Below are 144,179 nucleotides of genomic sequence, written 5' to 3'. Positions count from 1 at the left end.
CCTGAGCGTGAGGCTGACTCGAACTTGGTTCGTCCGAGATCTAGTCATCGATGATCGTTCACCTTCATTCTTCGGAATGAGGGATGGGAAGTGGTGCTGTCTGAGTGGTTGTACTCTTATGTTAATTTAATAATAATGAAGTGTTGCTTGTCCGGTCGCGACGCATGCTTCCGGTTTAGTTATGTAGTGATACAACCACATGGTGATGGTAGAACTTGTGGAAGGTTCAAACTCGAATCTATATACAGTATATAAATAACTAGCAGTTACCCTCGGCTTCGCTCGCGTCGATTAAGTAATTTGATCAAAGCAATCGTTCCTCGGCACTGAACATCCCTAAAGTATAAAAACTCACCGAAATATAGGAAGTTTCATTTACCCCAGAAACTCTCTGTAAATCACGTTTGACGTATTGCCCTTTGGCGCTAAGACTACCATGCGACACAGAAATGTATACATGTGAGAAATAGTCTGGTCTCAAGTCGAGAAAAAAATACACATTTCATTATTTTTAAACGAGATTCCAAATACCAATTTGCATGCCTGTAACATTTTCATTTTTCGAGATATAAGTATCCTCATAAAAAATAATTCAACTCACTTTTCAACTTCCTTTCACCCCCGTTAAGTGCCTTTTCCGAAAACAAAAACGTACCTGTTCCTGTATTTTTAAAGGACTTTCCAAAAACCAAGTTTCTTGTCTCTCACATGTTCAGTTCTTGACATATACTGTAGATATACCGGTACTACTTTTAAAAATTCATCCGCTTTTCCAATTCATTTCAGCCCCTTAAATGGGTTTTCCGAAAGCAAAAATATACGTGTTTCATTATTTTTAAAGCAGATTCCAAATATCAGTTTTCCCGTATGTACGTCTGTAACACCTTCAGTTTTTGAGATATAAGTATTCTCATGAAAAGAATGCAAATTCTCCTTCACTTCTTTCCATCCCTCTCACCCTTAAGTGAACTTTCCGCACCAAAACGTACACGTTTCTTTATTTTTAAAGGAAATTCAAAATACCAACTATCACGTCTGTGAAAGCTTCAGTTTTTAAGATATAAGTACCGTAATGCACGGAATTCAACCCCTTCTTTACTTATTTTCAAACCCCCTTAAGTCGATTACCAAAAACAAAACGTGTTTCTTTATTTTTAAAGGAGATTCCAAATATTAATTTCCACGTCTGTAACATCGTTAGTTTTTGAGATATAAGTATCCTCATACAAAGAAATCAACTAATTTTTCAATTCATTCACTCCCGTAAGTGGTTTTTCCGAAGACAAAATAATGGGTATTTCTTTACTTTGAAGGAAGATTCCAAATACAAATTTTTATGTCTGTAACATCTTCAGTTTTTAAGATGTAAGTATCTTCATAAAAATAATTCAACTCCTTTTTCAGCCGCCCCCACCCTCGCCTATTAATTTGATCACCCCCCACCCAATTCAAAAATGTGTATTTTCTTTATTTTTAAAAGAGATTCTAAATACCACGTTTCACGTCTGTAACCTTCAGGTTTTTGAGACATTAGTTTCTCCATAAAAATAATTCAAGTTTTTCACTTCCTTTCACTCTCCCACTTAAGTGAATTTTCCGAAAACAAAAAATACGTGTTTATTTATAAAGACGTTTCTAAATAACAATTATCACGACTGTAACATCTTCAGTATTTGAGATACATGTATCCTCATAAAAAGAACTTAACTACTTTTTCACCCCCCCCCCCCCAAGTTGATTCCCGCCCCCTCTCAAAATGTGCGTATCTCTATTTTTAAAGGAGATTTCAAATATCAATTTTCACGTCTGTAACATCTTTAGTTTTTGAGATATAAGTATCCTCATAAAAAGAATACAATTAATTTTTCACCCGCCCCCCTCTCCCAATACGTGTTTCTTTATTTTTAAAGGAGATTTCGAATACCAATTTTCACGTCTGTGACCTTCAGTTTTTGAGATATAAATTTCTCCATAAAAGAATTCAACGTTTTTGACATTCCGCCTTACGTGAATTTTCCGAAAACAAAAAATACGTGTTTGTTTATTTATAAAGGATCCTTCAAATACCATTTATCACGACTGTAACTTCTTCAGTTTTAGAGATATATTTATCCTCATAAAAAGAATTCAACTCCTCCCCCCTCCCAAATTGATTTTCCATCAAAAATGCGTGATTATTTTTAAAAGATATTCCACTTACCTGTTTTAACATCAGTAATATCTTTAGATTTTTTAGATATAAGTACCCTCATACAAATAATTCAATTAATTTTCACCCCCTTAAGTGGATTTTTCAAAAACAAAAGAATCCGTATTTGTTTATTTTTAAAGGAGATTCCAAATATCAATTTTCACGTCTGCAACATCTTTAGTTTTTGAGATATAAGCATCCTCATACAAAGAATTCAACTCATGTTTCAATTCCTTTGCCCCCTTTAAGTGAATTTTCCGAGAAAAAGAAATACGTATTTCTTTATTTTTAAAGAAGACTCCAAATACCAATTTTCACATCTGGATCATCTTCAGTTTTGAGATATCATTATCCTAATAAAAAAATTCAACCCCCTTTTCAGTCCTTTTTATTCCCCCCTCCCCCACCCTTATGTGGTTTATTTCGAAAACAAAAAATACATGTTGCTATATTTTTAAAAGATTAAAAATACAAATTTTTACATCTGTTTTTAAGATGTTCTGTAGATATGCCCATTTTAAAAATTCACCCTCTTTCTCAGTTTTCCCTTAGTGGATTTTCTGAAAACAAATTATCTATGTTTCTTTTCTTTTACAGGAGATTCAAAGTACCAGTTTTCAAGTCTGTAACATGTTAAGTGTCTGAGATAAATTGTAGGCCTAAATATACTTTTTTTAATTCTACCCCGTTTGTCACTCCCGTTCACCTCCTATTCATTGGATTTTTTTTTAAAAACCCGCATTTCTTTATTTTTAAAGGAGATTCCAAACACCAATTTTCATGTCTGTAACATCTTCAGTTCTTGAGATATAAGTATCCTCATAAAAACTTTCTTCCTTTTTTCACCACCCATAATGGAATTTTGCAAAAAAAAAAACATGTGTTTCTTTATTTTTAAAGGCGATTTCAAATACCAAGTTTTACGTCTGTAAACTTTTAAGTTTTTGAGATATAGATATCCTCATTTAAAAATTTCACCCCCTCAACGAAGGAATACCCAAAAATCCTTCCTTAGTGGGCACCTACACACTAGTATAAATGTATCCTCAAAATTTCATTTCTTTATGTCCAGTAGTTTTGGCTCGGTGATGATGAATCAGTCAGTCAGTCCGTCAGGACATGTTATTTTATATACCGTATATATAATGTTACTTATTTGCGGTGGCGGAATTTTATCATGCAGTTCCTTAACGCATCAGGAAATCTATCGTCACGAGGCTGTCACATTTGAGCACCTTCAAATACTAGGGACTGAGCCAGTATCGAAACTGCCAAGTTTAGATACCACACCTATATATATAAAATTGAGCCTGCTTTTATAACAGTTTGGTATATTTGCCTCCATAAGATGTGTTCTAGATCTCTTGTTGTTTTTACAGCAATCATGTGAAATATGGAAGTCCTTTATGTCCAAGTCTTCCCTAATATTGTTAGATGTGCGTGTCCTCTGTTTAGACATTGCTGGTCAACATTTCAAAACTTTCTTTTTATTATTATCAATATTATTCAGTGTTGTGAATTTAAAATGTTCATTGATCATATTCATAACATAGTATAGTATCAAAAGCAATGTTTAAGTTTGAATGTATTCTAACTATCCAATCAAAAACAAGCATTAATAAGAATTAATAATAATTTGTAGAAATATTTAAGCACTCTAACCCGTGTGTCCCCGCTTACCATCCAAGTCAGTCAACGGTGATCCCTGTCAACAACACGCTGCACGAATATACATACTCATGGTACACGGTCACAGCATAGTAATGGTGTGGTTACTGGGGATTAGAAACCCCCCACCCCATGGAATTTTATCAAAAGGAAATAAACAGAAACTGGAAATGAAAAAAATGAATGGCATATGGCTTTTAGTGCCGGGAGTGTCCGAGGACAAGTTCGGCTTGCCAGTTGCAGGTCTTTTGACTTGATGCCCGTCATGATGAGGGTGAAATGATGATACCCGGCCCCCGTGCTGGCGAAATTAACCAACTATAGTTAAAATTCCCTACCCTGCCGGAAATCAAAACTGGGACCATTTAGCCATAGAGCTGGACACTGACAATAAATAAGTGTAAGTCAGCTCAATGACTGGCTGTTTTAACAGGAATAGGGATGTACCACAGAGATGTAAAAGAATTGTGTACGACATATTTTGTGCCAATCTGACGTAGGGATCAGAAACGTGGATGATGAAGGAGAGGGATAAAAGTAGAATACACGCAGTAGAAATGAAGTTTCAAAAGTGCCCAGTTGGTTTAACGAGAATGGACAGAGCATGAAATGAGAGAGTTTGGGAAATGGCAAATGAAGTACCCCTACAGGAAAGAAAGAAAAATCAAGACTGCAGTGGTGTGGACCTATTAAGAGAATGGCAGAAGAGAGGATATCAAGAAAGATGTTAAAAATGGAGTTGAAGGGAAGGAGACCTAGAGCAAGATGGAGGGACAGATGGCTGAGAGATGTAAAGAAGAATATCGAAGCAAGAGGAGGCAAAACTGAGTTCGATAGCTGCAGTCGCTTAAGTTAGGCCAGTATCCAGTATTCGGGAGATAGTGGGTTCGAACCCCACTGTCGGCAGTCCTGAAGATGGTTTTCCCATTTTCACATCAGGCAAATGCTGGAGTTGTACCTTAATTAAGGCACGGCCACTTCCTTCCCATTCCTAGCCCTTTCCTGCCCCATCATTGCCATAAGACATATCTGTGTTGGTGTGACGTAAAACAGCTTGTGTGTGTGTGTGTGTGTGTGTGTGTGTGTGTGTGTGTGTGTGTGTGTGTGTATAAAAAGAGGGAGGAAATGGACAAGAGTGACAGAAGAGAAGTGGTGGATGGACATAGAATGATGGAGAGCCAGCCTGTGGTTTGAAACTGCTCCTGATGATGTGAAAGAAGGGTTTAGTCTGCACTTGTGGAGGAATTTATAGCAGCTTCAGTGCGGGCCATACAGTGACTGGACATTATATTGTGAAATCTTCTTTTGAATTGTTGACTGTTTCAGTGTTTCATCATTGCTTCTATATGTATTTTGTTTGAGGTACTTCATCTTTTTCCTCTCCCCTTATCCAGCTCCTGCCAGGTCGGGCCATTTATTGCCCTTCTGCACCTTCCCCTCTCCTTCCACCATTTCATCCCAGTCCAGGCTGCTTCTTCTTCTTCCTGCACTCCTCTTTGTCCACCTTGTTCTAGGTCTTCCTCTTGCCCTCTTTCCATCAAACTCCCTACTTGTCACTGTCCAAGTCTCAATATCCGTGCATAATACATTGTGTACATTACCTCTTTATACTTTCAGACAAGGTTTCTTACACTCCAGTAGAATGCATTGCCCTGTTGCACCCTTCTGCTAATCTCCATTCCGGCCTTGTCGACCTCTCTTCATTAAGCTTAAAATACTGGCAATTATAAATTTGTAGGCCTATATCTATGTCTCTTTGACATATGTCAAAAACAACATAAATGAATTCAGTACTAGGGAAAACATACACCTTCATGATATTCGGGGCAACGTAGACATTGACATCTGAATTCATAGGCTGCCAAAAGCAGCTCACTCACAGAAAATCAGCTGTTTAAGGTTATCTGATAAATTATCACATTCTGCACAGTCCACTCCTTTAAGCAATTTTAAAAGGAAATTGTATGATTGGTTGGTAGAAAATCTGTTTTATAATACCTCTGAATTCTTAGAAATGCATAATGTTAGTATTAAGTTTTATTAAAAGGTGTTTGTATATTTAGCCTGAATGGATCCACTGGATGTGAACATGAATTGGACGCCCCATTAGAACTGTAAGACATGATCAACTGGTTCACTCCAAATATGACCGTAATGGTTTTGTACATCAGTGAAAATTGTTATATATTTAAAAAATTAATTCATGAGAACAGTTGTAGTGTAGCGTCCACTCAGAGCTCTGACTTGGAGTTTAGAATTTATGACTGATGATGATTGCAATGACAGGCAAAACATGTACCATATACTTAAACTTCAATATAATGATTGTATTATAATCTTAAAAGACTTTAATAGTATTGAATAGGTGGTTTTCAATAAATTAATTGTTAAACATTTAATACACCACTTAGTCGAGCATCTCCTCCTTCCCAGCCCAAACTTTGCAACATTTTAGTAACGCTACTCTTTTGTTGGAAATCGCCCAGAACAAATCGTGCTGCTTTCCTCTGAATCTTTCCCATTTCTCATATTAAGTAATCGTGTTATTGGACCCATACACACGAACCATACTCTAACTGCGGCCTTACCAGAGACTTATACACCCTCTCCTTTACATCCTTACTACAACCTGTAAATACTCTCATTAACCATGTGAAGAGATCTGTGACCTTTCCTCACTACCTCATTAATGTGATTAACCCAATGAAGATCATTCCTTATACTAAATCCTAGGGACTTATACATTGTTCCCCATGAGGTGCTATCACCCCATCAACACAGTAATTAAAACTGAGAGGACATTTTCTCTTACTTACAACTTGACTTATCATCCCATTTACAATGACCTCCCTGTACAGTGGCTTAGCCACTGGAGTGTCCGAGGTTTGAATCCCAACAACATTACGAGAGATTTTTGAGAGATTTTTAGTAGGACCAACATGTGGTGTCAGGCAGTGTATCTGGTCAGGGAAGGATAATGAACAGGAAGGAAAAATCAATGTCAGACTGAAATTGTTATTTGGTTTTCACAACAAAATTGTACCTGAAATAGACACAACATTGCACGTACAGCTTTACTGGTAACATGTTCTACAGTTTCAGTTTTCTGTTATTTTGACTTATTTTAAGAAACTTCTTTACGTTACTTTTTGCTTGTGAGCTGTAGTTGCATTTTCTCTCTTCAGTAACCGGTAGTAATCTGCCAGCACGTTCTTCCGTTAGATCATGGTGGATTCTTTCTCCTTGCTCTTCGCTCAGCTTTCCCAGGTTCTCTGAGAAATGGTCCAGATGTGAACGTAATGTGTGCACCTTTCAGCTTGTACTGTAGCCTAAATCTTGGAAAGACAAGCATTCTGTCCATCATTTGTTATAATCTGCATTCTTTGTGTTCCAAGAAAGTCCCAGAATGCTTTCCATGCCGATCGTTCTGCTATGCACATAACGCCTTCAAAATTAGCATCAGGAAGAAGTTTTCTGATATCTGAACCTGATTTTGGCATTACTGATGCCTGGGAATTGTGACTGAAACGATCAGGTACCAAAAATAATAGTATGCAGTAGGGCTATGCTAGCATAGTAAATGCAAATTACTGAAGAATATTTTGAGTTATTAGGTCAACTATAACGACAATGTGACATCATTGACAGGGTAACCGCTAGTAACCTAAATCTGTTTTCCCTGCGTTTTCTGTGGGATATCCTTATTTTCCCTGCATTACATTTGGTGGGACGTGGTACATAAAAGTGACGCCCTGAGCCATCAATCACTCTTTTTCTTTTTCTTTGCAAGTTGCTTTACGTCGCACCGACACAGACAGGTCTTACGGCGACGATGGTACAGGAAGGAGCTAGGAGTGGGAAGGAAGCAGCTGTGGCCTTAATTAGGTACAGCCCCAGCATTTGCCTGGTGTGAAAATTGAAAATCATGGAAAACCATCTTCAGGGCTGCCGACAGTGGGGTTCGAACCCACTACTTCCGAATAGTGGATACTGGCCGCGATTAAGCGACTGCAGCTATCGAGCTCGATTAATCACTCTTCAAACTACTACTATTTGCTTTACATCGCACTGACACAGATAAGTCGTATGGTGACGATGGGAAAAGAAAGGCCTAGGAGTGGAAAGGAGGCAGCCGTGGCCTTAATTAAGGTACAGCCTGGTGTGAAAATGGTAAACCATAGAAAACCATTTTCCGGGCTGCCGACAGTGGGGTTCGAACCCACTATCTCCCGGATGCAAGCTCACAGCTGCACGCCCCTAACTGCATGGTCAACTCACCCGGTACTCTTTAAACTAATGCTTACGTTCATCAGGGACCTTATTCTTGGAAATGGCATGAGTGAGCACATCGGTTTCTAAACACACTCGTATAAGGGTTAGTGTTCAGAAGCTCAGGAATAAGATTCTACCAGTTCCCGCAGCAAATGGAAGTGTACTAGTGTGGATAGAAACAAACACCACTGACATAATTCTTTCTTTGCAGAAATTTTTCTGTAAAATTTCACTTCTCTGTAATAGTTTATCCTTAATAGTGACGCAAAATCCATGACAACTACTGGCAATCCGTAACAGTTAGCACATATTGAAAGCTTTTAAAATACTGAGAATTTTAAAAGGAACATTAAGCAAATAACAGTTATTGTATTTTTAATTTATAATATTATAATGTATTAGGCCTTTGCTGGCAAAATGTAGTGTTTACAGTGCACTATGTCTTCTGGTATGAGCTTTGACAACATGAAAGTGGCCGAGGTATGAGTGACACTAGTAATGCCATTCCTTATGCAGCCAGTCCCTGCTATGAATGGTGTGAAAATGTCGCTCATGGCATCGGTTGGTGCACGCATTTCAGTGGGCTTGGCAGACTGATGTGCAATAGCAACTTCTGGCTTAGTCAGGAAAGTAACAGGAAACTACCTCACTCCTCATTTCCCTAGTACACCTCTTCAGTGACACATAGGCCATCTATGACAGCTAATGGTGAACCTGTTGAGGATCCAACCAGCCTTCAGGCTGAATACCCAACATACACACAGAATGTATTATTATTTAGAGCTTCAGTGGCTCAGGTGGCAGCACACCAGCCTCTCACCGCTGGGTTTCGTGGTTCAAATCCCAGTCACTCCATGTGAGATTTGTGCTGGACAAAGCGGAGGCAGGCAGGTTTTTCTCTGGGTACTCCGGTTTTCCCTGTCATATTTCATTCCAGCAACACACTCCATTTCATTCCATCTGTCATTCATTAATCATCGTCCCAGAGAAGAGCGACAGGCTTCGGCAGCCGGCACAATTCCTACCCTCGCCACTAGATGGGGGCTTCATTCATTCCATTCCTGACCCAGTCAAATGACTGGTAACAGGCTGTGGATTTTCATTTCTATTATTTAAGTTTAGGTTTAATTAGAACAAGGCAATTTACAAATTAATGGAGGAAAGTTATTATTTATCAAAGTAAATCTGTGGAATTACATTATCGATCACACTATCTGTCTTTCTCAAAGTACTACTTGCTGCGTACGACTCGCTCCTGTCTACGTACCTGTCTCACTCTATTATTCCGTTTGGATCCAGCTTAATTTTGATGTGACAAGTCATTTTCCTGTGTTTTCCCTGCATATTTTCTGATTTTTGATTTCCCTGTGTTTTCTCTGTTCACAAATTACAAATTAGACAGTCAAACACCAACATAAAAATCATTCATAATAGTAAGTAGGCCTATTCAGCTACTGAGTTAAGTGATAACCAGGAGTTTAAACATACATTCAAATCCTTGCCAAAACCTCCAAATTTCCATGGGGATGATTTCATTCAGAGACAAACCGAAACCAGGCCTTAAACATCAGCATGCAGGGAGCATTGGATTGGCAATTACCAGTGTGTACCGTGGATCTACACAACACACAATATTGCAAGGAGATAAGGAATGAAAGGGAACATGAACTTTAACTTAAAGTGTAGAAATTTGAACTTCAGCATATTATTTCCAAACATCACCATCCACTTGATATAATCGTAATAACAATTAAACCATAATCCAAGATCAAAATTTAACAAATGGATTCAGTCTAGGATTCACAAAGTGATTTGAAAACAGCTTCAGTATTCAGTTAGTGATGATATGGGAAGAAAATGAACAAAAACTGGAGGAACAACTAAATACCTGGCAGAGGGCAATTGAAGAAACATGCATGGAAATAAGTTTAACAAAAAGTGAGGTAATGAAAATCAGTAGAGAAAACAGAAATATGAAGGATGTTGAGTGTAATGGAAACATTCTTAAACAAGTAGATGCTTTTAAATACTTAACTGGGGAAGGAAACATCAAGGAATAAATTTTGGAGAGGATAGAAAATTGCTCAAAATTTTATTAGTGTGTATCAGACATAATTAGTGTACCGGGAGGTACACCTCAACCCCGCACATTTAACAGAATTGCCTTAAGAAACACTATCTATCAAACAACTCTTGAAACGCTAATGCATAAAGTTGGGACATTAATCAGAAGATGTCACTACTGAGTAATATTTTATTTTAAAGTTTCCTAACCTGACTGGATTTATTTGTTTTGGTGTACATCAGAAGTTTGAACCTTTTTTCATAGATGTCTCTATAAAAACTGAGGTGCAAGGTGGATGATTTGAAGAAGTTTTGTGTTCATAGGTTTTTGCAACTAAATTAACTTGCATTTATTTTGGTACTTCAAGGTTTGCAACACTTCCTTCTCTTCCTGCCATCTTTTGAGTCTGGTCAATCACAAATTATCGAGTTGCCTGTGGTGCGTGTTGGAGAGTGGACGTGTGACTATTGGTGCTAGTATATTACTCCGTGTGGTGCGAGTAGGTTCGTGTGTTCAGGGTTTCGTCTTCCTTAGCTTCCTTGGGAGCGGTACGAGGTTTTGTCTATATGTCTTAAATTCTAACTCACTCCCCACATTATGGCGGAGTCGAGTGGGGGTCAGCGTATGGAGGAGGAGTCTGTAGAAGTTGATACTCGTGAGTACTCTATGGACAATACACTTGTGTTAAATGACCCACCCCCATCGGATCATAACCGTGCTTCCTCTACTAAGGTTGATGTGTATGCTCTTAAACCTGAAACGCAGACATACGATGATACCCATAAAGGCCCCTATCTAGTATTTGTGGAGGCCATTGATGTCAGTAAGAAATTGGGCAGTATACATCCCATGGCTTTGGGAAAAAATTTTTATGACCGTAAATTTTCAGGTGTTACTCAAATTGCTCGCCGAGGTCGACATAGGATTCAAATTGAGTTTCAGACAAGCACAAAAGCCAATAACTTTCTCACCAATCCTATCTTAAAGGAAAAAAATCTTAAAGCTTTTATTCCTTCCGCGTCACTATATAAGATCGGAGTTATTCGAGGGGTTGATAAAGATTTGTCTGTAGAGGAAATTTGTCAGGTTGCTGAATCGACCGCCCCTATCGTTGGAGCTCAGAGAATGAACCGCCGCTCCGTTCAGGATGGCCGGGAGAGTTATATTCCAACTGGCACCATTAAACTCACATTTCGTAGCCAGACTTTACCTGCCTTCGTCTCCATTTATCGGGTTCGAACCCAGGTCGACCCGTTTGTCTTTCAACCGACTATCTGTCGGCGATGCCAGCGATATGGCCATACCAGAAAAAACTGTAGGGCTCAACTTCCTCGATGTGCCAATTGCGCACAAGATCATGAAACTACAGTATGTACGAATCCTACCAGACTTTGTCTAAATTGTTCCGGGGAGCATTCCGTGGGATCTCTACAATGCCCCGAACATAAACGACAACAGGCTATGAAAAAACAACAGGCTTTGGAAGTTTCTCCTTTATCCTCCGAGTCCTTTTTTACCCCAGTGTCCAATAGATTCAGCCCCCTTTTGACCCTACAACAATTTCCTCCACTCCAGAAATCTGCGCCGGTTCTACAGAATCAGCAGCCCAGAAAACGTAAATTTACGGCGGTTGTCTCATCCCCCACTCCGAGTCAGGATAGGTCACCAGGGTATGATGTCCAGGGATACCGTGAACTCCTCAAAATACCTCCCTTGGCTACGCCTGCCGTATCTTCCACTGCCTCTGTATCCGGGACGAGCACTCCCTTTCCTTCCCAGCAGGCTGTGTCGCCTGCGACCGTAAAGCCAGAAACATCCCGGGCTTCGAACCCGGTTTCGAAATTAATTCCAGCTATTTCCGATAAACTTGGGGCGTATGCTAAGGCAGCTGAGCACGATGCCACATGGTCAAAAAGGCTTCTTACTCTACAGGAGGAAGTTGTGGCTCTTTTACGCAACCTCGAATCTTCTGTTGCTTCACAGAATAGGTCTACCAGGAATGCCGGTAGTAATGTAACCAAATAACACGTATTCCCTCTGATAATGGTTGTCTATCTACCTTTTACAATATTCATTCCCAATTTCGCGGTACCACAATATAGACGTGTTCGATTTTCGATATCTAACCGTAGTTACCTTATACATTTCTTTTCTCTCTCCCAACCGGTCTAGTAGTTTCGATACCTTTCTTTCTCCCCTTGGTGTTGACCCGGTCTGTTTGTGATCAGTAGAAAGTCGCCAAGTATCGGTCGCTTTGGCGTGACGATTAGTCCCTTTGTGTCCTTGTGTTTTCCTGTGTAGTCGTGTTGTTTCATTCCTTAATTTCCCACTTTTTTTTTTTTTTTACACTTTTGACTTTATTTGTTAACCTCCTCCATACTTTGGTTTCTCTTGTTCGGTTACGTGGCTGGGTATACCGCTCTCAAGCGAAGCCCATTAAATAAATTAGACAAGACAAGACAAGACAATCACAAATTATCTGTAATTATTTTTCAGCCAATTATAGGCTTCTTGTAGGTTTTGGTTAGCCAATAAAAATGAGAGGGTGTGTCCGGATTTCGTCCAGAGCCTTCTCAAATCCTCCCCTCAGGTATATATGCTGCAGCTTTTCCTAGTTACCTTGTCTTATTGATCGTCAGATTTCTGAGTGTGTGTGTTAAGACAGGAGGTAGGCTGCCCCATTCTTTGGCAGGCAGAACATCAGCCCAGGTAATGGCCACCAGTTTTATATTTCTCTAGTTATCTCCGCAGACTTACCCGAGGGGAAGGTTATAATTTCTAACTATGTAACCATCCGTTTCCTAAGAATGTAAACTACTTCTTCTCATGTAAAATTTCATAAAGAAATAGAGAGTGTGTTACCCTTTCAAGTTCCCTTTCAATTTATCTTGAGGTGACTACGATTTAATAACTGTTTCCCTTTCTGTAAAGCATTAATTAACCTTTCATTCTAGTCACCTCAGTAGCTTGGGATTAGCCTCTGTATCATCGGGCCACGAGCCCAAGCAGGGTTTTATTCTTGGTTTTCTAGGAGCGCATGCGTACGCCTCCATGCAATTTGAGTTTGGGCCAGTAATGTTAACTGTGGCCAATGACCTTCAATGTTAGGCCCCTTAAAACAACAAGCATCATCATCATCATCATCATCATCAGTAATGTTAACCTGTTGTTCTTTTTCATGAAGGCCCAATAGTATGGGTACTAGATACCCCTGTATTAACTAAATTGTAAGTGGTAGGTTGTGCCTAAGAGAGGCCAGAGATTATAAGATTTTTGTAAATTTGCCTTGTGTAGGCTGTAAGAAATTGGGAGCCAGTCTCCTTTGTTGAATTCAGAGAGCATGTAAATTCTTTTCTGATTTGAGTGTAATATTGAGTGGTGCCTTTGGAAGGCCGTAAATTGTATCGGTTGGAGCAATGTGCTCTGGAATTTTGTGTCTAATTAAACGCTACTTTGGCGACATTGTAAACTTGTAAATTTGGGGCTTGAAGCCCAGAACTGTTAAATTCCCTATTCTGGGGTTTTCTATTCTGGTATCAAAATTGTCATTGTACCTGATACATTGGTTTCTCTTCACTAAGTCAAGAATGTTGTTATGTTTGAGATCTGAAAAGAAATATAACCTTTATTTAAAGTTTAAAATTAATTTTTGATATCGTAGTTAGTCCCATTCAAGCCCACACCTTCTTTCACCTCTCTGCATTTTACAGATACCCCGGAACAATTAGAAATTGGAAATTACCTACCAAAGCAAAAATCATGATATAAGAATCATATTACTTGCCAATATTGACCTATGGATCAGAATGTTGGACTTGAAAAAAAAATGATCTGAGTAGAATACAAGCGATAGAGATGCACTTTCTGCACGGATCTTGGGAAAAACGAGGAGGGTCAAGATAAATGAATACAAAACATGCCATAGATCAACCCACTAAAAGAAACTATGGAGAGAAATAGACTGAAGTGGTTCAACCACGTCAAAAGAATGGGACAAGAAAGATTACCAAGAAGAGCTCTGGAATGGACAGAATCTGGAAGAAGACCTATTGGAAGACCATGAACAAGATGGAGGGATCAGGTGGAGGATGACGTAAATTGGAGAGGACTGCAATGGAGACAGTGATGAACAATACATTGCGGGGGAAAAAAAAAAAAAGATTGGAAGAGGCTCTGCATAAGCAAAAACATATCAGGAAGAAGAAGAAATTATATACAAGAGAAATGACTTTTTTGTTTGTTTTGCTTTTTGTTTACAAGCCTTAAGAGCAAGAGAAACAAATCTATAACCAAATCCCCTAGGGAGGATTAGATTGGACTAGATGAATCCTATGATTATTAGGAATATAAATTCTATATTTATAATGTACGTTGTCGTGACCCTAAGGATGCGGCAGGCTGGGGACTTGGGTTCGGTTTCTTTGGGAGCTTAATCTTAGAAATAACAAGATCACCTTTACACCCACACACTTTTCCCTTCACCTGTAGTGAATAGATAGGCACATATTATACATTTACAAATTATATAATTAAGAAACCTGAAAATCTTTGTACAGATACACTTTTAGCTCTTGGTTAGATAGTCTCTCTTAAAGTCCTTGACTATTCAGTTCTTTTTTTAGTCTGTAATACAATAAGATCAAACCCTATGAAAACTTGGTAATTACTTAGCTTTTGATTGAAGATTTCTTCAATCTTCTGCATCGTCTTCTCTCTTGACTTCTCCTCTGCACCCACGATACCATAGTCGCGTTGAGTGATGTGTGTAACTCCGGGACTCGAACATAACACCCTCAAACTCTGTCATCAAACAGAATAGTCTATCACCCAAACAGTTCTGACTACAAGGTTATGTTTACTGATAGGATAGGCTCGCTATGACACTCAACACTCCTGTCAAACAGTTCGACGTTCATGTCGTTGCAGCTCAAGTCTTTGCACTAGCAACCTGCTAACTATGCTGTACACAGTGTTTCCTTCACTGCCTCGCGTAACCCGATACAATTTCTAGACCGTTTGCTAAGCCACATTTAACTGATTCTGTGGCTCATTGCTACATACATAACCTACAAATTCTAAACTATTCTGTCTCACAGCCACACACACTTACTTGTATTGAAGCTTGGTGGCGTACAGCCACACACATGTTGTTAGCACGGCAGTAGGACAGATTCTCTCTGATCTGTCGAAGTATCGTTCCCTATATTTCCTGTTCAAAGCCTCTTGAAGCTTTTCCCCTCTACTTCTGTAGAAGTAAGACGTTTTTAAGTCTGATTGGTTCATGAGTCCCTCCCCCCTAACTGATGGGAAGTGCCATGGAATTCACTCGAACAATTTGTTTCTTACTGCGTCAACAATCTACGTGATATTTGCTTATATTCGCTTCTAGAAACACTCACTAACTTTCTTTTGCGTTTTCTGTTTTACTCTGATGCCATGTAGCTTACTATTGCACAACATTACACCCACTGACTTGTGTTGCACCAGCTTGCTTCAAGTAGAACTTGTATGAACTCTTATGCTTTTGAATACTTATAACTCTCTCCCACTTAACTCCTGGGGCCCAAGCCACGGAACTGTTCCGTGCTTCGTCTTTGTGGACCAAATGCTGGACCACGGAACTGTTCCGTTGTCTCACTTTACTAAGTAATTCAGCTTTTCCTCAAGAGAAGGCAGAGCGAGTTGCATTTGTGATTTGTGTAGGGACTCTTTCTTTGCAATGTTATATGCTCTTTGCTAATATATATCAACAGTGTGCTTGGTAATATTAGTTTTGGGCTATGGGCTATCTCCATACTTTGAGATTTGCTTGTAAAGAAGTTGGCTGCCAGTAAACAATTGAAATTTACCGATATATAACCCCTTTTAGAAAGTAATGTTGATTAGGAATGCCATTTTTTCAGTGAAATTAGTAATAATATTAGTAATAGTGTGAGCAATACTCCTGAAGAACAAATAGACGTGGAAATTGAAGTGGAAGTGCTAGGAGAACACTGTATTATAGCTCAGCAGGCAGACTGAGTACGGACCCATGATGACAATTAAATAAAATGTTTTTAATGTATTCCTTGTTCCGCAGTTCATGGTATGAAATCCATTAATTTTTATGTATATTTAAACCCTTAATAATCTTGTAAGTAAGAAATTTCTCACAATATAAAGCGACATTATATTTCCTCCAAAATAATCCCAGCCCCAATGCAGTTTCAATCCAACAAAAATGCAGGGCTCAATGGGTTAATAAAATTATCACTCAACATTTGAAACACTATAACTTCTTGCCACTGTTACAGGATCATAAAAACTCTAGATCAATACTCAATATCCTTAGTCTCGGAGGTCGCAGATTCGAGGCTCGCTTGAGTCCGTTCATTCGGCACCGAGACAAAAAGGGGGCGCGGTCATTACACCTCCCTCAGCAGGGAAGACATGTTTGCGTCCACTTGATGCAAACATTTGTTATCATCTTATTACACTGTGTGGTAACACTTGCTGCTCACCATGTGGAGTACCTTTTGATTTACAGTCTCATTTACTCATGGGATCTCGTACTACGGGTTGTGTGCACTGTATCACCAGTGACTATCTCCGAGACCTCTCTTTCATGAATACTGGCTCGACTCTCAACTAGTCGAGGTCTCTCAAAATATACTATCAAATCATCATCAGATGACTTCCTTTTAAATGACTTTTGTTTACTATCTTCTGTTTAAAATAAATTTTTGTGCATCATCCAGTAGTATGATCCCAATATTTTTTATGATATTTCCCAGCTAAACATAGGCAACATTTGCAACAGATTAATATGATTAAAATTGCTATTATAGTTACTATTGTCTAAATAATTATCTTATACACACTGAGACCTGAATTGACATCATCAACTTTCAACTCTTCCTCTTTATCCCTTATTAAGGTCTCCACTTCCCTTACTTTTCTACCAGCATGTTTTAAATCATCTACATGTTTTAATAGACTATGTAGCACATTTTCTTTTACATTTAAATCTTGTAATCTGATTTTAGAATTTAAATATTCACAACAGTTATACTCAAGAGGTATCCTTCCCGTAAGTAGTATTGGCATTATTAATAGTTTTGATTCTAGTGTCTGACCCAAAAACTGTACAAGGTTCATACAGTATCAATATACCTGTGCTATTTAATAATACATCACTAGTTTCTTTACAGACAAATGTTACCTCTACTGGTTTAGGTGCTAAATACAAATACTTATTTGTGTCTATAGGTAACCATATTGACTTTATGTGCACTACATTCTTTTTACAACTTTCAGGTATTGAATCAACACCTTTTAACAACATTCTTCCATTTCATGAACCATTTTCATGATGAATTCTGATTTACACACTCTAGACATTTTAGTTACAAGTTTACAATTGTTTATTTGGTTTCTGCTTGGATAAGTATAGAATTGTTGTTCAGAGTCTATGAGCATAGTCTTTGTACACTTACAAATGGATCATTTTGATGTCTGACTGTAGTAGGAAAAGGAAGTTTTCATATAACTTAAAGATTTTATCACTGAGTGGCATTAATACAATGTACACCAGCATATCTTTGTTAATGAAGGCGGTAACTTCCACAATCTTATAAATCAATTGTGCTCGAGTTGTACCCAGCTCAAATGGTAGGGTCATTCCTAATGGAAACTGTTGTGACTCATTATATGCCTTTATTATCTCAACAGGGCTCAAAATTTGCATGTGTATTACTCCTACTTGAGCACACACAATTCCAGTAGCAACCACCTGATACTGTTCATATAGCTGCAATACAAGATTCTCTATCTCGATTACGTGTCTGTTAACAGCTATCTCAATTTCTAACAGTGTAAAGGATTGTGTTAACTGTCTTGTTTCATTTTGAAGAAAATTTTGAATGTACTCTAAATTCTGATTCAATTTTAATTCATTGGCTGTTACATCATAAAAAGTATTATTTATAGATTGCAATGTAGATCTGACCACTGTCATCTGTTCCTTAGCTATCATTAACATGGATATCTGTTCTCTTTCTAACTCAGATATTTTCCCTAGATAAAAATCCATGTCGCCCTGATTATTATTTAGCGTATGATGCTACAGTTGACAATCGACTATGTACAAGTTCATAACAGGCACAAAAAAAATTGACTTTTTAAACATACAATATATATATATACCGGGTGGTACAGCTGCCCCTATTCATGCAGTTTTATGTAACCCGCAGTTTATAGTCGAACCTAAAAATATTGACCTGGACTACTCACTACAATGTCTGCTCTTACAACGCTTTCCATAATTCGTTTATTCGTTTCAAGCAAATCAGCATTAATGATAAAATACCGATTGATGGTAAAGAATCGTGAAAATTATGTGTCGCAGAAATGTCCTGTACAGAGAATATTATTGGTGAATGACTAGAAGTAGCAGCAACAGAACAGCGCTAAACAGCAACCCGTGATAGCCGAGCTTGCTAAAAGTTAGAGGAGAGTACCGGTGTTCGTTAGTAGGCGGTTCGAGTCCTGTGTACGACGAATATTTTTATTGCGTTGTTGATGTTCGTGAGAGTCGTGTTGTTGACGACAAATCTAAATCATGATCAGTTCTCATATTGCACGTACTCAGCTATGTTTGTTTTTTAAGGAGCTCTTAAAAGAGCTATATGCAATAAAGTGAGATTGTACCGACAGCGGTGTGATGGGCTTATGCATGGCCATTCGATTAATGAAGCAAATGTTCAAAATGACCACCTGCTTCGTTAATGCACATCTGAGCACGGTGGAAGAGAGACATTCTTGCTTGCTGCAACATATGTGGTGGAATCTGCCTGATGAGCCGCCGTAAATGATTGGGGCTCTCAGGCTCCTGCTCATAGACTCTTTCCTTTAAATAACCCCAGAGGAAAAAGTCGAGTGGAGTAAGGTCAGGTGATCTAGCCAGCCATGTGACCGGACCCCCTCGTCCAATCCATCGTCCAGGATATGTCCTATGCAAGTGGTTCCATACTGCCAACGACCAGTGTGGGGGAGCTCCATCCTGCTGGAACCACATCCGTAACCGTGTCATAAGGGGCACATCCTCCAATAAGAGTGGGAGGTACTCACGAAGAAACTCTAGATAGCATCGTCCCGTGAGGTTTCCTTCGAAGAAATATGGTCCAATTATCTTGTCACCTAGTATCCCGCACCACACGTTGACGCCCCATTGTACCTGAAATTGAGCTCCCCTGATCCAGTGAGGATTTTCAACGCTCCAGTAATGGAAGTTGTGACGATTGTTGTGAAATCTGGATTCATCACTAAAGAGAATGTCCATTAAGAAATTCGCATCAGCTTCAACTCTTTGTAATATCCATTGTGAAAATTCTATCTGTTTTGGAAAGTCATCTCCGTGAAGTTCCTGGTGCAGCTGTTGATGGAAAGGGTGGAATTTATGGCGGTGCAATATTCGCAGTACAGATACATGACTGATGTTCAGTTCATTTCCTATGGCCCGTGAGCTTGTGTGCGGGTTGTATGCAATTGCATTTTGAACAGCTTCGTCATTTCCAGACGTCACTGGAGCATCCCGAACGGGGGGTAATGTAGGAAATGACCCCGTTGCACGCAACCGTCTTTCAACACGTCGAAATGTATCTGCAGTTGGCAGCCTTCGTCCAGGAAATCGTTCTTGATACAAGCGTCTAGCTTCCCATGCATTTTGCCTTGCTTCTCCATAAAGTAGTACCATATTCACATAATCATCCCGTGAATACATAATGTTTGCTTTCATGCTAACCGTACAGTATGTGCTCACACGTTGCTGCTAGGATTACGATATGCTGTTTCATGTGCCCTACGTATGAAGTGTAGACCGCTGTTAGTTGGTCTTCGAGTCGAACATGCGCAGTTGCTTGGTTGAATGGGTGGGTCAGAATGTTGACAACACGTGCACTGCGCTTCATTCCCTGTAGTCGTTTGCCATATGGAAGTCGCATGTTATTATTCCTTTCGTATGTATGCTTTCTTTGTAAAGGTGGCAAATTACTTTTGAGACTTAAGAACGTTAAATATTTATTACGAATGGCCTTACAAGTATAATATAAACATAAAATTGAAAAGCTTGTAACTGGATTCGAACTCTAAATGCCTGCTAACATATCGTATGCTCGCTGTGATTGGTGCCATGTAGCCACTGCAGGCGACAAAGAATTGGTCTCATAGCTCTGTACTAATGGAATTACCTAGGCTATCGCTTCGATACTGATCGTTGATGTTAAAAGTTCTGAACTCAAATGTGCAAACACCACAGTGAACTAAAGAATCGCGTCTCTCTTATGCCCAGATAGTTGCAACCATTTTCTATGCGTTACTTGGTTGAATGAGTCCAGCGTTATGTTCCAGGTGGTATTCACAATCGGTGCGTATGTGGCGATATTTATGATACCTGTTTATTATAACTTCCGTAGAAGAATATCGGAGACTTCAGAAAGGTCTTCGTAAACGATGCCTAGGCGAATACGAAATGAATTAAAAAATGCATGACTCAAGAATGGTTGGAACCCTTCCTGCTTCAAGTAACCTATCGAGGTACGTATTCCATACGTAATTCCGCGCAGCTATTTGCAACGTACAAGCGCCATCCTTGTAACTCTGTATTCACGAGGAGAGCGGAAGTTCCCGCTTCGACAAGTTACTGATGAGTTACAGCCTTATGGTCTCGTTTTATGCCTTTTTTGATCGCTCTAACAGTAGTAATTACATGGCGTAAGCTAATCACATCTGCTGTACAGCATTTGCGTGCCACAGATTATAAACTACAGTGCAAAACACGTTTCTATCAATTTTGATGTGATGAGACTGTACAAAATGGTGGTGCATTGACATGTCTGTAATTGGTCTTACCCTATCACGTTTTCTATGATACCACGACCGCCCTTTCTATCAAAAGAAAATGGCCTCTTGGACCAATCAGGTGCGCAATTCTCTACCGACAGCTATAGGCGTGTTTATGGTTTGTACAGTATAGTAACATTTCGTAAAAATTAGTAGAGTATTGGACACCACTCTACATAAAATGGTACAGTGTTTTTGAGATGGACCTCACTTACTGCCTCTTGTACCATTTTTCCATTGTGCGGAGAAGTCTACATCGGGTTAACTGCACATAACATTGCTGTAAGGTGTTGCGCAAGATGGGACTAAGAGGCATTTATGTCCTAGCTGGTTGCATATATTCGGGAAAAAATAGGGGCAGCTGTACCACCCGGTGTAAATATATATATATACAAACTCCACACTAAAAAATGTTAATGTGGGGGTCTTTCAGTCTCTTAGAGACGAATGTCTAGCTCTTCCAGCCAAGAGAGTGCCTCGGGGGTCACTTGGTGAATGTCCTCGATGGAAGCAGCAAAAGCTCGCAGAGGGCAGTCCTTCAGAATGTGCAGGGTGCTTTGCACTAGCACCACAGTCACAAGCTGGAGAGTCTTTCCATCCCCAATGATGCAGAGCAGAAGCACTTCTTCCTACTCCGCAGCGTATCTTGTCGAGTGTGATCCAGGTGGAGTGAGGAAGGTTGAACCCAGGCAACTTTGTAGTTGGATCCCTGATGTTGACAATGCTATAAGGGTGTGATTTGAGACCATTCGCGTTTCCTTATTTCATCAGGCTTGAAATGTGAATTAACGAATTCCTTTGCCGTCTTCCAGGTACGTTTCCGTGACTTTAGTCTCATTATGGCATTTTCAACTGTATCCTGATGTACTGGGAGGTAACTGTTCTTCACTATCCTGGTCCACAGTCCAACAAGGGCGCTTTGCCGTCTGATGTCAGGAGGCTGAATGTTGCTCAGTAATGGTAACCATTGAATAGGAGTAGAGCGCAATGTACCAGATATAATTCTCATAGTGTGGTGCAGTTGGACATCAACCAGAGTAGTGTGGGAGCTATTGAGCCATCCATACACAGGAGCAATATTCAGCTGGTGAATTCAGCTGCTAGAGCAGTTGTTCGTAGTGTGCATGCATCTGCGCCCCATGAAGTACCAGCTAGTCTACCCAGCAAGTTGTTACGGCTTTTAAGCTTAGCAGCCAGTTACTCAAGATGGCGTCGATAGGTTAAGGACCTGTCTAAAGTTACACAGAGATATTTTGGGTTGGTATTACACTGCAGTGTGTGGTTTCCGAACCTGATCGTAGGTTGATAGTTTGCCAGCCTGTTATTTAGGTGGAGCGCAGCTACCTCTGTCTTTAGTGGACTAGGTTTCAGGCGCCTTGTTTTTAAATAATCACCCATCTTGTCAAGGTCTTGGGATAGAATGTCTTCTGCCTCATTGAAGTCTGTTGTTTGTACGGTGAGATTGATATAATCTGCATAGATGAACTTGCAAGATACAGTTTCTGGGAGATCATTGATGTGCAAGTTGAAGAGAATGGGAGACAAGACTGAACCCTGCGACAAGCCTTTATTAAGTTTATGGAATCTGCTATGGACATGTTCTGTATGAATTTGGAAAAATCTGTTACTGAGCATAATTTTTATCAGGGTGAAAATTTTAAGACATGGTATGGTCCTGATGAGTTTCAGGAGAAGGCCTTCTTTCCAAATGGTGTCATAAGCTGCCGTGAGATCAAGGAACACAGATAGACTTTTCATTTTCCTCTCGAATCCTGCTTCATGGAAGGAAGTCAAAGCAAGAACCAGCTTGCTCAAGAGGAATAAGGTGTTCAATTGCAGGATCAGTCTTTCTAGAAGCTTGTACCGGGCGAGTTGGCCATGCGCATAGAGGCGCGCGGCTGTGAGCTTGCATCCGGGAGATAGTAGGTTCGAATCCCACTATCGGCAGCCCCTGAAGATGGTTTTCCGTGGTTTCCCATTTTCACACCAGGCAAATGCTGGGACTGTGCCGTAATTAAGGCCACGGCCGCTTCCTTCCAACTCCTAGGCCTTTCCCATCCCATCGTCGCCATAAGACCTATCTGTGTCAGTGCGATGTAAAACCCCTAGCAAAAAAAAAAAAAAAAAAAAAAAAAAAAAAGAAGCTTGTATGTAACACTTAAGATGTGGTGATTTGGGATCCTTGACTGGTTTCAAGATAGTAATAATTTTAGCTATTTTGAATAGAGCAGGCAGGCGGTCTGATTGAAGAACATCACTGAAGAAGCAAGCCAACGTTTGGTAGCTGGACCACAGTTCTTTATAAGTTCAGGGTATATGCCATCAAGTCCTGCAGCTTTACCATTTCTGAGTGTGTCCAAACCTTTTTTGCACCTCTTCTGGAGAAAATGGACTTGCATACTGGTCATTTGGCTGGGTGTCTTGTTTTCTCTGCCTTAGTTCTGATTTAACCTGCTTGGTGAATTTCTTATCGCCTGAAATCCGTGATGTTGAGACGAGGTGATTAGCTATGGTTTCCACATTAATTGAGGAGTGATTTCTTGATGGTGTGGAAGTTGGATTGAGCTTGCGGATGAGAGACCATGCTTTTCTGCTGGAATGTGTGAAGTTAAGATCCCTTACAGTTGTTACCCACTTCTCTCTTCTAGCGTTATCTAAGGATCTGAGGAGTTCGATTGCTTTCCCGACTACATTCTTCCTCATTCCAACCTGGAATGTAATCCTTCTGATAGCCTCGAGGAATGGTTCTTTTTGCGGCAGATTTTATTAGTCCAACATACCTACTGTAATTTTCTGAAGTTGGAACTATCCATCTAATATTGGTATCTGTGTGCAATGCATAAGCATTCCAATCAGCTTTTTGAAAGTTCCAGCGAGGTTTAGGTATAGACCTAATGACAGGTATCTGCAGGCCAATTTTGTAAATTATGGGTCTATGCTGACTTCGAGGGAAATTTTTCAGTACTTGCCTGTGTACAGAGGATGTTGTCATGAGACTGGAAGAAATGAAACAGAGATCGGGTGAATAGTCTTTATTCTAACGGCCAGATTGGAATGTCCCTATGTCCTTAGCATCCTAGACTAGCTTAAGGTCTCTCTTGTCCATCCATTCAAGCAGTCTGTCACCATTCTCATAACACTCATCATATCCTCTTAAACTGTGGCGACTGTTGAAGTCTCCAATGATTATGTTATTTTCTGTAGGTACCAGCACGATGGGATCTGGCCAATTGACTGTAGGTGGCTTATGTATGTACGTATGTTGGGTATTCAGCCCGAAGGCTGGTTAGATCCTCAACAGGTTCACCATTAGCTGTCATAGATGGCCTAGGTGTCACTGAAAAGGCGTACTAGGGAAATGAGAGTGAGGTAGTTTCCTGTTGCTTTCCTCACAGGTGGTTTATATACATTAGTTATCACAACATTCTGCACTTGTATAGATGAGGAGAAGAAAGTTTGATTCACAGCATTTTCAAGTACATCATAGTTCACTGTATCTTTCCTGACAAAGTGGCAATGCCATGTTTAGGACAATTTACTGCTGTTGCTAATTGGTGTCCTGGAATTTTACACCTACAATTCAGTTGAAGGTCATCTTCTGTATAAGTTTCCTGAAGCACTACATCCATGGAGTGATCAAGAAGGATTTTGGATAAGTATTTACTTTTTGCCTTACTGATTCCTTCGATTTTAAGTAGGCATATTGTTAACTGAGAGCCAAAGGTTCGGGTCTGGAAATGAGAGTCCTCAGAAGGACTGTTTTTATTGTTATTTAAGTTGATTTCTCGAATGTCATAACCGTGAGGCCCTGTAGGGCAGTACGGCAGCATCTTATTATTGTTATTGCTATATTAGCACCACCCAGAGGACACGTATAAGGTACTTTAAGGTTAAACCTATGGACGTTGAGCAACGTTGTCCCCCGTCGCATTGATCTAAAATACCGAATATAGTTTTTGACACAGTGCCTATTAAGCTAAATATTCCACGTTTCTTATGTTTCTCTGCACTTCGAGTAAACTGCTTAATTACTTCTTTTAATTCTTGTGTCTTTTGTAAATGATTAACCTCTAACTGTATGTCGTGTTGACATGTATGGTTTAATTCTTGTTGCAATTGATTACACAGTGTTTGTGTTTTCTGTATGTTCTGTTTAACAATTCAAAATGCATCATTTAATTTACTTACATTCACATAAGTAATCTCCAATCTACTGTGGATATAGCCACATCTCCCTGATCTTTAAAACAAATCCCTGGAGTTTTCTCATATGGTAACACTTGAAAATCTAATGCTTCTCCCATTATAATTCCATATATCATTAGGTGAATGACTGTTATGATCGAAACTACTTTCCAAGGGAAAGTCTCCATCTCGCACCTCCAAGGAAATGACTTGCAATTGAAAAAAAAAATCCTGCTATACTCTGGGAGTTTGAGTTCCCATATCAATACTGTACTTTATTACAGGAGTCATAATTGAGTATCAACCAATTATTCAGCAGACTCTTTGATGATAGAGTCATATTACCCTAAATTATGAACGCTACAATAGTGATACAAGTTCTCTACATGTGAGATTAATAAGACTGGACAATCTATCCTGCATTAAATCTATACACCTGCGAGTTTGTCACGTTCACATACAAATGATCTCTCTCTTACAGCAGTTCCCTTTTTAAATCAAAAGTAGTTAAGATGCTTCTGTGGTTTGCTATAAAACTATCTATTTCTCAAAAAGAAGTGAAGTCCTCACCAGAGAAAGGTGTTGAGCACAAGGGTAATGAATGGAGGGTAGTGAGCGCATGCTCGTTTGGACTTAGGGTAAATAAGGTTTGCCAACTTTGCGGCTACTGCAACCAATAGAACTGCACCTCCTTTCAACTAATCAACTGAGCCACACATGCTCTTTCGGAAATGAAAAGAGTAAGAAGAAGAAGATATCTTGTATCTGTCTATACAGACAGCATAAGAACAAGATGGAAAAGAAAGAATTCTTTTCTCGCCTGCTAAAAGAGACAGAATTAGTCGTGGCACTATTCTGCGTGTGTATTTGTCTTTCGCTCTACATCTCCAAGTATCTATGTGTTGTCTGTGCCTGCCCGATGCCACACGGGCAAATAGAATCACATCTTGTCTACTACCAATATAAATAATGGGCTCATTCATCGAAACATCTAACCATAGGGCAATGGGTGCGTTCCATTGTCTGGACTGAACTCGCTAGGGTGAACGGTATTCACTCTCACTTTCTCCAGTCTACTTCTCTGGCAATAAACATCTGTAAGCTTTCACTATTGCATATTCATAATATGTGTTCTTTCATTTACAGGCATAACCTCTTCAAATTATCTGAAGATCTGCAACTGATGTACTGTAGTGACATGTTTCATATTTGAGTTATAGCTTTAACTATGTAAATGACACTTAATCCCTCCACAACTTCTGGTGGCTTTCCTATTTATAACAGGAAAATACTGGGGATCAAACTATGATATCCTAGAATCTGGACTGTGGCCTTGCCTCATACAGTCCCTTCTGATGAGTACATACAGATACACGCAATGTGCACTGCATACTAAAATTCCTAGACTTACTAAATATCTCTACGCACCTGATATAAGAAGGAGCCTAACTCTAAATACAGTATCACAACCTGACTTAGTTATATGGTTTCAAATTTCTATTCTCCCCTAAAGTTGGTTACATGGTTTGGCTGGGTATTTCAACTAACCCTACCAGCAACCATCGATAGTTCCAAATAATCCTAGGAGTGGACGGGGGTGTGAAATCGACTGCATTCGAAATAGGAGCCAACTCGTCTCAACTTCTCGACCCAACTTAAATGTATAATTTCAATCTATTTTTATGTACATTAATTATCTTCCCCTTTTTATTAATTCTCATGAGACAGTTTACGCCTTCAACTTTCTCTACCACGTACGGACCTCTATACGGCTGGGAAAATTTGGAACTACGTCCTCGCTGTAATGTCTCATCTCTAAGCCATACCTGATCGCCTACTTGAAAGGTTACTTCATGCCGTGTTTCGTCATACCGCTGTTTCTCTTTTTCTTTATTTTGGATTAAGGTTTTTCGTGCAATCTCGCAATTTTGTTGTAACCTACGGGTTACGTCTTCTACAACATTTTGGTACTCGTAGGTTACCTTGGGTCTTTTCTGCAATAATCCCGGTTATGTTCGCCTTCCGCCCGAATATTAACTCATACGGAGTGAAACCTGCGTTAATGTGATGTGATGTATAATACACAAAAGTGGCGGTGGGTAAATTTTTGTCACAATAATTTTGATCTTTACATATGTAATGGCTCAAATATTCAGTGAGCGTTCTATGCACTCGTTCTATGCTTCCATTAGATTGTGGCCTGGAAGCCGTCGTATGAATTTTTTCTATCATCAAAATTTTACACAATCTTTTAAAAGTTTGACTCATAAAGTTACTACCCATATCAGTCAAAACAACACTCGGGATTCCAGATATGCTAATCACGTTCGTTACTACAGTCCTTGCTATGGCATCTGCCGCTGGATTAACCATTGGACTTATTACATATTTGGACAACTGATCTTGACAGGCAGGTACAAATCTGTGTTTTATTTCGGTTACATGAAGAGGTCCCATCACGTCTAACGCCACCTTTTCAAATACTGTACTGGGTGTATCGGTAATAACCACTGGCGCTCTAATTTCTAGACCTACAATTTTATTCTTTTGACATGAAGGACATGGTCGTACAAAAGCTTCTACATCCTTCTTCATGCTCGGCCACTGGTAAACATCTTTGATTCATGCTAGAGTTCTGGTAATACCCTGATGACCACCAACAAGAGAATTATGCGCATCCTGTAAGATAGCTAACTTCTCCTCTTTAGTTAGTTCCTTTGTTGCAACATTACGCAAGCTCTTTTCCCTATCAGACTCAACTTCCTCTGCTTCCGCATCCTCGGAATTAGAGTCCTGAGCTAAATCCTCATTTCCTGACATCTCTGCTCTGGCGTCCTTGAGATCATTCTGTCTATCAACCTTTCCTTGCCCACCTATCTCTTGGCTGGATTCCTGCCCTTCGGAACCTACCACCCTTAATGCCTTCTCAGGTGTGGTGGGGAACCTACCTAACGCATATGCGTTCTTGTTCATGTTCCCCGTCTTGTATACTATGGTGAAATCATACTCAGCTAGTTTGATTCTAAATTTCATTAACCTGGAAGAGGGATCCTGTACATTGAATACCCATTTTAAAGGTTTATGGTCTGTGACCACGGTGAAGTGCCGTCCAAACACGTATGGTCTAAAATACTTCACGCTCCAGACAATAGCAAGTAATTTCTTCTCGGTAACTGAATAATTTCTTTCTGCTTTGTTTAAAGTTCTACTAGTGCATGCTAATGGCAAGTCCTTGCCTAACTCGCCCTGTGAGTGAACTGCTCCTAACACTTCGCTACTGGCATCAGTAGTTAAGATAAATGGTCTCTCAAAATCTGGATACTGTAAGATGGGTTTCTCTGTCAACTTCTGTTCCAAAGTACAGAAAGTTGTCTCCTGTTTGTGTGTCCACACATAAGGGACATTATTCTTTAGAAGTTCATACAGAGATTTTGCTATCTTACTATATTCCAGGATGACCCTACGATAATACCCAACCTTTCACTCATCTGGCTGTACCCCGTTAGCAATGATGATGTGACCTAGAAATACTACTTCCATTCTAAGGAATTCATCTTTATCTGGCTGCAGCTTCAGCCGACATTCCCTCAATCTCTGGAACACATCTCTAAGTCTCTGATTGTGTTCCTCAATAGAATTAGCATATAGTAAGATATCATCAAGATAAATCACACATTTTACACCGATTAACCCTGACATTGCTACATTCATTAACCTCATGAACGTACTAGGGGCATTTTTCAAACCCATCGGCAATCTTAAGTGCTCATAATGCTTACCTAAGGCGGAGAATGCCGTCTTCTCACGGTCTTCAGGCCTCAATAATACTTGATGGTACCCTGACGCTAAATCCATTGTTGAAAAGTAACGGGCCTTCCCTAGTGCATCTAACAACTCCGAAATTAACAGCATTGGGTAAATAGAACCTATAGATACAGAGTTCAAAGCTCTTTAGTCTAAACACACACGATACTTCTGTTGCCCTGTGGCATCCATTCGCTTTGGTACGAGCAAGAGTGGAGCGCTCCAAGCTGAGGTACTAGGAGTAATTATCTCGTCTTCCAGCATTTTATCTATTTGCTTTTGAACTTCCTCCTTCTGAGGTTCGGGTACCCTATAAGGTCTCGCGTTAATCGGAGGCTGATTTTCCCTAATTCAAATTTCATGCTGCACTAAATCTGTATACGTTAACTTATCACCCTCTAAATGAAATATGTCATTGTATGCAGCATATATAGCATACAATTGCTCCTTGTCCTTGGGTGCTAAATGATCTACTCTTAATTGTTCCATTACTCTCAGTTTTGGGGTTTTTACCTTCTTTTTGCACCTGAATCACCCGATTTACTTCCTTTGACTGTACCCTTTCAGAGGATTTAACAGGTTTGAATTCTTGAATACTAAACAACGGGCTCTCAAATTTAACTTCAGTCTCTCTCGTATTTAACATACTCACTAAAGCCTTACGATTACAATCCTTTGTTATACAGCTTGATATGTACAATGGAAGATTTTCTTGTTTATCAATCACACCTTCAGCCTCTTCTTTGTCTGTTCTTACTTCAACAATCATCTCTGTCCTGAGTTTGAGACAGATCGTATGCACTCTAGCACTATTTTCCGTCATGTAAAACTGAGTTCCCTTTATAATGGCATATCCTTCTTAAAGTTTATAATGCTAACTTTTAGTATATTCCTGCCAATAATCCCATCACTGTTAAGATTCACATCCTCACCAACTATGTAAAAATCAGCATTCGACTCTCCCACTGGGAGTCTTACTCTCCCTCTGAGTCTGATCTCTTCTGAATCTACACTTGTTAACTGTGAGACAACCTTTGACTCACGTGGCACAAACTGCTGTTTTATGAGATACTTTGCTTCCTGTATCCAACACAAATTGAAGTAAATTCTTCTGTCCCAGTACACCAAATTCTATTGCCCTCTACAGTGTTTGGAATTTTACTATGGGGTACAGTTACCCTACACACTTTTCAAACACTCATGCCCAACAAGAATCTTCTTCCGAAAATCTCCACATAACCATCACGGTAACTTATAACACTTTCCTGGAACAGGCCTCTCCCTATTAGACCATCGACAGACAATCGAAACTTGTCTCCTACAACATAAAGTTCAGGAGAGGAGTCTCCTATTTTCAAAATAACACTCCCTTTAGTACGAGAGTTCGGCCAGTCATGCAATGCAGTTCTATCGTTGGTTTATGGTAGTTTATTTCTTCTTTTTGCACAGCCCTCCCTCGTATGAGGCTCACATCAGCCCCTGTATCCACAAGAAAACGATAAGGTATTTTTCGTTCCCTAATACAGACCTCAATGGAACCATTCTGGCCACATTCCCTTCGGGACTGCTCCAAATTACATGCTAGCTGAGTGTTCTCAGGACAACTCTCACTTTTACATCTATTATGCCTTTCATAGACATTGCCCTTACTCTGGGGTGGGGTACGTGATTCCCTTCACATGAATAGCTGCACCCCTCCACGGGTCTCCTATTTCTTGGGACTCGCTCTTTGACCCAACCTGGCGGTCCCTGTTTCGTTTAACCCTTTGTCACTAGCTTTTCTTCCTTTCTGCTGTTCCGTACGTTTAGAGGTTTGGGAGGACGGCCCTTTCTCTTTCGAATGGTTACCCTGCCTATTTCGAGAAACACACTCTGTCTTATTGAACCAGCAATTATGCTGCAGGTGGCCCATGCGACCACAGGTAAAACATTTTCTTTTAGCTCTCGACCTCTGCCATCCCCAGCATTCAGACTGTTTGTGGCTCATTTTGTTGCAATTATAGCAGCGAATTATAGCACAAACTTTAACTGCGTGTAACCCATCTTTTTTCTCGGTGCTTATTCCTACACACTTCCTGCGTATGGCTTGCCCTATTGCAGTTTCTGTACAAGGGAGACTTCTTTTCTTAGACTTTCAAAACCTTACAGTCTCGTGTTATATGCCCTTCCTTGTCACAATTATAACAAATCACTCACACTTTAGCCCTTCCATGAAATTTCTGGTTACCAGACCTGTGCAGTGGTTGCTGGACCTGAGGTCTCGGCTTTGGTAGAATTCCTGACGATCCGGCCTGTCTTCTAGCTTGGCCTATCATTTGTTTTTAGCCCTACTACAGTATAGCTGTCTTTCATGTGCAATGTCTATAGCCTGCTCAAGGGTTTGTGTATTTCAGCTTTTAATTAAGCTCTGAATTCGTTCATCACGCAAGCCCTGCACAAAACTACTTGCATGAGCTTTTGGATTAAACGTGCCTGATGTTCCTTTGCTACTGGCATTTCCTCGTGTACTGCGGTGTTTCTTAAATCTGTTTCCATCTGATCTATTCTATGCGCCCAGTGGGCTACCAATTCGCCTACCCCTTGCCTAGCGGCAAACAATTAACAAGCATAAAAATCTACAGTCCTTTCCTCACTATAATATTCCTCTAAGGCATCTTTTATCTCTTGCCAAATACGTATGTTATGTCCCACTAATAATTTACTAAGGGCTTCTTTAGTGATTTTAGTTAAAATCAATTTATAGAATAAATCATAGTTATTTGGCCTAACCAGCTGTAAAGCAGTTTCTACATTCTCACAAAACTGTAGTAATCTTTCTGGTTGCGTCCCATCAAACTCTGTGCCTATCAATTTAAGAGCCTCGATTACAAATAAATAAAGACCTTCATGCACTACTTCAGCATGCTCTTCAACATTACTTGGAGCTGGAATATCTGATCTAGTAGACCCATCCATTATGAACTGTTCAACTCAACATACTGTTGACGACTGGACTCTGGAACTGGGTCTGACTCCACTATCTGCTGCTCTGACTGTACAATGCTGCAGAGTGACGCTAAACTCTCCTTCCTTCTCCCACCCCAGCAAGGTGTTTCTCGATTACAATTTGTTGCTCTGAAACATAACCCAAAACAATCAACAATCAGCTTAAAAGAGCGGATCACTGCGTAATACACCTCGGTGATCGCAAATAAGGAACACAAAACATTGGTAAATGCAAATACACTCTCTCACAATCTGACACCAAAGATTTTTCACCGATTTTCGCAGTTAATTATGTAAATTTACCCCACTCTGCACACCAGAAATTTTCCAGTCCACCTGTCGTGACCCTGAGGATACATCAGGATGGGGACTAGGGGTTCGGATTTTTGGGAGCTTAATCTTAGAAATAACGAGATCACCTACACACACACACTCACTCTCTCTCTCTCTTTTTTCCCTTCACCTGTATTGAATAGATAGGCACACATTATACGTTTACAAATTATACAATTAAGAAAGCTGAAAATCTTTGTACAAATACACTTTTAGCTCTTGGTTACAGTCTCTCTCTCTCAAAGTCCTCAACTATCCAGTTCATTTTTTACTCGGTAATAAAATAAGATCAAACTTGGTAATTACTTAGCTTTTGATTGAAGATTTCTTCAATCTTCTGCGTCATCTTCTCTCTTGACTTCTTCTCTGCGCCCATGATACCGTAGTCACGTTGAATGATGTGTGTAACTCTGGGACTCGAACACAACACCCTCAAACTCTGTCGTCGAACAGAATAGTCTATCTCCCAAACAGTTTTGACTACAAGGTTATGTTTACTGATAGGATAAGCTCGCTATGACACTCGGCCCTCCTGTCAAACAGTTCGATGTTTGTGTCGTTGCAGCTCGAGTCTTTGCACTAGCAACCTGCTAACTATGCTGTACACAGTGTTTCCTTCACTGCCTCGCGTAACACGATACAATTTCTAGACCATTTGCTAAGCCACATTTAACTGATTCTGCGGCTCACTGCTACGAACATAACCTACAAATTCTAAACTATTCTGGCTCACAGCCACACACACATTACTTGTATTGAAGCTAGACGGTTTCTCTACCTTGGTGGCGTACAGCCACACACATGTTATTAGCACGGTAGTCGGACAGATTCTCTCTGATTTGTCGAAGTATCATTCTCTATATTTCCTGTTCAAAGCCTCTCGAAGCTTTTCCCCTCTACTTCTGTAGAAGTAAGACGTCTGATTGGTTCATAGGGAGTGCCATGGAATTCACTCAAACAATTTGTTTCTTACTGCGTCAACAATCTACACGATATTTGCTTCTAGAAACACTTACAGAACTTTTTTTGAGTTTTCTGTTTTACTCTGACACCGTGTAGCTGACTATTGCACAACATTACACCCACTGACTTGAGTTGCACCAGCTTGTTTCAAGCATCAACTTAATAAAATCATCACTCAACATTTGAAACACTATAAATTCTTGCCACTGTTACATGATCATCAAAACTCTAGATCAATACTCAATATCATTAGTCTCAGAGATCGTGGATTCTCAAGACTCGTTCGAGTCCGTTCGCTCGGCATTGAGAAATGAAAACGGGCGCATTGCGACACGCAGTTGTGACGTCTTCCCCTTGACTAGTACATGGAGGATCAAAAAACTATATTACTGGAAAACAAAGATAAGAGGAAGGCAGACGCACAATCAGAGATGAAAAGGGAGAGAAGAGAGAAAAAAGGGATAGGGAACACTAGTAAATTTACAATATTACAAAAACATTTCAAGGAGAGATAATTACCGTTATTACAATCAATTAAAGAAGAGGACACGAAGTTCACAAGATACAAAGAAAGGAGGACAACAGCTAGATTAAATAAATTACTCTCAGTATACAGTTCACTAAAATGAAGTCCCCAAGGAATTAAAGCACCAAAGCTTTCTCAAACAGGGAAGTTTACAGAAGTTTCATGATTAACAGTCCCCTGATCATCGCAGAAAATACGTAGACAAGTCAACAAATTTGCTCTAATTGTCTTTAGGTTGGCTCTGTGGTGTTGTGTGCTCACCAGCCGTTATATGGCACTGTTGTCTATGTCTGTGGTAGGTTTCAGCATTATCAGCTCAGTACAGCTCCTGCTGTTGCGACGTAAAGATGGTGCACCACTCTCTGTTTGCTCCAAGGAAGAACAGCATTTCATAATCTGCTTTCTGTGGTCTGAGGGTGTGCCAGGAGCAGAAATTCATAGAAGACTTTCAGCACAATACGGGGACAATGTTTTGCCACAGCAAAATGTTTACCAGTGGATTGAACAGTTCAAAACGGGTCGCATGATCGTGAAGAATGAAGGAAGATCCGGGCATCCGTCTGCAGCCATAACTGATGCCAATATTGAACAAGTGCATAATATGATCATGAATAATAGAAGAGTGACTGCTGATGACGTGGCAAACTATATGCACATACGCCATGGTTCTGCATATGAAATCATGCATAACAAAGTCTGTTTAAGATGGGTTCCAAAACAACTCAATGAAGAGCAGAAGCACGATCACGTGAGAATCTGTCAGCACCTACTGGACCGTCATGCTACAGAAGGTGTTTCTGATAAAGATCGTCACTGGAGATGAAACATGGCTTCACCACTTCAAACCAGAGAGCGAATGTCAGAGCATATAATGGAAGCATCCACTGTGGCAAAACACTGTCCCCGTACTGTGCTGAAAGTCTTCTATGAATTTCCGTGCCCACCCTCAGACCACAAAAAAAATTACGGAACGCTGTTCTTCCTTGGTGCAAACAGATGTAGACAATGATGCCATCTAGTGGCTGGTGAGCACACAACGCCTTAGAGCCAACGTAAAGACAATTAAAGCAAAATTGCAGATACTTACTGACTTACCCTCGTAATAGAAGTTTGAATTCATTTCAAGAATTAGCGTGAGTGAGTGGCCAAGTTATATTGCTTGTTCCTGTCACCAAGAATGCTGCCTCAATGAATGTTTTAGAAGTCCAAAGTTATTTAGCAGCTTATGCCTGTGAAGTGACTCACAGCTAGAGTAAATCTTTCTTTCCCCTTACCTTGTAGTACATGACGATCAATTCACGTGAAGACCAGCTACAAAAATAAAATAGCGCACCACTCCTTTAACTCAACACACACTATTGACAAAGTCGCCAATACGACTTCCACTGCTACTAAAATATTTTCATTGCTCCCTTGAAGGGGGAGGCGGGCCTCTTGGATGGTGACGCCATCTCTCAGGCCGGGAGATGTGTTACGGTGAAGAGGATGCTCAGAGAAGGTGAGGGGGTTGGCGGCTGTGGCCTATACTAGGAAATGTCCCGGCATTCACCTTAGTGCAGGAGAATGGAAAACCATTCTCATGACAGCCGACAGTTAGGGCCAGTTGTGAGGCCCAGTCCTGTCCATTTCCTGAATACAGAGGTGTAGAGCCACGGTAGAGCCGTGGCCACCCCTCCTCTACTCGGTTGGCTGGTCAGAGTGCAGAGCTGTTGGACCAGGAACCAGCCGTGGCCACTTGTGGGCCGAGACCCACTCTGCATCCAGCGATGGCCAATACGAAAACATTGCAGGTTTTATATAGTGGTCAGAGGGAGCAGAAAATAAGGAGAATACACATGGCACAATTTTCTAGAAGGTAGAGTGAAGTTCTTTATGACGTCAGCGCAGGCCAAGGTTGCCGGCGTGTGAGTAGTCTGTGAGTGACAGCGAACACGTTCGGAGATGCGATGCAGGGAGTAGCAGAAATAATGCTGTGGCAGACAAACGATGGTAAGTAGACTGCTACATGGCATGGGTACTGAAAGCATTCACCTTCTTTGTTTACAGCCTTCCAATCACAAAGAAAGCATAGGTGCTTTGTTTAACCTGCTTGTAGACCTAACAGAATACCTATCACTTTAAAGTCACCACATACTTGCCATTTTATTTTTTATGCAACATCTCAAGATTTCTAAATGATTCTTGCATAATAATTAAATGTGCACAGGGACTGATTCCAATTCGTTTTTGTTGTGAAGAAGGACACACTTCAAACTATGCTTGAAAGCATCAATAAAAATTCGGCAGTACATAGGGTTAAATTTAGAGGAAGTATACATTATTGTGAAGATATGCTGATGATACAATCCTGCTAGCAGAACCGGAAGCAGATCTAAACTTTTTAATTTCCAGCCTCACAGATGAAAGTGAAAAAATGGGCCTCTATCTCAATATTAAAAAGACCAAAGTTATGGCTACGGATGAGTGTGGTACAATTTGTATAAAGCTAAATGAGGAGGATTTCATCTTCTTGGGAGCAAAAATCAGTCAAAGTGGAGATTGCGGTCCTGAAATTAAAAGATGGATTTCGCTTGGACGAATCATTATGATGACTCTGTCCTAGATCTGGAAGAGCAGTTTGTCTACCAAGTACAGATTAGTCAATGTGATTCTCACTGTTCATGTATGGATGTGAGAGCTGGAGGTTGAGACAGGCAGACAAGAGGAAGATCGATGCTTTTGAGCTCTGGTGTTGGCGAAGACTCTTACAAATACCATGGACTGCAAATATCACAATAAGGCAGTTTCAGAGTGCATTCAAAACCCGTATGATTATGAAGCCGAGACTACCATACTTTGGCCATATTATGCAATCAGATGCACTGGAAAAGGAATCATGTTAGAAATGATTAGCAGTACAAGAAGACCACATTGCCAAAGGACTCGTTGGTTAGACACCATTAAAACAGACATCACTCACAGCCCAGAACAAATAAAGGAGGCAGTATGGAACAGGACAACTTGGAGAGCGCTAATTCATAGAATCGCCAATGGTCGGATTCGACTGAAAGGATGACATCATCATCAGACAGAGTCATACTGTGGTACTCCTAGTTTCAGCTTAACTTAACCTCCAGAATGCAGCTGCAGAAAATCAAACTTTCCTCTTCAGAAAAGAAGGGTCCAAATTCTTCTTCGCAATGTCTGTACCAATAGTATGTTGTCCCTGACGCCTACATGTTCCTTTCGTGGAGCTTAGACCCAAGTATCTCAGTAGATTCCTTTGAAAGACCAATAGCTTGAACAAAGTCATTTAACACACTTTGCTCGAAAAGTGTGGGTTGATTTTCAACACCTCCTGGCGAGAAATCACAATCAGAGGTAGCGCTGGCCATTTCTGCATCAGATTCAGAAGAAGAAGAAGAAGAATAATCATGTAATTGTTCCAGATTCTGTGGTAGTGGTATATTAGGGCCATGAGGAACGAGTAAGATTGTGGATGAAATATTGCTTGGATACACAGATGTCGCACTGCATACTGTGGTCTGTAGGTTATTGCCACATCATTGGAATTCCAAATGGTAACACAGGTAACACTGTTGCTCACCATTCACCTATGCTATAACTGCTCCATACAGGTCCTACATGCCTTATAGCATGTGGTGACCACTGCTTATCTTGGTCTTCCAATCTGATGTCGAAGTACGCATAGTAGGCCTTTCTCACAAACTTGGTTATTCTGTGCTACTGTTTTATTGGCACAAAACTTCCACATAATGTATCTGAACTGTTCTTACAGCCACAACGTGGCATGTTGTTATAAGTTTAATAAAAAGACTAACACAGTATGTTACTCATGTATAGGACACTAACGAAAACAAAAATCTCTTTTCACTAGCCTGCAAAGTACGGCTCAGACTATGGTGCATAAAGCACTGCAACAGAATGGCCCCACTCAGCAAAACCTGCCACTGTTAAAGCTGCCAGCATGATTATTCAGGGTTTCCCGATGACTGCAGGAGATCGCATGAAACAAAGAATCATGAAATCTTATTTAAATCAACATTTCTACTAACAAAATTAAAAAAACGTAATATCAGATTTTAAAGAAACATGATGTGGGAAAATTAATGTCAGATCCAGATTCAGGATTCAAAAGTTACCCTATAAAACAAGACAGAAGGGCAGCAATCAAACCATTGCATTATCATTCTTCCAAAAATGTATTTTAGTGTCCGGTAGTGATGGGCAGTCTGAGACAGTCTCGAGATTTGTAGAGACTAGCGCAAGCCTGTTTCTCGCTAGACATTTAGAGAAATCTCGAGAGCAGCATGTCGTAGGCCTACAGGTAGACAGAGCTGAATGTTGTTTCTGCCGAGTATGCGAATAGCCAACCACGGACCTTCTCCATTCCATAAATGCGTGTCAACAAGTGACTAGGCCGTTCATTCCTACAGAGGTCTATTTTGACGCAGTATAACATAATTATAGCCCTTTTAGACCTGAAAGAAAACTGGCGGTGTGAATTCTTGTTTATACGTCAAAAACTGACTAAAATGCTCTTAAATACATACATTTTTAGTTGATTCTACAAAATGAAAATTAACATCTCAGAAAAAGCACCCACACGATTGTGCGTGTCAAGACTTAATTCACTACTTACAAAAAAGAAAAATTACCTCAGTGCAGGTGAATATACATATGTACATGATCAGATGTTCTATCTTACAGGGTGGAGTATTTAAAATCTTTATTTAAACACAAGTATACATTATAATTTCTACACTGAGGACGAGTTTTGCTTTTAAAGCCCTTTTGGTGGCAGCACCTTGTTGTCAGACCTGAAAGAAAACTGGAGGTGTGAATTTATGTTTGTACATCAAAAATTTACTAAAATGCTCTCAAATACACGTGTTTACAGTTTATTTTACAAAATACGAACTATCGTCTGACAAACAGCACCCACACAATTGTACGTGTTAGGACTTAATTCACTACTTACGAAAAAGAAAAAATTAAAAAATTCAGCTCTGCACATGTGAATATGCACATGTACATGATCAGATGTTCTATTTTACAGTGTGGAACAATTTAAAACAATTAAAATCTTATACAATACATTTCTCACGTAGAATACGAATTCTGCTTTCACAGTGCTTTTTATGGCAGCACCCAGCACTCCCGCATGCATTGCGTGTAGGAAAACCTAGCCCGCACAATTGTGCATATCAACATTCAAACCCTCATGATACTCCATACAATGTTATAAGTTCTCAATTTATGTTTTCTAAACAATTGACACACTTCATAGATTACATTCTGATATTCAGTGAAGCTTCTAGATTAATACGAATGCAATAAATAAATATTTACTTTCAGCTTTACTGCTTCCCGCCATCTTGCCAATGAAATGCATTTTTAATCTCTTCTTCCTGCCCCCTGGTGGCCAAGCGCTAAATAAAAACAACTGAAGTACATGCTACGTGACCCGCACAATCACTGCAGTCCGGTCCAGCGCCAAGAAAACGTCAAATAAGCTCAGACATAAATAAAATACGAACCCGCACAATTGTGCGTACGCGGTCTGAAAAGGATAAAGGATACGCATTATGGCATTATAAGCAGCGGTAATTTTACGAATGAGCAGGCTAAGTACAGAACCTGATGGCTACTATAGGTGTACACGTTATCAGACCCCACATTCAATACCCATTTGACCCGTGTCTGTATTTACCAACATTCTGGTTATGAATGAAATAACTCCTTACAATGCTATAGAGTATTCGCATCATAATTACGTACTTGGTATATGACAGTGCATTGTGTAATTCTATCTAATTGTACGCGACAACTTTAAGACAAGATCCGAAGCGCAATCTAAGTCCTGGGAGTATGATTATTTTGAAGGGATGTCACATAGCACAGTCCGCTGTTGTGTTGGTTCAAAAGAAGTAAAATACATCGGCAGAAATACTTCTGGGATAATTCATCACTTAAAAACACATAATATCAATGAAGGGGAATCGTCACACAGAACACTTCCAGTCCGGTCTGAATCACAAGAAGCTATCGACAACAATTGCAAGGTATCCAGATAGGTGCACATCCTATCTACAGTTATTAACAAATTATACAGTGTTATTCAGCTAAGAAGTACACTTCAAATAACTCGTGAATAGTTTAAGATACTGACATTCTGTTTTCACTTTTGTTAATGGTATTAAGGGGTTCATAGTTGAACATGCAGTACTTTTCCTGGCTTCTTGACAAAATTTATCGGCAAATATGTTTCCATATGAGAGCTGCTGATTGAGCCTCTACTTGCAGTTAATGAGACTTCACAGAGATCAAAACACAAGAGAATTTGTCTCGAGAGTGAGCATTGCCCATCACTAGCACCCACCGCTTATCTAAATAGCAGTATAGCATTTGATCTGATGAGTATAAGAATTGCACTGCTGAATGACAGATGGCTTGCTGGTTATAAATAACTTGTTGAAATTGACGAGTAGACAGCCAGATGGCGTCAAATTGAAATGTCTGCACATGGTAGCTAAGGCCATACAATTATTATTATTATTATAAGAAGGTCGATCAAATATGAACAGGATTTTTGTTCCTGAACATCAACAATTGGTAGCACTAGTCCCACGTTTCTGCTATGCTTAGGTGGGACTGTTAGGAGTTTCATCAGTAACTCTCATGATGTCGGAGCAACAGGTGCATCTCCTCCACTCTGCAATGCATAATTATAACATTTTTTGCTTTTGAAGGAGTTACAGCAGCAAAAATTTGCCAGAGACTGACTGCACAGCTCGGTGACCAAACATTGTAAAGAATGCGTGTGTTTGCCTGGCATGAAAAGTTCAAGGAAGGATGAGAACGTGTGGTAAATCAGCAATACGATCGCTGTCCTCGGACCAGCATTTCAGACGAAAACATTCATGCGGTTAAAGGCATTTTGCTGATTGATTTTTTTCATGTGCTACTCACAATCAATCCTGCTTACTACTGCGAGCTGTTGAACAAGGTGAGGGTTGTAGATCGCCACAAAAGACGAGACCAACCGATTCGACAATGCGCGGCCCCATACTGCAGGTCTGTCTCCAAGCAACAGGAAATGCACTGGACTACACTTAATCATTCTCCTTACAGCCCGGACTTATCGCCCTGCGATTTCCATTTGTTCGGACTGCTTAAATAAGCTCTAGGAGAGCAACGATTTGAAGATGATGAGTGTGTGGAAGACTTTGTGCGCAACTGGCTGGTGACATGACCCTGTTCTTTTTATGATGAAGGCATCAAAAAGCAGCCCATCCACTGGGACAAATGCATTAAGCAGGAAGCTATGTGGAAAAATAAATTGTAATTGCCTTGTGTTTTTCAATAAATTAATTTAAATAAAAAATAAAATCCCATTTATATTTTATTCTCCCCCCCCTTGTATTTCATTTCACTTTTTGCCTCACCATTTTTTGTCAGGAGAAGTCCTTTGCTTTCTCTGCAATCTTTTTTATTTAATATACAATTTGCTTTACGTTGCACCGACACAGATAGGTCTTATGGCGACGATGGGATAGGAAAGAGCTAGGAGTGGGAAGGAAACGGCCGTGGCCTTAATTAAGGTACAGCCCCAGCATTTGCCTGGCGTGAAAACGGGAAACCCCGGAAAACCATCTTCAGGGCTGCCGACAGTGGGTTTCGAACCCACTATCTCCCGGATGCAAGCTCACAGCTGCGCGCCCCTAACTGCACGGCCAACTTGCCCGGTGCGATCTTTTTAGCCAGCTGCCCACCATCAACATAAATTCTTTGAAGTGATGTTTGATTTGTCCAACAGAATTTTCTTTTTTTGCTCATAGAAGAGGGTATTCCTTTCCAGTTACTATGTAATATGCCAGTAAAATGCATCAGTTTTGAATACAAGAGGAATTGAAGTAAAGAAGTTGTCACTGAGCGAGTTGGCTGTGCAGTTAGGGGCGTGCAGCTGTAAGCTTGCGTTCGGGGGATAGTGGGTTTGAACCCTACTGTTGGCAGCCCCGAAGATGGTTTTCCATGGTTTCCCATTTTCACACCACTTTAATTGAGGCCATGGCTGCTTCCTTCCTGCTTCTAGCCTTTTCCTATCCCATCATCGCCATAAGACCTATCTGTGTCGCTGCAATGTAAAGCCAGTAGTAAAAAATTTTTTTTTTTAAGTAGTCTATGGACACATGGAATCGTTTATTCAAATTATTTCCCATTTCCAACAACTTCATCACTACTGTATAACCAAGCCCGTTATTTTCACTGTCACTATTTTTTATCCTGATCCCTCTTACCTTTGTAGCCAAAAAAGGACAAGCAGTAATGCGTAACACTATCACAGAGTAACCACAACTTGATTCCCCACTTGTCATGGTGCTTGTTGGGCATATATTGTAGCAGCTTCCTATATGGTTTTTCGTCTGAATTAAATTCTTGTTGATTAACAGTTGTTCATTTGGTGTCTAGTACCATCTGAAAACTCTACTGATATGATCAATTATGGGACTAAATCAAGCTCAGGGGTCATAGCCGGGGTGTTCTGGTTTTGGCAATGTTCGAGTGTCTACCATGTGAAAAGCTTTCAGAACTGACCGAAATCTGTTCCTAGCAAATAATTTTGTTAAACTAAGGGAATATGCTGGGAAGATCTTGTACTCCAATACTATTAAAATGTTGGATTTTTTTATTCACATCCATGTTCACTACAACAGTAAGGAAGGTTTTCATCTCAACAAAGCTTACGGGTATCCAAACACTATTCCTGCTGTGGCTTCCAAATTTATGGTGATTTTGTTGAATAAAATTTCTTGCATAAATGTCTGTGTAGGCCACTAACATGTTCATGAAAGACATAAGGAAAAAAGATAAAAAATATGATAGGAGGAAAATACCAAGGTGGACAGTGTTTAGTGCCAGGAATGTCACTGAATACAAAGGAATGATTGTGTGAGGGGTTGTTACCCTCTACAGTATTGTCCCACCCATCACTGTCGTGCTGAGACTAGCTGCTTGAGACATCAGGAGAGAAGCGGGGACGGCGAAGACCAAAGGGTGGCTGACCAGCGGCAGGAGAATCGTCCTCCTCAGATGATCACAAGATCAACCTATTTACAGATCTGTATTTATGTTGTTTTGAAAACTTGTTCTGGTACTAGCAATAGGGTAATATGTGGGGTCCAAATCACCGTCCTCTACATCGTTTTTACTAACTTCTGAAGACAAACTACTTTGTAATTTGTCCAACTCACTATCACAAAGAAAATTATAATTTGCAGCGAGATGTTAAATTGTACTTTCACTCACGATGAAGGATTAATTTCGCACACAGGAAAGGAATAATGCATTAGCAATGACAAACAATGAACTGAGAGAAAGACAGCAGGACTTGGTGGGAAGTGGTAGGAGAAGCGCAAAGCTCGTCATGTGCTAGCACATGGCAGCAACTCGCTCGCACCAACTACTACAACAAAACATCAGCTGCTACAAGATTATCAGTGCTAACTACTTTAAAATGAATAAATAACTTGGAAAATATTTGTTCCAGAACATCCGATCAGTCAGATGTTGGTGGTTAAAGGGTTAAGGCACAGCCCCAGCATCTGCCTGGTGTGAAAATCAGAAACCACAGGAAACCCTCTTCCGGGCTTATTTGTTGTTGTTGTTGTTGTTGTTGTTGTTGTTGTTATAGAAAGTGTCTGAAAAGTAACAGATTGGTAGAAGTTTTGATAACTGAAATCTGACGTAGTAGGCCTTCTTATGGCGGTGCAGTTTTTTCGACAAGAAATGTTGGAAATATCAGACATGTCTGCACACAATGCTGCATATTGTCGAACACTTTCTGGAAGTTGTATTCTTGTTGGAAACAACTCTCTTGAATCTCACACTCAATATGAAAGGGGTTCCAGAATTTCAGTTGAGTTAACATTCTGCATTGATGAGGTCGAGGAAGAAAATTGGCTCAAAAACATGATGCCAACTGCTGTTGAGGCATTTCCTCCCAATCATGAGGGTGTCACTCCTCCAGACACAAGAAACCAGGCAGATAAAACCATCATCTCATTCTGTACTCCTCCACAGTTACTTTTAAGATACTCTATGCAATGCAGTGGGTTAACATATAAATAAATAAGTAAATTAAAAATATGTTCACTTTTTAATAGTTAGAGCAAGTCTACTAAACATAACAGATGAGATCAGAGCTGCAGTCCACTATCAAGGGAACGGTTTTGGTTAGACCAGAGTGATCATAATGAAACTTGTTAGGACATCACAAACTTAATGGTAACAATCATTCCATCATAAATGAATACTTATGTGCTTAAAAAATAGCAATTGGTTGCTGTAGTTTTAAATAACACATGGTGTATCGATCACAATGGAACTTTACATGTAACAAGTTTTAACAGATTCATTTTTTTATAAAAAATCAATCAGGAATGAACCAGATGTGCAAGGTTAGCCCTCTCAGTGGTGAGAAAATGACCTGGAAAGTGAACCCAGAGCATTCGGGTTTGGGACGACTCTGGAAGACTTCCCCTGTGTGCAGAATCTGGAAGGGCCAACCTCCGATACATAAAGCAGACCGGACGAGGTTCAGTAGTTCAGTTCTCTTAGTGGTTCAGTGGAGTTCAGTCAGAGGGTTAGTCCTATGTGTCAGCACACAGTGGAGTATTCTGTGTGTGTGTTCCCGGTGAATTTACAGTCAGTGCAGCTGAATAGCGCAGTGCAACGAGTACACTTCTGTCCATAAAGTGAATATTTGTTCTATTCTGTCTGTCACTGGGGAGTAGTCTCTCACGTCCAGGTGATGTGAGTGAGCGTCCATGTGTCTGGAGCAGAGTGAGGGAATTTGGCTTGGGACAGTGTACGGCATATAGGATTGTCAGACTGTTGTGCGTATGTTGTGAACTAAGTGGTCGTGATAGCATTCAGCGAGAATAACTCTGCAACTCACTCAGCCTATAAGTGACAGTAGTGGAAAAGTGTGTAATGTGATTGTTTTAGTTTATAAGCAATAGAGTGAACAACTAGTGTGATGAGTTAGTAAGAGCAGAGAGAGTACAAACTGTGTATTGTCAGTTGCAACATAGTCCTGGTGTGTCTTGCAGTGCGTAAGCAATCAGTACTTAGCTAATAAATCATAATCTTAGAATTAACGCTACCAGTGTTGTGTGTTTATTTATCACCCCTCTGCAACATTACAATCACTGCAGCCTGGTGTAACAAACACTTCCCTTCTTGGTCTGCATTGATATTTTAATTAATCTTTCTTCTGAGTCCAGCAGTGTAGTCAAATAGTCTAGGGTTGGTGAATTCTCCTCGCATGTCCAGCATGAAGTACATCCAGTGACCTTTGATTCGGAGAGGAAGTTGCACCTTCGCACTGTGTCTGCTCTGTTCACAGCTCACCTAAAATCAAGCAAACAAAACGACCTCACTAGAGGAATTACAGTACATTATACGAGGTAACCTCGGTTAAGGAAGAACTCTGATAATAAAGACAGCCACATGGACATAAAATATTGTGTCAATTCAATAAATATGGTACAGGCATACCTGCCAACTTTCTAAAAGAGAAATCCGGAAGATCCTTAAGCGGATTTTTTTTAACAAAACGCGCATGCGTAAAAGTCTTGAGACATAATGAAAAAAGGACGGCACAGGGAGTGGGGATAATAAACAATACTAACACAAGTCAAATACAGTAGAACCTCGATGTATCGTTTCTGGAACTGTCGTTTTCCCATATTCATCGTTGAATTTATTCGGTCCCAAAAATGTTCCATATAAACCAATGTTAAATTTCCTTGCATCTCTCGTTTCTCGAATTGGGCCGATGACCTTCGATGTTAAGCCCCTTAAAACAACAAGCATCATCGTTTCTCGAACTATCGTTTTATTGCATCGATCATCGAAAAATTATTTGTCCTTGGTCACAATTATCCCGCACTGATCGATCGTACGTAAAGAAAATATACGCAAAAGTTTTTTGAATTTAGAGGGACTGCTCAATACTCTAAGCATATAATAGCGGCAACCTGTTACGTGTGAATGTACGAGAGATTCGGAGTTGCTAGTCTTGAACAAGTATCTTGTAGGCTGGAGTTCTATGCTCAGGTTATTGACGCGCAACCTCACTACGAGTCTCCTGGTGCCAACGCTTCTCCTCGGCCCACGAACTGACCCCTAGAAGTATGCTTATTTACAAGAATTAAAACTTAGACAGCGTCAAACTCAAATTTGCCACTGTTTTCTGTGTTGGTATAGGCTGGCTAGTGCTGCCAACATCGTTGAAAAAAAAGAAGAGAAAATCGCTCAGTGCACCAGATACATTTTAATTAGTCAAAGGGTGATTAATCGCGTTGATCCTTGTGGAATGTGTGGGATGCTAAAGGCCTGTTGACCGCTTTGTTGCCTCCTGCCCAATAGTCTTGTTACAAGCCAGACCTAACCAAGCCAGACCAATAATCTTTTCTCATAGCCTTGTCTTGTAACTAGTTCTTAAGTTGGCAGCTTCGCACAAGCCGCTGTGACATAATTCGAGGCGCACCACGTCAAATTTCTAACCTCTGTGACATCGTCTGAGTTGATCTGCGGGAGCCGCGCTGTGATGGGTATCTAACCTATCGTTCGCAAAGGGTCTACGGAATCTTTTCCTAAATACAGGTTATCGTCATGATATCTACGTATATCTTTAATTTACAATAAGAAAACTTAAAGGTTTTCAATTATTATGAAATGTGTAAAGAAATGTGAAACAAAACGGGGTAAAAGTCACGCTTTTTATTTTCATCTCGTAGGCCTATATCATGGTTGCAATATTTTGATACCGGTATGTATAGTATGAGCTAAATGGTTAGCAGGTTCAGGCCTTTGGTTCAAGGGGTCTCGATTGGGTCGAGGATTTTAACTTTCATTAGTTAATTCCAATAGTTCAGGGGCTGTCTGCTTGCTGAATTAAACATTAGAATTCATCTTAGGTAGGGCCACATTTTCATATGCACATAGATCGCCTATCATGTGACAACTCGAAAGACCTACACCCGGCTCCGGAGGCCACGCACCATTTGTTTTTTTACATAACGAAAAATGTCCAAATACAGTATTTTTTGCTTTCCCCCTTTTTTTATGATGCCTGCATTTATAGTTTACCCGCATTCGTCATCTTTTCCCCCCTGCCCCTTGAAAAACGATGCATCGAGGTTTTACTGTACATGTTATGATCACCCCTGAAATTAAATACTTACACAAAGTTACATATTGATGAGTGCTCATCTGTTTTCACTTAACACCAAGAACACTTTCCGTGATCGTATAAAACAAGGACATTAAGCAGAATATGCCTCCCGAAAGGACTGATAATATCGTTTCTTAGTCCACCACTAACAATATACTAAATCGCTTAAAAATTTGTCACACAATTCCAGGAGTTTCAGAACTACCGCCAATTTTACACATGCACACAAACAAAGCCTTTCAGCGGCCACCAAAGAGAATGGCTGCTACGAAGCAACTACTTCTTTCTTTTTTTTTCGGTGGGGGGGGGGGTCAAGCCCGCTCCCCCCACGTGGCCATCGACTCAATCTACATGGCCTACGACATGCTATTAATTTCTAAGAAGAAAAGAGATAGCAGGGTAGAGTGGGAAGTGATACAAGGAGTATCTGCCTGTTTGCATGTTAGACGCGTTACGAGTTTGTGTTGGCAGGATAGTGTTAAGGTGTGGTACTGAAGGGTCAAGGAAAAACCACATATGCAGAAAAGAGCCTACATGTAAAACCTGACATCTTGTGATAGCACATGAAACTACGAAGCACGACGCAGTTACTAAAATTGTTTTTATATAAATTCACAGCCTGCTACTTTTTACAGATTTCTTTTCTTCAAAATCGCAGCCTGCTACTTGTTAGGGAACATCTCACTGAATGAAGTAGCAGTTGAGGTAGAACAGGTGACAAAAGCACAGTGATAATCGATCATGTGATTATCGATACATTTACCGGTCAAATTTCAAACACTGCATCTTGTATTACCAGCTAATATCGAAAGTCAAACAAATCCGATTTGAATGCAGAAAGCGAAACCAAGCGCGGATATTCAAAATCCGTACAATAACGTTGTACAACCTTAATACACACTCAAAATCCATACATTTTAAGGAAAAAACTGAATACTTGGCAGGTAAGGGTACAGTAGCACTAAACTACTACTCATGTCTTATGGTAAAATTTGGTTAATATCAGTTACAAAATACTTTGTTAGTTATGGTCAACCTAATGAATATTTGTATTATTAGTGATGAGTTACAATGTGTCAGTAGGCATGTTTTGGCTGACTAACAATTACTGGTCAGAATAATCATACTAAAACACATACATTCAAATATTCATTAAAACATTTGCATCTTCATTAGGATCCTTAAAATTAAGGTTTCTTGAAAAAAGTGAAATGTCATGTTAAAAATCAATGCACATTAAAATAATTGACCCTTCTTAAGAACGTTTTTAACAGGGAAAAGGACGTGGAGAAGAAGATTACCCATTTAGAGCTGCAAAGAGAATAACCAGATCTCTGTTTGCAGGTAGCAATTCACAGAAAACTATCAGAATTCTCTCAACAGGCACGATAACGCCAAACCACACCCAGCCAACAGCACGCATAAATTACACCGCTGCCAGTGGGAGATACTGGACCATCCCCCCTACAGCCCCAACACTACTACTCATGTCTTCGGTAAAACTTGGTTAATAAGAGTTACTGTACAAAATACTTTGTTATTTATGGTCAACCTAATGACTTCCATCTCTTCAGACTGGTGAAGAAGCACCTGAGTGGTAAGTGATTCAACAACAATACGGCCATCAAAATGTAGCTTCAGGGACTCAACACAGATTTCTTTCACCCTTGCACAGATGCTTTGATGTACCCTTGGAGCAAGTGCTTAGACAAGAATGGAGACTAGTAACGCATATCAGTACCCTACAACTGTGCATCCTTATATCTGTGAGCTCTTGTTTTGAAGTTACTTTGTACGTTGTGAGTGCTACTGAATACCTTGAGGATATATGTTCTATTAGTGGAAGATATATCTTTCTATTGGAGATCCTCAGTAAAAACAATGTTTTGGGTCTGATCGCCTGGTGGATCCACCAGAGAAGAATATTAGAGAACCTGACTCCAGACCAAGCAAAAATTAATAGTTGATGCAATGCCACTACATTCAGCTATGCACGGAATGACATGTTTGTTTACTTCTCGCGGCCTTCTCACAGAAGACGTGGTTGGGCAGTCAACAATGCTGCCAACCTGTTTACTTAATTAACTGAATTAATTGATCATTCTAGATAGTGACAAAAACCATTAGACCGTGACCAAGTAAAAAGGTCTGGCGGCATACGCCCCCCGGTTAGGGCCGCAAAACGACTTTTAGGTTTCTAGCATTCTGTAGAGCGATAACAGCACATTCTATTTTGCCTAGGGTGATAGCAGAGCACTCTATGTGGGTGAGTACAGTGCATTTGATTTCACACGTTCCCGCGAATATTTGCCCTTCTGTATTCCACACGGCTTCCTTTACATGTTCTATTTACTTGTGCTTTTATTCTGCCAGGGTTGATAACACAATCTACTTATCATCATGATTAGGTTATAAAAGTAAATGTGCTGGTGGGTTCCTAAACATCACAATGAACACATCTCTCTTCTAAAAGGAATTTCAAGTAAGATTTGCATAATTTATCCTTCCTTATAATGTTACAAACCATGGGTGCCCAAGCAAAGTACCGGTTGAAATGTCGGCCTCAAGGATGTTCTTCCTTACTCTTAGCCGAGTCCCATTACACAATTTCACAGCATTTAGTTTCCTTAAGACCGCAATTGGCACTCCTGTTTTTAATAATAATAATGTTATTTGCTTTACATCCCATTATCTACTTTTATGAAATTCTGAGACGCTGAGGTGCCGGAATTTAGTTCCACACAAGTTCTTTTACGTGCCAGTAAATCTATCGACACGAGGCTGACGTATCTGAGCACCTTCAAATACCACCAGACTGAGCCAGGATCGAACCTGCCAAGTTGAGGTCAAAAGGCCAGTGCCTCAGCTGTCTGAGCCACTCAGCCCGGCTCTCTTGTTTTTAATGTAATTTCATGTGCTGGCAGGTCAGAACCAGAAACAAAACTAACAAACTTGAATGGATAATGAACCGCTGGATAATGCCTGAGCTATGTGAGATGGGGTTCCCATTTATTTCCATAATCTGTTCTCTTTTTGGAGACAAAATGGCTTGTTCATAAAGCTACGTATTTCAAGCACAAAGTATATTGTGAAATGTCTTTAAAAAAAACTGTCAGTTAAATGACGCATGAAAGGTACAGTAATATCACAGAACCCTGTGAAATGAAATGGCGTATGGCTTTTATTGCCGGGAGTGTCCGAGGACAAGTTCGGCTCGCCAGATGCAGCTCTTTTGATTTGACTCCCGTAGGCGACTTGCGCGTCACGATGAGGATGACATGATGATGAAGACACCACATACACCCAGCCCCCGTGCCAGCGAAATTAACCAATTATGGTTAAAATTCCCGACCCTGCCGGGAATCAAACCGCGACCCCTTATATGCACGTTGGCTGTGGAACAATCGACAGCAACAGCTTACATTTCGTTCACTTGTCCCACCTCTTACAACTGACACTGACAATACATGATGGCAATCTCCAGTGCCCCAGATCCTTACCAGACAGAAATGTTCCAGTCGATGACATGTTGTGCAAGTATGTGTAAGTATCACGAGCAGTAACCTTCAACTACACTCTCTCTGCTACTAAAGGTTCTTCAATAAGATTAATATTAACATTAGGATGCAGGAAAAAAAAAAAAAAATTAATTAATTTTTAAAAAATCAGAAATATTTCTGTTATTTTTCTATAGATCTCTACAGCACACTACAGTTTAAGAATCTCATGTTCACAGCGGTCCATACTGACAACGTACAATGTGCAAAATTCCTTTGAAAAGGAAGGGGGGGGGGGGGGGGAAAATTACAAATCAGCCTTAGTCAATACAATTCAATATAGGCTATTAGAAAAACTTAAATGGTCGTAATTAAAAACTTTAGTACATATTTCAGCCAAAAATTTAGGCCTTCTTCAGCCACGTATAAACAAACGAATGAAAAAACCTATGCTGTAAAGTTTAAACATACATAAATACATACATACATTATCATTATAGACTGTTATGCCTTTCAGCGTTCAGTCTGCAAGCCTCTGTGAATTTACTAAACGTTGCCACAATCCTCGATTTTCAACTAGTGTTGTGCCCCATTTAGTTCTATACCTCGTATCTTTAAATCGTTAGAAACAGAGTCTAACCATCGTCATCTTGGTCTACCTCTACTTCTCTTACCCTCCATAGCAGAGTCCATTATTCTCCTAGGTAACCTATCCTCCTCCATTCACCTCACATGACCCCACCACCGAAGCCGGTTTATGCGTACACCTTCATCCATCGAGTTCATTCCTAAATTAGCCTTTATCTCCTCATTCCGAGTACCATCCTGCCGTTGTTCCCACCTGTTTGTACCAGCAATCATTCTTGCTACGTTCATGTCTGTTACTTCTAACTTATGAATAAGATATCCTGAGTCTACCCAGCTTTCGCTCCCATACAGCAAAGTTGGTCTGAAAACAGACCGATGTAACGATAGTTTCGTCTGGGAGCTGACTTCCTTCTTACAGAATACACAACCTAAATAGTTGAAATTATCGACCTGTTCTAGCTTTGTATCACCAATCTGACATTCAATTCTATTGAATTTCTTACCTACGGACATCAATTTAGTCTTCGAGAGGCTAATTTTCATACCATACTCATTGCACCTATTTTCAAGTTCCAAGATATTATACTGCAGGCTTTCGGCACAATCTGCCATTAAGACCAAGTCGTCAGCATAGGCCAGACTGCTTATTACATTTCCACTTAACTGAATCCCTCCCTGCCATTTTATACCTTTCAGCAGATGATCCATGTAAACTACGAACAGCAAAAGTGAAAGATTACAGCCTTGTCTAACCCCTGTAAGTACCCTGAACCAAGAACTCATTCTACCATCAATTCTCACTGAAGCCCAATTGTCAACATAAATACCTTTGATTGATTTTAATAATCTACCTTTAATTCCATAGTCCCCAAGTATAGCGAACATCTTCTCCCTCGGTACCCTGTCGTATGCTTTCTCTAGATCTACGAAACATAAACACAACTGCCTATTCCTCTCAGCATTTTTCAATTACCTGGCACATACTGAAAATCTGATCCTGACAGCCTCTCTGTGGTCTGAAACCACACTGGGTTTCATCCAACTTCCTCTCAACGACTGATCGCACCCTTCCTTCCAAGATGCCAGTGAATACTTTGCCTGGTATACTAATCAATGAGATACCTCGATAGTTGTTGCAATCCTTCCTGTTCCCTTGCTTATAGATAGGTGCAACTACTGCTTTTGTCCAATCTGAAGGTACCTTACCAACACTCCATGCTAATTTTACTACTCTATGAAGCCATTTCATCCCTGTCTTCCCACTATACTTCACCATTTCAGGTCTAATTTCATCTATTCCTGCTGCTTTATGACAATGGAGTTTATTGACCATCCTTTCCACTTCCTCTAGCATAGTTTCACCAACATCATTTTCCTCCTCCTCATGAGCTTGGCCGTTCGCAACACCACAAGGATGATTTCCTTTTACATTGAGAAGATGTTCAAAATATTCCTTCCACCTCTCCAGTGATTCCCTGGGATCTATTATGAGTCCACCTGAATTACTCAAAACACTGTTCATTATCTTTTTCCCTCCCTTCCTAAGATTCTTTATTACTGTCCAGAAAGGTTTCCCTGCTGCTTGACCTAGCCTTTCCAGGTTGTTACCAAAATCTTCCCATGACTTCTTTTTGGATTCAACAGCTATTTGTTTTGCTCTGTTTCTTTCATCTACGTACAAATCTCTGTCTGCCTCGGCCCTTGTTTGGAGCCATTTCTGATAAGCCTTCTTTCTACGTTTACAAGCTGCTTTCACTTCATCATTCCACCAAAATGTTCGCCTTTTCCCATCTTTACACACAGTTGTTCCTAAGCATTCCCTTGCTGTTTCTACTACAGCATCCCTGTATGCCACCCATTCACTTTCTATATCCTGAACCTCCTTACTGTCTACTGTTTGAAACTTCTCACTAATCATATCCATGTACTTCTTTCTATTTTCCTCGTCCTGGAGATTTTCTACCGGGCCGATGACCTTCGATGTTAGGCCCCTTAAAACAACAAGCATCATCATCAAGATTTTCTACCCTTATTCGTGTCCAGACAGATTTCACTTTCTCTACCCTAGGCCTAGAGATACTTAGTTCACTACAGATCAGATATCATCGAAAAATCCGCGGAAAACTCGTACATTCCTAACAGATTTCCTGAATTTGAAGTCTGTTAAGATATAGTCTATTATGGATCTGGTATCTCTAGCCTCCCATGTGTAGCGGTGAATAGCCTTATGCTTGAAGAACGTATTCGTAACAGCTAAACCCATACTAGCACAGAAGTCCAGCAAACGCTTCCCATTCCCATCAGCTTCCATATCTTCCCCACATTTACCAATCACCCTTTCGTATCCTTCAGTTCTATTCCCAACTCTCGCATTGAAATCGCTCATTAGCACTATTCTATCCTTGCTGTTGACCCTGACAACAATGTCACTCAATGCTTCATAAAATTTGTCCACTTCATCCTCGTCTGCACCCTCACATGGTGAATACACGGACACAATTCTTGTCCTAATTCCTCCCACTGACAAATCTACCCATATCATTTGCTCATTTACGTGCCTAACAGAAACTATGTTGCGTGCAATGGTATTCCTGATAAAGAGCCCTACCCCAGACTCTGCCCTTCCCTTTGTAACACCTGTCAAGTACACTTTATAATCTCCTATCTCTTCCTCGTTATTTCCCCTTACCCGAATATCGCCTACTCCTAGCACATCCAAATGCATCCTCTTTGCTGACTCAGCCAGTTCTACTTTCTTTCTTCCATAAGCCCCATTAATATTGATAGCTCCCCATCGAATTCCATTTCGTTCGCCAAGTTGTTTCCAAGGAGTCCCTCGCCTGTCAAATGGGAGTGGGACTCCGATACTCCCATAGGTCCGAGGCTTGCTTAAAGTGTTCTGAGCTCGGTAAATTCATGAAGCAGGATGCTACCCTACTTGCACATAGTCCAAGTGAGGATCTCTCCTCTAACGGGTTATGGACCACCGGTGAATTGTATAGTCCTAGCCGCCTGAGCACAAGGAGGGCCACGACTCAGAATATGTCCGAGATGCCCACTCCCATTCCATAGCAACTGGTATCCCGACTCTCAGGACCACTTACTAGGCCACTCAGCCATTGCCCATGGTTCACGAACTAGGACGTGACTACAGTAATCCACAAACGTAAGTCTGAATCAGTTATGGGAGCTGTCAAGCAAACATCACAAATGACCTACAATTCCGTAAATTCTATTCCAAATGGGTCCCTTGCCTTTTGACCGAAAATCTGAAGTTAAGACGTTTGGAGGTCTGTCAGAGGATTATAGCAAGGTTTGCGGAAGAAGGTGATGCATTTTTGAGTCGAATCGTCACCTGCGATGAAACATGGGTCCACATGGTGAGGGTTGCATATCACCGTGAAAGACGAGACCAACCGATTCGACAGGTCATCCTCCTCCACGACAATGCATGGCCCCATACTGCAGCTCTGTCTCCAAGATACAGGAAATGCACTTGAATCCCACTGCACAGAACTTTCCACCAAGCATCTTGGTCATCATCAAAACTCTCCCTGCTGCTCGGATCAATGTCAATCTGGAACTGCATATGTCTTTGAAGCAAAGGTGTGGTCTTCTGATTGGTCTCACACCCTTGCATAACTCACCATACATTAACCTCTCAGTGAGAGGGAACATGTGAGTGGCACTTTACCCTGCGGGCGGAGGTGATTCAAATGTGAGCACTAACAAAATGCAGCTCCTTATCTGACAGAAATGTACCAGTCGATTCACTTTTACTAAAGTATAGCTCAGATGTTTTGAAATATTTACAGTCCTTACAGCTCTGTATCACCCTGCGATTTCCATTTGTTTGGATTGTTTAAAGAAGTTCTAGGAGGGCAACAATTTGAAGATGACGAGTGTGTGGAAGACTTCGTGTGCAACTGGCTGATGACACGACCCTGTTCTTTTTTACAATGAGGGCATCAAGAAGTTTAAACGATATTGGAGAGTTTCGCTGGAATGAAAGATGACAAGGAAAACCGGAGTACCCAGAGAAGAACCTGTTCTGCCTCCACTTTGTAAAGCACAAATCTCATGTGGAGTGACTGGTTTTTGAACAACGGAACCTAGCGGTGAGAGGCCGGTGTGCTTGCTGCCTGAGCCACGGAGGCTCTACAACTACCTTTATGCAATTATGAAAAAAATTCCAGTATTTATATAGTTTTATAAAAATCTTTGTTTTCTGTGTTAAACTTTCACTCTCCGACAATTTTTTTTTTTTTTGGTGTACAAATTTACTTTATGACACACTGACACAGATAGGTCTTATGGCGAAGATGGGACAGGAAAGGGCTAGGAGTGCAAAGGAAGCGACTGTGGCCTTAAGGTATAGCCCCAGCATCTGCCTGATGTGAAAATGGGAAACCGTGGAAAACAATCTTCAGGGCTGCTAACGGGGTGGTTGAACCCACCATCTCCCGAGGTGCAAGCTCAAAGCCGTGCAACCCTAACGGCACAGACCCAACAAAAATAATAGGCCGATATCATACAGATTTTTCATCATCAATGTACACCATTTAATCTTCTTGTGTAGCATCAATGGCTGAATAAAAGGGGGGGGGGGGGTGTAGGAAGAAAGGTATCACAGGAAAGAGAAAAATATGGCTGGAAATCTTTGGATGTTTCCTTCAAGGAATCATATAGTCAACAGTTTAAAATTTACTGCTATAGACAACCTACAGAAGTAGGTCTATATAGATTCAACACTCATATGCGTACGTAGAAATTCTTAGCAGGAAAAATTAGTGAAAGATCTGTGTATACAAGTAACTAACCTTATCCAAACTAACTGTAGTATAGCGGCTTTTCCCAAACAATCCATATGTAACCAAACTGATATCTTGACCTCCTTTTCGAAGCACAAGGAATTTAACAGATTTCGCAGTGAACAGCCAACTTGCACCAAGGATGCCATATGCTGAAGAAAGAAGAAGTACATTAACATCATTCATAATAATAGACAAACATAAGTTACTGGTAATGACAGCTAGAGAATAATTAGGCTTACCTATTAACAGACAGGTAAGTGTAAGCCCTATCCTAAACTTATTGTCACCTAGGTTAATTTTACGCCACCAAGGTAAACTATCATCCTCTGAAGCAGGAATATCTTTCAATGATGTAAAAGCAAAGTGGGCGAGATAAGTCCAAAACGCAAACTGACCAAGTGAAAACACATGAAGAATAAGGAAAAACTTGGGATTGTCATGACGAAATAGCAATACATCTTTAGCCACATTCGTGTTAACTTCAAAGGACGGTTTAGAATACGAGGTCACTCCCCTTGAGTAGATTTTAGGCAACTTTCGTATCACGGATTTCAAAGTCGTGGATCTATAATTTACTGTCTGTCTGCAAAGTAAAAGAGATACAGAAACACACTTGAGGTTATGTACACACTGCATTATTCGAAGGAGATTTCATACACAAGTTTGCCGGTTAAGAACAAGACAAATTTCGTGGTGAGGATTTCACTTTTGTATCTCCACACCAACCACACATTTAAAAGGCATTCAGCGGAAATAATCGAATCATATCTCCACCACAATGAACATAAGCTAAGCAAAACTTGTTTACTTCATATGTTGGCTATACTGTACCAAAATATTTTTACGTTGGTGAACATGTTGGCAAGTCATCTTAATAATATGCGTTCCTGTTCAATGCATATTTGTCTTTCTAAAATGTCTAATTTGTACATCTGTCAGGATTTGAGAACCATATATTTGAATTTAAATATTTATCAAACATTCCTTGCATTTTTAGAAGGATAATTTGGGGGAAATGGAAGTTAGAATCGTGCAGTAATGTTGGCTAACTTAGAAACAAAAGTGACCCGATCTTCCGCATTTTTCAGTGCCCAGTCGTCTTTCGATGGCGAACGAGAAGTGAGGTCTATTTTTGCTTAAGAGCTTGAAAGTTTCAGCTAGTTCATCATGGGATACAGCTATTACGATAGTCCGGAGGGAGAGGATTGTTTCCTGAAATTATGGTACACCTCGAAGTTGGCGACTGTTGCTGGATTAGGTATATCAACTTTCGATGTCCTTTTTTACTCCCATCCGCAAGGGTACTATCCCACTATCGCTCGATATGCCCATTTCACCTTTCCTCTGGTTGGAATGGCAGCAGCATTTACTTCCACTGTCTGCATAGCTACTTCCCTTCGCCATAAGGATGACAAGCTTAACTACTTCCTTGGTGGATGTGCTGCTGGAGCTGTTTTTGGTACCTGGAGGAAGAGCATGTATCAAGGAGTGCGAGGATGTGTATTCCTCGGGCTTGCTGCCGTTATAAAGAAGATGGCTATTGAAGAAGGTTGGGTTTTAATTCCAGAGGCCAAAAGGCGTACGCTCGGATCTCTTCACGGAGTTCGTCACGATTTCACCGTAACTAGCGAACGCCCCAGAAACTGGAGAACGTCAGAAGAACTTGAATGAAGCGAGTTACTGTGTTTCTATGAGTTAAAGGTAGTAAGACTGTACCATATAGACATTTTCTGTTTCAATGCAATATTGTAATTGTAAAAATAGAATCGCTTGTAATGTTGTGATACCCAATAAAGAAGGTTGGAATAGAATATAACTTAAAATGTTGGCTAACCTGTTCGTATTTATGATGCTCTGATGTTGTTTGCATTTCAAAATGGCTGCTTCTTTGGAGAATTTGGAAACGCAATTGGAGCTATTCATCGAGAATGTTAGACAAATCAGGATAATTGTTTCGGATTTTCAGCCTCAAGGACAAAATGTCTTAAATCAGAAAATGTGAGTCAATAATATGTAAACTAAACAACTTCTCGATCCTTGCCAACTGTAAAACTGTTGACATCGTCAATTTATTTCACCTAACCTTACCAGTGTATGGTCTAGTATAGTTAAATGGTATATTAATATTTCGTAAAACGTTTAAAGTAGTGTATTGAGTATGATAATCATTTGATATAATAAAACGTATATTTTCAGTCAAGGGCTTGTTCATGGACTACAAGAAGTTGACAAGCTGAAGTCTCAGGTTCAAGATGTTCATGTTCCCTTGGAGGTGTTCGAGTAAGTTGACAATAATCCATTTTGGGAGAGCCTTTGTATTCTATTCGACATTTGCCATGCTATTAGATTTGATACTATGGGCATTTGTTGAACTAGAACTCCATTGAGTCTGAATCATTTGTAGAAAACTTATAATAATAGGACTTTGTTTATTGTAATCCAAAGCAGTAAACTATTCAATTTATTTTTTTAAGTGCATAAATTAGAAAAGTTTTTTAAATTTATTTTTGGTGAGTAATGTAAATTTGCTGCAACTGTACAAATATAATGCTCAGCCTGTGATACAGATGAGATTAAAACAGCTCTTAAGAAACACATTGGATTAGCCTTTCTTTGACTGTTCATTTGTTCAGATCTTACAACTTTTTTTTTAGCAAAGGCAAGTCCTAGTATATTCTTAGATTCTTGTGGAGTCCACACAACATGGGAGATATTAAACAGTATATTCAAATGAGCAGTAGCGGGTAATGAGAAGATATGTCTCCAAATGGATCATATATATTAGAATCCACTAGACCTAATCTTGGATCCACATAAAATGAAGGTTCTTCATTGAACAAGAAGCCTAGTACATCCTTCTATGCATAGGAATATTTCTAAAAAATTAATTATTTCCCCCCCCCCCCCCCTCTTTTTAGTACGGTATAAAAGGGTCTGTTGTATGTTTAACAGAAGCTATAGTACTGCTCCTTCAGATACTTCAGCATAATTTGAAGATATTTCTATCTTATGGCCTGAAATCTGCTTAAACTACCGGTAAGTTCCTAAAGTATCTCAGTTTTCACAAGAAGATGGGAGATTTGCTTACAAAACACTAACTCCTCAAAGTGAATGTAATGTTACACCAATTAAAACAAATCTTAATTTACAGAAAATGTGCATGAAAAGAAACATCAATCTAATATATTTTAGGTTTTTTTGTCCATTGGTTAAATTAACCACAAGACTAAAATGTTCTTCTTTTAACGACAATTCATTTGTTCCGGTTTTAAAATTGGGTAATAAACATTAGTATGTTTCTGTTCATAACTTAGTTCATTAAAGAAATGTATTCGTAAATAATCACATGAGTTGTTCTGAACAACACAGAAATCTGTGGTAATTGGTGCAGTATCAAGATGTCACAGGTTTGCTCTGCCCAGAGACCATATGACACAGAGCACTGTCAGGCTTGCCAATAAATGGCAATATGGCAATACTCCCTGCGTGAGTCTTACGTTGCTCCTAGCCAAACTCTGTCATTAACAAACGGTGATTTGTGGTGAACCACAATCTAAACCGTCACAATTAGTAATTTTGTCACCAACAGTAACCCAACCCTCTGTGCAAGTAATACTGACACTGACAGAATTAAGGTCACTGTGCAGTCTAACCAAACTCTTACTTAGCCATATCGCTACGGTAATTGTCGGGAGTCATTACCAATGGTAATGTGTGTGCACCATTTGGTTAGTGCAACCTTCATCCATCAGCACACTAGGTAGAGCGAGAGGGAATATGGCGTGTCCTTAATGTTGTTATTACGACAGCTGCCAAATCTGATTCTCAAAAACAGAATTGGTGGTGAAGTTCCAAATTAATGAATTTGATATGCTTGTCAGGTTCATGAGGAAAGAGTTTCCATACCCACAAACAATCTGAAAGGTTGCTCCTTGAACGATTCTACTCAATCATGAACATTAATTTCTTCATTAAGATTGAAAATGTGTTTGATTGGTAAAGAATATCTAGATGCTCCTGTTCAGAGTTGACAGGCGCATTAATATAGATGTTGGGCCTTTCTCTTGTCAAGGAAACTAGGTAAAATTCTTTACGTTTTGCAGAGAACTTTGTTTCGCATCTTCAGATGAAATTCTTGCCTGTTCACGGTTGACTGTTAGTGAGCAATAGAATGTTCCTATTATGACGAATTACACAATTAGAAATAGGAAAGGATTTCCACCTATCAATACTTGTTTATTGCACTTATTATGCTACAGGACCGGTTTCGACCCTTTACATAAGGTCATCTTCAGCTGAACCATACATACATACATATCTATGTGATGAAGCTATGATTAAGATTGTCTGTTTGTCTGTTCCTCCACCCCCCCCCCCCCCCATCAGCATTTTTCTGTGCTCCTAAAAATTTCCTTAAGATTCTCTCTTCTTTTTTTCTTTTTTGAGTTCTTGAAGCTTGCCCGTTTTATTCATTGTCTAGAGACCCTCTGGCTTTACCACTGTGCTGTAGTGTCTAAGTTTTGCATTGTAAGATATTGCTCTTTTGTTGCATCTGTTTTGGGTTAACCTGTAAGCTAATTCTAGTTTTCTAGTTCTTGCCCTATTCCCCCCTAGATATTTAAATTTCTCAGTTTTTTTTTTACAGTCCCATGCTTCAGTTCTAAGTGTCTCTCCTTTTGATGTCCATATTCCATGTGCAGTATTCCGTCTTCTCGTATGAGACTTTGAGACCTGTTTTCTAAGCAATCTATTGTCTATATATATAAAATAAGAGTTTTGTCTGTACAATGCTCAGAATTTGAAAAGAATGGTATTTCTGTATCGGTCATGTCCACAGTAACAAGGAAATACATTTTTTACTTTTCCGTAATTTCTGTCTGTCTGTATGTATGTACACGCATCACGAGAAAACGGCTGAAGAGAATTTAATGAAAATCAGAATGTAAAGTCGGGGTAATAAGTCGATATAATCTAGGCCATAAATAATTGTATTCACGCTGAGTGATATGGCAGTTTAGGGGAATGCCTAAAATTTAATTTTCAAATATTTATATTATTAGTGGGGCGTATCTTAATTGAAATCGGTAGACAAAGATGGGAAATAAGTCGCTACAATATAGGCCATACATAATTGTATTCACGCTGAGAAAAATGGTAGTTTAGGGGAAGGCCTAAAATTTAATTATCAAATATTTATTATATTAGTGGTCGTGTCTTCACGAAAATTGGTATGCAAAGTCGGGGAATAAGTTGCTATAATCTAGGCCATCAATAATTTTATTCACACTGAGTGAATTGGTAGTTTAGGGGAAGGCCTGAAATGTGTAATCTATATAATTATATAATAAGAGTTTTGTCTGTACATTGCTCAGATTTTGAAAAGAATGGTATTTATGTATCGGTCATGTCCACAGCAACAAGGAAATGCATTTTTTTACTTTTCCGTAATTTCTGTCTGTCTGTCTGTCTGTATGTATGTATGTATGTACATGCATCACGAGAAAACGGCTGAAGAGAATTTAATGAAAATCGGAATGTAAAGTCGGGTAATGAACCACTACAATCTAGGCTATAAATTATTTTATTCACGCTGAGTGAAATGGTAGTTTAGGGGAAGGCCTGAAATGTAATTCTCAAATAAGTTATTAAATAACATCAATTTTATGTTATTAGTGATCATTATTAGTTATGTCGTAAGTTAGTAGTAGTTATGTAAGAAGTTATTAAATTTCCGATTACTTATGTCTTATACATTATTACCGTACCGCATATAATCACAGAGATATTCATGAATTTGGATTGTTGTTACTAAGTTCATATCATCACCGAGTCACGAGAAAATGGGTAAACAGAATTTAGTGAAAATATGTACGTAAAGTCTGAGAATAAGGAACTACAGTCTACGATATAAATAATTTTGTAAGACTGCCTAATATCACAGAGTCGAGAGAAAACTAATGTGAAGGCCTGCAATATAGAAAGCTCATAAACTTTATCAACAATAACATTACATTGACCATTGTTTGTTGTGATGTGCTTTTTGTCTTTTGTTTCCACTCATCCCCGATAGATAGTATTACTGCAGCGTACCAGGGTTTTTTAAATTTGCTTTACGTCGCACCGACACAGGTAGGTCTTATGGCGATGATGTGATAGGAAAGGATTACGGGTGTGAAGGAAGCGGCCTAGGCTTTAATTAAGGTACAGTCTGGTGTGACTGGTGTGAAAATGGGTAACCGCAGAATACCATCTTCAGGGATGCCGGCAGTGGCGTTCGAAGCCACTATCTCCCGGATGCAAGCTCACAGCTGTGCACCTCTAACCACACTGCCAACTCGCCTGGTCGTACCGAGTGTAACAGCCTACCTGTATATTAGCGGGAAGTTGCTGGGGAGTTAGATAACTTTCTTCTTTAGCATGCCATTCCTCTGGTTCATACATTTTCTGATATTACTGGTACGTAACATACTGGTTCATCATAGCATTCGAGCTACTCAATTCCTACTCTGAGGCACTGATTGGAATGAGTAGTGTGAATATTTAACGGAATAATGACAGAGTAGTGTTCACGGCAGTCTGTGACCTGGTTATTCCAGCTCTAAGACTTTGGACTGTTAGATCGGCACCATAGTACTGTTCATTGAATGTGAAAAAGTGTGCGGTTTTTCATTTGATCGAGTATTTTATATGATAACATTGCTTTCAGTCGCTACATTCCTACTGATGTTTTTGTAATGACCTATGTTGAATTCAGTTAGGAAAACCACCAAATCAGTCTTTCTGAGAATCCCGTAGCGAAGCACAGGTACAACAGCTAGTCTATTTATAAATTTATTGTACCGGTATAGCTTTTATTGCCGAGAGTGTCCAAGGACATGTTCGGCTTGCCTGATGCAGATCTTCCTATTTGCCTCCCATGGGCGACTTGCATTCTTGATGTGGGATGATGATGATAAGGTAGGGAAAGGATGAAACCTTGTGCCAGTACATAGCCTACACCGAGGGGTCTGCTCAGAGCATTATGTATCCATCGGATGCACAAATCACCATCAGCAGTGTCATATGCCCTCACTCCACATGAAATGTGCAGAGAGTTTGGAATTGAATTCGGGCTTTTTGCACGTCATCCAGTGATTAGAAATTGTATACCACCACCTCTCCTACCCTGCCGGCCAACATTCTGATGATGAAACTTTTTTCGACCAATGGGACTCAAACTGGATAACCGCGTTGTCAGACCACCAGATGATCATGGCCACCAAGCTAATAGATAATAATTCCCTCCACATAGGTTTGGTGTCAGAAAAGGCATCTGGCCTAAAAATAGGCTAAGCCCATTCAAAGTGCCTACTCCAGGAAACTGGAAAAAGAGCGGGAAGAAGAAGAAAAGAGAGAAGTTGTTAAGTATTCCTGGAGGCTGGGTGGATCTTCAAACTGATTCTGCTTGTAATTTTTAAGACATAGTGGAAGGGTTGGTATTGTGTATTTTAAAATTTCATTCTTATTTTATTTTAATGCTCACGTAGTTTGAAAAACATTTCCAATGAGCAGAGACACATTTTTCTCGACCATAGCGAAGACGAGTATGCAGTTCCCGGGCTTGCCACACCATGCTGCTATTCTCCGAGCTGCCTTTTAAGCAGACTAAAACGGAAGAGATGGTGTTGGCAAAGGGAAGATGTGGGTGAGAGGGGCTGCGCCTATGGTGTTTTCACATGGTTGGAGAGGAGCAAGGGCAGACTGATACGTAAGAACAACTTCTGGTCCGGTGAGGAAAGCAATGGAAAACTACCTCACTCCTCATTTCCCTAGTAGGCTATGCCTCTTCAGTGACACCTAGGCCATCTATAACAGCTGTTAGCAGGGATCTTTGGAAGATCAAACCAGCCTTTGGGCTGAATACCCAACATACACACATTCATATGTCCTGTATTTGATTTCTGAAAACCTTCCTATCTTCCAAGAAATGACGGGTGGTTACTCTTTGTTCAAGACAAGCTTTATTTTTTCTCCAATCGCTCATGGAACTCTCCTCCACGTTGTACTTCCCTCTGTTTGCTTACCAAATTGTTCTGCCTCTTCATTAATGTGGAGCTTTTCTTTTGCCATGAACGACCTATAACGAGAACTCACACCTGCCATCCTAAACTACTTGTCATAGTCAAGTATTCAAACAATATTGTCTTCATAATTGGCTGGAGATGTTTTGCAAAGCTGGTTTTACGTATGAAAACTTTTAATTTATTTCATTCAAAAACACTCATGAGTTGTCAATGGTTAGCCTTACAATCCATAAATTTTCTCTCTGTGGACAGCAGCCACCTGCATGGAAGCTCCAAAGTGTTCAGACATAATTCTCCTACTACTCTATAAACTCGAATAATCCCTGCACCTGAATTTTAGGGAGGAACATTTTGAAAAAAATTATTTTTGTATTTTTTTAAATATCAATAGTGAAAATTGTAAAAACTACAGTACAATAAATATTTCTGAATTTCATTACCAATTTGCAAGAGTAAATATGAATTTCTTGGGTGCAAACCAAGAACAGATCTGTGGACATTCACAATATTTTCTTCATAATTGGCTGGAGATGTTTTGCAAAGCTAGTTTTCCTATGAGAACTTTTAAGTTATTTCATTCAAAAACACTCATGAGCTATCAATCCATAAATTTTCTCTCTGTCTTGTTACAGCTTTCAACTGACACATTTCACTCGTGACAGCATATCCAGACTGTCTCTTTTCAGTCGTGTAATGCCTGGGCTTCGTTTAAGACAAGCTTTATTTTTTCTCCAGCCATGCATGGAACTCTCATCCACTCTGTACTTTCCTTTTCCTGTGTGATTACCAAATTGCTCTGCCACTTAATTAATGTGGAGCTTTTCTTTTGCCGTGAACAACGTATAACAAAAACTCACACCTGCCATCCTAAACATGGGACACTACTTGAACTGATGCCCCGGAAATTGTGATATGTATGCAGCACGCTTCTCGCTTTTGGCTTTTTTGTAGCAGATTTGACAGAAAAACACCAGTTTCCACATTTGTATATGTCAGGAGTACTGTACCGAGCCTGACGCAAATAATACCCGCACCCTACGTTCTGAAAAAAAAAAGGGGGGGGATTACTTGTGTATATACGGTACTTTGCATAGAATTGATCCAGGTACTCCCTCCATAAGAACGTTCTTTTAATTTTTCAGCACATTACTACAGTTGTAGCGACAGAGTGCAGTGCTTGATAAACAAATTGGCGTCTGTGTACAGGAAAGTTTAAGAACACAGTTCCTTATACTCCTATATATTAATTTCTCAAGTGTTTTAAGTGAGAAAGATGAGAGATTTATTGCTCTGTAATCCATCTGTTTTGGAATGAAGGTTGCTTTTATTTGCCTCCACACCAGAGGTATGAGTCCAAAGACCAGGCTGGGTCTGGAAATGGTACAGATTATGGATGAGATTTCATCAATTATTACATCTGGGTCTGTCATTTGATATGGTTCAGATGTATTGATTGCCCATCTATTTTAGTTTGACTCTCTCATCTTGGCAAGCCTGCCTGTTTGTTCTATTCTTAGGGCACAGGCATGATAGCTCCTGTCCTGTCAGTCATCAACTACTACCAAGTCTGGAAAATGAACTGTAAACAATTCATTTAGAGTTGCTTCCTTCCTGTTACCTTAACTCTTTCGCTCCGCTATTTTTTAACAGAACACTTACAGTAAAATGGCGTTATTTTGTATTTTCCAAATGAACTGAGATGTTATATTTTTTTAAAGGTTTATGGTGTTCAACACCATTGCACCTATTTTTAACTCACCTTTGGCAATCTAGCAGTGAAATTTGATCTTGAAACACACATTAATGTGATACACCTCTAAACATGGAAATGGGCATATTGCAGGCTGTCCTGGGCAATTGATAAAAAAAAACATATACTGTGTATATATACTGTCTGTTTTCTCTTGCAAAGTCCCTTTCCTTTCTTTGAACATTTTGCTGGTAAAATGGAACAAACAACCCATTTAGGTTTGTGACTCTTGTCTTGCTGCTCCCCAGGAAAGTGGCTTTCCGTCAGGCGCACTTGAGGTACGTAATCAGATCTTCTCATTTCACCAGCAGACTGCGCTGATACTCTTGTAGAGGTCTCACGTTTCACTGTTATATCAAAATTAGCCCCGTCACATAATTTCATTTTTTAATTCTTATGTCATCACTAGGGCCTGGATTTTTAGGTGGCATAAACCTTCACTTTAGGTTTCTTGTATTCTTAAAATAGGTTATTTTAGGTTTTGCCTCCAGAATAAATACAGACAGCAATAATTTTCCATTTTCTTAGTTCTGTAAAATTCATTTATGTACTTATTTCACAAAAGTTTACGTTGTCATATCCATATTCATAAAATCACACTTGACTGTTTCCCTTGTAAGTTCTTTCTTGACATTGCAGTAAATAACAACGTACATACCCAAATTGTCTGGCGTAAATGATTTCCTGTTGTCACGTACACATTCTTATATTACCAATATAAATGGTCCGTTATTGGACATTATAAATTTTTTCCAGCTAACTCATTCTTGGTTGCCAGCGTTTCGCCCTCGTGTGCTAGGGTGGGCTCATCAGTTGGTACCTAGCACACCTACCAATACGCTGGCTAGTGCATACCGTGGAGGCCACTGCGTAGGCTAACTGGAGCCACCGGCAGTGCCAATGCACTAAGAGACTTTGTCTCATCACTAAAAATTGATGCCTGCTTGGCCATCAGATGATATAGATATTGATTCCCATAGGGAATCTGAAATATTTGTCCTGAATGAGTAAATTTATAATACCAATATAAATGGTCTGTTGGTGGCTCCAGTTAGCCTATGCAGTGGCCTCCACGGTATGCACTAGCCAGCGTATTGGTAGGTGTGCTAGGTACCAACTGATGAGCCCACCCTAGCACACGAGGGCGAAATGCTGGCAACCAAGAATGAGTTAGCTAGAAAAAATTTATAATGTCCAATAACGGACCATTTATATTGGTATTATAAATTTACTCATTCAGGACAAATATTTCAGGGAATCAATACCTATATCATCTGATGGCCAAGCAGGCATCAATTTTTAGTGATGAGACAAAGTCTCTTAGTGCATTGGCACTGCCGGTGGCTCCAGTTAGCCTACGCAGTGGCCTCCACGGTATGCACTAGCCAGCGTATTGGTAGGTGTGCTAGGTACTAACTGATGAGCCCACCCTAGCACACGAGGGCGAAACGCTGGCAACCAAGAATGAGTTAGCTGGAAAAAATTTATAGGCCTAATGTCCAATAACGGACCATTTATATTGGTATTATAAATTTACTCATTCAGGACAAATATTTCGGATTCCCTATGGGAATCAATATCTATATCACATTCTTATATGACGAAAAAGTTCTTTCAATGGAACATGACGTCATTGGAGTGTAGTAAATAGAGGGTAATGCAGCAGGTCGTAGGGGTAATTTTGCTGAATATTTTTCTCTCTGTAATACTGAATTGATGACTTTAATTTCTTCAAAACCAGAATTGCGCAGAAGAATCTTCTGCAGCTTCGAAGAACATGCCGCTCCCAATGGCCCAGGTATTTCTCTTCTGGAAACATTGCCAATGATATCCAGTGAATCTTTGAATGGCAAGGTTGCACTTTCCAACTGGAGAATAGCTTCTGGTATAAAAGAAGAATGTGTCTTAATATATGCTTGGGAAGCGACGAGCGTCGGGCACTCGAGCTATTGCTTGGCCTTGGCGTTGCAGGAAGCTTCTGTTTCATCCAAGTCATTGATGAGATTTTCAATTCCTTCCAGGTGCTCAGCGCAGTAAATAGCAGCAGACAGCCAAGTTCCCCAGCAGGTAAGTATCGGCTCAGGTGGAAGAGGTTTTGCCGGTAGTTTCTCTTTGAACAACTGTATACCTGTTGGGGCTTTTAAGTAAACTTTCTTCACTGAAGAAACCATGCTGTTCACGTCACTGAAATTGCTTCTAATCTCCCCTGCAAGGTGGTGCAGGCCATGGGCCAAGCACGTAACATGTAGCATGCTTGGGTAGAAGGACTGTAGAACCTGCCCTGTCTTCAACATGTAGGCAGCACTGTCTGTCACTAACAAAAGGAACTTACTATCTTGATTCTCTGCTGGCCACAATATGCGTAAGGCATCCCTCTCTGTGCAGGCTATTGTGCTGCTGTTAGTTCGTTCTATTTATGTACAAAGAATTAGATTAGGGTTACCTGGTTCATTTTGATCCAGCTTACCTACTACCACATTCACAATGAAGCGACCACAATTGTCAGATGTTTCATCGACAGAACACCAAATATACTGATCGCCTGTATCTTCTCTTATTTCATCTAACGTCTTCTGGTAAACAGGATGAAAATAATTCTTCTTTAAAGTGGATTCATTAGGTATACTGCGGCCACTGATGTCTCCCAAGAATATTTTCATGGTCAGGTTACTTAGCACGTTCCATGGGACATTTGCAGACAGCAACGCATGACATAGGCGAAAGTTAAACTTATCTTCAGGCCTGCCAAGTGTGGAAAAAATAAACGTTTGCTTACTGTTGCTGCTGGACGTATTTCTCCTCGCTATGCTAGCCATGTGAGCAGCTGCAGATTTATGCTGCTCAAGATGGGATTTCTGCTCACATTTAATCTGAAATGAAGAATTCAAATTCTAAGTACTCTTCAGTACTTCTTTAGAGCATGCCTGACAGAAGACTACTCGACCATCCGTAGTGAAGTGTCCACCCGTAGTAATCCATTTTCTCAATAAGTGTGATTTAGGCATTGTTTCGCTATACAACAATTACGGTTAGAAAATACTGCAGGAACCATTCACCACACACTCTGCCGGCTGTACTCTCTGTGGACGACTGGAGGCGAAACTGTTTATGTTCCTCCTGACCTATCAGGTGCATCAAGGAGCCACGAGATGTCACATGTGTAGGGGGAAGCATGGGCTGTGCTGCATGATAATGTATGTATGTATGTACATGAACTATCTCCATCCTACTGCTTGTAATCACGGTGGAAATAATTTTACAATGCATTTCAATGGCGAAATAACATTCTTTATTTGAGGCAGGTAAAACAGCTATTTAGGTTATTTTAGGTGTCAACACCTCATTTAGGTTTTTTTAGGTGCAATGAAATTCATATATTCTGCTCCAGGAAGTGGGAAACGAACAAATATATTGAAATTTGTGAATTAAATAGCGACGGAAAAAATAGGTTAAAACTTAAAAATTCAGGCCCTAGTCATCACTAATATCCTGCCAGTCCAATACAAAATGACCATCTTCCTCATTGCCACTTCTGAACAATCACTGTGCACTTCATCACTTTGTACACTTGTTTCATGGTCCAAATTTATTGAACAGTCTGAATCAGAATTGGCAATTAAAAAATTGAAGATGTCTTCACTCTCATTTCTTATGTTGTGCTGCGCGCTCGTAGCTGCTGATGAAAGCCTGCCACCTGCCAGACAGCTGACGGGAATGTTGGTGGGCGGGCTGGCGAAAGATAACAAACATACAGTAGGCCCAGTATTGGCAGCTACGTTTTCAAACAATGCTTCGAACAGAGTCAATACATGACTAAAGGTGTTTGTATTATTAAATGCCTCATTATTAGAGAAGCATGTGGAAACTGTAGCGGGAAAGTACGATGTCGACAAATGTCTATTACCGCAGCGAATTCTGTAGGGACGTAAGTCGACTTCCGCAGCGAAGGAGTTAATGAGCTAGCCATTAGTTTCATGAGTCTAGCATGGGTGGATATATTCTCTATATCCTGACAGTACTTCCTCCGTGAATCTTGTATGGTTGTAATTATCGAGGGCAAATCACCAGTCCTCTTGGTTTTATTAAAAAGCCTGCTAGTTTTTGCTTTAGACCACTGAGTAATTCTCCTTGGTTTGGAAATAGGATAAGAGACTGGATTGTTGCAGTTCATAAACAGTCAACTCTAAATCCAATACCGAATGTATGTTTCCAGTTAAAGCCTTTGTCAGTGCTGATGGGTCTTGTCAGTTGGTGTAGGTTTAATCTCCCAGGTTGAAATATCTGTGATCTGACAAAGTTTCCTCATTGGACATAAGCCAGTCTAGTATTAGGTTTCCTTAGTGTTATGTTAATATCCTTGAATATTAACAAAAGTAGGCTTTATTCAAAGTATTCAACTTTTTACGTGCCAAAACTGTGCAAGCTGTTCTCCTCTTCGGTTGATGTCTGTGCTCTTCCATAGAATGTGATGAGCATCCTCTTCCTCGTGGTGTCTCTCACTATTGAGGAGAGGGGGTCGGTATCTATCTGATCTGCTTCAGTTGATGTTTTGATTGATGTAACACCCCTAAAACAAAATCTCACATTGAAAAAGGCATTTATCCTATTTCTTACTTATATACAAGATGATCATTACATGGTCTGACATTGTCGTTAGCCGGTTCGAGTTTCATTGGTCAAAAAAACGTTCACCATCAGATTGTTGGCCGGTGGGGTAGGAGAGGTGGTGCTATACAATTTCTAATCACTAGATTGGGTGTTAAAAGCCTGGATTCAGTTACCAAACCTCTCCGCAGTGTTCATATGGAATGAGGGCATAAGATGCTATTGATGTGATTTGTCTGTTCGATGGAGACATTAAGCCCTGAATAGACAAAACCCTTTGGTGCTATTTGACAGGAGTAGGCTGTGTGCCAGCACCAGGTTTCACCCTCTCCCTTCCTACTATCATAATCATTCATAATCAGTCATTCATTTCATCTCATTAATTCCTCTGAAGAGGTTGATGTCAGGAAGGGCACCCGTCGTAAAGCAGTATTGCCAGGACTACAAATAAAAAAATCAGTAGATTGTACGTAAAAATATCGGGAATTTTAATGAAAATTTTGGTAGTTTCTCGAGCACTGAATTGTTATAATATTACTAAATTAAAGAATGAAATAGTCATTTGAATTTATTATGAGAAAAATATACAATTTCACTCACCCTTACTCTCTGGCCACTCTACGCTGCTTGTTCTTCGTCTTCTCTCCCCTCTTCCTGTAGATGTAGTTATTCATCAGGCGTAGAAATTGTGTGCCAATTTTGAAGTCGTAGCAGGATGCAGATTTTGTATTCTATATGCGGACCAGTGATTTCCCTTCGAATGATGCAATCAAGTCTGAGTTTTCAGTTCAGTAAGAGGGGAGAGATTACGTGATTCCAGCCTAAAATGAATGCGGGGAAGTACCTAACGAGCGATATTATCGATAAAACATCACGCAGTGAGACGAGGAAAGTTTTTCAGCAAAAATATATTATGCCCCATTAATCATTATTATTCATTTTCCTTAGATTTGGATTAGAAAAAAATTTTCAGGAGATTTTTTTTGGTGTGTTGGAAATTTCAGGAGACCTGGCAACACTGTCGTAAAGACTCACTGCGATGATTCATCTCACTTCATACCCGACCCTGTAGAGAAACAGGACAAGGTTTAGACATACAAGATCTTGGGCCTTGGGCATTACTAAAATTTGAGAGTTTTGCTATTTCTGCATTTTCTGTATTGAATAGGTGGACCTAATAATAAATTCCTTCCTAAGAAGTTTGCACAAATATTGTTGATATCAATACAGAACCGAAAATATAGTTTATAAGTTTCACTGTTGTTCCTCCGGCACATCTTACAAATAAACATTCTTGTGAGGCAGAAAAAATGTATTAAATTTGATCAAACTATCATATTCTGCTTTACTAAAAGTATATATTCGTAGTTTTCACAACTTGACCAAAATTACATCACGAGAAAACACGATGTGAAAATTACAACTCCAGGGGCTCATAGGTTGTGAACAAGTATGAATCTCTTTAAAAGAGTTTTTCTTCATTGTTATTCACATGCTCAAAACTTGCTGCCCTTCAGATTCCTATCCTCTCATGAGGACACACAAAATGTCAGACAAATTCTTGAAGAAGCACATGTCCCTGACAAATTGACAGTATCAACATAAAATGCACTTCAAACCCTGGATCTTTTTTATAACATATAAACGATACATAACCCTTCACATAACATTGATTTTAAACAGTCTGCCAGTACTTCACAGCAGCGAAATATCATCTTCACTGGTATACCAGCAGTTCCTCGCATTGCAATTTTAGCACCAATATCAGTACGCATGGATATTAGCTATTGTTGCGGCCACCAAATTAGGCGGGTCAGAGAAATTACACTGTTGCCAAGGATATGTAGCAACTGGCGAAGAAATGTCTAACTGAATACATCATTTCGGAGCGCGAACCAAGTTGTTCTCTCTCAAGCTCCTGATGTTACTTCATACAATGTTTCAAAACAAATTATACTACAAGCTTCAGAAAAGACTGCTGATTTAAGTGGTATAACTATTTTCCATATAAACCACTTTAAATAATTATTAAAAATAAAATCTTGAACGAGTAAATTTAAATCCGTAGGATCATGTATTGAAAATTTCAGTAAGCGGCCAAGTTTTTATTTCTTCAGCCAATAAAATTTTGTCTGCAGGAAAAATGTAAAAAATCGCCTGACTTATATTTTTTATCTGAAGCATATTTCCGTGAGTCTTATAATTTTCCTGGAAAATGGCCGGGAAAAAGATCATGTAAATGTCGCTAGCTGAGGCAGTTCGGGGCGTGCGCACCAGTACAGGCTGCAGGACGCCGTGATTACTTTCAGGTTACATATTAATCTGTATCAGTTTTATTACATTATAACTTTAAATATTTGAATACTGTATATTGTACTGAGTGATATAGAAAAAGAACTACTTTAAAGAATAGGTTTACATTAATTTACAATGAAATAAGAATCAGTTTCTAGCTTCAAGGCAGTCTAAGATTTCTTAGTCACTGTCATCACTCATCTCACTATCTGTTGAGTCGTCTTTTACATTGATGATGGTGAATGGCTCCATTCTTTCGTCCCTTATGATTTCCTTGGCCCAATCGTCTGTTTGAAGATTTTCCGCGCGATTGAATCACTTTTCCCAGTATGCAGCAGTCACACGGTGTATGGCTTCTGACGTGAGTTTTTCTACGTCCTTTATTTTGAATGTCTTGTTCCTCTCTGCCACTTCTCTCTTGACTTGAGTCCAAATCAATTCACATTCACTATCCATCTTTAACTGCACTTACGGTGCAAGCTCAACTGCTGCATGACAGGGAATGACTCGGGTAAGGTGGCCTGTAGCGGATGGACTTCAGTTTGACAGCACTGCACGATCAGCGTTGCCAATCCGTGCCCGGAGGTAAGCGACTCTCGACCATCTGTCGCTTCGCCGTTCCCATATCTGACGACAGCGCGGTTTTCCTCACCCGCCTAATTTGGTGGCCGCGACAATAGATTTGCTGCAAGAAACCAAGACCATTTTAAAAACACAACTGATTACTGCTTCATTGTATTAAATCAGAAACTATTATACAGAGTAATAAAATTGAAAAGAAAAAATCAAGGCATTAAGGAGAGAAGATGGATCCATAGTACATGACGAAAAATGTCTTCAGAAGGTGATGGCAAAATATTGTGAAAAACTTATAATGATGATGACTGTCCAGAGGAAGAAGGATATAAGAAAATGAAAATAATAGATGGAGAAAAAGAACAGAACCCGATAACATGGTTGGAAGTTGAAAGGTCAGTGAAAGCGAATGACCAAAGGTAAAGCAAGTGGAAAAGACAAATTCAGTGGTGATATGATTAAGGCAGCAGGAAGCAGTGGACTACAGTGGCTATACCCAGCTCTCAGTGACATATGGAAGGATGAAAGGATACCTGAAGATTAGCAAACAAGAAAGCATTGTACCATATTTCAAAAAAAAAAAAAGAAGGAAATAGTAAGAAATGTGAAAATTATAGAGGTATAACCCTATTATCACATGGACTAAAAATAATGGAGAAAGTCATGGACAAAAGACTGAGGAATATAATAGAAACACATTTAGAGGAAGAACAATGTGGCTTTAGACTGAATAGATCAACAATAGACTTGATATTTACAGTGCGAACGATAATGGAAAAACATCTAGAAAGGAACAAGGAAATCATCTTCGTATTTTTGGGTTTGGAAAAAGCTTATGATACAGTTAAGAGAAAACATGTATGGGAATGTGTATGGAAAAGGAATGTACCAAAATAATTAATTAACAAGATAAAAATGTAGTGTCATGAGAGTAAAAGCAGTGTACAAATGGGGAGTGGTGACTCTGAAACATTTTATACGAAAAAAAGGTCTCAAGCAAGGAAGTGCACTGTCGCCATTATTGTTTATTATATTGATGGATGAAATCATAAAACGTGTAAAACAGAGTATCAGTAGTGATGAAGTGAATGCTTTGGTATTTGCAGATGATGTGATTTGGGGAAAGGGAGAAAAGGAAATACAAAGGAGACTGGACGTTTGGAATGAAAATCTGAATGAATTTGGAATGGTAATTCGTAAAAAGAAAACTGTAGTCATGCACTGTGGAAAAGAGAAAAAGAGGAGCCAAGAGAACATAGATGGAGTACGATTAGGGAATGTAGAACAGTTTACATATATGGGTAGCATTATTAATGGAAGTAATGAAACCAACCCTGAAATTAATAACAGACTAAGTAAAGGTGTAACATTTTATCATCAAGTCAGAGAGCTTTCATGGGATGACGAAGTACCCAAGAGAACGAAATTAACATTATATAAACAGTTTTTCATACCAATTGTAACATACCGACTAGAAACGCTGGTTAACGAATGAGACAAGATAGTAAGATCCAAGCAGTAGAAATGAAATTTTTAAGAACATTGGTTAAAAAGACAAGAAGAGATAGAATCTGAAATATTAAAAGCAGAGAAGAGCTAAATATAGAACCATTAGTACAGAAAATACAGAAAGCAAGAATGAGATGGTTCGGACATGTAAAGGAACGGGTAGCAAGAAGGAAATTAGAAAGAGACCAGTTGGAGGACCGAGAAGAAGGTGGATGGATCAGATTTGGAAAGATATCAAAGAAGCTGGATTGGAATGTGGCAGAAGTGATGGAGCAGGAAAAGTGGAGGACAGAAAGGAGTGAAGGAGGCTTGTTAACCACATCCGGGCGACTGGAGTGGAACATTGATGATGATGATGATGATGATAATGTATTATATGTAAAAAGGTGGTGGTTATTAAATGTAGGTATGTACTTTACACACTTTGTGGTCTACTGCAGTGTCTAAATTTGTGATTAATCACAGTTGGAGATGTCTTATAAATATAACGAAACATAAATTCAGGTAAGAACTTCGATTACTTCTCATTTACAAAAAAGTCTTACTTAAGTCACACCATTCTTTAAGTCCACTTATGTCCCATATTTATAGTGTTCAAGTGGCCAAAATTGGTATGAGTACATATTTTTATACTCTAAATACAATTAAATAAAAGTAAATAATTATTTTATCTCCCTCTTCAGAATATTTGCTGCTTAATTGTCTGATCCTACCCTTATATAGCCTACCCAAAGTTCTTGAGTGAGGGCTGTGGTTGTCTAAATCTAGCTTCCTGTGTTGTTTTGCTGTAGGTAAATCCAAATGATTTTGTGACCTTTAATAATGGATTTTTTTTTCTGTCTTAGAAGGACTCATGGACTCCTGAGTCCCTCTTTCGTCAGTAGTGTCGTCATCACTTAGTGTTTTCTTCCTTTCGTAGCAGGATTAGATAGAATCGTAATTGTTTTTGTCAATTCTCGGTGCGTAAGCATTATCAGCCCATGTCCTTTAGAATTGACTTGCTTTAAAAAGGGCCTTAGGCTCCTTGGTTAGAATATCCCTGGTCTTGAAAGCTAATTAAATTGGTTTTGGGAGGTCCTTTGCCTCTAACGTTTAGTTTGACCGAGCTTAGATTTTTTACTAACCTGTTGCACTCTCTGCAAGGAATAAGTTCTGAGAAGAGGAAGAGAATGTTCATTGTTGGTCTCGAATTTCCATGTTGATGTCTTTGACATCATCGTCACTTAGTTTATCATTAGAATTCCCTGGTGATGGTTCTTTGGTTGAGACACAGCTTCTAGATACGGGACCTTAGGATCAGTTGTGTCCCTAGTTCTCCCTTGGGAGTCCCTAGCCCAGTGGCTGATGCAGTTGGTGTTGTAAGAGATTGGCCCTTCTGTCTCAATCTCGGTATCAGCTTGAGCCTTTCTCTACTCTTTCCGTAGTCTTCTAGCTGTCCCAGATAGTTTGGGTCTATCTGCAGGTAGCCTCTTTTACGCTGTAAGCTAGCTTGGATCTTAGGTGCATATAGATGGGCCACAGTGTGGTATGACCAGCCATACCATCCGGAACCATCTCCTTGCTGCGGGGTACAGAAGCAAGGGTACCTCTGCTCAACATCCGTCACAAGACACAGTGACTGACATGGGCAGAGGAATACTGCCACTGAAGCTTTCAAGTGTCAGATCATGCTGAGATATTGAAGGAACTGTCCTGAAAAAATTTGTCAGTATTCTTCTTTATTATCAAAGGCTTTGGTGGTACTACTTGGAGTTTATCAATATATTTGAACGTATCCCTTTAAAAAATCTATTTACAAGGGAGTGTGAGGGTATTTTTTATTTGTGCAATAGAAAATGATGTTGCAGGCCTATTTTTGCTTTGTAAGCCAATTATTATTATATTATAATACAATCTTCCTGCAATAGCTGCAGGTTGCCCAAGGACAAAGAGTACCTGAACAACAATAATGGATACGGATAGATACACAAGTTAGTATGAAGTTAAGAGTGGGCAAAAGAGTGAGGCACGTCAAACATTTATTTGAGGTCCGCAAGCATGGTTCTTGAAGATCACGACAGACTTCTTGAGAGTAGTAATAGTGATGTTATAGATGAAATATATATTCAGCCCAAAGGTATTGCAAAAGTTGACAACAAATTTAGGAATGGTTCCTCGAGCACCTAACATCAATCCGATTACAGATATGGATGAGAGCTTATACTTTTGCTTATAGAAGTCCACCGTTTATTCATAAATTATTTTTTCCGTGTTGACCTCTTCTGGCTGGTTTTTGTTGGTCTCAGATCTAATTGTTGGATCAATGACGAAACCTTCAGAACTGGATGGCTTAACATTACTTCCATGAATCTGCATCTTTTTTTTTCTTTTTTTTTTGACAGCTTGCTGTGGTCTGCCTGGCTGCAACATTTTCTGTTTCCTCTGCATCACCCATGGTCGTTTATTCATTCTCTTCAAGAAATAAATTGATAAAAAGTGAAATTCATAAGGCAGTTCAATTAACTAGTGCTCCGCAGCAATCCTTATAAATCAGATAACTCGTCTTGATATGCCTGTCGCAGTCATATTGTGTTTCCTGCACTTTTCAATAGTTTTATGAACATTTAGTACCAGTACATAATAACTGATTCATTTATAATTTAGTTTATAAAACTTCCTTCCATACACTATTCTCTGTGCTTCGACCATTCGGCCATATCTGGATCTTAACATTTTCTTGACCGATATAGTGCAACATGCAATTGGACGAACTTTTTCAAGCGTTTGTCCCTGCATTTTATTAATGGTTGTACAGAAGGTTAGTCGACTTGATACCTTCCCATCTGTGCGTACGTAGACTGTTTTCTCATAGTAGCATGTAAGTTGTTAGGAACGTTCTGCCATCTGTTGAGCATATTTAGAAGCTGGAGAAGGTCAGAGAACAGAGAATAGTATTCTTCCATTGTCAGAGGAAGTGTAAATTCTCTTGCTTGACAGTATTTATGAAAGTGTTAGTTGCTTCACAACCTGCTAAGTACAGAATATATTATGTGTGAGGGTAAGCCTTTGCCTGTAATTATTGGAGTGATCATTTAATGATTCGATCTTGAAAATAAATTTATTTCCATTGACTTTTAAAGAAAGTTTTCCTGTTCTATTGAGACGATTTGGAAGATTTTCGTACAAACTGCACCTTTTAATTCCCTCTGGTTTAAGAACTTGAGTTTTGTGAAACATGCGTTAGCGTTTTATATATAGAGAGATTATACTTAACTGAAAATAAGTAGATTATGATGTTAAAGAAATACGAAAATAAATGCTATACATTGTATCATAAGAGAACTGTACGTACTTGAAAGCCTGCCTGGTGGCCATGATTATTAAGGTGTTGAAATCTAAATGGTCTGACACCGTCAGGTCGGAAAAAATGTCACCATCAGAATGTTAGGTGGCAGGATATGAGTAGTGGTATACAATTTCTAATCACTAGATTGAGTGGCAAAAGCCTGGATTCAGTTCCAAACTTCCCCGCAGTGTTCGTATGGAGTGAGGGCATACGACACTGTTGATGGTGATTTGTCCACCAGATGGGGACATAAAGCTTTGAGCAAACCCCGTAGTGTTATTCAACAGGAGTAGGCTACGTGCCGGCACTGGGTTTCACCCTCTCCCTACCTCAATATCATCATCGTCATCCCATATCCAGGCACGCAGGTTGCTATCTGCTATCTGATCATTTATTAGCAATACTTTTGCCATAAGGAGCACGGGCGTGTCGTAAATACACTAATATTTTACTTGACTGACGGCTTAATATTGAAGTATAATGTTGACGCACTCCAGTTTTCTCCACAACTTTCAAAACATTCAGATACTACCAGAGAACCCCTTCATGAACCGTGACCTATGTAACGTGAAAGTAACACATAGCAAAGGAGACCTTGCTGGCTTATTGTTAGGAACATGGAACATTATAGGTTATCAACTCATCTTACCAGTTCAGGAGAATGACGTTCTCTTTGTTTGTATTGGTTCCATCTGATAAAACAAGCCACTTACCGAGTAATTGTGTGCCTCACCCTCACCAATCCAGTCAGAGCTCCCTTTGCTTGTTGTAGCCCGTTTGGCTGTTTGAAGAATAGTGTTTCTGATTGTTATCTGTCAGTGATGAGAAGAAAAAGGGTAAAAATAAGTAAAAGTGGTGAGAGGAAAATTTCGTTTTTTCTTCTACTTGAAGGAAAAGAATCCAAGTCATTGTCACTCGTTCCTTGTTAGTGAGCTTGTGAGATGACTGGTGTCAGTAGGCGTTCGTTCATTAGATTATGAAATTAAACTATCAAAGGCCTTGTCGCCACACCGTGAAGACAGACAAAACCAGCAGGGAAGTAAAATATAATATGATTGCTAGTGGACCCGTTCTGCTCTGCAGCATTCCTTATAAGTAGGTCAAATAACTCATCTTGATATGCCTTTCATAGTCATATTGTTTAGCGTGCCCTTTTCAGTAGTTTTATAAGCATTTAATACCATTAATGTAGTTTATAACAGCGAATTTCCCAAATTTTAAAATATTCACCTTTTTCGATCGGTGGAAGGTGCAATTTCAGTTTGAAAAGAAATAAAGTAATAATGATCAAAAGAAAGGATCTCATATATGGGGTTGGGGAATCATCATTATTTCCAGCTCCAGTTTCCTGGGTGTGGTGTACAAGTACTCACCACTTCTTCCTGTCAAAAAAATGAAATGGCGTATGGCTTTTAGTGTCGGGAGTGTCCGAGGACATGTTCGGCTCGCCAGGTGCAGGTCTTTCGATTTGACTCCCGTAGGCGACCTGCGCGTCGTGATGAGGATGAAATGATGATGAAGACGACACATATACCCAGCCCCCATGCCAGCAAAATTAACCAATCATGGTTAAAATTCCCGACCCTGCCGGGAATCGAACCCGGGACCCCTGTGACCAAAGGCCAGCACGCTAACCATTTAGTCATGGAGCCGGACTCTTCCTGTCAAAGTATAGTCTTTATTCCTCTATGTCCTCCCACTTGGCATTCCTCTTGCTGACCTCTGATTTCACTGTGTCTATCCATCTATTCCTTGGCCTCACAACTCGCCTCTCCCCTTTCACTTCTCTGTCAAAGTCATTCCTTGCTGTTCTCGTTCCGTCCATCCTCATAACATGTCCAAACCATCGTAGCCTGAGTCTTCCTAAAAACTCGGTAACAGCTATTTTGATGTCAGCCTCCTTCCTGCTTGCTTCATTTCTGTTGACTGGATTTTACTATTTGCCTTTTTATGCAGGGTACATGTTTTGAATTCATGGGGCTGTTCCACGAACAAACTTTGCAGCTTTTCACTTTTTACGTTGCACTTTTCAGTTCAGATTTTGTTCCACCATCACATTTCAGATTTGTCTTGCAAAGTGAAAAGTTTTCATAAATCTTGCAAAGAGTCTATTCCCTTTTCAGCTGTTAATTAACAAGTATCTCCACTAGTTTCTTGGCATAGAATTTAATTTAGTGATATAAACATGTTACGACAATAGCTTTTTATTATCATCAAGTGAGGATAGTGATGAAGAATCCAACAAGGGAATGTACAAAGACTGGATTAATTTTCATAACCTCACTTGACGGAATTTTGGTAGTGCTTTCGTGTTACCCCACTACAAGCTGACTATATTCTTTAAATGATTGGTCATTTGTAGAAACCTGAAACCTGCATCAAAAAGAAGTCAATCCCTTTTGGATAAAGAACGAATGCTTACATTGGTTAGGAAATGGTGCCCAGCTGTACGGTGTAGCAGCAATGCATAGGACATCGAAATCAACTATTTGCAGAATTGTTATTAAAGTTGTAGAGGCTATAGTAAATGTAATACAGTCGACTCGATAATTTAAAACTCAAGGGACCAGAGAAAAAGTTCAATTTACCGAGAGTTCAAAATAATAGGAGTTCAAATAACCAAGAGGCAGGGAGGGAAAAATTTAAATAAACAAGAGTTTCACTTATACTTACTCATTTCTTTCACAACATTTTGTACAATTATGAAATGTTCATACGGAAATGTTAATTTGAATGTTCATAGAGAAATGTTCATTTGAATGTTCATACAGAAATGTTCATTTTGAAAAAAGTCTGTAATTTTCTTTTGAGTGAGGGACTTCCATTTATCATTGTCCAATGAATTTTCGATAGTGGTGAGAGCTGAGAAGAAATCATCACTTGTGTCCGTTCTGAGGGCGTAGGAGCTCCAGGGTAGTAAGAGATGTCCTTGCCTTTCTCAGTGTGACTGGAATTGGCGATTGTTCTTCTTCGTTTTCTTCCTTGTCCTCATCCAGAGAGGCTAAATCCAACAGTTCAGCATCAGTTAGGGCACTGTGGGGACCATTGTCATCATCAACTTGAATGTAATCCTCAAATGTTCCCATCCTGAGTCAAAATTTGTAAATTGTAACGTGGTCTAATGGTGGTGGGTTATTATGCACGGTGCAGTGGTCCAAAGACAGTAAGATTTTGCGTTTTTCCTTTTTCATGTCATTGTTAACCGAGGTCAGCCATTCATTAAACAACTGTCATCACCCGTGCTTTTTTGTTTGACTGATAAGCTGTGGGCAGCGATTTTATTCCTTTGAAGCAGCGTGGTTTTGCAGATTTCCCTATAATGAGTGGTTTCAACTTATGAGATCCATCCATGTTACATGCTAGAAAGACAGTTATTCTTTCCTTGCTCAGTTTCCCTCCATGATACTTCTCGTCTTTGAACAACGTCAGGGTGCGATCAGGAAGACATTTATAAAAAAGCCCGGTTTCGTCTGTGTTGAATATGTTCCTTGGGTCATAGCCATTCAAAAGGTCATTTAGTTCGTCAATCCATTCGGAACAAATGGAATTATCCACGCTGGCACTCTCTCTGCAGATCTTTTTAAATGTGATGGCGTGTCGGTTTTTGAAAATTGAAAGCCACCCCTCACTTGCTGCAAATCCTTTAATCCCGAGAGACTGCGCAAAAGATTTGGCTTTATCCTTCAACATGAAACCGCCCAGGGGAACGTTTTGTCCTCTACACTGACGAATCCACTTAAGCAAGCACTCTTCAAGGCGGGGAAATTCACCCTGACGTGACCTTTTTCTACTCGCACTTAAGGCACTTTCGGTGACGTGATCTTTATTTTTCAAAATCATCGACAATGTCGATGGTAAAATACCGAACTGTTTGGTGACATGTTTTTTTTTAATTGTCCATTCTCCACAGCTTGAATCACACCCTTTTTTTTCACTTATGGAAAGACACTTGTTCTTTCTTGAACTAATTTTGATACTTAAAAATTACACAAATCAAACGTTAACATATTGTAACACACTTTAACGTTTGAAAGAAGACTTAAGACTGCAAACTCATTCATACATTTCATTATTGATGTAAACAAACGACAGGTCTGTGCACGATAACAATGCGTACTGTAATCACCGACTTTTTATTATAGAGAGTAGGGAACGACTTCAAATTATAGAATGTCGGCGAGCAAGATGCCATTCCTACAACTTCAAATTACCGAGCGGACCAAACAACATTGACAGGGTAAAACTTCTCATTATCGAGAAATTTAAATTAACGAGTGTCAAATTATCGAGAATTGACTGTATATCCTAACATAGTACGTTGGCCTGATAATCCAGATAATAAAGGGAAAGAATTTCTAATGAAGGGTGGCTTTCCTTGTGTGTGTGGGTATTCTCGTTAATTTTTATGCTCCTACTGAGCGCGAAGAGGTTTATGTTGATAGACATGGGCATCATTCTCTCGATATTATTTTTTTATGTTGCTAGAAAGGATATCCCGTTTCTCCTTGACAACTTCTAGCACAGCCAGCTTCTTGTAATTATCCTCCTTTCCTATGATCAAAAATCAAAACTTTAAAACTACCAGTACCACAATTATATCGTCTTCATCGTAAAAAAATAAAACATTAAAATCAAGGAGTATTATAAAGTTTGTTCATGGAATAAACTTGATCGATTGACTCTTACTCAAAGACTTTTCACTTTGTGAAGAAATTGAAAAGTAATACCTAGGTCATGATGGAACAGAAAGACGCACTTTGCAAAGGTTGAAAAGTGCAAAGTTGAAAAGTTGCAATTGGAATGAAGTATGTACCTAGGTATAAAATATGATGAGTTTTGCTTCCTGTCGTATTTTATCATCCCAGAGTAGATTTCTCATCTATATATATGAAATAAGTTTTGGCTGTACATTGCTCAGAATTTAAAAAGGATGGTATTTCTGTACCAGTCGTGTCCACATTAAGAAGGAAATGCACTTTTTAATTTTCCGTAATGTCTGTCTGTCTGTCTGTCTGTCTGTCTGTCTGTCTGTCTGTCTGTCTGTCTGTACACACATCACGAGAAAACGGCTTAAGAGAATTTAATGAAAATCGGTATGCAAAGTCGCTACAATCTAGGCTATAAATAATTATATTCACACTGAGAAAAATGATAGTTTAGGGCAGATTGGGAATTAAAAGTCGGGGGGCAAAAGATATTTACAGACAGCAAAAAGTACCCAGGTTAGTGGCATATTGAGGGGGTATATGCATGAAAACTGGAAGAAAAGCTACACAGTGGTACATTTTTTAAGTCTCTGAGTGAATTTCCACAGAGAGGTAAATGTTTTACCAAGTTAAGTGCGGTAATAATAGTTTTTGAGGTTTTGATTCAATACTAGACTACAGAATAGAACTTTCACCAAAGGAACAAAATTACACATGTATTACAATTAAATAGAAGTTCGGCATAATTATGCAATGAAAACTCATTTACTATTTAATAACACACCAAGAAACTAACGGACGCTACAGAGACTGCCAGACGGACGAATGCGCATGGCAATTGCGTGAATCATACTTCAGTGTCCATGATCTTGACAAAAAAATATGCCCCTGCTACCCTTTCTTAAAGCACATGCAAAGTGTCCACTACTTACTGTGGCGCTATAGAAATCGGTTAGCCACGGCAAGCAACATTTTGTGCGTATTTCCGCTAATAATTAAAATAAAGTAAAGAATTAGCTGGTAAGACAACAGGGCTTGTACAAATTGCTTTTTTTTTTTTAAATAATTCCTAGTTTCAGCCAGCTAAAATGTAATATTTTCTCCCCCTAATCGCTGCTACTGGTTTAGGGGAAGGACTAAAATTTAATTCTCAAATATTTATGTTATTAGTGGTCCTATCTTAATGAAAATTGGTATGCAAAGACGGGGGAATAAGTTGCTATAATCTAGGTCATAAATAATTGTATTCATGCTGAGTGAAATGGTAGTTTAGGGGAAGGCCCAAAATTTAATTCTCAAATATTTATGTTATTAGTGGTCGTATCGATAAATACTACATAATTTAACTAAAGTTATATACTATTAATTTTCCGATCATTCATGTCTTATATATTGTTACTGTACCGGCTATGATCACAGAGATATTCTTGAATTCGGATTTTTGTTACCAAGTCCATATCAGCGCCGAGTCATGAGAAAATGAGTAAAGAGAATTTAATGAAAATCAGTATGTAAAGTCTGAGACTAAGGAACTACAGTCTACACTATAAATAATTTTATAAGATGCCCTAATATCACAGAGTCAAAAGAAAACAAAAAAATGTGAGGGCCTACAATATAGGAAGCTCATAAAATTGATCAACAATAACATTACATTGACCGTTGTTTGTTGTGATGTGCTTTGTGTCTTCTGTTACCACTCATGTATAGATAGAATTACTACTGCAAACCGAGGATTTTTTAAAAATTTGCTCTACGCTGAACCAACACAGATAGGTCTTACGGCGACGATGGGATAGGAAAGGGCTAGGAGTGTGAAGGAAGCAGCCTTGGCCTTAATTAAGGTACAGCACCAGTATTTGCCTGGTGTGAAGATGGGAAACCATGGAATACCATCTTGAGGGCTGCCAACAGTAGCATTCGAATCCACTATCTCCCGGATGCAAGCTCGAAGCTGCGTGTCCCTAACCACACGGCCAACTCGTCGTATCAAGTATAACAGCCTGCCTGAATAATGGTGGGAAGTAGCTGAGAAGTTAGATAACTTTCTTCTTTAGCATGCCATTCCTCTGGTTCATAAATTTTCTGATACTACTGGTACGTAGCACACTGGTTCATCATAGCATTCAAGCTATTCAATCCCTACTCTGAGGCACTGACTGGAATGAGCAGTGTGCATATTTAACGGAATAATGGCAGAGGAGTGTTGACAGCAGTCTGTGGCCTGGTCATTCCAGCTCTGGAACTTTGGACTGTTAGATCGGCACCGTAGTACTGTTTGTTAAAGGTGAAAAAATGTGCGTTTTTTTTTTTTCATTTGATCGGGTATTTTATATGATAACATTGCTTTTAATCGCTACATTCCTATTGACGTTTTTGTAATGACCTATGTTGACTTCAGTTAGGAAAACCACAAACTCAGTCTTTCTGAGAATCCCATAGTGAAGTACGGGTACATCAGATAGTTTGAAAATAAAATTGAGAAGCTTTCTGAGTCCTATTACTTATTTCTTGGTTTACTGTGTTATCTTCTGAAATGATACTTCCAAGGTATTTGAAGTTAAAAACAGACCGTAACAGAGTTCCCTCCAGGAAAATGTTTGAATCTGTGCCTTTCCTGTTGATAGTAATTTCAACAGTTTTTGTTTTACATGATGTTTAGTCCATATTCTTTAAACTTGCCATTCCAAAGACTTAGTTTCTCCTGTATATGTGCTTCATTTTCTGGTAGGGAGGGGAGGAATATTTTGGGTGAATGCAGGATATAGTGTGTCAAAGATTCAGAAGGACAAAATAATAAAAGTACCTTCAGGTAGCAGGTAGGGACCCTCCTCAGAGGTAGCCCTGCCCAGGGATAGGCGCCCCTGCCTATTTGAGTCCCAGAGCACACTGACCAGGTGTTTATCATCTGGTAAGGGTCCCAGCTCAGGGTTACGAGTGAAGCCCTCGACGGAATCTACAGCGGAGAAGATTGACTTCTGAAGGGTGGAGATTGCAGAAGAGGCAGCCCAGTACTCAGGAAATAATATGAGTACACTTGGCATCAGCAGCGTCTGTTCCCCATGTAAGGGGCGGCCTAAATATTTGCTGGTAGTAGCTCTAAAATGCCTTTGGGAGTGGCGACCCCATTGTAATCAACGCTCCTGAGTAAGATTTGGAGTGGCCAACCCTGAAGGCGTTTAGTCTTCACCCCTAGTAAATTTCTTTACTAGTTCGCATACGATGATAAACAACGACGCAGATGTCATTACCCCAGCGAGTATCCAATCTCCCGTCACCAATGGTGGCGCATTCAGGCCTTCGGATTCTGGGGAGCCTGACCTCATCGTGCGGGGAAAGTTGGAGTTCCCCAATATCACCAACCTATTGAAACCCAAAACGGTCCCACACTTTGGAACCATTAATATTCAAACCCTCTGTAAGACCGGAAAACTCAAGCAGTTGACCGACATTCTGCATAAGAGCAAAACTGCAATAACAGAAGTCCAAGAAACCTGATTTACTGATGATGTGGCTTTTGAGTCAGAAGGTTATAGAGTAATTAAGGGGTAACCAGCATCTAAGAAACGCATGGCTCCAGCGCTTTTGGTACAGCCTTTTTAATACAACGTGATATAATGGATTCTGTCATCAGATTTACATCAGCTAGCGTACACATCTCCATGTTACCTCTAAGATGTGGCAACAAGGGATACTGTCTTGTAAATGCACATGCTCCAGTTAATGATGACAATAAGAAGAACCCTGAAAAGGTCCAACGTTTCTGGCAGATGCTAGAAGACCAGATCGGTAAGATCCCCGGTCACCATGTCAAAATCCTCGTAGGTGACTTCAGCGCTCAACTGGGAAAAGAACAACGGTACCAAGATATACTGGGGCCTTACACAGCACATAGACGAACAAACTCCAACAGCAAGCGCTTAATTGAATTGTGTAGGTTGTATCAGTTGAAGATCATGTCCACAGTTTTCCCCAGAAAGGCAAAATACCAGACCACCTGGCAGTCACCAAACGCAGCTATAGGATCATTTCAAATCGATCATGTTGCAATCAGTGTAAAATGCAGGAAAGAGATTATGAATGTCAGAGTTCGTAAAGGTTGGAATGTTGTTTCTGACCGTTTCTTCACTAAAATAAAGACCAGATTACTGCCCAAACAAAAGATACCTTCTTATAACTCCACCAAGCATTGATCCCCAGTTCCTGTCGAAGAATAAAGAACATTTTGCAACTGACATCTTGCAAAAAGATATGAAAGACTGAAACCAATTGAAGTCCACCATATGCGAAACGACCAATAACCTTGGACAACCTTGAAGGAAGAGAGAACATAGATGGTGGAATGCAAAATGCGATCTTGCAGTTGATGAGTGCGCTGCAGCCTGGATGAAGTGGTACTCAACTAAACAAAAGGAAGACTGGGAGAATTTCAGAATGATGTGGAAACTGTCAAGTAAGAGCATCAGACGTGTGAAAAGATCTTACGATCAGTCAAGACTGGAAAAGTTATGAAGACTTCAAAATGTACAACACCAGAAACTTTTATCAGACCTTCAAAGAGGAATCTCGGGGTATAAACCACAATGCCTTCACTTTAAGAATACAGGCGGGGAGTTGTCACCTGTAACCACCGGAACGTGGAACTTTTGGCAGTCTACTTTGAGCAGTCGCTCAATTGCGAAGAGTCCATGGAAAGATTACCTGTTGAAGATCCTCCAGAGATACACCTCTCATCTAACCCACCAACAATGCAGCAGGTTGCTAATGCCATCGGACATCTTAAAAACTGCAAGGCACCCGGGGAAGATGGCATCATTGCGGAAGCTCTAAAAGCAGGTGGAAATAAGATCACAGAGGCCATACACCAGATCTTGGTCGACTGCTGGGAGACTGGCAGGATCCCTGATGACTGGAAATCAGCTAACATACACCCTTTACATAAGAAAGGTGACCGTAGTGATGTCAAAAACTACTGAGGGATATCTCTGCTGTCAGTAGCATACAAAGTGCTATCAAGGATTTTACTGGACAATGTGGAAAGCCAATATGATCGAAGGATTGGTGAATATCGAGGAGGATTTCGGCGTGGACGGTCCTGTACCGAGCAGATCTTCAACCTAAAAACCATTCTCCAACTAAAACAATTAAGGAGTATGAACATCGCTGTGGTTTTTGTCAACTTTAAAAAAGCTTATGATTCCTTAGACCACCAGACACTCTTCTCCGTACTGCAAGAATGAGGTGTCGATTACAACACATGCACCCTCGTCCAACAGACTCTTATGAATACAACATCTAAGGTGAAGTTCAGGGGAGAACTGTCTCGGAGTTTCAAGATAAAAACTGGAGTACGATGGGTTGATGGCCTCTCACCCGTTCTGTTTAATCTAGTGCTTGGTAAAGTCATCAAGAACTGGGAATGTACACTAAGGAGTCTAGAAATCAAACCAGTTGCCATTGGAGCCGGGACTCGAAGATTGAGATCAGGTGCCTAGCATTCGCAGATGACATTGCAATCTTAACCAACAACTCTAAGGATGCTGTCATTGCTATCAAAGCCCTGCACGAGATAGCAGTGAAGGCAGGATTACAGATATCGTATGACAAAACCAAGTACTTTGAGACTCGGCATCCCGGAAACCCCCCTTTGACAACCATACATGGAACGATTGGGAGAGTCAGTCGCTTCCGCTATCTTGGTGAATGGGTCCACCCCAATAGTAGAGACGGTACATCCATCTTTAAAAAATGTAACAAACTCAATGCAGTATACCAACTATACTACAACCATTATAATAAGAGGTGCATTTCGAAAAATGCTAAGATCTATCATTACAAAACTGTTGTCAGACCACAGTTTTTCTACGCCTCAGAGACACTTCTGATGAACAAAAAAGGCACCATGAATTATCTAGAGAAAGCCGAAAGACGTATCCTCAGGAAAATTCATGGACCGAGATTGCTCCCAGATAGGACCTACAGACTTAAATCGAACTCGGAGCTATATCGACAGAATCAGCCAATACCAGCATGGGTTTCATTGTACATCGAGATATCAGTAAGTCTGTGAAAAATTTTGTACCAGTATCAGATAGAGTATGTTTATTACAGCTTAATGCATGACCAATTTTAGTGAATATTATCCAAGTATATACTCCAACATGTGATGCGTCAGACGTTGATGTCGAAGATTTTTACACGAAAATCAAAGCAGCCCTGTCATACACCAAACCATCTGAGATGAACATTGTGATGGGCGATTTCAATGCTAAAGTCGGCCATGGTCGACGGGCTGATGTAGTCAGTGACTACGGATTAGGAACAAGCAATTCTCGAGGTGATCGACTGGTTCAGATGTGCCAGGAGGAGGGCCTTATTATAGCAAACACGTATTTCCAGTTACCTCCACGTCACCTCTATACATGGACCTCTAATGCTGACAGCAGTATTAGGAACCAGATTGATTACATCACAATTAACAAGCGGTTCAGAAATTCCATCAAATGTGTGAAAACATACCCTAGTGCTGATATCAACTGAGACCATAGCCTACTGCTTGCTTCCATGAATCTCAGGCTGAAGAAATGCCATTTGAAGGGGAGTTTTAGACGGATTGAGATTCAGAAGCTTCAAGATCAAGCACTGAAAGATGAAGTTCAGTCAGCCCTACGTGTAAAACTTGCGGAAGTTCAAAACAGCGTTAATATAAATGATGTTGAAGGCACTTGGAATCGCATCAAATATGCAATTAACGACGTAAGTCAAGTAAAATTAATGAATGCTGGAAGAAGGAAAAACAAGCCATGGATGACAGAAGAAATCCTGAAGCTGATGGACCAGAGAAGGTCTTTTAAAAACAAAGATCCTGTAAAGTACAAAAGTTTGCAGAATTTAATACGACAAAGAATAAGGAATGCAAAAGAACAACAACTCTCTGAGGAATGCAACGAAATAGAATTGATGAATTCAAAACATGATTTTTTTCAACATGTACAAGAAGGTGAAACAAGTAACCAGTGCATATAACAAGAAGGGTAGTGGAGTCCTCCTTAACGAGAATGGTGACATCTTAGTGAGCACAGAAGAGAAACTGAAGGAATGGATGGAATATGTACAAAATCTCTTCTTGGATCGCAGAAATGTGGATCATGGTGCTTGGGCAGACGATGGTGTGGATATCACATGTGCAGAAGTAGAATATGCCATAAGAACAGCGAAGAATGGGAAGGCTCCAGGCCCTGATGAGATGTATGCTGAGATGCTGAAACTCCTTGAGAAAGAAAAATCCCTTTCATTATTAGTTGACCTATTCAATAGTATTCACCGCAGTGGAACCATTCCTCGAGACTGGCTCAAATCGACTTTCGTAATATTGCCTAAGAGAGCCAATGCAAAATTCTGTAATGAATATAGAACAATTAGTTTGATGAGTCACGTTCTGAAAGTATTCTTAAAAGTCTTGCATGCGAGAATTTATCATAAATGTGAGGAGAATATCAGAACCTCGCAGTTTGGCTTCAGACATGGTTTTGGTACTAGAGAGGCATTATTCAGTCTGCAGGTATTAGTCCAACAGTGTCGAGATGTCAATGTCGATGTTTTTGCTTGTTTCATCGATTACGAAAAGGCCTTCGATACAGTCCGCCATGATGAATTTATGAACATTCTTCGAGAATTAGGACTTGATGGACGGGACATTCGTATTATTGGTAATCTCTACTGGAACCAGTGTGCTGGCATAAGAGTTGATGGTCGTGTCTCGGAAGAAGTCTCAATTATGAAAGGAGTTCGCCAAGGCTGTATTCTTTCCTCCATGCTTTTCAACATCTATTCAGAAAAGATTTTTCGAGATGCTCTTTACGGAAAGACTCAAGGAATTGTGGTTAATGGTTCATCGTAAATAACATCAGGTACACCGATGACACTGTGCTACTTGCAACCGATCTACAGGAACTACTTAATGCTGTCGCTGAAGCCAGCAGCGCAATGGGCTTGAGGCTTAATGTAAAGAAGACCAAGTGGATGGTTATAAGTAGGAAAGAAGATGGCATTCGAGGTAATCTCAAAACAGCGAAGGAACAGATCGCGAGAGTGGCAACATTTAAATACCTGGGATGTCACATCAATGATGACTGGGACCTTACTCACGAGATCCGATGCAGAATTGAGCAGGCCAGAACTTCTTTTCAGAGACTTAGAAAACTTTTGACAAGCCGTGACCTTTCCATTTCACTACGGACATGACTACTCCGGTGCTACATTTTTAGTATTCTGTTATACGGCGTTGAGGCATGGACACTAACTGAGACCATGTGCAAGAGATTGCAAGCATTTGAAATGTGGACTTACCGAAGGATGCTGAAGATACCTTGGACAGCTAAAATGACCAGTATAGACGTTTTGCACCGTGTGAACAAAGAACCAGAAATTCTCACTACCATCAAGAGAAGGAAGCTAGAATACTTTGGTCATATGATGCGGAACTCTAAATACCACCTTCTGCAAGTAATACTCCAAGGGAAAATTAATGGAAAACGTGGTCCGGGGAGGAGGACGTCATGGTTCGGCAACTTGAGTCAGTGGTTTGGGGTGACAAAACTTACTCTGTTCAGAACAGCTATGAACAAACAACAGATCATGCTACTGATCGCCAGCGTTCTGCGAGGACATGGCACATGAAGAAGAAGAAGAAGATGATGTAGGAGGCTTAAGTTCTATGGACACCTACAACGAATGGACAGCAATAGGCTTACCAAGAAGATCTTCTCTTTGGTTAAAAGCTACAAGACTGGAAGCCTGTGGCTTAATGAAGTACAGAAGGACTTAGATTCGGCTGGGATTTCAGACATTGATATAGAAGATCGTTCCAAATTTTGTGCTATGGTACAGTCTTGGACCCCACCACCTAGAGTCCCTAGAAGTCGGAAGCCCCTTTCACAGGAGAGAAAGGAGAAATTATCAGCAGGGCTCAAGAGATATTGGGAGCGAAGAAGAGCATAGAGTACTTCCCCAACCTGATGCCATCTGACTCTCAGCTCTTCGCATCAATTGGACATGCGCTCACAGAGTAGCACTTCAAGAATTTCAAGGAATTTGGAAAATGGCTTGACGAATGGTTTGCAGCAAGAGACAAGCAATTTTTCTGGCATGGTATTCATAACTTACCTCCTTCATCAGTGCTCCTTAGTGGACTTAAATTAATAATAATAATAATAATAATTGTACCGGGCGGTACACCTCTACTCTGTTTATTTAAAAGTTGCGCCAGTTGAAACTCCTCTTCTGGAGGAAGGTTGAACTTTATCTATTCTATTGATTCTCTACTTTCTCAGAAGATGTCACCACGTGGAAAATTTTGAGTTTTTGAACTGTGTCACTTTTGATGTGTTTTTGTTTCGCTTGTATTAAGAAGTGTGAACTTTCTCTTCTAGAGGACACTACTGAAGATCAACAATAGTGCACCCTAGTGCGGAGTCAAAGAACTATTTTGTTGGAGAAAATTTAATTTCAGGAGTTTGTTCTTTGTTAAATTTCTTTCTGTCATTGTTTAAGTTGGCAATATTTACCCCTTTCTTCCCCTTGTTTTGAATGTATCCAATCACGAATTTTTTTAATTAATTTCTGACCAATCTGGTGTATCTTTCCCCAACTTGAATCTGTTGCGGGGTCCTACCCAATAAAAACTTTGAGGGAGGGTGTTTTATTTCCCCTAACACCTAGAATCTTCCGCGAGAGGATATAAACTGCTGATTTTGGGGTCTCCGGGCCACTTCTGTTCCATCTTTCAGTGTATTAAGTACATAGCAGGAGGCGGGAAGCGCCTCTTTCCTCGGCAGCGATCTACTACCAGGTAATGGCCTATTAATATCTTCTTTTCTTGCTAGGTCGGCAGTTTAACTCTCGCGGCGGGTTCGAAGCGTTTTCCATCATGTAACCTTTTCCTAAAATGTAACTACTCTTTTCTTCTTTTCTTGTAAAGTTACATATTGGGATAGAGAGTGCTAACCCTCTCGAGCTCCCACTCACATTCGTTTTGAGGTGAACTTATTTTCTCAAACTTTTCTTCGTGTATGTAATGTAAAGTGTTCTTCTCTAAGTCACCTCTGTAGTATGGGATTAGCCCTTGCGTTAGTGGCCCAGAGCCAGATTAGGTTTTAAAAGCAAAGTGTATTAGGAGTGCAAGTTCGTCTCCTCTCAAGTTGTATTTTAGAGGTCATGTATGAATCTTTTCTCACCTAATAGACCTCAGTAGGTTGGGTATTTTACCCCTGTGTATATGTCCTTTGAGGACAACTTGAAAGTTGAGTTTGGTGTGGTCTGGGAGAGGCTTAACTTTAAGAGCGAGTGGCTCTTTTCTAAAACTGAGAATTGTATGCCTCGAGGAGGCTTTGCTGTGTAATTTGGAGCTTGGGCTCCAGGGTTTGAGTGGGGTCTTCTGCCCCTTTTGTTGAAATTGGTATATCGTAAAGTTGAGCTAGTTGCTCAAGAATTGTGTTTTCAGGGCTCGAAGCCCAAACTCTTTAATCCCTGTAATTGTACATTTCAAGTTGTATTTCGGCTACTAAGTACCTGTTCTATTTGTTGTTACCTAATTTTGAAAAGAAAATATAACCTTGTTAAATTTTAAAATTTAATTTCTCTTTAGTAGCTTGAGACCTATTCACCACCCAGCACCTTCTTTCATGCTTAGCTACCACAAAAACGCGGTAACAAGTGGTAGCAGAGCGTGGTTGAATGGGTCTCAATTTAGCCCCTTTTGACGGCTAAACATTGCTTTGATTCGAATTCTAACAATTTTCTCAGTTGCTGGAATTTTTTGAGTTTTTCAAAATTGTTCTGTCATCATGCCCGGCCCTCGCGATGTTCTCCTCCTTAACTACTTGCGCAAAGAGGAGTTGATATATGAGTTAACTATCAGAAACGTTCAATCTGGAGGCACGGTTGCAATAGACACTAACAAGCTTAGAGAGTCCCTTGATTTGCCCATTTCCATCCCCAATTTGGGAGAGAAAGAAATTGACGACTCTCTTTCCACGATTGTCGAGAATATTACTGGGCTAGCATCGGTAGTCAGCTTTTTTGATGAAAACGATCCATCTCCTAATCAAATTAAGCGTGTGCAAGGCAGGCTGTATCACTTTGCAAATAGAGTTAATGATCTATTGTCTCTAAAGGTGAATGACGTTCAGAGGAAGCAAGCTAATACGCTCCTTGAAACTATTTCGGAATTGTCTAATAAGGTCACTCAATTGCTAACCGGCGAAGCTCCTCCCAAAACTGATCAACCCGCCACGGTGAATGTAGGTAACGAGGAAGAGCCTCCTCAGGGAGAAGTCAATAGGATAACAGTTGCTGCTCAAACTATCTCTGCCCCATCGAACAACGAATCTGAACGCCGTGCATCATTGAGTAACATCCGCTCTGAATTAACTTCCTTGCCCTTGAAACCTTTAACGACTATGTCACCTGGGTTCAGCAGCTTGCCTCATCCATTGGCAATGTTGCTTAGAGGTATCTCTAAGTTTTCCGTCAACACCACCAGTGACGTAATTTCATTTTTAAGATTTCTAGTGGAATTTCAGGATCATGCCCTTGTGTTTTCTCTTTCCCCATGTCAAATTTTGCAAATTATCTATCCTTATGCTATTGGTGTTCTATCTGACAAAATAGTTAGAGCCATTGCCGAGCAATCTTCTATTGAGGATTTCCACGCCCATTTGCTAGCTAACTTCATCCCGGCTAGGGCCAGGTCCTCCCTTATTCAGAAATACTATTATCGGGTACAGCGCTTGGATGAAAACCTGGCAGACTTCATCCAAGATATTAAGTTTTATACTAGGGTGTTTGCTCTCCACTTCCCTGAGGATCAGATCGTGCAAGCTATTGTTGAAGGGATTTCACCACCCTACAGGTCATATTTGTGTTTCGCGGCGTGCCCGCAAACCTTCTCTGAACTGGAAGCATTAGCCGTCTCTGCGGAAGGAGTTAGGTATGCCGATTCCTTGCGTGTGGCGAAAGAACCCCCGCCTTCCTTTAGTAACACTCGGCCTCCACCTCGCCGACCAGTCAATCCCCGTAAATGTTATGCTTGTGGGTCGCCTGACCATCTGCGGAATAAGTGTCCTCTGATCAAGTCAAGTGGGACAAGGAATGGAGTAGGGTCATCACAAGGCTGTTTTAAGTGTGGGGCCTTCTCACATATCGCCAAGAATTGCCCAAACTCAAATAGCACCCCCTCCTGCTCAACTTCTGGTGCAAATTCCAGCTATTCCAATAATAAAAAGTGACTAGTGGCGTCGGCTGAGCCGACTAATCCATCTTCCCGAGACTTAGCCCCTAGTAAACAGGTTGTAAATGCAGAGAACGACCAGCCTTCAAATTCATCTTTTGAATGCCCTAAAGAGTGTCTTAGGATTGCGGCGGATACCCCCGCACCTGTTCCTTTTCTTAAGATTGAGTTAAATAACGAGCCTATAACAGCTCTCTTAGATTCAGGCAGTGTTTGTTCCATTATTTCGGCTGATTGGTATTCTAAATTGAAATCTGTTTGTAAACTCCCTGACTATGTCTCTTCTCCTGTTCAATATGTTTCGGCTAATTCATCTCCATTAGAAATTCTAGGTTCCATACATGTCAAAATTCGGGTTTTTAAATTTACATGGAAGATCAAATTGTTTGTGGCCAAGCGTTTGTCTTGCCCCATCATATTGGGAGCGGACTTCATTTCTCACACTGGTCTTGTGCTCGATCTCCAGGGTAGGTCGTGCATATTCAAATTTGCGTCCAATTGTAGAATTCCCTTGTTAAAGTGTAATTCTGTATCATGTTCATCTATTTCGCCTACCCAGGATGAGATGTTGTTAGACCTTAGACATCTACCTGAGGAGCAGGCTGATAGTATTCGGAAACTGTGTCAGTCGTTTCCCGAGGTGTTCTCTGATACTCTTGGTGTTACTGACCTTATTGAATACAAAATTGAGGTCACGGATTCAATTCCTGTCCGTTTTCCACCGTATAGGCTATCTCCACCTAAAATGAAGGCTCTGAAAGAAATCATCGATCAGATGTTGAAGGATGGTATTATTAGGCCCTCTAAGTCAGCGTATTCTTCGCCTATTTTTCTAGTCCCGAAACCCCAAGGAGGCTTCAGGCCTGTCATTGATTACAGGGCTCTCAATCGGAAGGTGGTGTTGCAATCTGTGCCCCTTCCCGACCTTCATTCTTGCTTTTCATGGTTTCGTAAGGCCAAGTTCTTCACCATCTTGGACTTGAATCAGGCCTATAATCAAATTCCCCTTGCCGAAGAGTCTAAACATCTTACAGCGTTTGCCACGGACTGGAATTTATATGAATACAACCGCGTGCCTTTCGGGCTCCCCACGGGGGCAGCTGTGCTCACTAGGCTACTAGATAGGGTCTTTTCCGACATCAAATTTGAGTACTTATATCACTACTTGGATGATGTCGTCGTATTTTCCGAAACCTTTGAAGAACATCTAGATCATTTGCGAGAAGTTCTCAATCGCCTTCGTAAGGCTGGGTTAACTGTTAAGTTGTCCAAGGTTGCCTTTGCTAAGCCCTCTATGTCATTCCTAGGGCATATTGTGTCACCTGATGGTGTAGCAGTCGATCATTCTAGAACACAGGCCATCCGTGATTTTAAACCTCCTAAGGACATCAAAGGTATCGCTAGATTCATTGGTATGGTGAATTTCTTCAGGAAGTTTATTCCTAACTTCGCTAATAGAGCGGCGCCCTTAAACCTTCTTCGTAGGAAAGGCATCAAATTCGAGTGGGGACCTTCTCAACAAGCCGCTTTCGAAGATCTTAAATTAGCTCTCTGTAATGCCCCTGTACTTGCTATGCCTGATTTCTCGAAGAAATTCATCGTCCAAACGGACGCGTCGTCGTCAGCTGTAGCTGCAGTCCTTCTTCAAGAGACTGAACTAGGGAGGCGTCCCATCGCCTATGCATCTAGGACTCTATCGGTTCAAGAAGCCAAGTATTCCATCTATGAGCTCGAAGGGTTGGCAGTCTTATTCGCCTTAGAAAAGTTCCGTCTCTATCTGGAACATGTCAAATTCGACCTGGAGACAGATAATCAAGCCTTAAGCTGGGTCTTAGGTAGGCCGCGTCGTACTGGTCGTATAGCCCGTTGGGCCATCCGTATTTCTGCCTTCCAATTTGATGTACGACATATCAGAGGTACCGAAAATGTTGTTGCTGATGGACTCAGCCGTATGTTTCATAACGACGTCGAGACCCACGAACAGGTCGATAGTTCATCACCTTCCGAGTCCATACTATCTGGTGTTAATGCCATCTTAACAGGTGCTCCCATGCTTTTTAGGGATATTGAGAAATACCAACGTGAAGATCCGACGCTGGCTCCTATAATGGAAACCCTTTCTTCTGGGGAACATGTTGTCCCTTATGTTCTGAGGAATGGTGTTCTATGTTGCCCTTCGAGGCATGATAAGTTGATGAAAGTTGTTGTTCCAGCGGTTCTTGTACCTATGATCTTCAAATACTATCATGAGACCCCATTGGGGGGGCATCTTGGAATCTTTAAAACTCGTGAAAAGATTCGTGAAATGTTCATATGGAAAGGTATGGACGGTGAAATTCGAGAACTTGTAAAAGCTTGTAAATCTTGTTTGATCAGTAAACCCACCATGTCCACTAAAGTAGGCCTTTTGTCTTCTCATCAAGCGTCGCGCCCCATGGAACGCCTGTATATCGATTATGTGGGACCCTTCCCCCAGTCAAAGGGTAATACCAACAAGTTCATCTTTGTGTGTGTAGATGGTTTTACAAGATTTTCCTGGTTATTTCCGACTAAGCTGGCTACCGCTCAGTCCACCATTACTTGCCTAAATTCTATTTTTGCTTCTTTTGGTCCATGCCAATACATTGTATCTGATAATGCTAAAGCTTTTACATCAAATCTGTTTCGTAAATTCTGTTTTGACTTGTCCATCTCTCATGTAACTACATCTGCTTATTACCCTCAACCATCTCTGGCTGAACGGGTTAACCGCAATCTCAGGTCCGCACTTATTGCCTATCATCATGAAGATCATTCTAGGTGGGACACGTCCCTGCATTGGTTAGCTTTTGCTTTGAATTCGGCGGTTCATGAATCTCACAAATTTACTCCAGCTTCTTTGATGTTTAAGTTCGTTCCCAACACGCCGCTCTCTAACCTCTGGTCTCTGAATGACATTCTGCCCGAGACAATAGATCCGGACAACATTAAAGATCTTTGGAAGAAGGCTAAAGCTAATCTTAAAGTGTCTCATGAAAAGGTTAGGGAAAGGTATGATCGTGGACGGAGACCCACCACTTTGAAGGTAGGTGACCAGGTTATGGTCAAAAATTTTGTTCCCGCGGGCAAGCTTGCCCCCAGATTTCATGGGCCTTGTATCATTCTCGATTTTCTTACGCCGGTTACCTTATTGTTAAGTAATCCAGCCACCGAGAGGATATTTAGGGTTCACCTGTCCCAGGTGAAACCGGTGTAATTTTGTGTTAACTTGCTTCATATTATTTTGAAAGGATATGAAGGTTATATTTTTTTTTTTTGAGTTCACTTTTAAGGCATTCTGCCCCTTCTGTAATATTTTGGTTTTAGATGTAAGCCTTATGTAAAACCTGCCCCGACCCGTTAAACTGCCATCCTGTTCTTGCCACGGCCATTACCACGCTCCCGTCTCCTGCTCCTCTCTACACAGTGGCGTAATGAATACCATGAATATCTGCACGCCGCTGGCCCCTCACTCTCTCTACAAGCCTGTACCCTCAAAGAAAATAATTGTCCAACACAATTCTGCCGCCTAGCTTTAATGTTTCAGCGCCCCCGCGGCCGCGCAGCGCCGTGCAGCGACTGGGGAGGGGGATGGGCCCCCTCCTCTCCAGCGAGGACGACATGTGCACGGCGAGCCGGAGCTCACCTCCCGGCCAAGGCTGATGTGCGGCGCACGACCTGCTACATGCCCGCAGCCTGTATCTGTTCACCGCGGGCGCGGCGTACTTCAACACCTCTGCTCCCCTCATAGTGCGGGCGAGCGGTATCTCAGGGTACTTGAGGGGTCCGAGCGGCCTCCGTTGGACGCAAGCTGCAACGGCCGGTCTGGCCATCCGACTCAATCTACATCAACTACATGGACAGTCACCATAAGCAATAATTACATTTGGGAATTTAACAACAATATTTGGCGGACATTGCAAAATTTTTCTTCACCTTTAAGTAGTAAAAGTTTATCTTCAGAAATACAAATTCTACAAACATAAAAACCTTACTGCACCGGCAACAACAAAATTTTGAAATTACAACCAACCAAATTACTAAAATCTTATAAATGCTTCCGCCATTAATCTTAATATCAACATCAAAACTTGGACCTTATTTTGGAAACAAAGTTTATGTTCTTCTGTGTTACCCCTTGGAGGAACTTTTGGGGGGGGAGGTCTGTACCGGGCGGTACACCTCTACTCTGTTTATTTAAAAGTTGCGCCAGTTGAAACTCCTCTTCTGGAGGAAGGTTGAACTTTATCTATTCTATTGATTCTCTACTTTCTCAGAAGATGTCACCACGTGGAAAATTTTGAGTTTTTGAACTGTGTCACTTTTGATGTGTTTTTGTTTCGCTTGTATTAAGAAGTGTGAACTTTCTCTTCTAGAGGACACTACTGAAGATCAACAATAGTGCACCCTAGTGCGGAGTCAAAGAACTATTTTGTTGGAGAAAATTTAATTTCAGGAGTTTGTTCTTTGTTAAATTTCTTTCTGTCATTGTTTAAGTTGGCAATATTTACCCCTTTCTTCCCCTTGTTTTGAATGTATCCAATCACGAATTTTTTTAATTAATTTCTGACCAATCTGGTGTATCTTTCCCCAACTTGAATCTGTTGCGGGGTCCTACCCAATAAAAACTTTGAGGGAGGGTGTTTTATTTCCCCTAACACCTAGAATCTTCCGCGAGAGGATATAAACTGCTGATTTTGGGGTCTCCGGGCCACTTCTGTTCCATCTTTCAGTGTATTAAGTACATAGCAGGAGGCGGGAAGCGCCTCTTTCCTCGGCAGCGATCTACTACCAGGTAATGGCCTATTAATATCTTCTTTTCTTGCTAGGTCGGCAGTTTAACTCTCGCGGCGGGTTCGAAGCGTTTTCCATCATGTAACCTTTTCCTAAAATGTAACTACTCTTTTCTTCTTTTCTTGTAAAGTTACATATTGGGATAGAGAGTGCTAACCCTCTCGAGCTCCCACTCACATTCGTTTTGAGGTGAACTTATTTTCTCAAACTTTTCTTCGTGTATGTAATGTAAAGTGTTCTTCTCTAAGTCACCTCTGTAGTATGGGATTAGCCCTTGCGTTAGTGGCCCAGAGCCAGATTAGGTTTTAAAAGCAAAGTGTATTAGGAGTGCAAGTTCGTCTCCTCTCAAGTTGTATTTTAGAGGTCATGTATGAATCTTTTCTCACCTAATAGACCTCAGTAGGTTGGGTATTTTACCCCTGTGTATATGTCCTTTGAGGACAACTTGAAAGTTGAGTTTGGTGTGGTCTGGGAGAGGCTTAACTTTAAGAGCGAGTGGCTCTTTTCTAAAACTGAGAATTGTATGCCTCGAGGAGGCTTTGCTGTGTAATTTGGAGCTTGGGCTCCAGGGTTTGAGTGGGGTCTTCTGCCCCTTTTGTTGAAATTGGTATATCGTAAAGTTGAGCTAGTTGCTCAAGAATTGTGTTTTCAGGGCTCGAAGCCCAAACTCTTTAATCCCTGTAATTGTACATTTCAAGTTGTATTTCGGCTACTAAGTACCTGTTCTATTTGTTGTTACCTAATTTTGAAAAGAAAATATAACCTTGTTAAATTTTAAAATTTAATTTCTCTTTAGTAGCTTGAGACCTATTCACCACCCAGCACCTTCTTTCATGCTTAGCTACCACAAAAACGCGGTAACAATAATAATAATAATAATAATAATAACAACAAAAGTACCTAAGATACTTTCTTGGCTTAGTTATCCACTGGTCTTAAGGGGCCTGTTGTTCTAGGACCACGATTTGTATTGTTGCTGTGTAAAAAGAGTGAAACATGTTTTCTTAGCAACAAGTAACATCTGCTGACCACCGCAATGAAATACAGTGTTTCAGAGATCAGATCAGCTAGTAAGCATCACTAAACCAAGATTGCATCCTCTCACTGAAAAATATGGAAACTATCCCCAGTTGCAAAACCTGTTAGGAAGATATTAGGGAATGGCTGACTATAAAAAAATATCCCATATTCAGATGACTATCTTAAAAGAGTTACTCAGTGTTGTATTTTCTGTGTGAAATCAGTTCATTGTTGACTGCTGAAGACATGGAGCAGTTGTTTGTATAGCTTGCGTCCATACCTTTGTGAACTGAATCCCGTTGAAATAGGTAAAAAGGGACATTGGATGACAGCATTGATTTCAAGGTGAAGGGATTGGAAAATAGCATAAATAATGTTTGAACCGGTCGCCTGGGAGCAATAGTCGAATTACTGTAAACACAGTAGGTGTTCCTGGATCCAACTATTGGATTTGAAGTGAAAAGAGAGCCATCTGTGAGCCAACAATAGAATATTTCAAACACATTTACAGAATTTCTAATGGAAGTTGTTCAACTGTTCATTGGTATCATGGGAACAGTGTGAAACATCTGCAAAATCTTGGGGTTCCTAGTTGCATCCTTCTAGATGTATCAATATTAGCAATCAAGTGGTTGCTTCAAATTTTACAACCCACTTTAACAACCACTGTTCATTATTATTTTCAACACTGTTTATATTTGTCAGCCGGCTCAGTGGTGTAGGGGTAGCATGCCTGCCTCTCACCCGGAGGCCCCGGGTTCAATTCCCGGCCAGGTCAGGGATTTTTCTCTCGACCTGAGGGCTGGTTCCGAGGTCCACTCGGCCTATGTGATTAGAATTGAGTAGCTATTTGACAGTGCGATGGCAGCCCCGGTCTTGAAAGCCAAGAATGACGGCTGGGAGGATGCGTCATGCTGACCACATGGCCCCTCGTTATCTGCAGACCTTCAGGCTGAGCCGTGGTCGCTGGGCAGGTCAAAGCCCTTTCAAGAGTGTTAAGGGCCTGGGGGGGGGTTATATTTGTCATGTTTGAAAGCCCATAAATTAGGAAGTAATAAATATGTAAAATGGAAAGTAGGTAGATTGCAGGATTTTCATTCATTATTGGGTTAAACAGAATTGAACAGGGATCCAAAGACTCGCCGGTGCAGGGCAATCGTCCTAAATACTACAAACAAATCCCTTCCATTTTTTCTCTTTGAATAGTGTTAATAGAGAATGGTTAATGTTTCTGTGGTGTGTAAGTGAAGAGAAGTGTGTTAAGACAAATACCAAGTCTCTGAACTTGAGGAATTAACACAAACCCGGCAGGGAATCGATCCTGGGGCCCTCTGACCACTCAGCCAAGCAGCCACATGATGAAATAACTAGAGGAATTTACATCTCCTCTCATGGATGAATATATATTAACTGTCCCTGTATGTTAGCTTTTAATAATAAATCCATGCTGAGACATGTTATTGCAAAAATAAGTGGTTTTTTTTGTTTTTTCCCTGATGATAGTGCACCGTATGTACTGTACTAGGTGTATGCATAGGTCTTTTCCAGTTTCACTAAGACATGGCGACAGCGAACAGTGCGCAATGTATGAATTTGACACATACGTCAACCTGCCAACACACACGATTCAAGTCCGCCAAACACTAGTGTCTGTGTTGTAATTGTTCAGTGATCATGTCGACGTTTATGACTGAAAAAGAACATTTGTGGCATGCATTGATTTTCTTATTTAATCAAAAGAAAAAGGCTGTGGAAAATCATCATTTGCTGGTAGATTCATACGGTGAACACGCTGCATTGATTGGAACATGTGATACATGGTTTCAATAATTTAAATGTGGCAAGAAGACCATGCTTTGTGTCTGGTGGGACCAGAGCTGTATTGTGTATTGTAAACTTTTGAAGCCCAGCGAAACCATTATTGCACAACGCTATTGCCAACAACGCATTGATCGAAAGACGACCGGATTGGGCCAGAAGACGTGGCAAAGTGATTTTGTTACACGACTGCGCCGTCTCTCACAGCAAAACCAGTGAAAGACACCTTGAAATCGATCTCTTGGATGAGACATCCTACTGCACCCGCCGTACTTCCCCGACCTGATGCCATCTGACTATCAGCTCTTCGCATCAGTTGGGCATGCGCTCACAGAGTAGCACTTCAACAATTTCGAGGAAGTTGGAAAATGGCTTGACGAATGGTTTGCCGCAAAAGACAAGAAATTTGTCTGGCATGGTATTCATTACTTACCTGAAATATGGGTGAAGTGTGTAGAAGCCGATGGCCAATATTTTGAATAAACAAAAAATGAATTTCCCTTGAAAATTATGTGTTTTCTTTACCACAAAAAGTGGCAAAAACTTATACATACACCTGGTATTGGCAATGCCGCACAAACTGAGATGACAGTTAGATAATTATTTTTGGTGTGTGTTGTTTTTGGAAATACGACATTCATTTGTCTTGTGTGCTTTGTTTTGTTGCAGCTACATAGACCAAGGCCGCAACCCCCAGCTCTACACCAAAGATTGTATCGAGAAAGCTCTGGCTAAGAATGAACAAGTTAAGGGAAAGATCGATGCTTATCGCAAGTTCAAGGCCCACCTCATGGTGGAACTCAACGGAGTCTTCCCTAACGAACTGAACAAGTATCGAGCTATCCGTGGCGAGGAGAGGCCTCTCAATTGAATGTCATTGTCTGTTCTATGTGTAAAAGATCTCACTGCTACTTTTTATAATGTATATGTGGTTATTGAGGAAATATAGTATGCTGGTTGCTTTCTTTTATTACTTTGTGTAGGAGAATGTTTCAGTCATTGTCTTTTCCTTCAAGTCTGCCCTAAATGAGAAGATACAGAAAAGAGCTACAAGGCCTTTTTCATTGAAATCCTTAATTGGCACTTCCCACCCCCAGAGACTGGGAAGTAAATTTCAATTTTGGATAACAACAGCTTTTACTTTATTTAATCACATAATTAACACACTTTTTTGACTAAAATTATTGGTGAAAAATCCAGCTGTGCTAAATATTTGTGTAAAATTCCAGCTATTTACGACTTTTCAGTCGTGAAATTACCAGCGTTTACAAAACAAATGTCAAAACTGCACTTCAAGCTACATTGGCCAAACGGATAGAAATTTCAATATCCATTATGACGAACATGTCAGCTATGAGTGAACATATGTCAGATTTCCATCACCAATTCACATTTGTTTATTTATTGATTCTTCATAGAGAAAATAAGAGCAAATTACATAACATCTATGATAGCATTTTCATCCATTTAGATCAAAGGATTAACCCCATTTTTAGTTTAAATGAAATTCCTGATCAAACCAATGTTCTTTCCAAGACATTAAAAATCCTTCTGATAAAACATGTTGCAACTCGTCCTGTCTTTCACAATTATTTTAAAGTTTCTCCCTCCCACAATTTCCTCTTTCCCCTCCCTTGCCATAGTTAACAACGGACCTGCTTGGCAGTCTTATCAGTTTCATGTTTTGCTGTGTTTCTTTTGTTTTCCATATTGACAACATATTTCATTTTTTCTAATTGTCATTTTCTCAAGATTTCCCTACACGTCTATTATTTTTATGCTACCTTAAAAATTGATACCTATAACCTTGTTTACAATTTTCATACATAAAGACTTCTAGAATTGAGTGGTGGTTTCTGGTCATGTTTTTTAATGACACGACAACTTTTAGTGTTGTGTTTTTAGAGTGTGCAGACTTTATTATATATTTTTCAAGGCTGAAGAAGGCCCAGTGGGACCAGAATATGTAGCCATTATGTGAATTTACTTATTAAAGTTTCCTTTAAGACATACCTGACTGTATTGAACAAGTTGGAATAATAATGTGTTTTTCTTTACAAGCTATCAATTTCAATCCCAATTGGCCGAGTAGCATTCGGCCAATTTTGGTACCTCTGCTGGTATTGGATATTAAAAAGTCATTGATAGTTTAGATGTTGTGGCATTTCAGGAATTCTGGCAACATACGTAAGGAGTATCTGCTGCCATATCTTCCATAAAGTTGGAACTACTGTTTCAGCAAGTAGGCTAGTACGGAAAGTTCTGGTTGGCAGTCGAACTCCCATATGGTGTATACTGCCTAAAAGGTTCAGTGTAGTTCTTCATGCTGAACCGTCAGCCGCACTACCATAGTCAATTCATAATAGAACTCTTACCATGTAAACTTTGTAGAACCACACGGTCATCCTCCAACAAAGTGCCGCTGAAATACTGAAGTATGTTAGTCCTTTCATGCAGGCAACCTTCCACTGACGGATGTGGGACTGCCACGTTAGTTTCTTATCAAAATGCAGTCCCTGAAATCTACAGGTGTCTACCAGTGGTAGTACACTGTTTCGCAAGCAGGAACTCTGGTTCAGAATGCTCAAGCCGACGTTGATGGAAGAGTACAACAGGTTTTTACTGTTGAAAATTGAAAACCATGTTGTAGGGCCAAGCTATCGACTTGTTTAATAGTTTATTTCTAACTCCTAGCAACCACATCCTTCCGAAGCTGTAATATAGAGCTAAATTGTCTGCATACAGACTGTGGGCCATTCAGTAGCAACTATGACTTTGATGGCAATTGTGAACAGTGTGATCCTCAGTACAGATCCCAGTGGTACTCTTATCTTCTTGAACCTAATGCTGAACATGTACATTCCCTACATGTACTCAAAAAGATTTGGAGGGATATGTATTTTTTTATAAACATTTGCACGTTTTCCTGCAATCCCCCACTGCTGTAGGCTGAAGATAAACCCATACTGCCAGGTAGTTTTCCTAGCCTTTTCCAGGTTAAAAAAAACTATGCCATGTGCTCCTTCTAAAGAAATGCTCTCCATTCTAACCAGATGAGAGCACCAGGTGAGTTGGCCGTGCGGTTAGGGGCACTCATCTGTGAGCTTGCATCCGAGAGATGGTTTCCCATCTTCACACCAGGCAAACGCTGGGGCTGTACCGGCCACTTCCTTCCCACACCTAGCCCTTTCCTATCCCATCATTGCCATAAGACCTATCTATGTACGTGCGATATAAAGCAGTTTGTAAAAAAACAAAAAACAGATGAGAGAAAAAACCACACTGACAGTCAGGAGTTGTGTCTCTTCCAAGGCTCGCACAAGTAGTAGGTTTATATCCTTTCAGATTGTTCACAAAGGTCATTAGTTAGGCATATTGGCTTATAGCTATCAAGGAAATTTGAATATTTACCTGGTTTGGATGGTGGTGTTTTTTGTTTTAATAGGACATACAACTGGGCAACCATATTCTGTTAACTCTTATCAGAAGGAAAATTTTATAGGGGTCCAGCACTTCAGAAAATGAAGTTATCAGTATTAAAAAAAAAAAAAAAGACTAAATACATGAAAACAAGTCATTTCTTAGGCTTCTCAGACCTAAAATTATTGTGTGGTGATGATTATTACAATGTGCTTTATGTCACACCGGCACAGGTAGGTCTTATGGGGTTGGTGGGATAGGAGCGGAAAGGTGGTGACCGTGGTCTTAATTAAGCATTTTAATTATTGTTTTAAGATGAATTACAACTAGGCAACCGCCCTCTATTAACACTAATTAAACAGAAAAATGGTAGGGGTCTGACTTTTCAAAAAATTAAGATATTGGCCAAAGATAGGTAAGGGCAATGAAGAGCGTGAAAATGAGACTCCCTTGACCTGGGAACCTAATACTGTCAGGGTCGGAAAAGAACGAGTTGATCAAGGTCAGATAAGATAGATAAAAATGAGGAGTCTGACATAAGTGGAAGGAATGACGGAACTCGGCTAAGGGCCCCGTGGTCGCCAAACCACTCTCCCAAGTTAAACCCTTGGGCCCCGTTTAGTCGTCTCTTACAACAGGCAGGGTTACCGTGGATGTTATTCTACCACCCACACGGAAATTTACCTGCAGCGGCCAGTCCATTTCGTAATTGGCGTGGTAACGACACGTACGTCACATTGCCGTCACTTCTCCATAGCCAGGCATCCTACGGCACGGGATACTTTCAGGGCTGCCAACATATGCCAGTATTCCGTGTGCATGCCTTAGTTTTCCCGGAAGGAGTGTGGACAGCAACTGCTCCGAACTCGTACTCGCCTCGCTCCTTGCGCTCTCCTTTAACTTGGTCCAGGAAAATCGGCGTTGTATCCCCCCAAGCATTTTAAATCCAGAGTTGTCCTGCGTCTGTACAGTATTTACTTTTAAGATTTGACTGGTTGTGCCCCCTATATTACATGAAGCCCTATCCATGTTCATTCTCAAGTCATACGAATATTAACTTGCATATTCCTTTTCAGGCGAATCTTATTTCATAGTTTTTTTTTTTTTTTTTTTTTTTTTTTTTTTTTTTTTTTTTTTTTTTTTTTCCTTGGCTGGCTGTACAAGTGTACATCTACCACTGATCATTAGCCTACATACTTTCGTACTGTACCAGAAAGTAAAGACAAATAAATTATTCCAGTCGATAGAAAACAAAAATAAGAATAGATGAAGGGCAAGCAGTGCCGTACGGGGGGAAAAAAAAAAAACGCTAAAAGAAGCCTACAGAAATCACATCGAAAAGGTCTTTGTTTTACTTTGCAGACCCGTAAGTTTGAAGTATAAAAAGAAAAAAATCAGTTGCCCAAATTAACCGCCTTGTCACAAAATCTAGCATATAAGGTGACCAGAAGAGACATATCTTCAATATTACCCGTCGTAACCACCTCCTCCAGTCACCAGTGAGCTTTGTAACAGGAAGTCTATTAGTACCAGTGTTTTCATTTGCGCGATTTTCGGGTAAAACCGTGGTAGTGGATATTTTAGTGGGTAGTAAGAAATGTCTGGTATTCTCTAGGTAAAATCGTATCTTAACATTTCTGAAATAAAATTTCCATTTTAAGCCACTCTTCACTATGCCAATAAATTACACCTTTTTAAATACAATACGCTTATACGAGAATATTGACATGTTTAAAATTAAGCAATACGGCTTCTTCACTCAGATAATTTCCTGGTGCTCTCGCTGCTGGCATGTTGAGCAGATGATGGTGAATTAGCCTGTTCATTTTTTGAGATTGTTTACTCTAACACAATTTAGTAATATCTCGAAGCTCTTTGCTGCGTGCCTAGATAAGTTGATTGAACGTTTTTCTGGTGGTGATAGTTGTAGTCATTGAAAGAAATAGTTCAGTAAAAAAAATCAGTTGTATTGTTCCCCTAAAATGGGTAAGTGGTTGCATTAAACAAGTGTTCATATCAAATCTACAGACTTTCTGATTTGCCTAACTTTTGTGTAGGTAGCGGTAACTCCTAATTTACAAAACAACCCTACTGAAAATGAACAGAATGCTTCATCTGCATCAACATCCATGTTCTTAGAACGTAAAATCAAAAAAAAATCCAAAATAAATAGATTTAGTGGTTCTTAGTTAAGTTTACCGGAATGCATTGGTTCATTGGTAGGTTAGAAAAGATCAACAAACTAAGGGACGGGCATGACTGCAAGGTATGTGATAATATGATGACTGCATGAATTTGAAATATTGAGACATTCAAAATCTGCCAAATATAGTAATGAAATGGTGGCTGAATAGGAGGGGTTCCATTTTTTTCTCTCTGAGTAGTTATGTAGAAGGATGGTTGCCTAGTTGTACTTCCTCTTAAAACAATAATCACACCACCACCGTAGAAACCAAGGGAGGATGTATTTCTTTAGACTCGGCAAGAGATATGATTACCAGCAGTCTACGGCTTTACTTAACACCACGAAAAACTGATTAGGTAAGCGAAAGGATGTTTAATTTTTCACAACATGGAATTTGTTTAATTGTTTACATAATGCTTAATTTGTAATGATTGTTGTATAGATGCCTGGCCATAATTTTTTGGAATGCATGGTATTTTATATAGAGCAAAATCAGGTATTTGGGCGACCTTTGGAGGGTAATTTCATTAACGGGCATTGGCATCACTGCAGGATCCTGATGAGTAGGCTAGGCCTGTCGGGACCGGTTGGGCCGAGATTAGCGATGGGTTGTGACTGGAATCATGAAGCGTCGATTCCATATGCCTAGGGAACCGGGTATCCGATTCCGGAATCAATTCCGATGAACTAGTAGCACCATCTATGATGCAGATACGTAAACACGTGCAGTACAAATGCGTTATGTAATGTGAGTTCGTTTTGGTTTAAAACCAGGTCACTTTACCAGCCATGCCTGCTTTCATTGTAGTCTCCTGGAGTTATATACTCTAATGCAACTGTAATTTGATCAGAAAATGTGATTCTCTGTTTGAAACTAATCAAATTGTATGGATTGTAAGCAAATCAAAACTTGTATAGAGATATGCCATAATATAACACTATTATTTCAACAACACACAATTGTACTAAAGAGACAACCTTAAATAATGTTAAGCAGTGATGAAAACAAAAATAGTAATTCTGACAGTTTCTCATAATAATATTTAGCAATAGTATGAAATGTTCTTCTTCTTCTTTTCTACCACTTTTCCCACACCTGTGGGGACTTGACCTTGTTTTACAACCGGATGCCCTGCCTGACTCCAACACTATCTGGAGGTACGAAATCACTATTGCATGTTCGGGTGGTGGTTGGTAGTGTAGTGTGTTGTCTGAATATGAAGAGGAAAATGTTGGGATAAACACAAATACCCAGTCCCCGAGCCAAAAGAACTAATCAGAGATGATTAAAATTCCCCACCCGGCCGGGAATCGAACCCAGTACCCTCTGAAAAGAAGGGTTCAATGCTGACCAGCCAATAAGTCAGACACTAGCACGAAATGTTCATTGCAAATTAAATGCAATGGAAGACTGGTATGCTACAAAACAAGTTGTGTACTTATATAAAAGTGACTTAATTCCAACAGACTTTATACTTTTATACTAGCGATATTTGAAAACCGCATTAGAAAAATACAGTATAAGCATAAATAACAATGCCGATTGCTACAACCAGTGTCGAAATGTGATATGTGATTTCCAGACAACCAGGATAAACTGTTTTTTCATTATTATGTGGCATAATTTTTTTTTGTTATTTATTTTACGTCGCACCGACACAGATAGGTCTTATGGCGGCGATGGGTTAGGAATGGGAAGGAAGCGGCCCCAACATTTGCCTGGTGTGAAAATGGGAAACCACGGACAACCATCTTCAGGGCTGCCGACAGTGGGGTTCGAACCCACTATCTCCCGGATACAAGCTCACAGCTGCGCGCTCCTAACCTCACGGCCATAATTCATTCATGACAACCAATAAGACATTTCACTGTGTACAAAAGAAATAATAAATCTTGCACGTTCGAATTTGCCCCACTTATATACGGAAGACTCACTCTAGTGAGTACGCCCAGCACACACTGGTGACGTCATCGGGAACCGATTCCTCGCATGCGACACTGAGTGCGACCTCGGAGTCATACAAGGTACGTAGAATAGTGTTGGCTACTGAATGCATGATTCGAAGCGGTGTATCGATCACAGGGACGGCGAGCTCACGGCACACGATTCAGCTTACTCCCAGCGGACAATGCTGAGTGGCGCACTCGCTGGACGTTGACGGGGAGCCGAGCTTCCGCTGCAGCGAGACAGTGAATCATGGCGCATCGAAAGAATCGTGAACGAGCGCGGCTCAGTGAGACACAAGATACACACGGCTCCTTATTGGCTCACTGGATACTGGCGGGTGGCGGAGAGCCGAGCTTCCGCTGCAGCGAGACATACAGTGAGCCATGGCACACCGAAAGAATCGTGAACGAGCACGGCTCAGTGAGACACAAGATACACACGGCTCCTTATCGGTACGCTGGACAGTGGACACTGGCGGAGAGCCGGGCTTCCTCTGAAGCAATACATATATAGCCATGGTACACTGAAAGAATCGTACGCTAAATGGACTCCGAGCTCAGCTCATTTGAAAATAATACCCACTTGCATTCACTGTCCTCTTCTTACAGGGAGGTTTAAATAATAGATGGATTTATTTTCAGTGTTAAAAAGGTAGTCAAAACTTAATTCTAAAATAGCTAGTAAGTAGGTAGGCTATTAGGTTATACTATTTATTAGTTTAATGAATCTTAGTATTATAACTTAATTGACAATTAAACTCGACTCTAGCCTGCCCTATGACTATGAGTCATTCTCATGACCATTCAGAAGTACCTGTTTTATATTGGGAAGAACGGCTCAGTATTGTCTCAGTTCGTATGCCACATCGTTGCACAAGACGTGGACAGTAAGTGAGCCGACTGACGCAATAACTTAACCAACAGTATGTTGAATCAGAAAACCAGTGGGCTACTGTACATCTCGGGTAGCCTATACAAAATATGACGATTTAAAAAAATCCTCTGCTGATAGAAAAATACAGTACATATTTTCAAAAATGACTTAACGAGTTGGACTTGCGGTTAGTATCGCGTAGCTATGCGCTTGCATTCGGGGGATGATGGGTTCGAATCCCACCGTCGGTAGCTGTTAAGGTGGTTTTCCAGTAGTTTCCCCATTTTTACACCAGGAAATCCTGGGACTGTACCTTAATTAAGGCCATGGCTGCTACCTTCCTAATCCAGGACCTTTCCTATCCTGCGTCGCCGGAAAACTTCGATGTATTAGAGTGACTAGCATTTTGTCTAAGAAAGGAGTTCATAGTATGAAGACCAGATGGCAGCTACGAGTACTGAATGCTGTTGCTGCTGTCTTACCATTACATACTACACAGATGCAGTAGGAGCGGTGACTCTAATGTGCCGTGAATCGGATCACTGTATCGATTCAGTAACGTGAACGGAATCAAATGAATCGATTCAGTAAGATGAATCGAATGTCCCATCACTAACGTAGAATACAAGGTAGGGATCACGGGGGAGGTGCGCAGTAGCAAAGCAGACGAGGCCTCGCAAAGCAGAGCTGTGACGTCACGCAGGACCCTTGCGTTGAATCTGTCCTGAATGAGGTAGAGGTAGTTCGAATAAGAATCGCTGTGCACGCAGAAGCTAGGTGCTAATAATACACGATAGTAACATATCTGTGGTGTATAAGAAACCGTGTGTGTTTATTTTATGTGATAACACGTAAAAATCAGTACGGTACTAGTGTATACTTTTCAGTATGGTTTGTCATGCGAGTGCAGGCTGCAGAAACATAGCAGGCACGCGAAGGAACGAAACATACACTTTCATGTATTTCCTAAAGCCACTGGCCTAAATAAATAGTGACAGAAGTAATCAAGACATTATCAAAAGCTATCTTTCTCAGCTTCACGGGTTCGGAAGACTTTATGAACATACTCTTCCGACAGCTGTGACGCAAAAGGTGAAATCATTGCTTCTTAGTCTCAATGCTTCCGAGGCGATAAGAAATTCCAACTGTTCTCCGGAAGATTATGAAACATTACGTGCAAATTAGTTATCATATGCTACTGATGAACTCGATCAAAACTCTGATATCGGGGCGCAACGCGTCCGCCTGTCGCCTGGCGGCCCCGGGTTCGATTCCCGGCCGGGTCAGGGGTTTTTAATTGTAAATGATTAATATCCCTGGCCTGGGGACTGGGTGCTTGTGTCGTCCTTGACCTTCCTTTCCTCACATTCAACACTACCTTTCCGCAATTACACTTACCCGCAGGTTCCTATCATATGGTGAGAGTAGTGGCAAAAGATCTACAGAGGTCGACGCCACGAACAAGGTTTTTTTTTTTTTTTTTTTTTTTTTTTTTTTTTTTTTTTTTAAGGCCGGCGTTGAGCCCACAACATCCTGTTCTTTACTGGAGGATGAGCAAGGGTTCGTTAAAGCCCTTGAAGAGCTAAGTGAAACAGCTTGAGGACAGTCGCGAAACCAAGGATCGTGATGAGCTGCTTGAAGTCTTCACTGGCTCTATAGCTTTTAGGGTAAGGGAGAAGAACCTCGATATAAAAAACAGGTCAGCATACAAGGGGTAGAAATTAGATTTCAGAAACGTCTAGAGAGTTTGATGCAGCCTACAGAGAGATGGTACACCACAGTAGTGCAGATGGAAAGAGAGTTCAAATTTTACCACGGGAAAGAACTGAAAGAGGTTTTTCAACATCATCACAATCCTTACGGATATTCTGAAGAAAAAATTCTCCGAAATGTATGAGCTTACAAGTTGTTTCGTGAGAAGCCGTTCTTTTGTTCGAATGGACGCTTTAAACAAAAGTAAGAAAGACATTCAAGAGACCGGGTTTCAGTTAATACAATACCGATAAAAAAGAAGAAAAGCAAAGAAATTCCACTGATGCTGTAGATAAGTGTGTTTGATATTCTTTTTTAAAAAACATCAGCATTATTCGTTAGTAGTATAATACAGGGATTCTGCCGCCACCACCACCACCACAGCCAGAGGCCTCCTCCGCCTCCCGCGGAAAATTTGAATTGGTAAACAAAGCCACGTGCTTTTTGACAGCTGTCATCGACAACAACGCATCGCTAACCTCACTGCTGCCATCTTGACGGGCCTAAACCTCAGTGGTACCAACTTAACCTAACTAGCGCGAGATTTGAATAGGTAAACAAAGCCACGTGCTTTTTGACAGACAACAACGTGTCGCTAACCTCAGTACTGCCATCTTGACGGGCCTAAACCTCAGTAGTACCAACTTAACCTTACTAGCGCGAGATTTGAATTTGTAAACAAATCCACGTGTTTTTTGACAGCCACGTGCTTTTTGACGGACAACAACGTATCGCTAACCTCAGTGCAGCCATCTTGACGGACCTAAACCTTAGTGGTACCAACTTAACCTCACTAGCGCGAGATAAACAAATCCACGTGTTTTTTGACAGCCACGTGCTTTTTTGACAGCTGTCATCCGCCATCTTTAAACTACAGAGCACAGTGCTGCCCTCTTTATCGCAGTAGCTGCAAATTCGTCACCTGTCATCGGCAGTGCTGCCATCTTGGCGGGCCTAAACCTTAGTGCTTCCAACTTAACCTCACTAGCGCGAGATAAACAAATCCACGTGCAGCTGTCATCCGCCATCTTTAATCCATAGAGCACCGTGCTGCCCTCTTTAGCTACTTGCCTTTGAAATGTGGTGGCTGGTAATTTTTACGTCAAAGCTGTCATCCGCCATCTTGCATCGCAAACCTCAGTGCTGCACTCTTTAGCTAGATACCTTTGAAATGTAGTGGCGGAAATTTGAAAAATTCTTTATGCTCTTGTTTGAAAACAAACCTATGCGCTTTTTTTGACAGCTATCATCCGCCATCTTTAATCCAGAGAGCACCGTGCTGCCCTCTTTAGCTACTTACCTTTGAAATGTGGTACGTCACAGCTGCCATCTGCCATCTTGCATCGCAAACCTCAGTGCTGCACTCTTTAGCTAGATACCTTTGAAAAGTAGTGGCGGCAATTTGAAAAATTCTTTATGCTCTTGTTTGGAAACAAACCTATGCGCTTTTTTGACAGCTATCATCCGCCATCTATAATCCAGAGAGCACCGTGCTGCCCTCTTTAGCTACTTACCTTTGAAATGTGGTGGTGGTAAATTCTACGCGCTCTTGTTTGGAAACAAACCTATGTGCTTTTCTGACAGCTGTCAACCGCCATCTTTAATCCAGAGAGCACCGTGCTGCCCTCTTTGTGCCGGTGGTAAATTCCACGTGCTCTTGTTTGGAAACAAACTCACGTGCTTTTTGACAGCTGTCATCCGCCATCTTGCATCACAAACCCCAGTGCTGTACTCTTTAGCTAGATACCTTTGAAATGCGGTGGCGGTAATTTGAAAAATTCTATGTGCTCTTGTTTGGAAACAAAGCCACGTGCTTTTTTGACAGCTGGCATCCACCATCTTTAATCAATAGAGCACTGTGCTGCTATCATGCGGGTAATTTTATCAGCTGTCATCCGCCATCTTTAATCCACAGCGCACCGTGCTGCTCTCTGTAGTAGCGGGCAATTTGAAAAGTTCTGTTAGCTGTCATCCGCCATCTTTAATCAAGAGAGCACCGTGCTGCCATCTAGATACCTTTGAAATGTGGTGGCGGCAAATTGAAAAATTCCACGTGCTCTTGTTTAGTAAACAAACTCACGCGCTTTTTGTCAGCTGTCATCCGCCATCTTACATCGCAAACCTCAGTGCTACACTCTTTAGGTACATACCTTTGAAATATGGTGGCGGATAATTTAAAAAGAAAAATTCTACAGCAGCCATCTCTCGACGCTAATTGCACAAGATGGTGGCTATACATGACTCCTTAAAGGTGCTTATGCAAGATGGTCGCTATACATAGGTTCTTATGAGACTCCCTTGGGATGCTTGCGCAAGATGGCGGTTATACAAGGCTCCTTATGAGACACCCTAGGGATGCTTGCGCAAGATAGTGGTTGCTCTTATGAGGCGGCTTAAGGGTCCTTGCACAAGATGGCTAGAGACGCCCCTAAGGATGCATGCGCAAGATGGCGGACGCAAGATGGTGGCTATACATAGCTCCTTATGAGACAGCCTAGGGGGTGCTCGCACAAGATGGCGGCTACTCTTATGAAGAAAGATAGCTTAGAGGCTACTGCGCAAGATAACGGTTGCTGTTATGCATGCGGTGGAGAGCAAATTGAAATTCTATGTGCTTAATCAACAGAGCACCCTGCTGCCCTCTTTAGCTGAAATGTGGTGGTGGATAATTTGAAAAATTCCTTTGACAGGTGCCATCTTTAAAAAATGGCGACTATACATAGGGTGTTAAGACCTTATCATTCTCCTCCTCCTTCTCTACCTCCTCCTCCTCCTTCTCTACCTCCTCCTCCTCCGCCTCTTATGTCAAGGCATAGCTTTATATCGAACAAGTTTAAACCTGCATCGCGAAGGCAAGCGTGTGCAGCGATAACATTATTGTACATGTTTAGACTTGCGAAACATAAGAAGAGTAGAATCAAAACTGTACTCGATACAACATGTGATCAGAACATTGATTGATGTGTTCAGAACACAAAATAAGTGATCAAGACTAGAATCGAACACTGTACTCGATACAACATGTCAAGGGATACCCTTGTTCTAAGAAGATCAGATTGAAACATAACAAGACTGGAATCGAACACTGTACTCGATGTCGTTAACTTCAACATGTGATTAAAACATTGTTTGGTGTGTTCAGAACACTACATAAGTAGAATCGAACGTTGTAATTAATACAACATGTTAGGGGATACCTTTGTTCTAAGAAGATCAGATTGAAACATAACAAGACTAGAATTGAACACTGTACTCATTACAACACGTCAGGGGATAACTTTGTTCTAAGAAGATCAAATTGAAACATAACGAGACTAGAATCGAACACTGCACTCGATGTCGTTAACCTTAACATGTGATTCACAACGTTGATTGGTGTGTTCAGATCACTAAACAACTAGAATCGAACACTGTTCTCGATGTTGTTAACTTCAGCATGTGATTAGAACATTGTCTGATGTGTTCAGATCACTAAACAACTAGAATTGAACACTGTACTCAATACAACACGTCAGGGGATAACTTTGTTCTAAGAAGATAAAATTGAAACATAACAAGACTAGAATCGAACACTGCACTTGATACAGCATGTGATCAGAACATTGATTGATGTGTTCAGATCATTAAACAAGTAGAACCGAACACTGTACTCGATACAACATGTCAGGGGATACCTTTGTTCTAAGAAAATTAGATTGAAACATAACAAGACTAGAATCGAACACTACACTCGATGTCGTTAACCTTAACCTGTGATCCGATACAACATGTTAGGGGATACCTTTGTTCTGAGAACATTAGATTGAAACATAGCAAGACTAGAATCGAACACTGTACTCGATACAACATGTGATTAGAACATTGTTTGATGTGTTCAGAGCAAAAGTACAACTTCAATGATTTACCTAGTGTAAAAATCAAAAACACACACTGTGCACATATCGCATAGCTATCTCGCCTATCACTTACCTAGTACGAAAATCAAAAACACACTGTGCACATATCGCATAGCTAACTCGGCAACAGCCCCAGCATTTGCCTGGTGTAAAAATGGGAAACCACGGAAAACCATATTCGGGGCTGCCGACAGTGGGGTTCGAACCCACTATCTCCCGAATACTGGATACTGGTCGCACTTAAGCGACTCCAGCTATCGAGCTCGTTCACGAATATACTAAAGAATAGGAGAATAATTTTCTGCAAACCAGTCGAAAGTATATCTATATAAGAGTTGTGCCTGTACATTGCTCAGAATTTGGAAAGAATGGTATTTCTGTATCGATCATGTCCACAGAAACAAGGAAATGCACTTTTTACTTTTCCGTAATGTCTGTCTGTCTGTCTGTCTGTCTGTACACGCATCACTAGAAAACGGCTAAAGGGAATTTAATGAAAATCGGTATGCAAAGTCGGGGAATAAGTCGCTACAATCTAAGCCATAAGGAATTTTATTCACGCTGATAGAAATGGTAGTTTAGGGGAAGGTCTAAAATTTTATTTTCAAATATTTATGTTATTAGTAGGCATCTTAATAAAAATTGGTATGCAAAGTCGGGGAATAAGTCGCTACAATCTGCGCTATAAATAATTTTATTCACGCTAAGTTAAATGGTAGTTTAGGGGAAGACCCTAAAATTTAATTCTTAAATATTTACGTCATTAGTAGTCCTATCTCATTGAAAACTGGTATATAAAGTCGGAGAATGAGCCACTACAATCTAGGCTATAAATGATTTTATTCACGCTGAATTAAATTGTAGTTTAGGGGAAGGCCTAAAATTTAATTCTCAAATATTTATATTATTAGTGCTCGTATCGATAAATACTGCATGAGGCGTTTCGATGCAAAAGGGACATTGTCCACTTTTTAAAAATTACAGAAACTTAGAAAAACTTATAATTACTCATATAGTTGTGAAATTTTTTATTTCTGTTCACTAACTCATTAACATTTGATGGCAAAGGTTAGGTCTGCAATCCAGTTACAGAAATCATTAGAGGTTAACGAAAAAATTTATAAAATGGATAATGTACCTTTTGATTGGAAATGACGGATAAAGTGAATTTCAAAATAAAAGTTTTATTGTTAAAATTAAAAAATTTTCATTTAAAAACTGAATGCAGCATCCAACAGAAACTTTCAAATATTTAGAAGTGGAGCACCTTCCGTAGCTTCGCACAGAGTGTCATCTTGGTTCAAATATTGATCTACACCTGCATCAATAATGAACTTATAAACTTTTAGCCTGTCGTCATTTCGCCAATCTGCTCCATAATGCTTAGTGAGAAGACTATCCACATTTCCCTTTTTTCTTCTTTGATGCTGTTGCCTTTGATGATTACAGGAGGTGCTAGGTCACTGAACGTTTTCATCGGCTTGCAGACAGACCCTGGAGTTCTCATGTTTAATCTATAGACATCTTCTCCTTCTTATTTCTTGTCAGAAGTACTCTTTTACAACTCTTTATACTGAAGTTCCATTTCCCTACAGACTTAATGATTGTCTCTTTCAATGGTTTCCAATCATAATTTGCACAACCACTACTTCCTAGTTTGGGCACTTTAGAATGTTTTGAAATTAAATCAATATATTGTTGAGGATCATAAATGGACTCTAACTTCTTAATGTCTTTCTCAATTAAACCAAAAGCATGATCAGGTGGCAGAAAGTTGTGACCGGGAAGATAATCTGTACCTCTGAAATATTCACTGGAGCTTTTGATAGAAAATGACCAACCCTTGCAATAAGAATGGTATTTTTATTTTGTCCTCCGCAGCCATCACTAACAAAACGAACCACTCGGTACTGACTGAGGTCACTTTTATTCCGAGTGTCATACAAGCATGATGCAATTTCATTAGCACCTTTAGAGAATTAATTTTCCATCCAAAAATAGGAAGTTACATTTTCATGTGACAGTGGGCCTTTTGAATGACCTCTCATCATGTGACTCCATATTCACTGCTGTGTTCTGTACACTGCTGCATGGATAATGACCCTTATGCAGAAAGACGCAGTATTCAATGTGTAACTTAACCAGGATAATGTTCATTTTAACGTAAATTGCTACTGCTGCAAGATGGATATTTACTTCCGAAATATAGCAGTATCAATAACTCTTAACTAGAAAAAAGTGGATAATGCCCCTTTTACATCTACACGCCCCACATAACCAAAGTTATATAGAATTAAATTTCCGACCATTTATGTCTTATACATTTTTACCGTACCGGTACCGGCTATGATAACACAGATATTCACGAATTTGTATTGTTCGTCGCCATAAGACCTATCTGTGTCGGTGCGACGTAAAGCAACTAGCAAAAAAAATGTATTGTTGTTGCTACGAGTATGTCCACATCGACGCCGAGCCACGAGAAAATGGGTTAAGAAAATTTAATGAATAAACAATTTTATTCACACTGGATGAAATTGTAGTTTAGGGGAAAGCGCCTAAAATTTAATTTTTAAATACCTATTTTTTTTGGTCCTATCGAAAAGTACCTACTACATAACAAAAGTTATAGAGAATACAATTTCCGATCATTTATGTTTTATTCATTTTTACCGTACCGACTATGATGAGTGGTATTTCAGAATCGGAAGAAAACTAAATGTGAAGGCCCAAGGAAGAATACTCAACAGGTATGCCATTCCGGGCATGTGTGCTGCCATTGGTCAGCGGCTTGCGACGTCATCGGGAAGAGCACAGCGGCGGTCTGTAATATTCTCTTGCTTTAAATGCCGAATGAAAAGTAATATTTATAGTTCCTTTTGCGCTTTCAAACTGGAATGTTTTTCTTTCATGACTTGGAACATATATTTAAAACATGAATATATTTAATGAATGAGAGAAAAATAGAAAATATTCATCGTAGGGCAAATTATAGTGCATAACGTATGTGCCAGCCTCGCAAGCCTTAGTTAGGCATGGTGTTTGTTAATAATCATATTACAATGAATAGGTAGTTCTTAAAATTGTTTTAACATTTTTCTTCTTTTTCAGACAAGACGAATGTGGATTTCGCAAGGCTATCCTTCCAATATCTGCAGGCTACCACGACGTAGCAGGCTACGGCGCTCAGTGAGCTGTGTTTTTGTCACGGTATGCTTTAAATATCCTTCAAAAGTTGAAGTTAGCGACGCTGTCACCGGCTAAAGGTTATTTTTTTATGTTAAGGTAGGTAATGTAATCTATGGCTGTTGAGGAGATAACTCAGAGTAGGTTCTTCTTTACTACATTCTTTTTCATTGCGTCCCGTTTGGCCTTTTTGTTCAAATGTCTGATACGAATGAAAGTCCTTGTCCTTACAAATAAGGCAATGATTTTCCTATCGACTTCGGGAAACTTCAAGTGTATAGTCGATGTTAATGTTTCCAGACAAGATCTTGAAATACAGTGCCCGTGGAAGGAAACAAAAATATCTTCTAACTCCATCGTCGTAGCCAACCACTCAAGGGAAGGGGAAGTGAGGCCACCTTTAGAAATGATAGTAATCCAGTCTTGTTCAGAGGATAGTTTCGGATCAAGACGATATAAATCCGTTTTTGTTCCCAACGAACTGTCAACGTAACCTGCCAAGTATTTTGAAGCATCGTCTGTTACATCTTCATTCGGAATCGTTATAACTGCTTAGGTCAGTATCAAGTAGCAAGTTGTCTTCACTTCTATCAAAACTTAAAACATCGGACGGGTCGTCAGTCACTTCGATGCAAAGTTCGCTGGAAAGGAAATTCTGGAATTCTTCTTCAGTTCCTTCGTCAGGTGTCAGGGAGTCAGAAAATGTAGAAAGTTGACTTCTGTCCTGGACAACAGATGCTCCACGAGATAGAAGAATGTTGTTCACGTTCCCTGTTAGTATTAAGAGGCGCATTCTGTTCTTCACTTCGAAAGGAGCGGGTTATAAATTATACCGAGACCCCGAAGTCTAGAAAAATAATTTTCCAGGCAGTCTTGATTCAGTCTGGAAGTCGAAATGTACTTGGTCCCAATCCCTTTCTTATCTCCGAAGAGTCCAATAAGGGAGTTTTTGGATATTAAAAACCCTTTCTCCTTCTTTTCCCCAGCCGCATACTGGAGCAAATGTCAAAAAATATTTTTAAAGTGTTTTCTTGCCTTCGATGTTTGAGGCAGTAACCACTTCTAAGGGGAGCTTTTTCGTCGTTAGGGACTCTTTGAGTTCAAAACATCGAATACATAATTTATGAATTCAATAATATTCCCCTCATCATGTTTGTGTAGAATGTATTTAATTGCTTGGGCAGTGCGACATGTATACAGCTGTGCAGCCATTCGGACATTTTGACGAGCACGTCCAGTAACGTTCAGGTGAACCTCTGATATATGGTGTACGATTGAAAGGTCACTTTTCTGATGCCTTAGGAGATCTTCTATTAGAGTCTTTGTCACAGCAGTCCCATGTGGCAAAATGATTCCATCATCAAGGAAATGATTACGTAACAGTTTTAACAAGTGAGGGACGTCGAAGAACACCCAGACTTCCCGATTACGGTCCACAGCGTTGGAAAAATATGTCTCGCTTGTAGACACCCCAAGCTCTTTCTATACTTTTGCATTTTCCCTCTATGTCGCAAGTAACAGCAACGACATGCACTCCAGCTCCTTCAAGCTCTTTGCTAATTGTTTGCAACAATGTGCTTGTCATCGTAACATCGAGGTCGTAATACACGGGTTGTTTCCATTCGAAAATAAACTGCGAATCATCGCCACCTGAACATTATTGTGTGGCCCGAGTATCACACCATCGGATGAAACATAACTCACGCGACCGTCAATATTCATTTCATCGAAACTTAAAACAGCCAATGCCTCGAATGGTTTAAACATTTGTGACCTACCTTTGATTAAATTTAACACTTATTTCAAAATTCCCGGTCTGCATTTAAACTCTTTTGTCCACCTCTGAAGAGTTGGCCTGCAGGGTAAAGGGTATTTCACCGAGCTCGATAGCTGCAGTCGCTTAAGTGCGGCCAGTATCCTGTATTCGGGAGATACTGTAGTAGGTTCGAACCCCACTGTCGGCAGCCCTGAAAATGGTTTTCCGTGGTTTCCCATTTTCACACCAGGCAAATTCTGGGGCTGACCTTAATTAAAGCCACGGCCGCTTCCTTCCCACTCCTAGCTCTTTCCTGTCCCATCATCGCCATAAGACCTATCTGTGTCGGTGCGACGTAAAGCAGCTAGCAAATAAAAAGGGTATTTCCTTTTCCTCAAATAAGCGAATTCTTTGGGGAAAAATGCTCTTAAAGTGAGTGCATTTGCAATATATTCAGGGCTCCATCTGACACTTTTTTTTTTCTTTTCAGCAAACATCCTATTTGACCTGGTGTAGAGCACTGGCACAAAATTGCCATTACTTCTTTACTTATAGTTTCACGTCTCATTTTGTAAGGCATGCGGTAGGTCTCTTGGCAGATATCACGTGTTTCTTACATTTAACTTTCCACAGAGCAGCAATTTTTTGCTCCAGGAGAGTATGTTTCTTCCGCAGAATAACTAATTCTTTCTTTAGCTCCAAAATGTCCTGGTCTTTCATTAAAATATCTGGATGAGGAGCGGGTTCTGTTTTAGTTGCCTGGTCTAGTTTCAGTTCCTTCGAAGACAAGGAGTCTAATGCTGTTACGTCCCATTTCCTAAGTGATCTCGTGTCACTGCGGTGTTCTCGCTCCGTTATAACCTAAACAGGAAACAAAGGTATTGTTAGTTTCTGAGTATGTTACTATTTTTTTACAATTAGCTTTACTCCGCGCGGACACAGATAGGTCCTATGGCGACGATGGGATAGGAAAGGGCTAGGAGTGGGAAGGAAGTGGCCGTGGACTTAATTAAGGTACAGCCCCAGCATTTGCCCGGTGTGAAAATGGGAAACCACGGAAAACCATTTTCAGGGCTGCCGACAGGAGCCTGCACAAGGTTTAACGTCCCCATCAACAGCGTTATATGCCCTTACTCTTATAGAATTTAATGCTGGCTTTTTGCACACCCTCTGGTTATTCGAAACTGCCTAAGAATGTAATATACAACAGTAGGGAGAGGGTAAAACTCGGTGCCGGTACACAGCCTACTCCTGCCGAAAGAGCCTGCACAAGGCTTAACGCCCCCATCTGGCAGATGAATCATCATCAACATCTTGTACCCGCAATCATTCTCGCTACTTCGGGAAATAGCGGGTTCGAACCCCTACTGTCGGTAGCTCTAAAAATAGCAAATGCTAGGCGGGGACCTGCGCGATCGTCACAACGTGTAATTACATGATCTGGCCGGATGCCCTTCCTGACGGCATAAGTTGCCAGGATTTGAATCGCGGTATCCATCATTGTGTCTGACTTGCGTGTATGCAAGGTCATGCGTATTTTTTCGCTACTTGCTACTTCCGTTCGCTAGCTATAGCAGAAACTCGCAGTACTGCGTCTATTTCGTCTTACAACTTGGAAGAGACAACATGTGTAGAAATAATTTATGATTTTTCATCCCCCCTATTTAAAAAAAACATGTAAGTATGTAGTATCTCGCAACATTCTTATCCGTGTGTGTGTGTGTGTTTCGAAAAAAAGAGTGACGTATTGTAATGTATTTGCAGTGTGACCGAGCGAGTTAGCTACACAGTGTGCTTTCTTGATTTCGCATGACATATATCAGTGTATTTGCAATTACTGAGCGTCTTAGCAGTGCGTTGAACAAGTTAGCTACGCAGTATAGTTTTTTGATTTTCGCACTAGGCAAATCATTTGAAGTGTTGTCGAGTTAGCTACGCGATATGTGCACAGTGTGTTTTTGATTTTTTACTAGGCAAATCATTAAAGCTGTATCGTTTACTAAGCGAGATAGCTACACGATATGTGCACAGTGTGTTTTTGATTTTTACACTAAGTAAATCATTGAAGTTATACTTTTGCTCTGAACACATCAAACAATGTTCTAATCACATGTTGTATCGAGTACAGTGTTCGATTCTAGTCTTGCTATGTTTCAATCTAATCTTCTTAGAACAAAGGTATCCCCTAACATGTTGTATCGAGTACAGTGTTCGATTCTAGTCTTAATCACTTATGTATTGTTCTGATCACATGTTAAGGTTAACGACATCGAGTGCAGTGTTCGATTCTAGTCTTGTTATGTTTCAATCTAATTTTCTTAGAGCAAAGGTATCTTCTGACATGTTGTATCGAATACAGTGTTCGGTTCTAGTCTTGATCACTTGTTTAGTGATATGAACACATCAATCAATGTTCTGATCACATGTTGAGGTTAACAACATCGAGTACAGTGTTCTATTCTAGTCTTGTTATGTTTCAATCTAATTTTCTTAGAACAAAGGTATCCCCTGACATGTTGTATCGAGTACAGTGTTCGGTTGTAGTCTTGATCACTTGTTTAGTGATCTGAACACATCAAACAATGTTCTAATCACACGTTGAAGTTAACAACATCAAGTGCAGTGTTCGATTCTAGCCTTGTTATGTTTTAATCTGATCTTCTTAGAACAAACTTACCCCCTAACATGTTGTATTAAGTACAGTGTTCGATTCTAGTCTTGATCACTGATGTAGTGTTCTGAACACATCAAACAGTGTTCTAATCACATGTTGAAGTTAACGACATCGATTCTAGTCTTGTTATGTTTTAATCTGATTTTGTTAGAACAAAGGTATCCTCTGACATGTTCTAAACACATGTTGAAGTTAACAACATCGAGTGCAGTGTTCGATTCTAGTCTTGCTATGTTTCAATCTGATTTTCTTAGAATAAAGGTATCCCTTGACATGTTGTATCGAGTACCGTGTTCGATTCTACTCTTGATCACTTGTGTAGTGATCTTTTTTCTTGCTAGGGGCTTTACGTCGCACCGACACAGAATAGGTCTTATGGCGACGATGGGATAGGAAAGGCCTAGGAGTTGGAAGGAAGCGGCCGTGGCCTTAATTAAGGTACAGCCCCAGCATTTGCCTGGTGTGAAAATGGGAAACCACGGAAAACCATCTTCAGGGCTGCCGATAGTGGGATTCGAACCTACTATCTCCCGGATGCAAGCTCACATGTTTAGTGATCTGAACACATCAATTAATATTCTAATCACATGTTGAAGTTAACGGCATCAATTCTAGTCTTGTTATGTTTTAATCTGATTTTCTTAGAACAAAGGTATCCCCTGACATGTTCTAAACACATGTTGTATCGAGTACCGTGTTCGATTCTAGTCTTGATCACTTGTTTAGTGATCTGAACACATCAATTATTATTCTAATCACATGTTGAAGTTAACGGCATCGATTCTAGTCTTGTTATGTTTTAATCTGATTTTCTTAGAACAAAGGTATTCCATGACATGTTCTAAACACATGTTGTATCGAGTACCGTGTTCGATTCTAGTCTTGACAACTTGTTTAGTGATCTGAACACATCAATCAATGTTCTGATCACATGTTAAAGTTTACGGCATCGATTCTAGTCTTGTTATGTTTTAATCTAATCTCCTTAGAACAAAAGTATCCCCTGACATGTTCTAAACACATGTTGTATCGTGTACCGTGTTCGACTCTAGTTAGTGTTCTCAACACATCATTCAATGTTCTAATTACATGTTGAAGTTAACAACATCGATTTTAGTCTTGTTATGTTTCTTTTGTAAACCACAAGTCTAATCATGCACGATGATGTTATCGCTGCACACTCTTGACTTCGCTATGCATGTTCGATAAAGCTATGCCTTGACAGAGGAGGAGGTAGGGGAGGAGGAGGACGGGGAGGAGGTAGTAGAGTAGGTAGCCATAACAGTCACCGTCATCTTGTGTAGTAACCTCTAAGTAGTAATTAGCGTCGGGAGGGGCATCATGTTGTATGCTCTCCTTCAAGATGGTAGATGAGAGATTAGGATCGCAAATGCATTAAAGTTGATGATAGTCAACGGAATTTCAAATTATCCGTCACCACAAATCAAAGGGATAGCAGCACGGTGCTCTGTTGATTAAAGATGCCATCTAGATAGAATTTCAAATTGCCGCCACCACATGTTAAATGTATGTAGCTAAAGATAGCAGCACGATGCTCTGTTGATTAAAGATGGCGGATGATAGCTAACGGAAGGTTTTTCAAATTATCCGCCACCACGTGATAAATGAATGTAACTAAAGATAGCAGCACGATGCTGTGTTGATTAAAGATGCCAGATAACAGTAGTCGGAATTACCCGCAAGATAGCAGCACGGTGCTCTCATGATTAAAGATGGCGGATGACAGCTGTCAAAAAAGCATGTAGATTTTAAATTTCCCACCACCACAACGATAAGGTTTAGTACCGTAAAGATAGCAGCACTGAGGTAAGCGATGCAAGATAGCGGATAACAGCTGACGGAATTTTTCAAATTATCCACCACCACATGTTAAATGTATCTACCTAAAGAGTGAACCACGATGCTTTGATGATTAAAGATGACAAGTTGTCAAATAGAATTTTTCAAATTGTCCGCCACCACATTTTAGCTAAAGAGGGCAGCACGGTGCTCTCTTGTTTAAAGATAGCTGCTGTCAAATAGAATGTTTCAAATAGTCCGCCTCAATGGTAAGTAGCTAAAGAGGGCAGCACTAAGGTTAGCGATGCAAGATGGTAGATGACAGCTGTTACGTAGAAAGTGCCCGAGTAGTATAATTGGATGGTTCTGCCGCAACCTCCTCCTCCGGCTCTCGGGAGAGGCCTCCACCTCCCGCGGGAAATTTGAATTTTGGCGGGAAATTTGAATTTTGGCGCGAGATATGAACTTGTAAACAAAGCCACGTGCTTTTTGACAGCTGTCATCGACAACAACGCATCGCTAACCTCACTGCTGCCATCTTGACGGGCCTAAACCGCAGTGGTACCAACTTAACCTAACTAGCGCGAGATTTTAATCGGTAAACAAATCCACGTGTTTTTTGACAGCCACGTGCTTTTTGACAGACAACAACGCATCGCTAACCTCACTGCTGCCATCTTGACGTGCCTAAACCTCAGTAGTACCAACTTAACCTAACTAGCGCGAGATTTGAGTAGTAAACAAATCCACGTGTTTTTTGACAGCCACGTGCTTTTTGACAGACAACAACATATCGCAAACCTCAGTGCAGCCATCTTGACGGACCTAAACCTTAGTGGTACCAACTTAACCTCACTAGCGCGAGATTTGAATCGGTAAACAAATCCACGTGCTTTTTGACAGCTGTCATCCGCCATCTTTAAACTACAGAGCACCGTGCTGCTCTCTTTATCGCAGTAGCTGCAAATTCGTCACCTGTCATCCGCAGTGCTGCCATCTTGGCGGGCCTAAACCTTAGTGCTACCAACTTAACCTCACTAGCGCGAGATTTGAATCGGTAAACAAATCCACGTGCTTTTTGACAGCAGACATCTTTGAGCACCGTGCTGCCCTCTTTAGCTAGATACCATTGAAATGTGGGTGGCAGGCAATTCCACGTGACAGCAGCCATCTTTGAGCACCGTGCTGCCCTCTTTGTGGTGGCGGCAAATTCTACATGCTCTTGTTTGGAAACAAACTCACGTGCTTTTTTGACAGCCATCTTCCACCATCTTTAATCAACAGAGCACAGTGCTGCCCTCTTTAGCTGAAATGTGGTGGTGGCAAATTCCACGTGCTCTTGTTTGGAAACAAAGCCACATGCTTTTTTTGACAGCTGTCATCCGCCATCTTTAACCAACAGAGCACCATGCTGCTATCATGCGGGCAATTTCGTTAGCTGTCATCCGCCATCTTTAATCAAGAGAGCACCGTGCTGCCCTCATGCGGGCAATTTCGTCAGCTGTAATCCGCCATCTTTAATCTACAGAGCACAGTGCTGCAATCTTTAGCTGAAATGTGGTGGCGGTAAATTCTACATGCTTTACAAAGCCACGTGCAGCTGTCATCTGTCATCTTTAATCAAGAGAGCACCGTGCTGCCCTCTTTCGTCAGCTGTCATCCCCATCTTTAATCTACAGAGCACCGTGCTGGCCTCTTTAATTGAAATGTGGTGGCGGCAAATTCTACATTCCCTTGTTTGGAAACAAACCTATGCGCTTTTTTGACAGCTATCATCCGACATCTTTAATCTAGAGAGCACCGTGCTGCCCTCTTTAGCTAGACACCTTTGAAAGGGCTTGGTATCTACAGTTCTCCAAAAAACTAAGAGTATAATCGAACACTGTACTCGATACAACATATGATCAGAACATTGATAGATGTGTTTGGGGTGCACCTTCGTTCTAAGAGAATCGAACCCGAGACTGCCGGGTGATAGGCAAGCACACTAAACCAAACCGTAGGAGCCGGCAATTCTCTTTCTATATAATAATTTCGTGTGGCTATTTCTAGCCAAGTGCAGCCTAAAAATAATTTCTAGTCTTGTTACATGAGGAAGGGTAACTGGCTAAATCCTGGTCTTTCAGCGTCAGGAAGGGCATCTAGCCGTAAAACAGATTCTTGCGATTTAAACTCTTGCGTCAGGAGGGGCACTCGGCTGTAAAATATATTTTTAATCCCGGTCCTGTTACGTTAGGAACCGCATCTAGCTGTAAAAACAGGAGCTCCTAACATTTATTATATTATATTACACTGACTGACAGATAAAATGCAACACCAAGAAGGAGTGGTTCGAAAGGGATGAAAGTTGGGGAAAACACAGAGACGGCACGGACGAATAATTGATTTTTATTTCAAACCGATATGCAGGTTACACAATGCGCACGGCATCGACTCAGTAGGATGTAGGACCACCGCGAGCGGCGATGCACGCAGAAACACGTCGAGGTACAGTGTCAATAAGAGTGCGGATGGTGTCCTGAGGGATGGTTCTCCATTCTCTGTCAACCATTTGCCACAGTTGGTCGTCCGTACGAGGCTGGGGCAGAGTTTGCAAACGGCGTCCAATGAGATCCCACACGTGTTCGATTGGTGAGAGATCCGGAGAGTACGCTGGCCACGGAAGCACCTGTAGACCTCGTAGAGCCTGTTGGGAGATGCGAGCAGTGTGTGGGCGGGCTTTATCCTGATGAAACAGAGCATTGGGCATCCCCTGAAGGTACGGGAGTGCCACCGGCCGCAGCACATGCTGCACGTAGCGGTGGGCATTTAACGTGCCTTGAATACGCACTAGAGGTGACGTGGAATCATACGCAATAGCGCCCCAAACCATGATGCCGCGTTGTCTAGCGGTAGGGCGCTCCAGAGTTACTGCCGGATTTGACCTTTCTCCACGCCGACGCCACACTCGTCTGCGGTGACTATCACTGACAGAACAGAAGCGTGACTCATCGGAGAACACGACGTTCCGCCATTCCCTCATCCAAGTCGCTCTAGCCCGGCACCATGCCAGGCGTGCACGTCTATGCTGTGGAGTCAATGGTAGTCTTCTGAGCGGACGCCGGGAGTGCAGGCCTCCTTCAACCAATCGATGGGAAATTGTTCTGGTCGATATTGGAACAGCCAGGGTGTCTTGCACATGCTGAAGAATGGCGGTTGACGTGGCGTGCGGAGCTGCCACCGCTTGGCGGCGGATGCGCCGATCCTCGCGTGCTGACGTCACTCGGGCTGCGCCTGGACCCCTCGCACGTGCCACATGTCCCTGCGCCAACACATCCCTATGGGTATCGGCTGCGATTTGACGAAGCGACCAACCTGCTCTTCTCAGCCCGATCACCATACCCCTCGTAAAGTCGTCTGTCTGCTGGAAATGCCTCCGTTGACGGCGGCCTGGCATTCTTAGGTATACACGTGTCCTGTGGCACACGACAACACGTTCTACAATGACTGTCGGCTGAGAAATCACGGTACGAAATGGGCCATTCGCCTACGCCGTGTCCCATTTATCGTTCGCTACGTGCGCAGCACAGTGGCGCATTTCACATCATGAGCATACCTCAGTGACGTCAGTCTACCCTGCAATTGGCATAAAGTTCTGACCACTCCTTCTTGGTGTTGCATTTGCTCTGTCAGTCAGTGTATATTTGCCTTTATTTGTAGTGGCGAAGTATGGACTCATGGTCCTCTCTTACACTTAACCACACTTCATTAACATTGTACACCTGAGAGCAATATTCATAATCTTATCTTAAAACTACCATTACAAACTTGAAACAAAATATGAAACAAAATAACATAAACTCTATAAATATTCTTAGTCATGTCTTAAAACTATCGTTACAAATTAAAAGTTGATTGACACTAATTACCATAAGCACAGTAAACGTACATTCATACACACATTCACTCTACCAGATTCATTCAGCCTGGCGGCACACATCAAGGAGATGCTCATGCAAGACAACTTGAAGGAATTTAAGGATTTTATGTCTCTAATGTTGTGGGGGAGAGAATTCCATATTCTAGCTCCATTTGCAACAAAGGAACGGCTAAATGCTGCTGACCTGCTGAGAGGGATAGCAAGTGTACTGCCAGAGCGTGTGTTATGCTGGTTTCAAAGAGGATAGGCAATTGAGTTGTGAAGATAAGTAGTATGGGATATTCTCTTTTAATACTCGAAAGATTAATACTGCCACGTGGAGGTTTCTATATTGTTCAAATTTAAGAAGGGAAAGTTGTCGATAATAAGGGGTAACATGAACATCATAGCGTAAGGAAAAGATAAATCTAATACACGAGTTCATAGCACATTGTAATCGGTTTAGTTGTTCACTCGTGGCATGAATTAGTTCTAGGTCGCAGTAGGAAAATATAGGGAGGATAAGAGTATTTATAAGCCTAATTCTCATGTTTAGTGGCAGCATATTTTGATGATATTTTAGTGGGTGAAGGGACGCGTACACTTTTCTACAGATATTTGTCATGTGCTCTCCCCAGTTAAGATTCTCGTTTATAATTACACCAAGATTTCTTACCGAGTTTTCGTACGGAATAATTTTACCAGATAAAATTAGCGGAGGAATGTTTTGTTTTTTGCCGCACTGATTTGTTTCGTCTGCCCAACAATAATAGCTTTAGATTTTGATGGATTAATTAAAATACAGTTTTCATGCGCGTATGCACAGATATTATTTAAGTCAGAGTTCATATAACCTGTTGCTTGATTGATGTCTGAAATTTTGGAATGATAATAGATCTGCAGATCGTCGGCATACAAGTGGTATTTACAGTGTCTTAGCCGTGTCGATATATGGTTAATATAGATAACAAAGAGAAGTGGTCCAAGTACAGAGCCTTGTGGTACTCGTGTAAGTTTCATTACCCATTCGGATGACCTATTCTGAATAATTACACTTTGTTTTCGTACGCTTAGGTGCATGTTTATCTAGGAGACCAAGTATAAGTGAACTTAAATTTCAACTTTCTTATCGATACCGTTTATATTTTTACGTCATCACAAGGACTATTCAAGGCGTCAACTCTCAGATGATATGAGAGAAAGAATTCTAGAGCTGTCTGTCCAAGGTGAAGCGATTTCAATTTAGCAACCAGTACGTCTATATTTACTGTGTCAAAAGCACTGCTAAAATCAAGAAGTGTAAGTAACGTCACCTGACTTTCGTCCATAGCGTGTCTCATGTCGTCTGTAACTTTCAGCAGGGCAGTGGCCGTACTGTGTCCATTTTTGAAACCCGATTGTAAAGGGTCAAATAGTTTGTATTTAGTCGGTTAATTGCACGTGTACTATGCGTTCAAGAGGCTTGTAGGGAGATGAAAGTATACAAACAGGTCGATAATCTGTTATAAGTACAGGTGAGGAAGTTTTGGGAACAGGACTTATAATGGCATTTTTCCATATTTTTGGAAAGCGGCCACTTGTGAGGCACGTGTTGTATATATGAGTAACGGCGGGAAGAATAATGTCAATGATGTGTTGTATTATGAGTATGGGTATTTCATCAGGTCCTACAGCAGATGATTTTATTGACAATACCTCGCGTTTCGCATCAATCTCTGTGACTTCGCGAAATTCAAAGAATGGCCTATTTGGTGGTGGCTGGTTCAGAAGAGGTTTTATAGTCTGTGATATTGTGTGTATTTACGGTTTAATTTTTACTTCAGAAAAATGAGCATTCAATCTCTCCAGAGAGATGTCTGGATTACATGGCTGGGGCAAAGCTTTCCCAATTTCAATGGAACGAAGTTGTTTCCAAGTGTTTGACACATTTAAATTTCCAGCCAGGTGATTGTAAAAAGAAAATTTCTTATTTCGAATTATTACTTTAATTCTATTCCGAAGTGTCCGATACTGTTCAAGCGCTCTGGAAGAGTGTGTGCGTCTGTAGAGCCGGTGTAACGCGTCACGGTGAGACATCATTTGTTTAATGTCATCGGTCAGCAATGGAGAATGTGGTCGGGAGACTTTGGCCGTACGCTTAGGTGCATGTTTATCAAGGAGACCAAGTATAAGTGAACTTAAAGTTTCAACTTTCTTATCGATACCGTTTATATTTTTACGTCATCACAAGGAATATTCAAGGCGTCAACTCTCAGATGATCTAAGTTTATATGTTTAATGTCCCTAAATGTGATGTATCTGGACTTATACTTCGGTACTTTGAGCGAGTAAGATAAGTATATTAAGTCATGTGACGATATGCTAGGGGTAGGAATTTGTCCATGTGATACTATTTTCTGTGGGTTGTTAGTGACCATTAAGTCAATTAGTGTATGTGAAGATGAAGTATGATTTGTCGGTTTTAGTGGAAGTATTGTCATGTCACACGTCTGGAAAATACTAAAGAGTTGCTTTGTATCTCCAGCCTGTTCCAGTTAATTAGTATTGAAGTCTCCAAATATTAAAATATGTTCATAAGCAGGTGATAGTCTCTGCAGGATGTCTTCAATGTCTGAGAGGTGACCTACCCGTGGTGGCCGATAAAACTCCTATTAGGGCTTTAACTGTTGTCACAGTTATCTCGGCAAAAATGAACTCAGGTCTCGGGTCAGCACAGTGGGCAGATGTGCATATGATTTTACATTTAATATCATCTCTACAGTATAAGGCTACTCCTCCACCTCTTTTATCTATTCGGTCATGCCTGTAAATATTATAGCCCGTTATGTGTACCATACTACTAGGGATAGTTGCGCGTAACCAGCTCTCACTGATACAACCTACGTGTACATTACTGTTTTCTAGGAGAGCTGTCAGCTCCTCATGGTGAGCAGGTAGGGATTGAGAATTTAAATGAATGCAGTTCAATGAACGTGCGTTGGCCTGAAATACTTTCACTAATGAGCCTTGGCAGCGGGGTGTCTCCGTTCTCGGATAGGAGAGGTTAGGGGTAGCGGGACAGTCAGGTCCACAGCTGGTAGTGGTTATAACAGTACTCATCACACAAAGCAGAATACCAATATGAATACATGCTTCTTACCTGCGTATTTCCTCTGATATCGCGCCGGCTTTTCATGCACTCAATTACATTCACACTCAATAATAAAACACTATAATACAAACTTAAATTAATCCACATTGTCGTTACTTCACACTGTTTCACCCCCTAGCTGCTTGAATGACATTGTTAAGGTCAGCTCGTGTGGTCACTTGAATTTTCTTCCCATCAGAGCTTAGAATAATGATACGTCCATCCTTAGTCCATACATTTTCTGACCGAATTGGTCACGCGCGGCGTTTAGTATGTCCTTTCTCGTTGGTGTTAGCGATTCTGTTATCAGCATACCCGATCCCTTCAGCGATTTCTTTGCACGCCAGATACGGTCACGTTCGTGATATCGCGTGAACTTAATTATGATGGGCCTCTTCCCTCCCGTCTCTACCACAGCTGTTGTTCTCCTTGGTTTCCCAATCCTGTGACAGCGATCTAAATTGTCCAATGTCAAGTCTATTCCTAGGTGGGTTTTCACAACACCGAACACCTTGTCATAGACGTCCTCGTTCGGAGCTTCTGCCACCCCGTGGAGTAATAAGCAGTTTCTCCTGCTGTACTGCTCTGCTTCGTCGATTAGGTCGTCCTGTTTGGAGATCTGGTTGTGCATTTGGGTAAGTTCGGACTTCACCTCCTTGAGCTCCTCGGTGACAGCAGCTCTGAAAGACTGGAACTCAAGGGCGAGTGCGTCTATGGAAACATCGCCGGGGTTGGTAGCACTGCTCTTGGCGGCGCGCGTTGCTTTCTCGAAGCGAGCTTGGATGTCGTTTAGCTTTTCTTCGAATGAAGAAATCCGCTTGTTCAATGACTTTAGAGACATTGTGAATGAACGTATGTAGCCGCTGAGTGTTATTTAGTTATGGAACTTGATCTAGTACACACGAATTGCAGTTAAACTTGCTGATTTGCTAGGTGGTTTACGGAGCTCTCTCACATGCACTTCTTCACTGCCGCCATCGGTAAGCTTTAAAGTGTTAAGCTTTAGGAACAGGCTATGTGCTCACACCGGGTTACATCATTCGTTGTTCGATTTTTGTTCCGCTGCTTAGAGCACTGTCTTTGAAGTTGTATCAGCGCAGTCAGTCAGAGTGAGTGCGGAATGCATGCGTTGACTGAAATTGTACGCTAGTCTTCCGGCTGTAGTAACCTTCAGCGAGGACAGTGCGTGTATGATAAGCTACTTGTAACTCACGGAACATTTTCTTAATCGTGTTAGTAATTCCTTCTGGTGTAAGTTCTTAAGATAAAATGTTATGATTGTACGGAGAGGGTATAAGCTAGTGCTAGCACATAGCCTACTCCTATTGAAAGAGCCTGCACGGTACCGGCATATAGGCTACTCCTGTTGAAGGAGACTGTACAAGGTTTGACGTCCCCATCAACAGCGTTATATACCCTTACTTAATGCTGGCTTTTTGCACACCCTCTGGTTATTTGAAACTGCCTAAGAATGTAATATACAACAGTAGGGAGAAGGTAAAACCCGGTGCCGGTACATATCCTACTCCTACCGATGAAGCCTGCACATAGCTTATCGCCTCCATACGACAGATGAATCACCATCAACATCTTGTACTCACAATTATTTTCGAAGGAGTCTGCACAAGGTTTAACGTCCCCATCAACACCGTTATATACCCTTACTTAATGCTGGCTTTTTGCACACCTTCTGGTTATTCGAAACTGCCTAAGAATGTAATATACAATAGTAGGGTGAGGGTAAAACCCGGTGCTGGCACATAGCCTACTCCTACCGATGAAGCCTGCACACAGCTTATCGCCTCCATCCGACAGATGAATCACCATCTTGTACTCACAATCATTTTCGACGGAGTCTGCACAAGGTTTAACGTCCATATCAACAGCGTTATATACCCTTACTTAATGCTGGCTTTTTGCACACCCTCTGGTTATTAGAAACTGCCTAAGAATGTAATATACAACAGTAGGGAGAGGGTAAAACTCGGTGCCAGCACATAGCCTACTTCTACCGATGAAGCCTGCACACAGCTTATCGCCTCCATCCGACAGATGAATCACCATCAACATCTTGTACTCGCAATCATTTTCGAAGGAGCCTGCACAAGGTTTAACGTCCCCATCAACAGCGTTATATGCCCTAACTTAATGCTGGCTTTTCGCACGCCCTCTGGTTATTCGAAACTACCTGAGAATGTAATATGCAACAGTAGGGAGAGGGTAAAACTCGGTGCTGACACATAGCCTACTCCTACCGAAGAAGCCTGCACATACCTTATCGCCTCCATCCGACAGATGAATCACCATCAACATCTTGTACTCACAATTATTTTCGAAGGAGTCTGCACAAGGTTTAACGTTCCCATCAACAGCGTTGTATACCCTTACTTAATGTTGGCTTTTTGCACACCCTCTGGTTATTCGAAACTGCCTAAGAATGAAATATACAACAGTAGGGAGAGGGTAAAACTCGGTGCTGGCACATAGCCTACTCCTACCGAAGAAGCCTGCACATAGCTAATCGCCTCCATCCGACAGATGAATCACCATCAACATCTTGTACTCACAATCATTTTCGAAGGAGCCTGCACAAGGTTTAACGTCCCCAATTAACAGCGTTATATGCCTTTACTTAATGCTGGCTTTTCGCACGCTCTCTGGTTATTCGAAACTACCTGAGAATGTAATATGCAACAGTAGGATAGCCTCCATCCGACGGATGAATCACCCTCAAAACTCTTGTACCCGCAATCATTCTCGCTACTTCGGGAGATAGCGGGTTCGAACCCCTACTGTCGGAAGCCGTGAAAATAGCAAATGCTAGGCGAGGGACCTGCGCGATCTTCATAACGTGTAATTACATGATCTAGCCGGATGCGGTCTTAGCTCAATACCTTTAAGTGCCTACAGATAAGGAATACCGCGGATGTCGGCTTCTTGCTTAGCTTAGTACCCTTCCGTTTAAGTCCAGAGGTCGAGGATCGCGCGCTAACTTTCCAAGGCTCGATCCACTGCAGAACTCTTAAATTCTGACACCTCGGCATCAACAGCTGGTTCGATCCCGGCTTAAATACGTCTGCCTGCAGAACTCAGCGTAAGGCACTCAGGAGAGCTCTTGTTGCATAAACATTTCGTTCCAACTGTACTGCAAACGTCTGCAAGTTTCACATCCGCTTGGTGACAAGCAGCATATTTACTCGCTGCAGCCTGTGTCAAGCGCTCACAGTTCTCTGTGTGCGTTAATTGTATGCACAACCTCTACTTTTTTACCGACCGTCTAATTTCCGTCGGCTGTGAATATTATTCTTCAGCCTTCAACTTAAGGTAAGCCTGAACTGTTAGTTGGTGTTTGCAAAGCAACTTCTACGCTAGGTAATAAACATCTACATTCATATATATTTTCTTTTCGTTTTAGGTACAACTAGAATATTATCATTCGAGTTACAGGCTTGAAAGTACGTTTTTTATTCATCCGAGTAACAGTCTGCAGCACGTGCATTTTTAAGGTATGTTTCGAACTTCGAGTTGTAAAGATAGCTAGGCTAGCTGACGTACCCTACACTACATTCATATATGTTTATTCTTTTTAGGTACGACCAGAATATTATCATTCGAGTTACAGGCTTGAAAGTACGCATTGTATTCATCCGAGTAACAGTTTGCAGCGCGAACATTTTAAGGTATGTTTCGAACTTTGAGTTGTAAAGATAGCTAGGCTAGCTGATGTACCCTTTTATATATATTCCTACACTACATTCATATATGTTTGTTCTTTTTAGATATGACCAGAATATTATCATTCGTGTTTCAGGCTTGAACGCACGCATTTTATTCATCCGAGTAACAGTCTGCAGCACGTGCATTTTTAAGGTATGTTTCGAACTTTGAGTTGTAAAGATAGCTAGGCTAGCTGACGTATCCTACACTACATTCATATATGTTTGTTCTTTTTAGGTACGACCTGAATATTATCATTCGAGTTTCAGGCTTGAACGCACGCATTTTATTCATCCGAGTGACAGTTTGCAGCGCGAAGATTTTAAGGTATGCCTGACCTCTATAGGTTGAAACTTGGTTTCTTTGGAACATTGTAACTTTAAGCTAATCATTATTGATAAATAGTTGTTCTCTTCAATCCTCGTGCTATAGAAGAGGTTAATCTTATAATTTCAAACTCACAGCCATGTCCGACTTCTATACGTTGAAACTTGGTTTCTTCCGAACATCATATCTTTAGTCTATTGATAAATAGTTTTTCTCTTCAATCCACATGCTGTAGAAGGGGTTAATCTTATAATTTAAAACTTACAGCAATGTCTGACCTCTATAGGTTGAAACTAGGTTTCTTCCGAACATCGTAACTTTAGTCTAATGATAAATAGTTGTTTGCTTTAATCCACATGCTACAGAAGATGTTAATCTTATAATTTCAAACTCACAGCAATGTCTGACCTGTACAGGTTCAAACTTGGTTTCTTCCGAACATCGTAACATTAGTCTATTGATAAATAGTTATTTTCTTTAATCTGCATGTCATAGAAGAGGTTAATCTTATAATTTCAAACTTACAGCAATGTCTAACCTCTATAGGTTGAAACTTGGTTTCTTCCGAACATCGTAACTTTAGTCTAATCATAAATAGTTGTTCTCTTTAATCCACATGCTGTAGAAGAGGATAATCTTATAATTTCAAACTTTCAGCAATGTCTGACTTCTATAGGTTGAAACTTGGTTTCTTTCGAACATAGCAACTTTCGCCTAATCTCTATTGGTTGTTCTCTTTTCAGATGTTCCCCTGCTGTGAGGAATGCAATGTAACGTTTACAAGGCGAGATAACTTCATGCGCCATATGAAATTAAAACACCCTAGCATAACATCTGCTTTATGTAAATTTTGTGGTGTGTATTTCGCTAACGTAGAGCGATACGAGGCTCACTTAGTAGAATTGCATCAGGTATCTACTTGCAACTATAACCCGCAGGTAATAGGAGAAAAGCGTACAAAAACGGATGTAGCTGTAGAAAGTACTAGTAGTAAAAAACCTAGAAAAAATCATGAACATCAAACTATTCACTGCGAGCACTGTAACACTGATGTACCATTTTCGCATTTTCAGGGGCACTTACGCAGTAATGAGCATAAAATAATGCTAGTAGAAGTGGCTGTAATGCAAACATCGAGCAAAGAAAAGCTGTTGTAAACATCCAAAACAATGACGAAGCATGTTTTGCATGGGCGGTGATGTCGGCTTTAAATCCTGCGAAATCGAATGTAGCGAATAGAACATCATCGTATCCACACTATTCAACGCAACTAAATTTAGTTAGCATAGAATTTCCTATGCAGTTAAAGGACATTAAGCGCTTTGAGGAACTAAATAACATTAGCATTAATGTGTATGGTGTAGAGAAAAACTCTGTAGTAGGTCCTCTGTATTATACATGTAATAAGAAGAGTACTCATGTTAATTTACTCTATATCAAAAACAGTGGGAATAGCCACTTTTGCTGGATTAAAAATCTGAGTAGAGTTGTTGGTAGTCAGTTGTCAAAAAGGTGTAACAAAAAGTGGCTATGTGATGGATGCTTGCAGTATTTTAGAACTGAAGATCAGTTAACGAAGCATTCCAAGAATGACTGCAATCATGTATATACAGAGATACCTACTACGGCCAATGATGTTTTAAAATTTACAAATTTTCACAAGCAGATGTGGATAACTTTCGTGATTTATGCGGACTTTGAAGCCATCCTCAAGCCATGCAGCACATGCTCACCTAATCCTGACAACTCTTCCACTAATACTACACACACGCATGTCCCGTATAGCTTCGCGTATTACATCAAGTGTAGTTATGATAGTACGCTTAACAATTTAGAGCTGTATCGAGGACCTGATGCTGCTAAAGTATTTTTAGAAAGACTTGAAAGTGATGCAGTACGTCTCGGTCGTATTCTAAATAGTAATATTCCTATGAAGCCACTCACCGAAATTCAGTTAAATGATCATGAACGTGCTACAAAATGTAGTATTTGTAATGGGGAATTTTTGCGAAAATGACCCTAAAGTTATTGATCATGATCATTTAACTGGTTTCTACAGATGTGCCGCTCATTATAGCTGTAATCTTAAGTACATAGTTCCAAAATTTATCCCTGTAATTTTTCATAACTTATCTGGTTACGACTCACATTTCATCATTTCACAATTTGGAGCTTCAGATGAAAAAGTAGATATAATCCCTCAGAATAAAGAGCGGTACATTGCGGAGATTCCTTGACTCGTTTCGCTTTATGGCGAGTAGCCTCGATAAACTTTCTAGTCATTTACAGCCAGAACAATTTACGGAAATTCGACGCGTTTTTCCTCAAGAAGCGCAGTTTAATTTACTTCGGCGTAAGGGTGTTTTTTGTTATGGATATCTTGACTGCTTAGAACGCCTCGAAGAACGTGCCTTACTATCGAAACAATCCTTTTACAGCTCGCTGAATTCAGCAGATATTAGTGATGATGACTATTTACATGCACAACATATCTGGGAGCAGTTCCACATTCAAACGCTAGGTGAATACTCAGACTTATATTTAAATTTATTTATATTTAAAAACGGATGTACTTTTGTTAGCTGATGTTTTTGAAAATTTTCGCTGTGCTTGCAAGAAAAACTACAGCTTTGACCCATGTCAGTATTTTACAGCGCCTGGGTTAAGTTGGGATGCCATGTTAAAATACACGCAGGTGAATTTGGAACTGCTAACTGATATTGATATGGTGCACTTTATCAAATCGTCTGTTCGAGGCGGTCTAAGTCAGTGCAGCGGGCGGTATTCTAAGGCAAATTATAAGTACATGCCGAGTTTCGATTCTAGTCAAGAATCTCAGTATATTGCTTATCTCGATGCTAACAATCAGTATGGGTGGGCAATGAGTCTTCATCTACCGGTGAGCGATTTCCGCTGGCTAATGCAGTGCGAAATTGATGCTTTACAGCTGCACGCCCTAGGCGATCAAGCTGATAAAGGCTATTTCCTCGAAGTTGACTTACAGTATCCTAAAGTGATACACACTTCTCATAATGACTTACCGTTCTGCCCTGAAAATATGAAGCCCCGTACATCGCATCAACAACGAAAATGCTAATTGCTAATTTGTGTGATAAATCTAAGTATATAATTCATTACCGAAATATAAAACAGTGTTTGCAGCATGGTTTGAAGTTATCCAAAATTCATCGCGGACTAGAATTTAATCAGTCACCGTGGCTAAAGCCATATATCGATCTGAATAATAATGTATGAACAAATGCACTTAACGAGTTTGAGAAAGATTTCTACAAGCTCATGATTAACAGTGTGTTTGGTAAGACTATGGAAAATGTTGACAAACGCGTTGATGTAAAATTGATTACAAACTGGGAAAATATTAAGAAAAGGTATGGTGCTAACTATTTAATTAAACCAAATTTCCACAGGTGTACCATCATACATAAGAATTTAGTTATTATACAGATGAATCGTGTTAGGGTTAAGTACGACAAACCTACCTACGTCGGCTTTGCAGTACTTGATTTGGCTAAAACACTCATGTATGAATTCCATTACGATTATATGATGAAGAAGTACGCGCATAATGCGCAATTGCTCTACACAGATACGATTCGTTTATTTATCAAATCAAAACTGATGACTATTACAATGATATAAAGCCAGACTTGGGTAGGTTTGATACTAGTAACTATCCTGCAAATAATCAATATCATCTACCGCTAGTGAACAAAAAGGTTCTAGGTAAAATGAAAGATGAATGTGCTGGAAATATTATCGATTCATTTGTAGGTACTAAATCCAAGTCATATTGCATAAAACTCTTAAATGAACTACAAATAAAGAGATTGAAGGGGATTAAAAATGTCGTTCTGAATCAGCTAAGTTTTGAAAACTATAACAATTGCATTAAAATAATCCACCTATTTTGCATAAGCAAATGTCTGTCATTAGAAGCAAGAAGCACCAGTTGTACACTCATTTAATTAGTAAGGAAGCCCTTAATAATGATGTTTGCAAACGGTTTGTCATTCCAAATTCTACCAACACTCTAGCCTGGGGGCATAGTAGTATTGATAGGTACTACTTTACATAAAGCAGATGCATGTGTGTGTGTGTGTGTGTGTGTGTGTGTGTGTGTGTGAAAAACATTATGCTAGAGGTGTGTACTTTGTAATATATACGTTAACCTGTCTTACATCACAATTCACTATACATATTGTATAAATAGGGAAAGGTACGCTGAGAGCATAGTACGGCAAGTTTAAACTTGTACATTCAAGAATTGCGTCGAGGATAGGAGAAGTACGCAAACATCACTACGGTAAAATGATTCGAGATAAAACTTGTACATACAAGATGTAAATAAATAATGTAGAATTGGCATATTCTTTTATTTTAGATTAGGTATTACCTTCTTCCCGCTCCTTATTTGCAAGAGAGAGTTTTGTTTATTACTCAAAGAAGAAAAGCAAGAAAAAAGGTGTTGAGCAGATTCGTAAGTATGTTATTGTCTAGTTCGGTAAGTATGTTGAGAAGAGAATTTTTTTCTTTTTCTAAACAGTGTTTGATTCTAGTCTTACAATACAGTGTTCAACAACATCGAACTCTAGTATGTATATATGTTTTTGAACGGTAGTATGTGTTCAAGTCTAAACTTGCAATACTCTTGCTTTTGCGATGCACGTTCGATAGAGATGTACCTTGATAGAGGAGGAAGAGCAGCTTAGTAAGTATGTTGAGAAGATAATTTTTTCTTTCTAGACAGTGTTTGATTGTAGTCATACAATGCAGTGTTCAACAACATCGAACTCTAGTATGCAATTCAAGTTGTAATAAGTTTTGAAGAGTAGTATGTGTGTTCAAGTCTAAACATGCATCACTGCGGTTATGCGATATGTGTGTTGTCTTATGCATAAGATCGCGTTGTATGCTCGATAAAGCTATGCCTTGACAGAGCAGGGAAAAAGGAGGTTATAACTATCGCTATCTTACGCAAGCTGTTCAGAACTGTAGTCTTATTATTTTTTCTTTCAGAACAAAGGTATACCTTGACATGTTCTTTTAAATGATCCGCCACAACAAAGAGTGCGTCACGGTGCTCTGTAGATTAAAGATGGCGGATGTGGAATTTGCTACCACCACAAAGAGTGCGCACGTGGAATTCGCCACCACCACAAAGATGGCAGCACGGTGCTTTGTTCATTAAAGATGGCGGATGACAGCTAACGAAATTGCCCCGCATGAGGGCGGCACGGTGCTCTGTTCATTAAAGGTGGCGGATGACAACTGACGAAATTGCCCGCATGAGGGCAGCACGGTGCTCTCTTGATTAAAGATGGCGGATGACAGCTAACGAAATTGCCCGCATGATAGCAACATGGTGCTCTGTTGGTTAAAGATGGCGGATGACAGCTTAAAAAATGCATGTGGCTTTGTTTCCAAACAAGAGCACGTGGAATTTGCCACCACCACATTTCAGCTAAAGAGTGCAGCACTGTGCTCTGTTGATTAAAGATGGTGGATGACGGCTGTCAAAGTAAAGCACGTGAGTTTGTTTCCAAACAAGAGCATGTAGAATTTGCCGCCACCACAAAGAGGGCAGCACGGTGCTCAAAGATGGCTGCTGTCACGTGGAATTGCCTGCCACCATATTTCAATGGTATCTAGCTAAAGAGGGCAGCACGGTGCTCAACGATGTCTGCTGTTAAAAAGCATTTTTCAAATTATCCGCCACCACATTTCAAAGGTAAGCAGCTAAAGAGGGCAGCACTGTGCTCTATAGGTTGAAGATGGCGGATGACAGCTGTCAAAAATGCACGTGGATTTGTTTACCGATTCAAATCTCGCGCTAGTGAGGTTAAGTTGGTAGCACTAAGGTTTAGGCTCGCCAAGATGGCAGCACTGCGGATGACAGGTGACGAATTTGCAGCTACTGCGATAAAGAGGGCAGCACGGTGCTCTGTAGTTTAAAGATGGTGGATGACAGCTGTCAAAAAGCACGTGGATTTGTTTACCTATTCAAATCTCGCGCTAGTTAGGTTAAGTTGGTTCTACTGAGGTTTAGGCCCGTCAAGATGGCAGCAGTGAGGTTAGCGATGCGTTGTTGTCTGTCAAAAAGCACGTGGCTGTCAAAAAGCACGTGGATTTGTTTACCGATTCAAATCTCGCGCTAGTTAGGTTAAGTTGGTACCACTGAGGTTTAGGCCCGTCAAGATGGTAGCAGTGAGTTTAGCGATGCGTTGTTGTCGATGACAGCTGTCAAAAAGCACGTGGCTTTGTTTACAAATTCAAATCTCGCGCCAATATTCATGTTTCCCGCCAAAATTCAAATTTCCCGCGGGAGGTGGAGGCCTCTCCCGAGAGCCGGAGGAGGAGGTGGCGGCAGAACCATCCAATTATACTACTTGCCCGCAATATAGCAGCACGGTGCTCTGTAGATTAAGGATGGCAGCTTGTCAAACAGAATTTTTTAAAATTGCCCCGCATCAAAGGTAAGTAGCTAAAGAGGGCAACACGATGCTATGTTGATAAAAGATGGCGGATAATAGCTGTCAAAAAAGCACGTAGATTTGTTTCCAAACAAGAGCACGTGGAATTAACGTCACCACATTTCAAAGGTAAGCAGCTAAAGAGTGCAGCGCGGTGCTCTCTTGATTAAAGATGTCGGATGACAGCTGTCAAAACAAAGCACGTGGATTTATTTTCAAACAAGAGCACGTGGAATTTTCCGCAACCACATTTTAACTAATGAATGCAGCACGATGCTCTGTTGATTAAAGATGGCTGCTGTCAAGCAGCATTTTTCAAATTACCCGCCACCATATTTCAAGGGTA

The 144,179-nt window shown here is 40.4% G+C and overlaps 3 protein-coding genes and 1 non-coding gene across 4 annotated transcripts in view; 3 read left to right on the top strand and 1 right to left on the bottom strand.

The window, feature by feature from the left end:
* Positions 1-109, top strand: part of LOC136859277 (small nucleolar RNA U3) — a 210-nt gene extending 101 nt beyond the window's left edge. Inside the window, exon 1 of the small nucleolar RNA XR_010858933.2 lies at positions 1-109. This exon is cut by the window's left edge and continues 101 nt beyond it. This is a non-coding gene — a small nucleolar RNA (small nucleolar RNA U3).
* A 44,131-nt stretch (positions 110-44,240) lies between these two features.
* LOC136872707 (transmembrane protein 223) lies at positions 44,241-56,825 on the bottom strand. The gene is made up of 3 exons (XM_067146535.2): positions 56,252-56,825; positions 56,019-56,161; positions 44,241-45,285 (listed from the first exon to the last, which is right to left on the bottom strand). Exons 1-3 carry the CDS (start codon positions 56,646-56,648, stop codon positions 45,133-45,135), a joined length of 693 nt encoding a protein of 230 aa, XP_067002636.2. The 5' UTR covers positions 56,649-56,825; the 3' UTR covers positions 44,241-45,132.
* Positions 56,826-57,089: 264 nt separating this feature from the next.
* On the top strand, positions 57,090-57,828 carry ND-B14.7 (NADH dehydrogenase (ubiquinone) B14.7 subunit). Its single transcript, XM_067136096.2, has one exon. The coding sequence runs from the start codon at positions 57,180-57,182 to the stop codon at positions 57,681-57,683; it is 504 nt and encodes a 167-aa protein (XP_066992197.1). The 5' UTR covers positions 57,090-57,179; the 3' UTR covers positions 57,684-57,828.
* A 52-nt stretch (positions 57,829-57,880) lies between these two features.
* Positions 57,881-103,753, top strand: MED10 (mediator complex subunit 10). The gene is made up of 3 exons (XM_067136098.2): positions 57,881-58,010; positions 58,209-58,292; positions 103,450-103,753. Exons 1-3 carry the CDS (start codon positions 57,889-57,891, stop codon positions 103,649-103,651), a joined length of 408 nt encoding a protein of 135 aa, XP_066992199.1. The 5' UTR covers positions 57,881-57,888; the 3' UTR covers positions 103,652-103,753.
* Positions 103,754-144,179: the final 40,426 nt, after the last annotated feature.

This window comes from Anabrus simplex, chromosome 1, assembly GCF_040414725.1.
Source record: "Anabrus simplex isolate iqAnaSimp1 chromosome 1, ASM4041472v1, whole genome shotgun sequence".
Taxonomy (NCBI): Eukaryota; Metazoa; Arthropoda; class Insecta; order Orthoptera; family Tettigoniidae; genus Anabrus; species Anabrus simplex.
Note: the sequence above shows the minus strand (reverse complement) of the source record. Positions and strands in the feature narration are given on the sequence as shown.

Bases quoted from the DNA above. Each gene is read 5' to 3' on its own strand.
- LOC136872707 (XM_067146535.2), bottom strand. From the start codon at position 56,648: ATGCAGTGTGTACATAACCTCAAGTGTGTTTCTGTATCTCTTTTACTT. The intron at 56,162-56,251 runs GTAAGCCTAATT...TTCTTTCTTCAG, and splicing joins ACTTACCTGTCTGTTAATAG to CATATGGCATCCTTGGTGCA. The intron at 45,286-56,018 runs GTTAGTTACTTG...GCTTGATTTTAG, and splicing joins CTACAGTTAGTTTGGATAAG to GTGAGCTGTGAACAGAGCAG.
- ND-B14.7 (XM_067136096.2), top strand. From the start codon at position 57,180: ATGGGATACAGCTATTACGATAGTCCGGAGGGAGAGGATTGTTTCCTG.
- MED10 (XM_067136098.2), top strand. From the start codon at position 57,889: ATGGCTGCTTCTTTGGAGAATTTGGAAACGCAATTGGAGCTATTCATC. The intron at 58,011-58,208 runs GTGAGTCAATAA...GTATATTTTCAG, and splicing joins AATGTCTTAAATCAGAAAAT to TCAAGGGCTTGTTCATGGAC. The intron at 58,293-103,449 runs GTAAGTTGACAA...GTTTTGTTGCAG, and splicing joins GTTCCCTTGGAGGTGTTCGA to CTACATAGACCAAGGCCGCA.